Source organism: Coturnix japonica, chromosome 2 (genome assembly GCF_054131305.1).
Source record: "Coturnix japonica strain WE chromosome 2, WE-NBRP24, whole genome shotgun sequence".
Taxonomy (NCBI): domain Eukaryota; kingdom Metazoa; phylum Chordata; class Aves; order Galliformes; family Phasianidae; genus Coturnix; species Coturnix japonica.
Window position 1 is genome coordinate 135,519,120 of NC_140664.1, and position 110,653 is coordinate 135,629,772.

A 110,653-nucleotide genomic window follows, 5' to 3' on the forward strand; every position below is an offset into this window, starting at 1 on the left:
TGTGAGCATTGCTATCCATAGCTGGTTCGGTCACCTGCCATGCAGCCCCCACACAGCTGGGCTGTGTTTTGGGCTGGCTTTGGGTCTCACAGCAATTTGGGCAGAGCACTCTGCCAGCTCTCCCTCCTCTTGCCCCGCTGCCATGCTCCTGCTGATGGAGCAGAGCTGTGTGGGAACACTGAGTGCTGCACGGTGCCCACATTTCCAGGAGGAAGTTGAAAAATTGAGGAAGGTGCCAAAAACAGCTGCAAAGATGATATGAGAGCCGGAAGAAATAGCTTGCAAGAGACTCAGAGCTCACACTGTTTAGCTTATCGGAAGGAAGACTGAGAGAACATTAAAGCACGTAAGTACATTCTCTTGAGGGGAAAAAAAATACAAGATATTAAAGGGATCTTTAATCTATTAGAGAGAGGAATAACAGGAGCTGGTGCTGGAGGGCAAAGACAGACAAGCTCCAGCCAGGAAAAAGGCTTTGTGCTTTCCTCATAGCGGTGAAGGTGATGCACTGCTCAGGGAGGGAACCACGCTCCATTTCCTTGTATCCAGGCACAGCGTTTTCTGACACTGCCATCATTTCTCAGGCTCTTGACCTCAGACAGATGTGGTCTGCTGTGTCCTGGGGCTCGAACAAAGTAATGCAATGATCTCTCCTGGTTTCAGGCTTTCTCATCGCTTGCAGCAAAACAGGAAGAAAAAGTACTGCTATTGGGTAGACTTGACCCAAAGCACAGGTTTACCTGCACAGCAGCCTCACATGGGCTGTTTTTCACTGCTGGGTGATAAGAGGTGGTGAATACTGGGTGAGCCCTGCTCATACCATGGGTAGTCCAAGGCAGTGGGTAAAGCTGGCCCATCTCAGAGGTGTTTCTCTAGCAGCACTTCAAGCTGTTAGTCTCATTTCCCCCTGTGGGGCCTTGCATGGAAAGCCCTTCCCTTTGCTCCCAGGCCAAAACCGGGTCAAAAATAACATCAAGCTTTGCATGATGCAAACCCAGCCCCCAGAAATAGGCAAGGAGCAGTGATATGTTTGCACATATCTCTGCTGGGAAGGGCTGGCTGAAATTAGGAGCTGACCGGAACCTGAAAATGAGCTGCTGGAAACTGCTTGTCCCTTCTCTACCCTTGTGCTCCTTCCACCGGCGTGACGAGGTGCAAAACATCCCCCAGCCAAAGTACTAGCTTGTTTTCAATGTTTTCTCGGTGTAGGCACAAATACTTACACATGGTACAGACAAGGAGAAATACAGCTTTAAATGCTTTAACATTCGAGAAAAGTACTCTGTGTACCAGGAGTTTTAGCAATCTCTTTGGGAGAGCCAAGTGTCTGAGCAAATTAGCCTTGGATACGAACAGCCTTGCAAGCGGCTGTCTAAGAGTGAGCAAATACCATATTATTAAAGACAAATGAAAGTAGCAATTGAACTGAAGAAGACAAAGAGTTTTGCTCATGTGGATGCTGAGCGTTGTTTTTTTTTCCCCGTGTGCATTTCTGAGCTCAAACCCAATGAGAGCCAAGCTGCTTGTACATTCACTGGATTCCGAGTGATTATTTAGTGAAGGTCTTATGCAAATCGCATGTCACTGTCCCCATCATGAGCAGCAGCCCATGGCTGGGCTCAGCCTGAGGAAGATTCTGCAGTGTGAGATGTGTTTGTTCAAGAAATGGCCCCCTCTTTGATGGGCTCCATTAAGCACAGAGCTTCCACTTTGGTCAGGAATGCGTCTCCTATTTCTAATAAACACAGCGGCTAATTAGCTGAGGGGAGGGGCTCAAAGGAAAGAAAGGGGTTGGAATAGAGATTGGAATTTCTTTAGGCTTTGAGATCTGGATGAGGTTTTTGCAGCTGGAGAGTGTGATACCAGGTGAGAATAATCTGACCCTTGTCAGCTGGGCACCATGAAGATGAAGCCAATGCCGTGATGGCAGAGCAGAGAGGCTCACTGTGAGCTGTGAGTTTTGCTGCATACACAGACAGAAGCCCATAGACTCCTGCAAATGCATCCCAGAAAGACTTTAACCCCATGGGGTGGGATATAAATTACCTTCCATGAAATAACACAGAGGAAATACGCTACCTACTGTCCCTTCAGTGTGTTTTCTCCCCAGACCTACTGCCAAGCAAATTATTTCCACCCAGCTGAGCCCTAAATCCATCCCACATCAGCACAGATAGGGTTTGGTCTTCATCAAGTCATCCCTAGAGCGTCCTCCCAGGGGTCAAAGAGGCCACATCCAGGCTGGTGCAAAGCAGATCATTCACAGCCTGTGTGCTCATAGGACAGCTTGTGCTGTGCAGCCCTAATTCCCTGGCAGGCAGCCTGCACCAGATGTGCCTGACACATGGTGGGACTGACTGCATCGTGCCACGCACGGACCCTGAGCTCAGAGGGCAGCACCAGCAGCCAGAAGGCAGCTCGGAGAACCAAGTGGTTCCAAGTGTGCTCTTCTGCTGCTGATGCCATCCTCACAACAAGGTTGTTCAGTGCAAACTAGACCGTTCTATGCTGTGATCTGACTTTGTGAAGTCCTCAGGGACTGTTCTGGGGTTGTTCCCCATGCCTGCCATGGAAAGCTCCTTGCTCTCTACATGCCATCTGCAAGACTCAGCATCAGGGGATCAGGTCTCACCATGGGTAGCACTTTATTGTCACTACAGTTTTGGTGCTGTTGCTCAGAGCTTGCCCCCTCTGTGTGGATCTGGGGTTGAATCCTGCTCCAGCCTTTCCAGCTGAAGCAGTCTCTGTGTGGAGCCTGCTCTGCTTGGGCTCGAGATAGCTAATCTTGCCTTGCTCCTCCTAGCAACAAACTAGTTGTTTGTGCCCAACATGATAGTAAACACAAGAGGTGGAGTAAGAAACATGCTGAGCCAGGAGAGCTGGAAGAGGGGCTCTCTGTCTGAGTGGAGGAGCTGGCTTGGCTCCTTCTTTTCAAGCTTGGACTGACTTCAGGAGCAAAGCAAGGCATCAGATGTTCCCCTCTTCCTTGTCCAGTCTGAATCTGTCATAATATTTTTAATACATTTTGCTTATTGCATGTATCTAGATGCAATCTAAGACTGAAAAATGTGATTTGAATTTCCAGCTCAGCAACACCTGCTGTCAAATCCAGCCTGCCTTAGCCAGCCCTCTGAGATGGTGATCTATGCCTATCAAGTCATGGCTGCTGCATTGAGATGCAAGAAAGTCAGGGTCAGATTCACACCCGCTGGACCAGTTCAATACCCAGCCATACCACTCATGTAAGCTGGTGGTCAGCACAGTGGCATCCAGGAGGAGTAAAGAGGTTTCTCTGATGCTTATGATATGGGCTGTTCAAATTTGTATAATAGAACATCCCAAAGCACTTGTATTTTGTAGCTTTCTTTAAGAACAGCAGACATGGGAGAAGTATTAGCCAGATTCCAACAGTCTGAATTCTTTGTCCATTGCCACAATCCCAAGACCTTGGGACCAGCCAGTCTCATCCCAGTGCAGCACCCATCATGACAATGGGACAACCCTTGGGCATCAGCTCTGTGCCTTTCCATGGTAGGGGACTGATGACCATTGCTATTTCTGCCTTTGATTGCTGTGAACCATCACTGGACCACAGAATCATTTGAGTTGGAAAGGACCCTTAAAGGCCATCTAGTCCATCTCTTCTGCAATGAACAGGGATGCCTACAGCTTGATCAGAGCCCTTTCCAGCCTGACTATGAATGCCTCCAAGGACAGGTCACCCACCACATCTCTGGGCAACCTCTGCCAGTGCTTCACTACTTTTATTATAAAAAACTTTTTCCTTAAATTCAATCTAAATCTCCCAACAGCCCAGCAGCAAAACCCCACATATAGCTTCTGTCTGTGCCAACCTGCCTCCCTTTTACACCTATGAAGCCAGGTGCTTAAGGATCATCCGCAAGCAGAGCTCTTCAATGTGCCTTCTCTTCCCTGTGTTGTCAGACCTCAGGTTCCTATGACTTGCAACTTGGACCGTGACAATTTGCAGTCACAACCACCCCCTACACACACAAGTGCCCCTTCCTCCTTCTGCTGGACACGCTGTCATTAACGAGTCTTTCTAACTTTTGGCTAATTGGCAGAGGTTATGTGCATGCTTCAGAAAAAGGGTAAATCGTTATAACCTCATGCCTCTGTAGTCAATTATAGATTGTTTTCCCAGCTCAGCCAATTTGGCAGGCGGTGACATTGCAGTAAAAAATGAAAGCCTTCAGCCAGCATGCCTGATGTCTCTGCTTGAGAGCAGCTCAAACCAGAACCTGCATCTTGGTCCTCACCCCAGTACATAGAGAGATGAGCTCTGGATGTGTGTCAGTCCCAGGGCAGGCAGACTGGGTTTTATTCATTTGTTTGCTCTTTTTTGGTCAGGTCAGAGGTGATGCTTCTATAAAGCAGCAAGGCTGATTTGTAAGAGCATCTGGTACCGTCTCACAGGATAAAATGCTCAGGTGGAGCCTCTGTGTTACTTTGATTTTATCCCCATCCTTCAGTTTCCATCCTCCAGTGTAAAGAGGAGAATCCCTTGCACCTGGGCTCCCACATTGTCTCTGAGTGCTCTTGAAGGACAACATGATGCAGTTCCCAGCTAGAGCATAGAATCATAGAATCATAGAATCATAGAATCATAGAATCATAGAATCATAGAATCATAGAATCATAGAATCATAGAATCATAGAATCATAGAATGACTTGGGTTGGAAAAGACCTCAAAGATCATGAAGTTCCAACCCCCCTGCCTGGCAGGGCCATCAAACTTCCACATTTACTAGATCAGGTTGCCCAGGGCCCCGTCCAACCTGGCCTTGAACACCTCCAAGGACGGGGCATCCACAACCTCCCTGGGCAGCCTGTTCCAGGACCTCACTACTCTCCTAGTGAAGAACTTCCCCCTAACATCCAACCTAAATCAACCCTCTTTCAACTTAAATCCATTTCCAGAAGAGCAGTGATGCAGTGGCACAGGATGCCCAGGGAGGTGGTGGAGTCACCATCCCTGGAGATGTGTGTAAGGATGTGGAGATGTGGCACTGAGGGATGTGGTCAGTTGGCATGGTGCATGGTGGGGGTGGTTGGGGTTGGACTTGGGGACCTCAGTGGTCTTTTCCAACCTTAATGATTCTACGTCTGGATTCATGCTCACAAAGACTCTTGTAATTTCACATACCTCAAGATTTAATATACAAGAGCGCTGCAATTGCTCGCTTATAAGCTACTAGGGTCTGAGCAGGAGCACCAAACCACAGACCCAGCCCCAGGCCTGTGTATTCCTTCAGCCATTAATACAGAACAGAAGCAGTGCCATCCCCCTTTGTAGATACTTGAGCAAAACAAAGTGGTTGTGCAAAGCACAGGATTTTGGATCGTGCGTGGGGGCACTGCTAGGCAATGTCCAAGTGCTCTGTTTATAAGTCCACCACCTGTTAGTGCTGTGCTGACTGTGCAGCTGTTTGGGGAATTACATCAAAAAGCACTCGGGGAGGTTGCTCAAACCAAAGGCAGCCAGACAACATCTTCTTGACCATCTGCTACAGAGTTCAGTGAGGTGTGGCACATGGCCACCTCCACAGTAAGGATGAGCCAGGGTTTTTGAGCTGTTTCACTCTGTATCTCCTTTTACAAGTCACTTCCAAGGCAGTGCTGCAATAGCAGGTTGCTACTTACGATGCTACATAGTCCAGTCCTGAGGCTGCATAGTGAAACTGGAAAAGGATGTAAATTGCAGTGCTGCACCTGGGTTCTTCCAGTTAAAATGGACAAGCTGGAAAAGGGCTCTGAACCTGAAATCTTCTGCTGCTTTTGCTAATCTTGAAAATTAGGAACCTCAAGCTTCTGGTTGGCCATGAAAACAAGGGCATATGTTATTCACCCTACATGAAGGTTAATCATTTTCACTGATATAGAAGATCCAAGAGCTCCAGCCATTTGGCAGCCTGCAAGTGTTAAATGTACCTCCTAGCCCACGGGATGGGACCAAACCCCAGCTTCTGTGGCTGCTTGTGACCAGCCATCTGCTCCAATAATAAAAGTGAAGAATTACGTTGCTTGGTTGACTTGGCTTCTCCAACAGAAAATGATAAGGCACTTTATATCTTAATATTTAATGTCTGCCAATATCCATGCAAGGAACAGATTTGTGAGAGCAGGTAGCTTTGTAGTCTTTCTGGAGCAGTGACCAGAGGATAAGAGCTAATGCCAGAAAAATCAGGAGCAAAAATGATGCACAATTTTAACAGCTTGAGTGATAAAACCAGTGGAAGTGTCTCTTTACAACCCAAATATGAGGACTTTAAATCATGATTGGATGTTCTACTGGCTGATAGATTGTAACTCATCCGGAGATTAGATGCTTGCTGAAGGCATTCCCAGACAGATAAAAAGCCTGGGTTAGGTGCGTGGGCAGAAGACAGGGGCTGCAAAGAGCAGCTCCCTCCAAACAGAGGTTTCCAAACAGCCCTGTGTTCCATCATGCTTGGATCTTTGGGTGCATGGCCATGACACAGCCATCTGTCAGAAAAGTGTTACTGATCCAAAGTCTCGACCTAACCTCTGTATTTATCCCCACATTTCACCTCCATTAAGCACCGTGTAACTCTGCTTTGATTTTGGTGCCTCTTCCATCCCCAGACTCTTTCCTGGTGCTGATATCTTGCAGAGACACTGGAATACATGACCTTTTAAGGGTCTCTTCCAACTCAAATGACTCAATGGCTTTATGATTCTACAATAGGAGATGCTGAATAACCACTGCATTCCTCCTCCCCTGCCTGGAGCTCTGTATGTCACCTGGTGCGAAATTACCAAATATTTGTGGAAGAGCTTTCCAGTTCCTCAGTGGAGTCTTTTCTTCCACCCCAAGGTATTGGTGTTACAAGTTGGGGTCACCCAGCCAAGTGTTGAGGTCTCCATCACTGCTGCTCACTCTGGGCTGTCTCCTTGGTCAACAAGCCCAGGGTGAATTTTTTCTCCTCTTAAATCCATCACCCAAATTAGGGCAGACAAATCTCATCCTGAAAGTGCCCCTTTCTCCTCTGTGCACTCATCCTGGGGTGAATATGTCGCATCTGATGTTAGATGAGCTTCACCCTCCGTGTGTCAGCAGCACTTCGGTCTGCTGCTGGTCTGTGGTAGGATGGGTTTTATCCTCTCATCCTTCTCAATTCCAAAGCTCAGTTCTGAGCTTTAGAGATGCTTTGAAGAGAGCAAAGCAGCTCTGAGCTTGGTTTTGGATTGTTCCTGTAGGACAATATTGTCCTAATAATATCATCAGCACAGGGTGACGTCAGGAGGAAGGAACAGGAGGTTCTCCTCTCTCTTATTCAAACGGGTCTAAATTACGGCGATAGGGTTATTTTTTTTAGCCAAAGATTTTTTAGCTTTTTAAAGGGAATTCAGCTCCCCAGACATGCCCTACAGATTTGTGTCAGCTTTTGTTGAACTGCCAATAATAAAAGAAAGAGAAAAGAAAAAGCAGGAGCCTGTAGGAAGGAGCCTGTAGGAATCATGTTCCAAAAAGTCTGAAGTTGGGATTAAAATAAAAGAGAAAATAATAATTAGCTTACGATCTATGAATTGTTGTTAATGTTGCCTCAATTTTACCTTTTACGAGCATTTAAAATCTCTCAGAAGTTAGAAATAAGAATAATAAAAAATGGCTTTGTTCCCAGCAGAAACAAATGCTTTCTTCAGCAAGATCCTTCCTCTTTAATTGATTGATTCACTTCAGATTTTAAAATGATTGCATTTCTGGTCGGCTTAAATCTGAACTTGCAGTGAACTAAGCGAGTCACTGAGCTGCTTTATGAGCTTAATTAACTAATGAAGTGCTTGTTATCAGCGCCAAAGATTTCTTTGACGCAAATTACTAGCACCCAGAAATGTAAATAACCCCCCAAAATGAGTTCTGAGAAAATCACATCGGCTAATTCATTTTAAGCACAACTAATGGCTTATATTGCTTGGCCAGTTAGTATCGATTTATTTTAGGCAGTAATTAACCACTGTGTGAGTAAGAAATATATTATCTTTCTCCTGTAAGAATGTGTAGTCATAAAGAGGAATCAATACTGATCCAACTAAACCCCACTGTACCGATAAATTGCCACTGTTTGCATTTATTATTTATGCTGTTTCTTAGGTGCCCAAGTACATAATATACAAGCAGATTTTTAATTAAAAAGTGATAAGATATCCAGTTAATTTATGGGCAGCAGTGAGCCAGTCTGTGAGAGCCTGGTGGGGCGGAAGGACCGGCTGCTCACAGGTCTCCAGCCAAGCTGAGTTTGCCTCTCCCATGCAACATGAACACAAATGGATCCTTGCTCAGCCCCCATCACCTGCTGCCACCCAAAAATATGTTCCTGGGATGGGGCTTGGCTTGGACCTGGTGAACCGCCTATGGCTTTAATGGGGATCAACACCTTCAGGCAATACTCAGTGCAATATCTTCACTCATCCTTGCAACTCCATATAGTCTACTGGACAACACCGTTATAGCCTTAAAAAGCCTGTACAATCTAGTAGGTCTGCATCTTATCATAGAATCATAGAATCACTAAAGAAAAGACCTCTGGGATCACCAAGTCCAACCCCAACCCACCCCACCATGCCCACCGTATCCCTCAGTGCCACATCTCCATGGTTCTGAAACACCTCCAGGGATGGTGACCCTACCTCCAATATGGGCAGCCTGTTCCAAGATAGGTACCATTCAAGAGCCCATAGAACCTAGTAAGCTGCTGCTGGGGAGCTCCTGTCTCCCAACACGATTTCCCAAGCAAAACCTCCTTGCCTCCAGGGCTGTTATTTATTTTCTTTTTCTTTAAATATGGAATTTCGCTGTTCTAATCAGATGGTATCAGATGGTTTAAGGTCGTTTTTATTACTATGATGATTATTATTTTAAGTGCGTTATTTATTTATGACGTTTTTGCTGCATATTTTAGCAGGGCAAGATTTTGCCTGAGGGTTGAGCATGCATAGGCTCCATGCAATAGCCTTCCACCAGGCAGACAGAATAAGCACATGGGCATAAGAGCAAACTCTTGCCACTTGATATTTTAGTGTTATGGGATTAAAATGTTCATTTATCTTCTATTCCTAGTGTGAACAGTGATGCGCAGTGTTCCTTAATCTCACAATGTGTCCCCCATAACTTACCTCCTACCTACGTCCTCTTGCAGTGTCTATTCACAAGTCCCTATTCCTGGAGCCTCGTGATAATTCGGCAATTTATGAACTTTTCTTCAATGGCAACAACAAAATGCTTCTCTTCCTTGTGACTGGAGGGAGCTGCTGGTATGAAACTCATCTGTGAAAACAACTAGCATGCAACGTTCTAAAACTCTGTGGTTTTTCCAGATCCAGTCTTATGATTTTTCGTGTTGGCTGAGGAGAGGGGAAATCTGCCTCGTGATTTTTGGTTCTCGTTAGCATTGCTGTCATGGTTGTTATGTGTGGGAATGCGGCTGGTGAAGCTGCACAGCTCATTTCCCTCTCTCTCCCGAGATACTGCCTTGGACAGCTTGGAAATCCCTCAAGATGAAGCTGTTATTTTGAGTGCTTTTATCAGGCTGGGTCAGGAGCTTGGGTCTGTCTGGGAAAATAACTGTGCTGTGGGGTTGGAAACACCAAGGTCCCCAGCTCAGGTGGGATGCAGACACACACATGGCCAAGGCCTTCCTTCAGCCAAATGACCAATTACTTATCAGACTAATTCTACTGCTCTAATGCAAAGTATCAGTACAGCATTGCCTTTCCCTGCAGGACTTTTCATAATGAGGATGGTGAGACTTTGGAATGAACTGCCCAGGGAAGTTGTGGATGCCCATCAATGGAGATATTCAAAGTTGGGTTGGATGGGACTTTGGGCAACCTGGTCAAGTGGGAGGTGTCCTTGACCAGTACAGTGGGTTGGAATGAGGTGAGCTCTTCCAAACCAAACCATTCTGTGATTCTGGTACATGCAGGTGTATTGAGACAGGGATCAGGGAGGGCATCGTTGATGGACTCAAGCTTTTGCTTGACCTTGGAACTTTGGGGGCAGTCAAATGAAGTGTCAAAGTATATCTAACTAATACTCTTATTTTCATCTAAGGCATTTATGTCAATATCACCTTGTCCAGCAAGGCTGTGGATGTCCCCTCCCTGGAAACCAGGCTGGATGGGGCTGTGAGCAACCAGGTCTAGAAGGAGGTGTCCCTGCCTACAGCAGGGGATTGGAACTGGCTGGTGTTCTTAAAGGTCCCTTCCAACCCAAACCATTCTATGATTCTATGATCACAGGTAATTATAGGTAACATTAATAATTTTATGTCATGTTATTATGCATGCATAAATAGAGCAAGGCAATTTTACACTTAACCAAAAATGCAATAGAAAAAAGAATATAAAAATGGCAGTGATCTAATGGTTGTGAACTGAATATCTAAAAATATATTCAGAAACTGGAATTGCTGTGAGGAACAAATATCAACATAATGATGTTTCTCTTAAATATAGCAGAAAAGGATCGCAGCAGCAGAACTTTTTGCAAGTTAACTTGGGAAGTACGAGGTGAGACAGACCCGCTGTGTATTCCTTGTTTATCAGCCCTGATAGCCTGACACCTTCAGCTGGGAAAACCCTGTCTGGTGAGGCCGGGGAGAAGGGATGAACTCATGGGGGTGCCAAGAGCCCTGAGGTCTTGGATCAAAGGACCGAGCCTTTCCCCAGCAAGAGACTTCATGGACAAAGCAGTGTGGTGGCACAAGTTTGGGAAATCTCTTGGTTGTCAGTGTCAATGGACAATGTCAATGGCTGTCAATTGGACTGATTTGCACTGAATTAAATTTGTTTCCGAGTTTTTGTTTTTAAAAAAGCTTCATTGAAACAATAAAATAGAAAAAATAGTGCCCCCAGATAAAAGGCAGCCCTTGTTTTCTCTGCATCAGGGAGTGTTGATGATGTTGGGGACTAAACCTGAGCAAAGCTTGACAATATCCTCCCTGGAAGCTGCAGAAGACAAAGGACATGAATCCCTGATGGAAAAGACTGTGAAGGGTCAATAGACCTCATTTACAATGGGAAACTGAAGGAAAACGGGAGTACTCAGCAGCTGTGCAGACCAAGCAGGGTCACCGGTGGAGATTTTGGGTCTAAGTTGAAAGCTTTGGAGAAATGAAGAAAAAAAGAGAAGAAGTAAAATCTGGGGAAGTGCTTTTATCACAAACCCTTGTCCTCAGAAAGCTGTGGCAATAACAAATGCGTCCTCTAGCACATAAAGAAGAAGAAATAAAGGTTAAAACTATGTAGATCGTGTAGCTGTTTTTTTGTTGTTTTTTCTTTTTTTTTTAACCTTTTTACTTTAATTGCCAGTTGTGATGGCAGAGAAAAAATATGTAAAAAGCAAGAATAGCTAAAAATAGGTCAGATAAAAGGCAGCATATCGAGCCATAAATTATCCAGAGCCCAATAAAAGCTCAGTGAATGAGACAGTGGAATGTGTGGGGGCATGAAGACATAATGATATTAAATTAGAGCTTGCCTTCAAAACTGGAGAGGGTTGTGAATTACTCTCATTTAAGAGCCTTGCGGTAATCGATAGCAGCTTTTGCTGCCTGTGGACAAAATCTCATAAATTCCCTTTTATTGCAGGTGTCTGTGCAAGAAGAACATGTGTGATGGGGGCTCCGAGGAAGGGGAGTGGTGCGGATGAAGTGTCCGTGCTCAGGCTGTGCTCCTCCTGCCCTCACTCCCAGGATGCTCAATGCTCGCTGTGCTAATTGCTGTGCCGTTGCACTTAGGAGGTAAAATGCTGTCAAGCTAGGCTCCCTCTGGAGAAATTAAATGCTCTGCCTACACTGCATGCACCATCAGGCTGGGCATTTCCGTAATGGATCGCTGGGTCTGAGTCTACTCTCACTGGTGTAATCCTAATGTGTAGGAACAAGAGTATTCCATCATTAAATCTGAGGGTCTTCTAGTTTGGGTCCAAAGCATCCAAATTCTTCATTTCTGAAGCCAGAAATACATAGCAGAGCTGCAGCCTATATTTCCTACAAGGACTGTTGCTTTGCATGTTGGCAGTGTTTGTGGATTGCTACTTTGTCCATGCCTGGACACCCATCTTATTCTGGAGACTGATGAGAAATGTTGGTGTCTTGGCTTTTAGTGCAGGAGACATGGGTGTGTTGGGGTATCTCTGGGTAGAGAAATATCTGCACATTCTGGTATCTCACAGCCAAAACTTATTACAGGCCACAAAACTCAGGATCTTTTAGTATGCATGGGACCTGTAACACAAATACAGTGTACAGTGTACAAAGTACAAGTACAATGTGCCATAGTAACATAGGAAAGCACAAAGGAAAAAATTATTATCTGAAAGGCTGGTAATGCATTGGCACAGGCTGCCCAGGGAGGTAGGGGGGGGGTCACAATCCCTGGAGGTGTTCCAGAACCACAGGGACGTGGTCAGTGGGCATGGTGGGGGTGGGATGATGAACTGGAGGTTGGACTTAGAGGTCTTTTCCAACCTTAATGATTCTACTTTTCTGTATCATGGAAAAAGGTAACAAAAGGCAGCGTTCCCCAGACAATCCAGGATGGACGGAGCCTCTTGGCTTCCTGTGATGTTTGCATTGCTTCTTGCTTGTTAATAATTAACAGGAATCTCTTGGGCCAGTACCTCAGGAGCTGTGTGCATCTTCCTGATGGGCTTTGCAGGACAAGCCTTCACCCCAGGGAGACCTGGACCATTGGGAGATGAACGACAACAGGGCTTAGCTCTGCAGTGAGGACACAAAGCCACACTTTGGCCATGATGTTGGCTGGAGGAGAGCTGGAGTTACCAGGATCTTTGGAAGGAAACTGAGACCTGGTGTGCCTTGCTCAGTCAGGGCTTCAGGCCAGCACGCAGCCCGGCATGTGAGAAAGCAGCAACCAGCAGTTATCTGCATTCCTCTCATTCCACCAACAAAGTCTCCCCACAGTTCATTTCCTCTAGAAAGGTATTAAGGAATATTAAAAGGATAAGAATCTGCTCATTAAAGATATGTCCAGCAGATCCCTCGCTCACAAAAGGAAAGACTGCAGGGCTTAATTTACCCAATTGTTGATGATTGATTAGCAGGGCTATTTAGAAATGTTTTTGATCCTCCAGTCCCCACATTACAAGCATGGCTAAAGCTGTAGGGCTGGACTGTTCCCAACTAATCTCGGAAGCTGAGGGAACTTGGAACAAGATTTTATTAATACTCCAATCGATAAGCACCAGGGAGCAGAAAAAGAAAAGCATTCTGCCGTATTGCATCAAGGGTGGCAGGTTTTCAGTGGGCTTGGACAGCTTGCTTGGCTGCTGAGCACCTTGCAGAGCTGTGTGCTGGGCATGCACCATTCCTGGCAGCCCATGTTGTTCTAGCAATGTGCTTGGAAGCTGCTGCTGCATGGCTGCTTGCTTCTCTGCAGCTCCATGCCATGGGGGAATGTGGGGCAAGGATAGAGTTGCTTTGAAATGTCAGCAGGCCCCCTCACCAAGATGTTCTTAATTGAGTCTTTTCATCTTTATCTTTTATCTTTCAGGCTAGATACTAGGAAAAAATTCTTCTCAGAAGGAGAGGTGATGGAGAGGCCCAGGCTGCCCATGGAGCTGCTAAGGTCACCATCCCTGGAGGTGTTCCAGAGCCATGAAGCTGTGTCACTGAGGGGACATGGTCAGTGGGCATGGTGGGGGTGGGTTGGGGTTGGTCTCAGCAGTCTTTCTCAACCTTAGTGTTGAATCAGTGGTGGTATCCAGCTCCCCTCACTTCGCTTGGTCTCCATGTCAGTGATGGTCACAGTTCCCTTTTCAGCCAATGAACAGAAGCAGACACTTGTAAGGTGTGATTTATTTACTCTGTTTTAAAGATGTACACTGAGATGCACTGTGTGGTGGGCTTCCATTGCCCAGATCTGTTTACAGAGAACTGAATTGTTAAAAAATAGCAGTGAGAGTCAACAGAGATGACTGGACAGCTCATGATGGTTGCATATGACCTGCCATTACAATGAGATGACGCCTAACATGAAAGACTATGGCCTTTGCGCTGTCCTCAGATGTCACATTTGGCCTCTTACTGCAGCTCCAGAAGCACACAGATCACCTGTAAACTTGATGTCATCTGGGTCTGGTGCCTGCCAGGTGTACATGAATAACTCAGATTGTCTGGGACATTTCAGATGGCATCAGCCATCTGTATTTAGACTTTCCTTATCCTGCCTACTAGCATCTTCCTGCTGGGTTGACATGTTGAACAACAGACAGTCAAAGAAAAAGACATGGAAGCTGTGATGTCTGACAGGGACGTGGTAGCCTTAGAGAAAATTTCAGACAATCATATCAGATCCAAACTACTTATGCTGGTTCTTGTCACTTAGCAAAGATTCAGTGGAAGGCATTAGCACTCCCTTGACTTTCAGTGCTAACATGATTTTGAAGACACAGTGCCTAAGAACAGAACCCAATTGTGGTGGGCAACAAGCAGCTCAAATGGATGGAAAGATTGGCTGCACATTTTTTGCTATGCGAAGGAGAAAAAATGGCTGCAATTAATCTTTTTGTGTAACTTTCTGCTTGAATCTTCCTTGTGGTGAATCCCAACACTGAGGTTGAACTGAGGTATTCAATGGAATATGTTGCTTACTCCAGTAATTGTAATGGTGGAAGACTGGAATCCTTTGTCCACAGTCAATCAGTTTAATGACAAGCTTGAGAATTCCATGAATCCTGTGAATCCTTCCCTGTCTCTCCAGAGATTTGCTTGGATATACTGTGCAGTAAAGCATTGGTATGGATATATTAAAGCAGTACTCACCCTCTGTATCACTCACTGGTTGTGTCCCAGAGGTGTTCACAATCAGGGTCAAAGTGCAAGAAATCTATGGGCACCTTTTCTTTCCCTTAAATATAGCCCTGCAAGCAAGAACACTGTAAGGCGGTTCACAATCCCTGCACTTTGGCATTCCAAAATTAACATCTGACAAAGATCTTCTCAGAGCTGCTCCTCCGAACCTGAAATCCTGTTGGGTCCATGGGTGCCTCAGTTTCCCCTCTGCAATAATGGGACACCAGCACTCATCTGTGCTGCTGGAGCTCTTCTAGTGGTTGCAGATTGTTCTGACAACATGTATGCTCTAACATACCGAGCTGAGGATTATATAAACTAACTATGCACATAAATTGAAGGATTTATGAGGGGAAGAAGGAAGGTTATGTTTGTGTATTTTTTATTACAGGATATAAACAGGCAAATAAACAGTTTTCCATGTAGTCTGAGCTTTAAGGCAACCCAAATCCTTTCCCACTGTTTTTCAGAGTCCTGAAAGAGACAGGCAAGGGAGCAGATACGCATTTATTTCTCTGCAAAGAAACAAACAAGCACAAAGTAGTTTAAAGTTAGGATGAGGATGAATGCAGCCATTCTCATCTCTTAGGTCTGACAGTGATGCAGTCTCTCTTCATTTCCTGGTTTAGGGTTCACCAGCCTTTAGGTGCCCTAAGCATAAATTTTCCAAGAGGACTGATCATGGCAGGCTTCTTTAATGGGGAGGAATGGAGTATGAGTCATCTGATCTTGTCTCAACTATTGTAGATGGTGAGTCCATCTGTGAGAAGCACTGCAGTAGGGAGATACACAGGCAGTGCATTTACACTTGTGGGCTCAAAATTAGAGGTTCAGATGAGAGGACAGGATTCTGTTTCTTATCAAATGGATCCAGAATTACAGAAGTGGACACCTTGAACTGCAGATCAAAGGGCTGTAAGCTTCAGCCCATCTAAGTGGTGCTTAATAGCTGTGGCCTCCATCTAAGGTAGTCTGGGATCTTGTTACAGGCAATGGAGGCCCCAGTTCATCACCACTACAAGCTGTCGTTGCATCACTTCAGCCCCAAGCCAATTGTGAGACACTATCATACACAAGAACCATCTAATTTCCTACCCTGAAACAACTCCAGAAGGAAGTTGGATGTGGATCCATGGATGCATTAAGCTGTTAATGCAGAGTTTGGCTCAGCCTTGATGTTGGAGTACAATTGTCAGTCATGTTCTTAGGGCATCCCAGCAGCCCGGGAGCATTGATATTCATGAGAGTTCAGCTTTTCTCACTCTTGTCAAGGAAAATTAAGCCTCTTCCCTCCCACCTGGGATTTACCACCTGAACTGGGAAATCCACTACTCTAGAAAAGATACAAAATGAACTCCACAAAACAGCTATGAGTTTTTTCTGGAAAATCTGGGCTTATCAGAAACAAACTTTTAAGCCTGGAGACAAGAAGTAATGTGTTGAAAAGAAACTTCAGTGAGCTACAGGGAAAAGACTTGTCTGCATTTCAGTCGGTCACAAGGTGCAATAACTGACCATACTAATGAATGCAAGTATGTACTCTGGATCAGTTCTCTGAGTTTGGTTAATCAATTACAGGACAGTTTTGCTTGCTATTGCCTTTTCAGCATGCCTCAGAAAGAAGGCTTGGATTTATTTGTGATTTAAAAACTGTATGTTATTATGAAAAGCACATAGTGTCTGTGGCCCTCCCAAACCAACTTTGTATGGATTCCCACCTTCCTCAGGTTCTTCAAGAAGGGATGACAGGCTGGTAGAATAGTGGACTAATGAGACAGAAGAGAACCAGACTGCCCAGAAGACTAGGGCAAGTTTTCAAGGAACATATCTCACAGGATCTTCAGAGGATCTTCAAAGAACACTCAAAGGACAGGGCTGCTGAGAGGATGTCATGGATACAGGAATACCCTTTCTGGCAACACTTTGTTGTTTAGGTCCCTATACATTTTCCATTTCTGGGCATAGCTAGGTATCCTTCAGCAAGAATTATTTAAGTGGTGGTAGTTTGTTCTCCTCAGCATCTGAATTTTACTCAGAAAGATTAAGAAAAAAACAACACTGGAAGCTGAAAATTGTTGCTTAAGCTTTGGCATCTAGTCCAGTAGTCTTCCTTTCTCTTCCTGTCCCACTGTGCTTTCATAGCCACTCCAGTTTGAGTTTGAGGTTATCTTCGTACAGATGTCACAGAGAGGAGTGGCACTCATGGCCTGTTTCCTCTTTCCAAGAGAAGATCCCACGTGGGGTGACACATGGGGGCATGGCCTGCCAACAGACAGCAGCACAAATGATGTCCTGTAGGTACTTCAGCCTGTCTGGATAACTCATAGAACTGTATAGCCATAGAGGTTGGTTGGAAGGGACTTCTGGAGATCACTGGGTCCAACCATATGCTAAAAGCAGATTCCCTGCAATAAGTGGAGCAGGAAAGTGCCCACGTGGGTCTTGAATAACTACAGAGGACACTGATGTGGATACAATACTGAGTTACTTTGAGGAAAAAAAACAAACTGGAGGGTTTCCTGGTGTTAGTCACACATTTTCCTCGAGCAACTGAAAAGTCTGAGTCAATCCTGATGTTTTGCTAACTTTGTTTTCTGTATCCCATCATCAAGGCTGGTGTCCCTGATTGTGACCCAGCCCATGCTTGGCAGGTTAGCAGTTACCTGGTAAGTTGGTCCCATCAGAGAAATCCTGCTATTTTTTCTCCTTTGCTATAATTTGTCAGTCACAGAATCACAGAATCATTATGGTTGGAAAAGACCACTATAATCCCAAGTCCAGCCCCAACCCACCCAATCTGTTCCCACTGACTACATCCGTTAGCTCCATGTTTCCTTGTTTCTGGAACACCTCCAGGGATGGTGACTTCACCTCTCCCTGGGCAGCCTGTAACACTGCATTACCACTCTTCTGGAGAATAAATTTTTTCCTAATATCCAACCTGAACTTCACCTGGCACAACTTAAGGCCATCACCTCTTGTCCTGTTGCTATTCCCTGGGGGAAGAGGCTGACTGCAACTCACTACAATCTCCTTTCAGGAACAATGCAAGAATGACAGTCTAACTTCATGCTGTAGCCTCCTTGAAGAGAAATCAATCCTTTAATTAAGCAATTGCTCTGAGGATATTGGGGATACCCATGTTGCTGGGCATGGATTGGAGGAATTTTGGAGGAGCACTCAGTAAAGGCAACACCTGGAACAAAGAATCAAAAGCAGCGCGAGCAACACACGATAAATGTCCCCCATCCAACTTTGAATTAAACACCCACTCAGCTGAAACGTTTGAATGATGAACATCATCATCTGGGGATGAGGGGGGAGGGAAATCTAGGCGGCTTTATTTTTTCCAGCGTTACAGAAAGTTATTTCCTTCCTCCTGCAGATGTGCAGCTCGGCACTGGAAACAGTTACCCGTCGAGTTCAAGCAGCTGTACTCATGTGTCACCAGGCAATGAAACGCCAGCCCCGAGCTGTCAGCTCCACCATTGAAATTAATGGGCCAGACTGTTTACATTACTGGAAATCATCCCATTTAAATATATATGTTAGGCTGAATATGTAAAGCAACTGTGAATTGGCAGTGTGGAGAGAAGGGGATCGGGTCTGGAGAAGGGAAGTTGGACTGGGACATGACAGGGTGTAAAAAGAGAAAATCCGGGAGATTTCCCTCAGGGGAAAGATATTAATTTGATGAAAGAAGTGTAAGGAAAGACAAAAATTGATCAGATAGCACTGGAATGAGAGAGATAAAGGGGACAATCGTTTTATGTATGGATAAAAGGATGGATGGATATATGAGCTCTGTTCAAGAATAAACTCAGAGTGGGATCATATCAGTGTCCCAAGCACCAGAGGTCACTGGGATCAAATATCTCCAAGGGTCACAGAGCCTTTCAGCAGTAATGGAGAACTTCAAACAGAGGAAAACACACAGACTAGGAATGGAATTTTTTTTTTTTTTCTTTGTTAGTATTCAGGAAGAGCATCATTTTTCTGCAGCACTTTCAGAGAGTAAATAATCAAGAACATGCTGCTGGAAGAACTGGGAATGGGCCAGAGAACATGGGTGTGAGGCAGGGAATGTTCAGATGCAGGCATGGTCTGAGGAGAGTGATGAAGGGTTCTCAGTCGGAGATAGAAGAGAGGAGGAGCAGTGAACAGCAGCCTGTCCTGGGACAATGTGGTAGCCAGGATCCCCTCCTCTGGGTTTGCTATGATGGGAATTTCTTGCCTCCACTAAAGGATACCTATTAGTTTCTTCTTGGAAAAGAAGAAGCCCATCTTGTTTGGGCTCTCAGTGGAGGGATCACACGCTACAAGACTCTGAAGATCCAGTTGTCATGGCTTTGTAGGAACTCCATGGTGATGCTGGGCTGGAGGTTATCCATGGTGACTCACACTGGGACGTTTGGGACCTCCAAGATAACGCTGGGTTGGAGATCCATCTGGGACTGTTCAAACTGCAGAAGAGGAGGCTCAGGGGAGACCTTATTGTTTTCTACAACACCCTGAAAGGAGGTTCTAGTGAGGTGAGTGATCAGCTTCTTCTCCCAGGTAACAGCAGTAAGATGAGAGGGAATGACCTCAAGTTGCACCAGGGGACGTTCAGGTTACTAGGAAATTAGGAAATATTTCTTTTCTGAAAACATGGTCAGGCACTGGAATGGGCTGCCCAGGGAGGTGATTGAGTCACCTCTGAACCACGTTCAGATATTGCACTGAGGGACACGATTTGGTGGGGAAATATTGGTGGTAGGTGGATGGTTGGACTGGATGATCTTGAAGATCTTTTCCAGCCTTGGTGATTCTATGATTCTATGATCCTCCATGATGACAGTGGTGTGGGGCTACTTCTGAGGTGACACAGAGTTGGAAATCCTCCAGGCTCACAACTCTGGACATGTGTAAATGCACTTTTGTTTTGCAGAAATTTGTCTCTGCTCCAGAGTGCTGCAAGAAGCAGAACTGCAAAGGGAGGGTGCGATGTGAGCAGATCGCAGCATCCAGTCGTCAAGTATTAATGGGCCAGGAATGCTGCAGCTGTAAAATGTGGAAAGAAAATCCTTCTGTTTTGCAGAAGGACCTTGCCGAGGATGACTCCACCAGCACAATCCACCAATCTATCACCTCCCAGAATCCCACATGAGAAGGTGGGATAATTACTATAATTTTAATGTACTCCAAGATGATTTAAATACTCTCGGTAACCTAAAAATATCCTGCTTTTCCGTGAAAGCTCTGATTTTCTGAGGTAATGCTGCCCCAAAGCTGCTGATGGTTTGCATGCCAGCCCTTTCTATTGCCCCACTGGGCTCCATAAACCATGTCACGGCTCTTTCCCTTTGGCCTTGTGGAAAGTCTTTGCCTCCTGCATTTTGCACATCTCTCTTTTGAAAAGAAAAAGAAAACACACATATATATGTGTGTATATATATATATGTATTTTTCTTGTAGCTTGAAGATCAGACAGGGAATTATGAATCCCATAGCTGTACTGGAGCCCCAGAAGGACAGAAGATGAAGAAGAGGACATTAGAGACAGGGTGGGGACCATGGAGCCTGGGCCAGATGAATGCTTCAGTATGCTCGGAAGTGTCGGTGAAGCAAATAGAGTGTTTCTAACAGAGTCCTGAGCATTGAAAAATAGTGCTTAAATTGCCTCCAGAACCAGCGTGAAATCTGAAGATTTGGGAATATCTCTTGTGACTGATTGAGTGACTGACTGATTTGCTGATATCTGTGCTGTACGTGTGTGGTGGTGTTTAATTCAGATGTTCAAACACCATTTCCTTGAGCTGAGTTGGATGCTAGAGGCTCTCAGACTCCAGCTTTTGCTTCTGAAAAGCACTCGTCTGCCCTTAACTGTGTCACTTTGCCAGCCCCGTGGGATGTGCCTCAGATGCACAAGGGCATCTTGGATGGCACCAGGCTCTGTGCGTGGGCTGCTGAATCCCACCCTCTGAGTCAGAAAGATTGTATTCTCAAGGTTTTCTCTACAGTCGCTGGGATCAGAACTTTACCTTCAAAATAAATAACATCCGAAGCCAAGATTCCTGGATGGTCAATTAATTTTGTGGGGGCTGGTTTGGAAAGATTCTGAAACCCAATCCTCTCTGTAAAACTGAGAGTTTTGGCAGCTGTGTCAAGAAGCAAAGTGTATGTTTTCTCTAGAATTATTTCTACCATAATAAGAGAAAATAGCAATAAGAAAGAGCCTCATCTCCTTTTATTTATTTTCAGAGGTCTCCAAGGGTCTCTTGTTTGTCCCTCTTCCTGCTGGAAAGCAGAAGAACCCAAGATGAGGTCGAGCCTCATGTTTATTTGCACAAGAGTGAAATTATTAGATAACCTCTCCTGACTGTACATGTTAATCTATGGGGTTTCGGTAACACGGATGTTCATCATACCTGTCCTATGGATAACTCATTTAATGAAATGAGGTGAAAGGTGCTAATCCTGCATTAGGAGCTGGGTTGGGTTTTGACCAGTAAAGGGAAGGTTTCTGGTTTGGACATCCACTGTTCTTTGGTCTTGAGCAAAGAATGAGATGCAAATGGCACATTCTGAACTTCCAAGCTTTTCCATTCATTTCTAGGGTCTCCTGCATCAAACTTGCAGGGCAAGCTCACATAGAAGAAAACAAAGGATTGCACAAACTCCAGCTGATATGAAACTGATGACCTTTGTTCTGCTCCTTGGTTAACCACCATGAAATTATTATTGCAGAGATAAGCATCATAAATTTTTGTGTCTGGCTTTTTTCCTAGATCCTGCTTAACAGTATTTCTTGGTAGTTTCTTAGTAGATACTTTTTAGCCCTGGCACCATTCCTGGAGTACTGGCAATTAATCCTATTAACATTTATTTGTAAAAATAGCGAGGTATTCAGCCTCCTCAGCTGAACACTGTTGAATACAGGGAGAGCCTGCAATAGAGCAGAGCACACAGATGGCAGGGAGACCACTGATCTCCCAACATTCCTTCTGCTATGGATGTCTAGGACCTTCTCACTTTGTTCCTCTCTCTCTGGTAAATTCATGCTGATCATTTCCAGACTTTGCAGAGGTGAGAGCAATGTACCTGTTTTTATGTTTTCATGTTTTTGGTCTTTTTTTATGTTTTTATGACTCACTTCTTACGTTGAGTTGTTGAAGTGATGCTGAGCAAAGCTTTTCCTCCAGTTTCTTCCAGGGGACGTTCCTGCACTGGAAAGATGCTCTGGACCCTCACTCTGCTGGATTTATTGCCTAAGAGTAACATGGTATTCTTCTCCATTGAGAACCCAAATCTTTCAGTCCAAATCTGGGAGAAAGAGGGGCAGAAACAAAGGCTAGGACATGGAAAATGGAGGGCAACACAGTGACTGTGAGCTGTAAACCCAGAGGAAGCTCATGGAGTTGAACCCACTGCAGGAGGAAGCACTGCGGACCATGGAGAATGAAGAAGTCAAGGGCAGAAATAGGGGGAACCTGAGCAGAGAAATGAAGGGTCCTCATCAGGAGCTCACAGAGAATAGCAAAGGGAATCAGCATCCTGGGAAATGGCTTCCCTCCAGGAGCCAGCTGCCAAGGAGAGCTCTGCAGAACCAGGAGAACCCTTTGGGTAAAGCATGTATTTTTATTTGGGGTCCATGGTAGCCATGAGCTGCATTTCAATGGAATCTATTGGTCCAACCTTAAAAATGAAACTTGTAAAATACAGAGCACAGAAGCTGGTTATGGCGTAAAGAGAAAGTCTTGCTCCTTCCTACTAGATCACTCCACAGATTCATGGGTTCCTCATCCTTTCAGCCTGTTGTCCCCAGCTACCAGAATCTCAAGCAATGGTTTTTGGAAAGTTGCTGGGGATGTATTCATCTCTTTTTGTGATAGACACTGATGACGAATGTCTATCTATTTATTTATTTTTTAACACATTATTTGGTCTTGAAATCTTGGCTGTTTTAGTCCTGGCTGCTTTACTATCAACAGGAAGTCTATGGCAATAGCTCACAAGAGTCAGTCCTTGAGAAGATGCCTTCCAACAGGCATTTTGAGGTTTTAATCCTTTTTGGTGTTCCTCATTATTTCAGTTAATAAATCCAGGGTGGTTGCAGTGATGATTCATGCAGGATGCATCCTGTTTCTTCTCTCCCACATCTTTCTGGCAAAAAGCTGCTATGGATTAGGAACCTTGCCCTTCATTTTTGGAGATTTCTCTCCCACTATAGACTTCAAATGAGAATTGCTGTGGTATTTCACTGTGTGCTATTTCAGAGTGCTGGCTTTTCTGACGCAGTCATCATCTATATGGAAAAGAGGTGTATACATGAATCAGTAGTATAGTTCAGCTGCATCTGCATTAGAAAGGCATAAAAATAAGTGCAACTCGTTCTTATAAACATAAATGCAGTATTTGACATGTGTTCTTCTAGGATGCGATGCCAAGTCGGCAGTTCAGATATATGCCAAGACACTTTGCAGACAGGAAGTGCAGAATAAACAAGGTCCTACAATTTCACACCACGGCTTCTACGTTTCTATTTGTACCTCTGGTGACTGGAATGTGTCAAGGTTTGGGGGAGTTTCCTGAAAGTTGGCTGATATGTCTTTCATCTGGGCTGCCTTTATTTTTTTTTTTGCCTCTAGTTCTAAAAAATTCAGATGTCTTTCAGCCTAGACCCCGGACAAAGGCTTCTTTCCTCCATAAAAGGCAGCAGAACAGTCTGTCCTCTGTCATCTTCACACCAAACTGTTGGTCTATGAGACTTTAGGTTGTTTTTAGGGGTCCTTTGCAGGTGTAGGACCAGTTTTCTGCTCGTGGTCTGTCCAGTCACCTGTTGGGATAGTAGAGTCACTCAACCCAATACCTCTTCTGCTGTGCTATTTGATCAATGAACAAACAAAGCAATAAAAAGCCCACATCCTCAAGGAACAGATGGCCTTAGCTGGGAGGTATTTTTCCTTGTTCTTCAGTAACTGAGGGAAAAAATCACATATCCTTACCTTCACACAGCTGAATCCATCACCTGTTGCACCTCAGATGCCAGAAGCTGACGTGTAAGCATAGCCTGCATCTCACCGAGAGAGGGGAATGCAAGGGACAAAGCAGGCTCTCATGGTGGTGGGCTTCTGCCTCTGGGCTGTTCTCAGGACTCTGCTTATGAAAGTGGGGAGCAGTAGGAACTAATGGAACATGATTTCAATTTGATTTTTAAAGTAGGTCAAGTAAATCTAACATCTTCTTACCAGTGGTTCTAAAGAGAGACGGGGGTGCCACTGTAAGTATTTACTGTGTAAAGGTTAGGCAAGAGGAATCTCACCCTTTTATTGCAGAGATCTGAATATATTCTTTACCTCCCTGTGTGGACTTGGTAAAGGGAACAAGACCAAAGTGTATTCCAATAGGCTTAATCAGCATTGTCTCCATCTCCCACTCAACCAACAACTACTGGAGATGGTAGAAACTTGATTTGGCTTATCACCAAACTATGCTTTAATGGCTGAGCTTTTCCTGGAGTCTTCAGGTTATGAGTCAACAGGAACATCCTTACTCCAGTTTTCAAAGTAGGAGGCGTATATGTATGTCTGCTCATTGAAAAGAGCACAGAAGATAGTAGGTAGAAGAGGAAATGAACAGCCAGACCTACTCAATATTAACAGCAGTGCCAGGGGCGTGTTCAAGCAAGCTTATCTCCCCCTAAAACTGGCAGGCTGAGTAAAAGCACTTGGTAGAATAGTGACCCCAGGGAGGATGAGATACCTTCTGCATAATTATCCCCAGTCAGGGTTTGGCTCTGCCACCATAGATGTTAATCTTTCACACCCACAGTCAAATGGCTGCATAACAGCCCTTGTGGTGAAATGAGTGAATGGAAGGTAAAGGAATGCAGTGTTCTTGTTTTGCATGGTTCAGAATCAGATGCATCAAGCGTTGGTAGCTCGTATTGCAGCACACAGAGCTGTGCCTTATCGCAAGGCTATATCCTGTTGGCAGCAAAGCACCCCCAACCTCACAGCAGAAACTGGTATCGAGCAATCTCTGCCCTGAGGATGTTGTAACTATTGAAGGTGAATGAAATAAAAGAAAAAAAAGGGGGGGAAAAAAAAAAAAAGCAATAAAGATATGTTGGGAGAGCTCTAAGCTTTGATTCAGCAAAGACTTTGAGAACATGTTTCATTTAAACGAGCCATAGCACCCACTCCCATTAACAGATCTTAAGCATTTTTAATGAAAATAAGCTGTGATGATATCTCTTATTTAAAAATAATAATAATAATAAAATAGGTCGAACTCCAAAATTATGGAAATAATTACCAGTAATTTACAGCCTAATTGACTGTGGGAGATATTATTGGTTTCTAAAGGATATTCATCAGGTTGTTAAGCACTGGGATCAATAACCACCTTGTGGTAAGACCCGAAGTTGTTGTCAGAGGCAACCACAGCATTTCCTGCAAGTGTTGCTCATCTCATATTTATGAGAGTGTGGTCACGAAAGCCAACTGCAATTCAACCTTGGTTTTGACCTGATGCCGTATCGATTCGTACCCATCAGCTGAACCTGAAAGGTCATGCAATGAAAACCCACTTAAGAGAAGTAGTATCTTTTTTTTCCAGCTTGCTGACTTATAGGACTCTTTGGCAGTCCTGGTTTTAGCACAGGCTTTGGCTTGATGACGTTTCAGTGTCATCGTTGCAAATTTTATTTCTACAGACTCTTGAGACTGCTGGTTTAGGTGGAGGGATCACCTTTCATGTGACCCGTAACCTCGGTTTTCATGCTCAGGCTTAGATGGACTTTAAAATCACAGAAGCATTAAGCTTGGAAAAGACCTCTGAGATCATCTAGCCCAGCTGTCCACCTACCACCAATATTACCCACTAAACTATGTCTCTCAGGGCCACATCTCCGCATTTCTTGGGCAGTGACTCTTCCACTTCCCTGGGCAGTCTTTTCCAGTGCATTGCTGCTTCTGAGAAGATATATTTCCTAATATCCAATCCGAACCACCCCTGGTGCAACTTGAGGCCATTCTCTCTCATCCTATTGAAGACATTGAGCAGAGGCAACTATAGCTATAAAGAAAAGAAAAAAAAAAAAGAATTTATAACCTTACATTTGTGAGAATCATGCTGCAATAAAAAATAAAATAAAACCAGCAACCGTGGCTCTGGTAGCCCTCAGTAGCTCTTTACATTCTGACACGTTGCACCCTTGAACCTGAGGCAGGAGAGTAAAATAGAGGGGAAAGCTGTGTTGACCCAAACCCAGGTTTGATGAAGTACTGCTTGTTTGGAGTGCCATAAATCCAGCAGGAAAGCAGAATCCTGAAAGGCAGAGAAGTGTGGAACAGGTAATCACAGCTGTGGGATGGATTGCCATCACTTTCAAGGCATAAATCAGCACTCAGTGCCCTTCTGGATGGCAGCACCAGCTTCTAAGACTTTCATATGTTCACCTAGATGTGGTCCTTCCTGATCTTGAAGTGGTGACCCAGTGGTGTGGCTGAGCCTGTCTGGCTCCCTGGAGCACACACAATACTGACAACCTGGTGGTGAGCACATTTCCCCCCTCCCTACCAGATGTGCCTCTTGTTTTTTGGGCTATCTGCTGCCTGAGGACACACTGAGCTTACACAAAGGTGCCAGGCTTGATGATGCTCATCTTTTCTCCAGCAGAGGATGGAAAGGCCTTGTGTCCTTATGCTCTGTGGTGCTGCTTTGCTTCATCCCTCTCCTAAACCTATTGCTGGTGCTCAGAGTGAGAGTGGCTGCAACAGCCACAGCTTGACCTGGGATGTGTTTTAGGGTCACCACAGCAACTATGATGGTTGCATTAAAAAATGGCACAGATGTCACTCAGTGCCCAAGGGGCAGGGGTGGAAGGGGAGGTCAGTGATGGATTTGCAGCCCTTTGGAGCTGCAGTATCACGAGGGTGCTTAAAGGGGGGATTTGCACGTGAGTATGTGTGCAAGGAGGAATTTCCTGCAGTGAATGAGAGGCAGTGTGAGCTCTGACTGAACAGCTGAAACTGGTCCTGAAAAGCAAGGTGCTTCATCTCTTAGCAGACAAACTTGCTGTAATTATACATGTGGAACAAGCAGGGGAGCAAGAACTGATAAGAGAGATGCAACAGCCCAGACAAAATTAGCTTAATTTCTCCTATGCCCTTAATTATCTTAGTGGATGAAAGGCTTGATGGGTATGCAGTGCCTGGGGAGGTGAGACAGGAGGGAAGGCAGCCCAGCATGCAGGGCTCTCCCAGCTGCTGGCTCCCAGACTCGCAGTCCTGGCATTCCTGGGCATGGCACTGCTGGGTGCAGACAACACTTGCTGTGTCCCTGCCTCAGGGTCTTTATCAAAGAACCATAAAAGTTGTTAAAGACCACTGAGATCCCCAAATCCAACCCCAACCAACCCCCACCATGTCCACTGACCATATCCTCAGTGCCACATCTCCATGGTTCTGGAACATCTTCAGTGATGATGACTCCACCACCTCCCTGGGCAGCCTGTGTTGCTGCATCACCACTCTTTATAAGAAGACATTGCTCCAAATATTCAACCTGAACCTCTCCTGGCACTACCCATCACCTGTCATCCTATCACTGTAACCAGGGAGCAGAGACCAACCCCCACCTTATCACAACCTCCTCTCAGGGGGTTGGAGAGAGCAATATGGTGTTCTCTGAGATGCTGTCATTACGTGGTGCCAATAAATGGTGCTGGGAGGTAGATCTATATTTGTGGTGTAGCTCTTGTTTGTGTCCCTGTGGGACAATTGTGCATATCCACTGGGCTGGGTGGAAGGACAAGAGTTGTGTAGTAATCATATGTAGTACTCATAGAGGTATGTCCTAAATGACCTGTAGGGATGCTGAAATTAGGTGAAATTAATACTGCCAGGATCATGCTGAAGTCTTTGCCAGTGGAGGTGCATTCTGAGGTTCCTATCTATGAGGGCTGCTCCAAAAGTAATGCCTTCTATTTTATTATGTTGGCCTATGAGAGGCCAACATAACAGAGGAGGATGCTGGTGAGATGTCAGTAGAGGCTGAACCTTACCAACAACATCCCATTAAATTTTGTTGCTCTACCCAACTGTGTTATTGTGCCCTTAGTTTCTGCTGTCATTTTCATGGAAATAAATCAGAGGCACAACTTTTGGAGTAACCCATATATATCCCTCCAGTCCAGCATGCAGACTCGGCTCTCCAAGAGATCCATGACCAACAACCACCCTGCCATCTATTTGGTGTGTTCTTTTACATCCTCCCAAACCAGAGGTGAATGCTTTGCCCACCAGATACACCTCTGTCCTGCAGATGGGTCATTTCACAGCACTTCCAGCTCCAGCTGCTTTGCCAGAGCCTGGTCCTGCTATGTGGGGAGCAGCATTACCCAGACATCCAGCAAGGAATTGCAGGTGGTTTTCTCCAGGACCACCCAGGAAATAAATGGTGATACAAGAACAGGGTTTGGGTTCCTCTCTCCCTCTCCCAGCCCCAGGCTTCAACCATGAAACCAAACACAGCTGCAAACCACGCAGTCTCATGTCAAAATAATCTAAAGAAATTAAGTGATGTTAAAATCGTAATCCTTCAGCCTTTCCTCAGGCTGGACTCCAGTTAAAATCAAATACGCACAGACTACTACAGTAGTTCTCTTTCTTTTACCCACAGAACAAGCAATTATCCTAAATCTACGGCATTCTCAGGAAGAGGGCAGTATATATAATATGTTCCTTATGAATTTCTGGGCTGGCTCCGTGATTTTCCTTTTGGAAATTCTGAGACACCAAACGAAAGGGAAATTTTTTCACCATATCTGTGAGAAGACGGTGTGAGTTTCAATATTCGGAGTAGAAGTCTAAGAATGAAAGCATCCATGATTGGGTTGGTACAGCTTTATCTCTGAATGTCTGTCCTGATTCTTTCTATGAGTATGCCCATAAAAGCTTTACTGACTGGGGATTATACGTATTTAAATAAAAATGCTCAAAAATATTGTGTCCTGAAGGTGACAACCTCTTGAATGGCTTAACTTTGTTTATTGCAACAGCTTTGAGACCTGGGAGCAATAAATGTGCAAAATAACTGTGTTCATAGGATATAATAGGACATGGTTTGCCCAGAGAGGCTGTGGGTGCACCATTCCTGGAAGTGTTCAGGGCCAGGTTGGATGGGCCCTGGGCAGCCTGGTCTAGTATTGGATATGGAGGTTGGTGGCCCTGCCTGCAGCAGGGGGGTTGGAGATTGGTGATCCTTTGAGGTCCCTTCCAACCCAAGTCATTCTATGATTCTATGATTCTATGATTCTATGATTCTATGATTCTATGATTCTATGACATCCACCAACTACATCATGATTTGCTGTTGGGAAAAGTAACGGCCTTAAGGAGCAGCTCTGCTGACAACCAGGGTGCTTTGGCTTCCTCCACTCTGTGCTGTGAGCAAAGGATCAGACCCAGCTGCAGAGCGTGGGGGAGCTTTTGGATTTGTGGTGATGTTTTAAAATACGTGCTTTATTGTACTGCAGCAGAACAGCCTATGAAAGGCACTGGGTGGAAAGAATAATTTTAATAATGGAGAAAAAAAGACTGGAGTTGGAGTCAACAAAAAGACAGGCTGCACTGGGTCTGCCGAGGGAAAAGGACTCTGTTCAGCCTTATTCTTCTCTCTCATAACTGACATAAAGGGAGAGTTGCTCAGGTGAAGTGAATGAGGTTACAGTGCTACTAAATCATTATAAGAAAGTATCAGGCTTGATATTTCATTCCTCCCAGCCTCAAAAACCACTGCTTCCCATGGGCTAGATTGTGCCTATGTAAGCCTTTCCTTCCAGGCTTTTTGTAGTGATTTATGCTCCCTTGCAGTGCGTTATTTAGCCATAAGTTATCCCTTTGTGCTATAGGAGCTCCAGGCAGGGTGCATCCCCTGGTCAATGAGACAAATCATAGAATCATCGAATCATTTGAGTTGTGAGGGGTACTGAAAAGCCATCTGGTCCAACCCCCCTGCAATGAACAGGGAACCCACAGCTCCATCAGGTGCCCAGAGCCCCGTCCAGCCTGACCTTGAGTGTCACTGGGGACAGGGCACCCATCACTTCTCTGGGCAGCCTGTGCAGGTGCTTCATTACCCTTGTAGCAAACATCTTCTTCCTGATGTACCATCCTTCAGCAACTGATGGAGCTGTAGGTGTCCCTGTTCATTGCAGGGAATTTGGACCAGATAGACTTTAATGATGCAGGTGATTCTGTGATTCTATCATCCTTCATTGTTACGCTTGCTCACCAACCAGTCTCCAAACCAAATCTTGATCCTTCAGCATCCAAAAGCTGAGAGCAGCATAGCTGAGAGTCATGCAGTGATTTGGGTTGGAAGGTGTCCCTAGAGGTCACCTTGTCCAATCCTCTGCTCAGGGCAGGGCTATAGCAGGGGACAGCTCTGAAGTCATGCTGCATTGCTCAGGGCTGTGAAACTGCTCAACCATTGAGGAAGGTGACTCTGATTCCCACACTTCATTTTTCTTTTCTTGAAATCATAGGAGGATTAAAAATATATCTTATCTTTTTAATTAAGGATCAGTTTAGCTTCAGATTGCAGCATAATTTAATTTATTCAAAACGTTCCTAGAGTTAATTGACACCAACTCACATACAATGGTGCTTTTTGTCTCGGTGCACTTCCCAGTCTGCAGCACACTGCGGTTTGTGCACTGCATGGTACATGAAAGAGATCAGCCATGCCCTGGGGTGGCTCCTTGCACCCTGAAGTCACACTGACTTCAAAGGAATTGGATGGGTTGGTGCAAGCTGAGGCGCTTCACAAAATGACACCTATTCAAGACAGAGGGAAGGGAAGAATATACACAGACGTGGCCAATCCTGGGTCCTTCTTACAGCAAAGGAACTGGAGCTGAGAGATTGACACCAAGGGATCGAGAGTCTGGAGAAGAGTGTAAGAGGGCAAAAAATGGCATTGAGTGCCAGCCCCCTTCTCACAAACTGACAGAAGTGCAGGTGTTGTAGGTCCTTTCCATTGTGATGGCCTTGTGATTCTGTATGATTCCATGATAAGAAGGCATCATCATGTGTCAGAAGCAGTGCAAGCTGAAGATGCAAAGCTGTTGAGGGCTCTTATTGCATGTACAGATGTGTGAGCCTGAGCCCTGTGCTGAGGTCAGTTGTCAACAGCTACCTTATCATACAGGCTGCAGAGTTAAATCCATCAGCACTGGGGGCAAGCAGGTCACTCCCTTTCATATCACTAAAAAAAAAAGCCCACTGTTTTCAGCCACTATGGCTCAGCATGGCATTTCGTACAACAGAAATCAATGCAACTCAAACAATGCTATCATTCTGTGATTCTGTAAGTACTTGTGAATGAGTGGCCCACTTTAATTCATTAGTATCATTAAGTATTTAATTAAGAAAGTGAAGAATTAATCACACATGTTCATCCTATAGTAGTCACGATAATGTTGTTGCTAATGAAAAATAATTAACAGTGGGCTGTAGTTTGAGAGATAGTGGAAGTGGTGGCATCATTGTGATTACAGACATGCTTATGAAGAAAGCTTAGGAGTAGGAGAAAGCATCCATGGTGTTTATCTTCATGGACTGTAGATTCTGTTCCACTGCCTGGGGCAGGCTCCATTTGCCCTACTCTTGCTAAGCCTACGCATACCGTAGAGGGTATATAAGCTTGAAACAAAAATGGGAAACCACTGTTGTGCAGCTTCTCTTGGGCACTGCAAGAGCTTAAAAAAAGAGACCGGTTCCTTCCCCTCAAAAGAATGGAGAATCCTCTGCCCGAGACTTCTATTTTGTTGTTTATCACCTGCCATTAATCATTACTCTATATGTCTGTTACTGCTGGCAGCTCCTGTCTGAGTTGGGGTCGATGAGAACTGCAGTATCACAAATAAAAGTAAAGCAGTGGTGGCTGCCCAGTGGAGATGATGATAGCAGCGTTATCACAACCTATTTCTACGCCAGACTCCTTGTGAGGTGTGGGATGAAATGAGAGCTCTCTACACACTCAGGAACAATCCAGAAAGTGTTTGGAAAATTCAAGGGGAAAAACTGGTCTGATTTTTGGCTTTTGCTAGGAAGGAAACTCACAGGAAATATTTTCCTGGCCGTGGGAGTAGCTGATGCTATGGGTAACACGTTCTCCGTACATACGTTCCTGTCTCACTTTGCATTCTCAGGAATGCAAGTTTAGCAGGAAAAGGCAGCTGGGAATCTGCAACAAAAAATCTTGCCCACTCTTCAAAGAGCATCTCTGATCATTTTGATGTGCACATTTAGCTTTGAGAAGCTGCTGCTGACATGAAGGCCTGAACAGAAGGGCAGTATGGGACTGGGGAAGAAGTACTAGGGCACCAGGAGGGTAGAAATCCAGGGTGCCAAGGGGAGTCTTTCCTGGTAGTTTCTGGTGTTTCACTTGAGTAGTTCTCTGTGACAGAAATCCCTGCCATTCATCCCTCCATTCATCTAACCTTCCCTCCCTCTCAGCCTCCATCCATCCATCCATCCATCCATCCATCCATCCATCCATCCATCCATCCCCCCATCCATCCTTGCCATCCATCCATCCATCCATCCATCCATCCATCCATCCATCCATCCATCCATCCATCCCCCCATCCATCCATCCATCCATCCATCCATCCATCCATCCATCCATCCATCCCCCCATCCATCCTTGCCATCCATCCATCCATCCATCCATCCATCCATCCATCCATCCATCCATCCATCCTTCCATTCATCCATCCATCCCCCCATCCATCCCCCCATCCATCCTTGCCATCCATCCATCCATCCATCCATCCATCCATCCATCCATCCATCCATCCTTGCCATCCTTGCCATCCATCCATTGATCCATCCATCCATCCATCCATCCATCCATCCATCCATCCCCCCATCCATCCTTGCCATCCATCCATCCATCCATCCATCTATCCTTGCCATCCATCCATCCATCCATCCTTCCATTCATCCCTCCATCCATCATCTGTAGCACCATGCAAAGCCACACCAGGGAATGTCAAGGTTCACAGTGACTCGTGCTCTTCAGCACACTGTCTTTGATTCCTCTGAGGTTCCTTTGCTATTCCATTACTCAGTGGCCAAGTCCAATGCTGGGTGCAGGAATTGGTAGAGGCTGGAGAGAAGACACAGCTAAATGTTATCATAAAGCGCTGGAAAGAATACTTCCTTGCCCCAACTCCGGTGCTCTGTGATAGAGTGACAGCAATGGTGGACGAAGGGAAGGCAACTGCTTGACCTTTCATGTTTACCATTGAGGTGAATGTGGGCATGGCAGCTGTATCCCAGCACAACTCCCATTTTGTGACTAAGCAAGCAGGGGGAAGCCGTTCTGATGGGGGCAGAATGTTCAGGGATCAAAGGCTTTGATTCCACTTGTGTCAGGAGATTTGCCCTAAGAGCAGATTTGCTTTGACATTGTTAAACATAGCTCAGGAAAGGATAAAAAAAAAAATGATGGAATATCCTCAGTCCTGGTAATGCTGAGCACATACACATAAATACATGTTTTTAAAATTAATAGAAAAGGAAGATCCATTATGACATCAAGGATCTTGGGGGAAAAAAAAAAGCGTGCCATCTTTTTCTTTTCTTTTGCATGAACATTCCCATTTGTGCACTAGTGCTAAAATAGCTGCTGGAGGATGAGGGCTTTCAAAACTTAATTGATTAGAGGAAAATCCCACCTCCTTAATAGTTATTCGGGCTCATTTCATATTTTACAGCTATTACGTGGTTATAAAGGAGCTGATAGAAATGCCCCTGGATTGCAGATGGGAAAAATATTTCTCATGAAAAGATCAAAGTCCCAGTTTCCATATTTGAGCACCTCCACCAATAAATCACACGCCGGGATACTGAATTTCAGCGTCAGCTTTCTGCTTTCAGACCAATCAGACTCTACAGCTATTCAAAAGCAGAAAGTTTAATATTAGCAAGAACAGAAAATCCTTAAATACCTGGTACATGTAAAAATATTGTCGATTAATATGCTGTTCAGCTCTATTATTTAGCAAGCCTTTGTCTATAAGGAGATCGGCTGCAGATGGTCACTCTTCAAAGCATTTCATTGTGAAATAGTAGCTTTTTCCTCTGAAAAGTTACACTCTCATGGTGATGATCCATCATTGCTCATAGGGATGGTGTGGTCAATAATGCCTTATTTACTGCTGCTCTGACCAACAAGAAGCTTTCCAAATGAGCAAAAATCCATGTATCTCTAGAGAAAGTGAGAGACCTTCATGTCTGGGGAGAACTCAGCTGGTACTCCAGAAGTCTGAAACCACTTTTTACAGACCTGAGCACAGAATAAATACAGCCAGGAGACTCCTGAGCTGGCAAAGGACCAGTAAAGCACCAGCTAAAGTCAGTGAAAACAAAATGAGAGTGACTTTCTCTGGAAGGAGAAAAGGAGTTTCCTTTCTCCCCAAGGTTCCTAAAGAGAGAGCTGCTTTAGTTCAGCACTGGGGTGAAATTTGTATAGCTTTGCCCTACCATTGCCCATGATTCTGTCTGGAGTTTGACACTACTGTGGTGATGAGAAGCCTGTGGTTGTATTTAATATCCCAGGTGGTGGAGTGGGACTGAGGACTGTCCCTTGGTTTGAGACTGTTCAAGGTCAGCAAAAACGCTGAGGGAAGTTAATTTCTGAGCATAGAGACAAAAGGGCTTCATCTTACTCCAGGTAACCAGTGGAGTACCATGCACTGTCTGGTACAGCTGCTAAGGCCTGGAGCATTTTGGTGTAAGACGTGTCCATCTGGGTAGAACACTTGGGCCATGAAGGCGTATGAAGAGCTCAAATACAGAAGCTAACATCTCCATCAGTTTCCAGAAGATCTGCTCAGCCTTTATGTTTGCCTGCCAGCTGTAAAGCGTTCTCTTCCCTTCTCCATCTCATTCTCCTGCTCATAATTATTTCATCAAATCAACTTATTCTCTCTTTTTTTCTCCCTCAAGTTTCAAGCTGCCCAACTCCATTCTGCAATAAATATGTATAAAACCACAGCTGCTTCTGCATCCCTCATGCCTGGATGCCTGTTTTTATTGCCTGCTTTCTATTAGACATATATACGTATATATGAAATACATATATATTTTATGTGCCTTTCTTTCCCTCCCATTTCTATTTCCTTTCTACTGCATTGTTCTTGCTCCCTCTCTCCCTTTTCCTCTGGCCTCACTACAGCCATTTGTCACCCTCTGGACATTATTTTTTTTTATCGAGATGTTTTGTCCAGGAATGTTTTCCACCAACGCAAACCCATTAACGTCCAGAGTTCAGCTGACAGCCTGGGCTCCAGGACCATTGCCTTGTGACATGGAGCGCTTTCAAGATGCTGGAATTGGTTGGTAAAATAACCCAGTCACATGCGTAAGAGAGAAAAGAAATGTCATTAAAAAAGGTAATAAATTTTAAAGCTGTGCTTGGGTCTCTCTGTCTCCGTTGTTTTTTTCCTTCCTCTTACATGGTAATCTGTTAAATGGTTGTGAGATTCTGTCTGTCCCTTAACCGGAGGTCTTTCTGATCCAGATTTCTCACATCCATCTTGAAGGATGCAACCCTTTGCAGTTCATGAGAATTGACCAGGCTTTGTACATGCTATCAACACAGATTAAGGCCTTTGAAATCATAGAATTACAGAATCAAATAATCATTAAGGTTGGAAAAGACCACTAAGATCATCTAGTCCAACCATCAGTCTTGGTTTAAGTGCTCAACTGGTACCTGAATTATCTGCATTTAAATTAGCAGGCTTACGTTTGAGGATTCTTTAGTCTTCACTGTTAATTGGATCTTGCTAATGATGAGAGCATCATTAAACTGACGTAATCCCTGTCATCCTGTTAGGGAATGATTTACAGAATTGGGAAGGGAAGCCAGCAGTGAGGCTGCGTGGCTCCAGATGCTGCTGATGGCTCTGGAGATGCTCAGTTCTCGGCCATGGTTTGGTGCCAGCTCAGCCTGTGGCTGTGTCACAAAAATAATTGCAGTGGTTAAAGCAGAGCTGGAAGAAGGCACACACAGAATTAAAGAACAGTAATATCATTAAGGTTGGAAAAGATCTCTAAGATCATCCAATCCAGTCATCCACCTATAAACAATATTGGCCACTGACCATATCACTCAGTGCCACATCTCCATGGTTCCTGAACACCTCCAGCGCTGGTGACTCCACCGCTTCCCCAAACATCCTGTGCCACTGCATTACCACACTTTCTGAGAATAAATTTTTCCTAATATCCACCTCAAACCTCCCCTGATGCAACTTCAAGTCATTCCCTCTCATCCTATTGCTAATTACCCTCCTTTCTGTGCAGATGATGAAAGGTCAGCATCAGCAAACTGATGGACAAACCCACCTCGGGGTGTGGGATGCATCATGGGGTTTTCAGAAGTATCTGATTTGTATAAAGGACCCACAGTGGTGGAACAGGACGTAGGAAGAATTCATTAACTCACTGATGGTGGAGAAACCTGAGTCATGGGTTTCACTTATTTTTGGGTGAGTCAAAAAAAAACAGGGGCAGGAATATATATGAAGGGGTGACCAAAACCCATTAGAAATGGGCAGAACATGCTCCAGATTCATTAGAGGGTAAATGTTTGAGTCTGAAGAAGGATGGTACCTGATGACCTAGTAAAACCTATAGAACAGAATGGGCTAGATATGTAATTATTACTTTCCACAGAAATTTATGTGGTTGATTTGGGTTCCATGGACCATTTAGACCCAAACTATCACATTACAGATATTTCTTCTTCCATAAGGTGAGGCACATCCCTCTCCTTAGAATCAAAGAATCACCAAGGTTGGAAAAGACCTCCAAGGTCATCCAGTCCAACCATTCAGTCCAGTCCTTCTGCCACAGAAGACTGAATGAAAAGCAGTGATGATATTCCTGAACTTGACCTAACACAGAATAAAGAAACAAAGCATTTTAGCAACAACTTCCCCTTGGCCTAAGGGGGTTTAAGACACAGTGGGGGCAGGCAGTCAAATACCCCCAAAACTGGGGATAAACCATGACCACCTTGGAGAACTCGTAACCAATATCAGGTGGTAAAGCTCAGAGATTTTGGGGATCACAACCTTAGTATGGCCCAAAGGAGAAGCCATGCAAGCCTGCAGGTATGTCATTCCCTCTCAGACCTCCTGGGGACCTGGAGATGTCCCCTGAATAGGGACAACGGGGGAAGCTGGGGACAGGAAAGCAGAAGGTGGAGGAAGGAATACTCAGGACACCTCCAATATTTGGGATATTTGGGTATTATTTGGGATGTTTGGATAAGGTCTTTAGTTGTTCAGGCTCTGGAGTCTGAGTGTAATTCCCCATATCCCAACACAGATGTTGAAAATAGGGCGGATGAATCATGCTCTAAAAGCGCCTGTTTCTGCTGACTACAAAGGGAGCCTAGGGTGACCAGCTCAGCTGGAAATGTCTGTGTTGTGGATATATGAAATCAGGTGAGAGAAATCCCACATCTCCCACTGCTTTGTCTCAGTTTCTTACCTGGAAGAGTCACTTTTCAAGATAAAAGGCTGTCCCAGGCTCCAAGGCTTCTTAATTATGTACTGAGCTGCTCAAATAAATGACAGCAGTTGGCTAGGTAGAAATTCCTGCAGACTTCTTTGCAAAGTTGGAGTCAGTTTTGAGGTAAGACTTCTGATTCAGTGCAGTGCACAAGAATTCATCAGAATTTAAGGTTTTTAGTGCAGCCAATGGGAAAACAAGTGCTGCAATCAGCCCTCTCTCCCTCCTCATCTTGTTTACTCTGAGATTAAACTCAGTTATATCCCACCAACAGCATGCTCGTCCCACAGGTTCTTGTGCTGACTCCACAGATTTCCTTCATGAGAATTACTGCGGGAGTAATGTGAAGAATTTGGGTTCTTATCTCTTCTCCACCCCAAATAATCAAGACTGGGGCCTTCCTAGAAGCAAGTAACTCATCTGAACATTTTCCATCAAACTGAACCCTGGGCAAATTGTTGATAAAAATGATATGCTTAAACGCCATCAAGCTGAACCCCAGGCAAAGTGTTGATGGAAATAATATGTTTAAATGCCATCATTAGGCTTCGTTATTATCAGCTTAAGCTGAGCAGCGCTGCTCACACTGAAACTTGCAAACTGAAGGAGACATCAGCAAAAGGCTTAGAGTTTATAGTAAAATCAGTTAAAGTTTTGGTGATAGTGTTGGGTTGTTTTATTTGTTTTTTGTTTTAATTTTCTGAAGATTGAAAAATGAAGGAGGAGAAACTGCAAAAAAGAAAACAGCAGCCAAGGCTGGTTTGGCCATGCATGCTTGACGGTAGCACTGGCTGTGATGCATACACTTGTGCAGTAGGACATGGACTGGAGCCATTACAGAGCATCTGTCAGATGATAACTTGCAGTCATTTGCAGTCTCTGCTGGAGGCAAAACCAAAGGCCTGAGCCAATGCTTCACGTTACCCAGGCCTTTTCTCTGGGTCTTAATTCCATTTTCTTTACATCCCATAGAATAAGTCTCTTCTGCTGCTCTACAGTTGCACAGCAGTGACATCCAGGGGCCATTTTATTTGCTGTTGAGATCAGCCTACTGATATCAAAGAGCATATGTACCTGAGCCAAACCCCCACTGAATTCACTTGGAAAGATCCCCATCAGTGTCAACAAGCTTTCTATCCATCTGTTTTACTCCATGTTTTTTAACAGTTAGCAAAAAAAAAAAAAAAGAGCTTTCGTGCCCAATTACCTTGGTTGCTACCTTTTTGGCTGAGTAATTTAAGAAAGGTCCCCCTCTGTCAGCCTTCTGTTCAACACACAAAATGACTTTGTGTGCTGTGGTTCACCCAGTACCATCACACCTCCCAAGAGCAATGACCTACACGAGCAGCAGTTCCATCCACATCTGTGGGTGGTACAAGTAGCACAACCTCAAGCTTTTCATAGAATTACAGAATTGAGCTAGAAGGGACCCTGAAAGGCCATCTGGTCCAACTCCCCTGCAATGAACAGGGACACCTACAGCTTGAGCAGGTGCTCAGAGCCCCATCCAGCCTGACCTTGAGTGCCTGAAGCGATGGGGCAATCACCACCTCCCTGGGCAATCTGTTCTAGTTATCATAGCAAATCTCCTCCTTATATCCAGTTTAAATCTCCCCTCTTTTAGTGTGATATCATTTCACCTCGTCCTGTCACAACAGATCTGTCTAAAGATCCTATTTCCTTTCTTACAGCCCCTCCGCCCCCCCTTTAGATACTGAAAGGCTGCAATCAGGTCTTCCCACAGCCTTGTACCAAAAGCCAGTTCCATTTACTCCTCAAACATGTGACCAGCAAAACTACTGAGCCAAACACAATCAGATGTGATATTTACAATTATAACGAGCAGTTGGTACCAAAAACCTGATAAACTTGGGCCATGGATGTAACATCTAGGCTTGAAGAGGTGAAACGTGACCTCAGCACCTGCATTTCTCAGGCTGCATCTCTATGACACCCTTTCTTGATCTAGTCTCCATCACTGATACCTGGGCAAACGTTGGTAACCCGGAGTAAAGTCACTTTATCTCTTCTTGGATATGCTTTCTTACTCTAAAGCATTTTTCCAGTGCTGGCAAGACTTCTCCAAATCTTTCCTGTTTTCTTAAGATCTTTTTTTGGAAATGTGAACATCAGAACAAGGCATAACTTTTCAGAAATGGTCTCGCTAATGTTGTTTACAGAGATCCCATCACTTCAGCACTCCCTCCTCACATTTGCCAGCAGCGCGGCCAAGGATTACTCCAACCTTCTTGGCAAGGATACTGCTGGGATTTCATATAGATGATTGCTTACCAGCAGTGCTCAATCTGCTCTGAGTCATTGCTTTCCAAGACGTGTGCCCCTATCTCCTAGGTGTGAGTGTGACCCACACCCCTTCTTCCAAAGCATCTGACTTTTCCCATGGCTGCATTGAATTCATTTCCTCAGACTTCCCCTCCATGGCCAAAAGCACCTGCTTGCCCCACCAGCCTGCGTCCACTGCGATGTAGCATCAATCTTGTTTTCATACCATCTGCACATTTTAACAGCTCTCCATTCTCTTGACATTCGCATTGCTTTGAGGTTTCTGGATCGTTCTCCAGCTATTTGCTCTTCACATTTTTCTGCCTCCCACTTTCTCTCAGCTTACATTTCACCACCCATGCTACTACTTTCTCTAACACCAGACGGGTCTTCTGTTTTCCAAAGGTGACTTACTGAGCATGAATTACTGAACCCAAAGGCAGAGGTTTGGGTCTGAGGGCAGGTGAAACGAAGGAGGATGACATTGAAAACATGCCCTGTACAGACTAGAAATGCACTGTGTGGCCCAGTCATCCTGCATTGAAAATGTGAATATGAAATTATACCTCAACATGGAAGAAGTGCATAAAGCCACTGGAGGAGGCTCTGCAAAAATCCTTCCTTCTCAGCAAAAAGAAATTTTCCCATGGTCCAGCAACTGTTTTTATAACCTTTTCCTTGGTGTACAAGAATACCAATAAATAGGTAGCAAAGGAAATATTTTGCTACAGGCTTAACTACAGCATCACAAGCACTTTCTCCAGTTGCTTTTTTCCTGCTTTCCACCTTTCCTTTGCAGACCTGCTGCTGGTTTTCACCCAGCTGGACTCAAAGGCAGGATGGAGAGCTGGGGGAAATTAAAGGACACCTGGAGCTTTTGCATTTGTATCTTTAATTCCTGGTTGGGATGTACTGGGCTGTGAAAAGGAGAAATGAGGAAAAGAGGATAAGAAATCATCTATATTAATAGTAGACATGGTGTACACAACTCAACACAGGCAAAGAGAAGCTGCTCACAGCCTTGTTAAATGCAGCAGTAGAGATTAAGGCTTAGGGCTTTCTTCATGAGAAAGTTGATTGTATTCCTGAGTTCCAGCCATGCACAAACTCTTCTTATTGGTACTGGAGAAGCTCCTCACCTTGTAATGGATGTAAAATCACAACACCTGCACCAATGATGTTTAATCCCCATATTGTAGTTGGAGAACTTAAGGCACATCAAGCAGCTCACCCAGCATCCCACAGACAGTCAAAAGCATTTGGGGACATGTAGTCACAAGCTGGTGCTGGAGCTGCTGCACCGTCTTCCTTTACCCCTGTTGTCCCCATGGCAGGGAACCTGGCTGTCACCAGGGTGAGATGCCACCAAGCATCTCATGGTTGGAGGCCAAACCAAGCAGTAGTCCTTGGTTTAATACCAGTTTTTCTTTGAGCCTCCTATGCAAAGGATAAGAAGCTTTTCAAAGCAGGCAGAGTGATTATTCATGACTACTGATTTGCAGCAGTGCTTATTCTGCATGGTGGTGCTGATGAGCTCACCTGGAAGATTTATGGGAGGGAACTGAGGGCTGAGAATTCTGCCTGAGTGATGGTGGGGGCCAACCTGGTTCATGGGCACCTTCCTAGACCCCCATCCTGCTGCCAAGCCCTGCTCCTGCCATAGACTGAGCTCAACCTGACTTGTTTTATTTCTTGCCAACTACACAGGGGAAGGGTCTGTGAGGCTCTGTGCTTCCTAAAGCAGCTCAGCCTGGATACTGAGGGGTGGGCACACTTCTTGGATGATGATGAGTGATGATAGATTGCACTGATAAATTGTTGATGCCCCATTCCTGGAGGCCAGGCTGGATGGGGCCCTGGGCAGCCAGACCTGGTGGGTGGCAACCAGCCCACAGCAGGGGGATGGAACTCAATGATTTCTCAGGTCCCTTCAAAGTCAAACCATTCTATGATTCCATCATGTTATGATGACCTAAAGGTATGAAGGTAATATGTGGCAGCACCCAGAGGGGAACACAAGCCCATAAGGTCCTCCATAAGGCAGCACATCCTGTCCTCTGCCACAGGCTGTAGGGACTGGAATTTCCTGACTTCCAAGCCCTGGGCTGCGCTGACTTCACACCCACTGAAAGTCTCCTTCTCTGCCTCTTTCCACACCCTACCCCCTCCCGATTTTGTTTGTCTGTGGTTTTGCACAGGGGAAAAAACGAAGTAACTGGAGGTTTTCTGGGAGACCAGGCTCTGTGCCGCCCATCTAAGCACAGACAATAATATTTAGCTGCTTTGGTCAGGTTTTTTTTGTTGCTGTATATTTAGATAGCGAGCTGCAAATTCCAGCACGGCAGCAGCAGCAGCAGCTGTGAGCTGTGATGTGGTGCAGAGCCCAGAATACAGGCAGGGTTCATCAGCTCAACTCAGTGCCGGTTGGGCTGGCTGCTGTGTGATGTAACTCCTCCTTTAATTGGTTTTCCAGAAAAATCATTTGGAGAATCGCTCCGTGAATGGTTTGGAGGTGACTGGGGGAGAGGAGGGCAGCTGTCAGCTCAGGGTGGTGTTGGAGCTCAAGGGTTGCACTCCCTGCCCAGGATGAGCCCCTGGGGCCGGATCTGTGCTGAGCTGTTGGATCTGCTGGCACAGGGACCATGGTTATTTGTATGCTTGCACAGTGCCCAGTGCAGAGCGGTATGCACCTGTGGATGTGACAGTAAAACAAGTGATAAATAATAAGGCAAGAAGGAGCCAGTGCAATTTAATCTGTGTGAGTGGGGAAGGATGCTCACGCTGGCAGAACACAGCTTTCCTTTGCTCAGTGGGTCTGGATTCAGGCTGAAGCCTTGCAGCATGCAGAGGATGCAGAACAGCATTGCCAGCTCCCTTTTGCTCTATTTGGCCTTTTCAATTCATGTGTAGGATATGGAGGCAACTTGGCTGAGAGGGGAGCACAAGGTGTGCCAGCTATGGGGGGAGATGGAACAAGTGGAAAGTGGTCTACTCGCCCTTCCTCCCTCTCCGTCCCTCCATCCATCTCTTCCTTCCTCCCTCCCTTCCTCTCTTCCTCTCTCCCAGTGCCCATGTCCTAATGGACACAAAAGATCCCACTGTCTGGCTCTGAAGTTCCAATCCCTGTTACATCCTCTCCTCCTTTTTGATGACAAAGAGAATGGATCTCTCTCTCCTCTAGAGCTGTGAGGGACCTCCAAGCCCATCCTACCTATCTCTAGCCTCAAGCAGAACCTCACCAACACCAACACCAACACCAACACCAACACCAACACCAACACCAACACCAACACCAACACCAACATGTTGCTATACAAGAAGCACATAGTGCTTGTTCCATGACCTCCAGAGCTTCCTGGCAGTGTGTCCTGGTGGCTGCTCACCCTTCTCCTATAGGAAGCTGCACCTGATGTGTATTCCAGGTTTCTCTTTGTGTGATGCAGTCCCTTACTTGTTGTGTGCTTGTGGGCATGGAGAAAAGACCTTCAGAATCATAAAGGCTGGAAAAGGCATCTAAAATCATCAGGTCCAATCCCAACCCTTCCCCACCATGCCCATTAACCATGTCCCTCAGTGCCACATCTCCATATTCCTTGAAAACCTTCCAGAATGATGACTCTACCACTTCCCTGGAGCCCATTCTAATGCATTACCACTCTTCCTGAGAAGATGAGATATGGTGAGTGTACCTGGTGACTTTCATGGGCTTTGGGACATGGCAAATCACAGAAGTGCAGAGGTTGGGAGGGACCTCTGGAGATGATCTATGCCAGCCTCCTGCTAAAGCTGGTTCCCTGCAGCAGGTTGCTGTGTTAGAGCTTAATGCTGGAGGTGAACACAAGGGCAGCATCAGCTCCGTCGTTACTGTGCTGCAGGTCAACTGATCCATAACTCACACAAAGCATTTCTTACAGCAGAGAAGTACAAGCCGAAGAATTCGGTTGGCCAGATTAGAATTGTCTTTTTGTCCTTTTGGAGAAATAACAGCATAGCAATTCTTTCACTTTGCCCTCTCCTGTGCTGTACCGGTAGCTGCACTGAAGCTGATTGATTAGTTTAATAACAAGCAGTTGATATGCAGCCATAAAATTATGCACTTTTACTCATCAGCCTGATTGAATTCCTCTGCTGACTGTACTGGAACAGCATGGCAGAGCTATAATAATGAGGGAAGGAGCCAAGGGAAAAGGCAGCGCGCTGCTGTTATTGTTGTTGTTGTAGAGCTGGGGAAGAAAGCGACTCCAGGGAGGAGCTGTTCCAAAATAAATAGCAAAATACAGAGGGAAAATGTTAAGATGTAATTAGCCCTGGTATAAATGACACTGAATGCCTACTGGGATTGGAGCTGCTCTGACACCCACCTGGTCTATGTTGGGGCTGCAGGAGGTTGGAGCTCAGTGATGCTGGCCCCACTGAACCCCCAGGTAGGTAAACAGGGTGAGAGGAGCTGGGCCCTTTGCAAGGCAACCCAATCTGATGTGAAGAAATGGGAATTCATGGCCTGTTCTGTCATAAAGGGAAGGATGACATGATGGACCAGAGGGAATGGTTTCAAGCTACAGCAGGGGAGATTCAAGCTGGACATTAGGAACTATTACTTCTCAGAGCGGGTGGTCAGGAACCGAAATGGACTGCCCAGGGAGGTGGTGGAGTCAGAAACCCTGGGGGTATTCAAGGAACAACTGGATGTTGTGTTGAGGGACATGGTTTAGTGGGAGCTATTGGTAATAGGAGAACGGTTGGACTGGATGATCTTTTAGGTCTTTTCCAACCTTGGTGATTCTATGATTCTATGGAGCTGGGTAAGACATGCATGGGAAACATTTTCCCCTGCTGAGCCCATGTGAACAGCATACATGGGAAGAAGACAACATGAACTGAAGGATCAGCAGGGGCAGGTTTGGGCTGATGGAAAGCCATGCAGCCCCATCCATGTGTGGAAACTGGCATTTAAAACTTCCCAATCAAATACTTCCCAGTGCTGCTCAGCACTTGGGCATGGCTCTCTCTGTTGATGGGCTCACTGTCCTGCACGCATTTATTTATATGACTAATTGGTCTGTGAATAGGTCATCTGCTCCTTGTGCCTCTGCTGGTGTCGTTGCTGCAAAACCTTTTAATTTAATCACTCACAGGCTGCATCCCCAGCATGAGCGCTGTGCACAAGGAGGCTGGCTGCCCTGGGGCCATATCCAGCTTCCATCAGAAGACCCAATCCACAATTATCAGGTTCTTCCTTTTGGAAGAGATATCCCTAAAGGACAGAGTGGGAAAAAGGGAGGGAACAAGTGCTGTTTGGCAATTATTACCTCCCAGAAGAATGTTAGGCAGATGCTTACACAGCTTTATTTTTTGCCTTTCTCCCTGATTGCACCACATCCACGTTGTTCCTGGAAGCAATGATCCTCCTTATTTACTCCAGTGGGCTTTGGGTCAGGCCAAGCATTTCTTGTATGACTCTGCTGGAGGTTAAACACAGCTGATACACCCAATGGTGCTGCTTCCCCAGCTAGTTATTATGGGTGCACTTGTCTGTGGTCCTTGGGTGGGCATTCACTCTGGGTCCCAATATGCCTACAGAGCACATCCAGGGTATCCATCAGTATTCCATATAATAACACCACACCATAAGGAAACCAGGAACTACAACCCCAGCAGCCCAGATACAGAGAACGTATGGCATGATGTTATGATATGGAATTCCGATAAAAACAATGACACTACATACTGTACGAGGATAAATCAGACATTGGGAAGAGCATCCTCATACAAGCCAGATTAGCAGGAGTCAGATCCTGGGTTGCATAGGTTGCAGCTGGGTGCTGTTTTCAGTCTTTACTGCTGTGTGCCTCCCTAGCAGCCTGCAGCCTTCATTAGACTTAGTGAAGGAAAACATGGAGTGTGGAGCTGAATTCAGAGTGCTGCTGGTGCTAAGGCAATGCCTTGCTTCGCTGCTAAGCACAGCCTGTAGCAGAAGTGATGTGCGCTCTTCTGCTTCATCTAAAGCCAAAGCAGACCCCCATAAACTGCCAACAACTTTTCTTCCTGCAAGTGTCAATGGTGGTAAAAGCTGTCAGGGCTTCTTTATGCAGCTGGGAGTAAGGAGACCAGGTGGGTATCTTTCTCCAGGCTTGCAATGCAGCAGGTCTCAGTCCTCCTTCCAGCACTGGGTTACAGATGGAGCAGCACATCTGGCTTCATTCTGGGGATGTCTCACATTGTCTCCATGGGTTTTCCTTCCATCTTTTCCTAGGGAAGGGAAGGGAAGGGAACAGGATTTAGGAAAAAAATTTACTCGTACTTTTTAAAAGACTTTTTGTGGGATGAAAGCGCAGTGAAGCAAAGCACAGGCTTCAGACGTGCTGCCTGTGTTTTCTCTCTGCAGAGGCAGCTCTCTGGCTGTGCACTGCAGGACAGTCACCGCCTGTGTTTTCTTCCAGCTCTGTGACCTCCTGCTCTCTCCAAATGTCACTGCAGTGCAGAGCCCAGCTCCCCCCAGCAGCCCCTTCCGGACAGGGACACGCTGAGCACCCACAGCCTGGAAAGCCTCCAGCTTCCCCAGCTGCACTGGATCAGAGCTGGGTCTTTCCTGGGCTTTGTTTTGCCGCTGCCCTTTAGCTATCACTGCTAAACCCATGATAAGACAAATATTTGCCCAGCACTGAGAGCTGTCGTTAGGTAAATTGCCCTGCACGTCTCACACAGCATGGGTAGAGGTGCGTGGGCTGGAGCCAGGAAAATCCCCAACTCCTCTGACCAATTGCAGTTTATGAAAGATACCGATTACCCCCCCAGGGAGCTCATCTTCTGATTTAGAGCTCAACTTGGCATGCGGGCAGCCTTGCTTTGTAAGTATAAGGGTTTATCTACCTAAACTCCAATCCTGGAGCAGCTGATGGAAGCCGAGACTTGCTTGTCCCCTCCTCCAGCAAAACAGACCAGATGGGTCACCTCAAGGTGCCTCCAAGGTGGCACCCAGGGTTTGGTGTGGGGCAAGACATGCTGCTGCCCTTCAGGAGCATCCTAATCATTTGACACCATCTCTGTTAAAGGGTTGTTCTTTTTTTTCATTCAAATTTGCCCAAATCTCAGCTTTCCCACCCACTGCTATCATATATTTCTCCCCTAGATCAGGCAGCCCCTCATCACCTTCCCTCAGAGGCAATTCTATGCTGTAATCAAGTCCGCTCCCAATGTAAGCTGGTGTTTCTCAGCCCTCTCCCCCCAGTGCATCAGCTCAGGCTTCCAGTTATCTCTATGACTCCCCATCCCCAACCGTTCAGCCTCATTTTACCTCATATTTCTCCATTCACACCCCATGTAGAAGTAGCCCTACTTCTCTCACAGACTGAACCCTCCACTTCCAAGACAAAAACTCTTCTTTGACATGAGTTCATGGGCTGCTCTTTGTCCATGCTGATCACTCTATTTTTTCACACCATCTCTCCTCATGACCAGATGGGACTGTTCTTTCCTTGGAACACCCCCAGCTGGTCAACACCTGTCTGAACTCAACCACTAATTTTTCATCCAGCATTGAATTCATCCATACCCACCACAGTGATATCCTAAATGGAGCGATTTCATTTTCAATGCATGATATGTCATACTCGTAAATTACCAGCTGGGTATTCAGGAGCACTAATGCTATTCTGCTGCCACAGTACAGGTTTCTCAGATTGAAAGCTCTGTCAAAGTGTTTTAATTTCTGCATATTAAAAACCGTAGCTCTTTTCCACTTGAATTCAAAGGCTCATAGTGGATCCCCACCACTACCCACTCTTGGGTAATGTTAGCTCAGAGATGCGGAGGCATGAAAGATTCTCTGGCTCTGAGCTATCAATAAATCTTAAATGGAATGTGGGTATTTCCTTTTATTAATAGGTGTCCTTTGCTCCCTTTTCTTCTTCCTTTCTTCCTCACCACACAGCCCTATGCTGTAGTTCCCCACTTGTGCAAATGCCTCATTTGTCACTCCCAGCTCCCCGCAGCACTATGTAAGCTACTGAAAAAGCTCTCCTTCTTCTTTGCCACATCAACTCAATCTGCTCCTGTCACACAAAATCTGGTTTCGTTTTGCACTTGCTCTGCTTTACTCCTGCCCATTTTGTTATCGGTTTGTTACCTTTCTGCTTGAATTTTACTATCTGCAGCCAAAGAGAAACTCATAAACCTTCCTACCCAGGAGCTTTATAATCTGCCCACCTTTGTCTTCTTCCACATAACCTGAACACGTAGCAGAGGAGACAGATCAACCCCCTTTTTTTCCTCTCTGTCTCTCAGAATAATTTCCCATCCACATCCCCTGCCAATTCATTGCCTCCTCAAATTCACGGGGTCTCCGAAGCCTTTGCTGACCTGCGTAGCTCCATGTGATGCTCCATCTGTTGTTGACTTCTATGTGTTTACTTGCTAAGGAGAAATCTGAAAGAAAAAAAAATAGTGACTTTGAGGTCTGGCCAACATCACTGTCATTCCTCAAAAACAAGGTCTGCTGTGGATAGAGCTCTGACACTGATCTGCTCCAGCTTGCTCAGGTTCAACCCTGGGGATGCTGTTTTTAGGTATGCGGAGCATGGGTTGCTATGGTAGAAGATGCTCTTCACGACAGCCCATAAACCCCTGATCTCAGCTTGGACCAGTCCCTGTGAACCTGTTTTAATGGGGATCAGACCTCAGTATTTTATCTTAACCAACATTCTGCATTCAGATGTAGGCTGGACTGAAGGTGTGTCCTGGTTTGTACATACATAAAACTCCCTCTCTGTCTCTATATAGGCATACAAGATCTGGACCTCCAGGTCAAGTGTATTTATACATACGTGTGTATGTGCATGGCTGGTGAGGTGTATTAAAAACAGTTCATTTCAGAAATAGCATCATTTTTCCTGGTGGAGGAGAACAGCTTTTCTTGTTTTCTGTGCCACTCATATTTTTGGTCTTAGCGAGGCAAAATGCCAGGGAATGACTGTGTGTTTACCTAAGAGCAGCTAAAAGAGCTGTGTAGCAATCAAGGTACTGGGTGGGTTGGGCTGAAAATAGATCAGCATGGAAGGATTTTGGTCAGAAATGTTCAGCAAGGGACTAGATGGTTGTGAGCACTGGTGACAAACTACATACACTCTCATTTTGGAGGAATATATCTCCACCTTGCCCAAACTAATTGCTGCAATGCTTTTGGACAGCATCTGTGGTCTGTCTTGCTGACTCATTGCACCATTTCCCCATCTGTGAGGAGTGAATTGTGCTCTTCCACTCTTTGAGGTTTAGCTTTCTAGGTGAGGAGACACATGGAGCATCATGCTGAGCAAGATTTATGCTCCTTCCTCCTGCCCTGAAGCTTCCTCTGAAATGAGAATCACTGTTGGGAGCAAGATACCTGGGGAATGGGAAACACCTCTTTATGCAAAAACCTATTTTGAAATGTGTTTGTGGCCCCCCTGAGACAGCACTGTGTCCTTTACCTCAGTCCTTCTGGAGTAATTGTTTTTCTTTAAACCCTCATTGCTCTCATTAAGAAGTTCCCCAACTCTTCTCAAGACCAGGTTGCACAAGCAGCAACTGTGCCCATGGCACTGGGGTTGGAGTTGGGTGGGCTTTAAGGTCCCTTCCAACCAAAGCCATTCAATGATTCAGTAATTCAGTTATTCTGTGATTCTAAGGTGAAGTTTTGTCTCTGCCTTCCTTGATGAGCAGACATGCTCTGCCCTGTGCCAAGCCTAACTGACCCACGTGATTACCAAACTATTTGCCTGTGGCTTCACATATCCCACTTTACACGCAACCTTGCACCATCTTTCCTATCTGGGCATGTCTATACCACTATTGTGGCCCAGGGTCTGGCATGTCCCTGACAGTCACGACACATTACAGGAGAAGGAAGTGTTTAGCAGGTCCAGGAAAGCTTTCAGCCTGCGAAAAGAAAACACAAACACGGTGCTGTCTTTCTGTGCTGTGGGTATCAGACAGGTCTGGTCCCAGGCCCTGGGCTCAGGTCCAAGCAATATGAACAACATTGTCATGTCTTCGCAATGCTGATCTCTGTGTCATAAAATCCAGGTCTTCTGATGGTCAGGGTAATCTAGCACTGTACAAGTCAAATGCAATGACAATGGCCATGCAGTTCATCTTAAAGATCTTGCAAACACTATAAGACGATCAGCATCTCATCAGCTGACTTCTGCCCAGCAGAGAGACCCACCAACAGCTACAAGTTCATGACATCTCTAAGTGAGCCCTGAGGGACTGGTTTCTCAGCCATGAGCAGCCACAGGCTGCAGTTCTGTGCAAAACAAATAGCAAATATATGAATGTGACTTTCCATCATCAATCTGATGGTCCTTCCCGGCTGCTGGGGGGAAGAGTGATGGGATTTTCCTGCCCAGAAGCAACTATAGACAGGGGTGTGTTCTCTATCTCAAATCCTTTAGTTGGAAGGGAATATGAAAGGAAACATCAAGTTTGGCATAGCAACTGTGCTTAGGTTTTTAGCTTATAACTGAATATTACAGATCTATGTGTTGTGATGATTGGACTAGATGATCTCTGTGGATTTTTTCAATCTCAGTGACTCTGTGATAACTTCCTTTCTCCTTCTGTGCTTGGCTATCAGAAATAGAGGAGGAGATGTCACCAGGCATTTGGGTTGCAGAATGACTGCTTAAGGGATGACAACTTTGGAAACAGAGGCAGAAACTGAGAAGACATGGTGTAAGTCCTGCAGGAACTTGTTTAGTTGCATGGATCAGCTGATGCACCTCTGCTTATTGAATCAGTATTTTGACCTTAAGTCTAAGCCCATAGGTGCGGCCACAGAACACTTCTAAATGGAGGTTGTTCATCACACATACATTCTCAGTTTCGGCTTTGAAATGGATAAAAGTCATGAAACTGGAGATATCGTAGTGCTGTTTCAGTGATCTGCCAAGATCACAGTCCCTGTGTGCTCATAGCACCCACATTTTAGCTCCAGATGAACTGCTTGGACATGCTGCTCAACATTTCGGGCAATGGTATTGCATGCAACACATTGACTATGATAAACTCACAGCTGCCGTCCAACCCACTGGCTGCAGAGATGCTGTAAGGATGCTTCATTTTAGCTTGCAGTGGGGACACAAAAGTATTTGCTTGTGGCCCAGGGGCTTGATCCTGCTTGCCAACAAGGTCTGCAGGTGCCTAATAATCTCTGCATAAGTAAGGACAGGTGTCTGCCCATCATCCAGTTCCATACCTGTTTGAATTTCAATGTGCATGTAGAAAAAATACCATGACTGGATAACACTCTCCCAGAGATCACTTTATTTCATACCAGCTCAGACTAATGCCACATTCAGAACTTCTCTGCAAACCTGGGAGAGTTATTTGCAGGGCTACTGAAATTACAAGAAAAGCTCAGGTTGAAGACTCCATGGCAGAGCTTGTGTAGTTACCATAGGAATCATGTTATTTCAGCTTTACACATTGGGAGGTACCCTTAGCCAAGGCAGGGAACTGGAACTGGATGACCTTTATGGTTTCTTCTGATTCAGGCCATTCTATGGCAATGGACAGGAGAATCCATCCAGGGGCTGTTAGTTGTACATCTAGGGAAGGTCAGGACACTTAGGAGAATCAATTGTTCTTCTTATCTCCAGTCCTGTGGCCTCCCTAGGAGTGAGGAGATCAGTCAGCGACACCAGAGGCTCATTCCCTATATAATCTCAGACTGATAACACTTTTTAAGGAGGGTTTCAATAGGTGCCTACAACCCTTCTCAGCTCAACACACTTCACAACAGGGACCTCGCTATCTCCAGCCAAGGAAGGTTCTGATGCACCACAAATGTGCTATTTCTCTGGCATTTGGGTTATCCATGTCTCTGCCAGCATCTCTGCAGGTTGGATGCACATAGCAGCCATGCTCCACTGTGGATATAATAACCATGATGTTGGGAGGCATTGGCAGTGACTTTAAGTTTGGTGACTTCAGCTGCTTGGACAAGGCATGTATGCACATATGTAGGTGATGGAGGACTCATGAGTTGCTTCATTAACAGACCCTGTCCCTGATATATCAGGCTTCACACTGTGTGTTTTGCTTCCACATAAGCAGTTTATCCATCTGGAAAAGAGCAGGGTTGTCTACAAAGCCAAGCTGCAGGAGAAAGCAAGCAGTAATCTTCAAATCATCGCTGCTGTTGGATGAATCCATAACCTGCGCTCCTAACTGACCAACAGGAGCTTGCAAGGCTAAGTTTATGCCTCTGGCTTCAGGTTACAGCCTGGCGCCTTAAAATAAATCAGCACCGAGTTAGAGTTAACTTAAAAACAAAACAAAACTGGGCAGTAGAAGAAAATGAATCATGGAAGACTTAAGTGAGCAGAGAAGGAGGCAGCCCCTGTGCTGCTGTCAACCCAAGCACGACTCTGGCATAAGGATAGGAGCCCTTGGGCAAAGGGGCAGCTGAGAAGAGGATGGGAGCCATGAGCAAAGCACTGTGCTCCTGCTCTGGGTACAAACTATGCTCTTGTTACCACTGTTTCTTGTTACCATTGTTCCTCTTCTTTCTTTCTTTCCCTCTGCCAAAGGGGCAATGGTCCTGAAAACTAAGAATTATTGTGAGGAGAATTTTTTAGGAAATAATCCCCTTAATTTTTCAAAATGGGAAATTAAAAGGAAAAAATAAAAGATAATCAGATATTTTCTCTGCTCGTGACCAGTGAGGGCAGAAAGAGGGGAGAAATGCCTGCAAGAAAGAAATGCTTTCTCCTCGCTTTGTTGAGTGCTGGAACAGAAGCAAATGGATGAATCAGAAGTAAGGAAAAGCAAGCTGTGAGCAGTGAGTCCGAAGGCTGACTGCTGCTCATCTGCTCCCTCGGAGCAGGCAGTCTCACAGGACAGCTTCAGGTAACATCTGACCATGTCTCCCAGCTCATCTGCATGAGGGTTTGGGGTGTGCTGGAGCTCAGCTAAACCTGCCAGCCATTTGGATCTGGCTTCCCCATGCACACGCCGAGGGAGAGGTCGGCTGGTTGGACCGAGCGTTGCAAAGCCGCTTTCTAGGAAAGAAGCTTTGCACAACAGAAGGGAAAATAGGTCATTGTCAAGGTTTAGGGCATTTGCAGAAGAAAGTAAACAAGTGGGTGAGATGGGAGGACGACTTGGTTGTGATCCCTGGTAAACCTTTCCATGTGCACAAGGGAGGAATCTCTGCCCTGTGACATTCACAGGTGCCCTTTGGGGCACAGCTTGCATATACACATGGTGCACTTAGAGCAGATGCACCCCCTGGCATCACTGCTGATGGGAGGAGGAGGTTATGGGATGGTGCTGAGCAGTTTGCTGGGGTGAGCAGGAGGCTCCAGGTCCATGGGTTTCACTGTCTGGGGGTTTTGGTGTCACAATCTCTGGTTGTGCCCCATGGGATCCTCTAGGGACTCCAACCAGGGCACCCCAGCAGCCTCTTCCCACTGGTTCCTCCTCACCGCAGCCCTACAAAAATCCCCAAACCAAGACAACAAATAACAACCACCAACCCACTGCAAAAACACCACAAGTCCCTAAAAACACCCTCAGCCTTCCACCAGCAAAACCCTTGGGGGAGCTCAGCTGCCTCCCTGCGTGCTTCCCAACCCCATTACCACCCTACCAACCCCAGCGTTGTGGTTGGGACCTCGGGGGGGAGGGGGTAGGTGGGGTGAACAAGGTCGTGGGTTCATGCATTGCCAAGGAACGCTCTGTGCTCACGGTCTGCAGGGCAGCGGGGGCTCCTCTCCCACCCCACACATCTGCCAGCCGCCTGGCCCCGCCGCCAGCCGCCCCAGTACATCTTGTTTGTGTTTTTCCGCCAGCACACTCCCAGCGGGTTATGTCAGAGGTGAGGAATGCAGGGCCACCCTGTGTCATGAGATCAGACTTACATTTTTAGGCTGAAGGCTTTTTACCGTATTTTCTGGGAAGCAGCGCGCCCGCGGGGCCCCGGAGGGGTGGGAGAGTTCCCTTCGCCTCCATCCCTTCTTCCCAACCCTCGGACGGGAGGAGCGGATGGGGCCCGTCTGCTGGAACAAGCTCTCCCTCTGTTCCTTGCAAGGAAAGGCAGTGAATTAAGGGGAATGAAAAGGCAGCAGTGAAAGGCTGCCGGGCACTGGGCCAAGCGCTCTGCAAAAGCTGGCGGGGAGAAGAGGCAGTGAGCTGCGAGCTGGAGGGACCTGCACTGCAAATTGCTCCATGGGGGGAACTCATCCGAGCTCCAGTGGCCATAAAACAGCATCCTTCTGGGGGCTGAAAGCACGAGGAAGAGGCATGAACCCACCCAGGGGCATCAGGGTGCTCCTTGAGTGGAGGGTCTGACCCAAAGCAATGCACACATCCACGATTCCCCATTGCTGGTAGTGCAGCCTCACACCCAGCCTTTCTAACTTCTTTCCCGTGCTGTGCAGAAGTCCTTCTGCTAAAGGAGTCCTGGTGCAAAACCCTGCAAAACCCTACTGCTTAAGGCCTGCATTGCTTCCAAGAGGAGGGGAGACGGTTGGATCTCAATGCCATCACACAGAGGACCCATAGAGGTGGGCAGAAGGGCTGTGGCAGCGCTGAGCCCACCTTGGTGCTGGGGAATACTCTCTTCTTAGCTCCGATGGGGATTTTGTTTGTTGCAGCGTTGTTTGATAGATGACCTTTAAGGGTCCCTTCCAATTCAAACAATTCTATCATTTTGTTTCCCTTTTTTTCTTCTCGTTTTCCTGATACAGTTGTACACATTCCGGGATGGAAAAGACGAAAAGCAAAGAGAAACACTTCCACTGATCACATCCGAAATGAACACCACTGTTATTTTTGTTGTTCTTCTTTGTTGTTGCTCTGTTTTGACTTATGGAGGGTTTTGACATGGTGGTGTTTTGTTCTGTGTCAGAAGGAAAACAAACCCTGAAATACCAAATTCTTTCACACAATGGCCTTTCCTTTTTCTACACACGTCCCTGTGAGATGGGCCTCTTGCAGCTCTCCTCTCTTCCCAGAACAAGAGAACAAATACCAGGAAATCTGGAGAGATGAGCTGCATGGAGCTGGCTGCAGTGCAGGAGCGTGGAGCAGCCCCATCTTTCTCATAGCTCTACTGCTGGCTGGTCCCCACCCAGAGGCCAGGTAAACCTCTAGCCAGGAAGGACGACCCCTCTGCCATTGTCATTATTCTGCTGAGGCCCTCAGACTCCTCAGACAATGATAATATATCACACACAGAATAGTAACTCAGGGAGGCCAAAGTCTGGATCTCTTACACTGCCCCAGATGGGGACTTGATCTCCCAAGTAGCAGTGGTGACCCTACTGACTGGGAACTTGAGGCTTATGCTCCACCTCTACCCACAGCCACCAGGGCTGACCTAGAAACTTGGAGAAGCATGTGGTCATAGATAATCTATTTGATACGAAGGCCAAGGACACTGGAGGATATGTTGGCATCAGTGGAGTGCCCTGCTGCTATCACAGAGGTGTCTCCTGACCGCAGTGTTAAGACAGATGCATCACTCCAGAGCATGGCCAGAGTTTTCCTGCTGCATCCAGGACCACCAGGTATCCCAAAGTCAAATGAGCAAGTCAAATTCATGATCCATCCTCCCTGGTTCCCATGGAGCAGCAAAAGTGCTCCAGGAGCTCTTAGTGACTTTGGTTCTCCTCCACTGTGGTTCATCCTCTAGTCCTCCTTGTTCTTATACCCTGCATGGCAAAACAGAAAAGATCTCAGTGCAGATGGTCAGCACTGTGTTCTATCTTCCCTTGCACTAGGCTAACACACATTCCCCTGCGGTCTGACAGCTGGCCAGCAGGAATCAGAAGGTGCTTTGGAGATGCTGAGAAGGGTGTTAGTGAACTGTTGCACAAGCCACTGCAGAAAAAAAAGGTGTGGGAAGGGTTTTAGGCAGCGAAAGCATGATGATTTAATCAACTTCTGCAGGATTTTTGCCAGCCATATCCTGTCCAGCTTGCATTGCACTGGCTGGCAATGAGGCGAGTCGGTGGCAGCCAACTTCCAATGACCACGACTAGCTTCCTTTCAGCCTCAGTAGCTGATTCATGTTTTGGTCTTCTGCCCCACCCAGTCTAGAGTGAGTTCAGCACGTCTTCCTGAGCATCGCTTTCCTGCCTCAAGGCTCTCCCTCCTCCGCTGACCTTCCCACATTCACAGTCCAACCTTCTGCCACCAGTCCCTGTCTGTTCTCCTGGACTGGACACCACGTAAGGCAAGAGCCAACAGCTTGTTGGCTTTGACTCACCATCATCTAGGAAAAACGCTGGCCTATCCTGATGGCTGTGCTTCCTCTTGCACCATCTGCTGTTCACCACAGCCATCCCCAGCCCAAAGAATCCGTGTTCATCTCCATCACCCTGACTCTTGGCAAAAGGCAGCTCCTGTGGCCACCACTCCTATATGGCACTGCTGAAGATGGCATCTGGGAAGCGAAGCTGTGGAAATTGAGCATGGGCAACATGCTGGCACCCCGGCAGTGGCTTTTTGCATTTCTTGAGGCTTTTGCTGGGGCAGTGGCTCAGAAACATCAATCTACATAAAGCTCAAGTTTGGCCTCAGTGATGTACCTGTCTACAGTCTGAGACAGGAATCAAAACCTGATGGTTTCCTGTGGGACCTGGACTCTTCACCGATGGGAGCGTGTGTGGTCTGTTTCCTTAAATAACCACCACATGGGTTTTCTCTCTGACAGATGAGCAGCTCACAGGTGCAGTCTGAGGCTGAGAGATGGAAAATCAAAAGAGCTGCCTTGATGTGGTCTCTTGCTGTCTTGCAGAGAAAAGAATAGGTGAGGTCTGGCTCCCCTTTTCTGCCAGGATGTTCAGATGTTCCATCAGTACAATTTTTCCCCTCTGTTCCTGTGGGTCAGGAAAGTATCATTACTGCAACTTAAAGAGAGGAGATGGGTAATGTCTGAAGGACTGGGATGCATCCTCTGGAACAATGAGGATCTGCTTGCATAGCAAAAGACCCAGAAGAAGTGGGGCTTCGTCCATGTACAATAACAGAAAACAAAAGCTTTTCTTTCTCCCTAAATAAGTCAGTTCTGTGTTTCCTTTGTGGTTCACTTTTAAAAGCTTGCTGAATTTAAGGAGGATGTGGTCACACACATTGGAAGCTCCAGATGCTAAGACAAAAAAAACACAATTCTGTGCTAAACTCATCTTTCTGATGAGTTAAATCTCATGTGCTTTCACTCTATTTTTCTTGCAGGCTGCCATAGCTCTCATGTCCCTGGGAGAGCATTTGCCCACCACATCAGATAACCCCTCCTTCATTCCTCTGACAGGACCCAGCCTTCTATTATTTACTGATGTCACTGTAGCCTAGGAGAGAAATCAACACAGTCATGAATTATGAACCATGCTGGTAGGACATTTCACTCTGATTGTTTGATTTGAGTGTGAACAAACACCAGATAATTAAAGATGAGTTCAAGCTACAGCACTCACTTCTGTCTCCTGAATTGCCCTGCGTGGTGAGTGGGAAGTGTCTGGATTGAGAGCTTCATGTGTATAATTACAAAGGTAAGATCCTTCAGCAAAACTAGCCAGTAGGTCTGAGTTGAGAAAGTATGGGCAGCCATTGTAGAGTTCTTCTCCATATACCCAAGCTACAGCACCCCACTTGACATAGTCAAGATGCAAGTGAACTTTTGCCTGCCCTCCAAGTTTATCGCTCGTATTTTTGGTTACAAAGCTGAGAGAATTAAACATGTTGACTTTGGGTCTGGAAGACTCCTTAGCTTGGGTGTTTGAGCTTCAGCTCATCATTTTGAACTGCTGGACATCACGCTAGTGAATGTTGGCTTTGCTGTTGGATGAAGGCCATGGCTGGCAGCCAAACACTTGACCTGGGGAGTGAAGCCCATTACTATATGACTCACAAGGCAGAATCAACAACAACAAAAGCCTTATAAATACAGTCCAACTCAACTGCACTGTAAAATGCCACTATAGCAGCAGCCTCATAGAGCAGTACTTTTACCACTCATGAAGAAAGAAGGCTTTCCTCTCAGGAAACCTTTTTGGGTGTGACATTAAACAAGCACTTGTCCCTAGAAGGTGAAGATTTGGCTTAAAGAAAGCTGGAACTGAGCTGGGGTGATTGTTATTCAACACCTGAATTGCACTGGTGTCTATGACTCCTCTACAATGTAGGTTCCAAGTGCTGCTGCATGGCACACATCATGGCCTGGGTGGACAACTCACACAGGGTGAAGGCACTGAATGGCAGTCGATGGCCTGTCCCACCAGAGTCCGGATGGAAAATATGGATTTCCTTTAAATGCTCGAGAGAGGGAGTGGACTCTCAGATGCAGCTGTCCTTGTAAAACAGGGAGCGTGAGGACTGCTAGGACTCGAGCTTTCCATGTATACACTGACCCTGGTGGTCTGAGCACCAAATTAGACCCTGAAGTTCCCATCATAATCAAGAGGATAATACTGAAATAAGACTCTATAACCCACAACATCTTCTACACGACACTTCAGTGCAGACCCCTGTCTCCTATTTGGGCCAGCCCCAATGCGCCATCTCCTGCTGCTCCTCCAAAACGAAGAAGGATGCTTTCATTGGAGGATGCTTTCAAGCTCAGGGGCACCTCTAGACCCAAGCTTCAAAGCTGGGAATAAAGTGCAATCATTGCCTCAGACTTGTTTGGCTTATGTACCTCCATTGGGGTTGTCAGGAGTAGGATGTAAGAGCATGATCAGTGCTGAAATTCCAGTTTTCTGAGTGCTGCATGGGGACAGGCTCAAAGAAAAGACTTCTTGGAGGACAGTCTTGAAGAACAGAGGGGCTCCTCTCCAGACACCAAAGGCTGCTTTGCAGTTTGGAAACCTGGAGATCCAAAAGCTGCAAAGGTAACTAACTCAATGAGGGCAAAACATGGTACATGGTCTGTGTGTCCTTTGGCTTCAGTGCTCCAGTCCCTGTGTTCGCTATTGCCCTGGGACACTGCTCATGCAGGCACACACCTGGAAGGACACTTTGTCTTCTTTGGCTGAAGGCATTTGTCTTAATTAAAGCATTTCAATTAAAAGTCAAGTCTGAATCACTGCAAAGTGCCAGAGACAAGAGTCATTAATACTGGAATGCAAGTTTTAAATTATTTTTAATGCGCTCTGCAAGGCATCCATAAAAGGTCCTTAATCAATATGCATTTGAATTCCCTGAACTAGAATTGAAATTCATGGCAGCAGGAGGGTTGGGAACCAACCAACGCTGCTGTCTGAGCTCTTGCACAGGCAAACCTGGCAGACCTGGGTGCCAGCTGTCAGGCAGATGTGGCCATATGGATGACAGTTCTTTGGTGATCTGTGCCAACATGAACTGCTGGTCTCTCTCCCTGGAGAATGGGCACATCATTGACGTGGGGGGTCTATGATGGAGATGGCAAACAGCCTTTTGCTTGAGCACCTGAGTCAGAATCAAATATTCATCGGCAGAATTGGTAATTTAAACATAATATGAGCATACCTTGGCAAGGAGAGCCCAGAGGATGAGGAGGGCTTAAGGGCAAGGAGTGAGGATGAAAGGAATGAGGGGAGTGCAGGGGTCTAGATGGTCTGAAACTAAGGACACGGTTAAATGCTTGGCTGGATCAAGGCCAGTGGTGCATAAATTTCTGGCAAGGAGCAGCCTCTAGGAAGAACCAAGCCCTAGAGGAAGCTCAGGGTGAGGTTTGAGCTTCCTATTTGAGTCTGAAAAAAAACAAAAACACATCGCAGGAGGGGGTGAGTTTCAGCAACACCGGCTGTTGCAGACCCCAATCTATTACTACCAGGATGGGGGGAATGAAAGCAAAGCAGGAGGTTGCCCCTATGTTGGGAGGTTGCATCCCTCCCTGCTGGCAGCACTTGGGGACCTCAATGGGACAAGCACAGACCTGGGGCAGAGCAGCATCACCCTCCTGCAGTTCACAGGAGGGATCATGAAGAGGAGCAGAGCAGCTTTGTGCTCATAAATGAAAGCAAGGCCTGGGCACGGACCTACTTATCCCATGATTATTTGCATGCTCTGAACTGTGGGTTCGGACAGAACCAGCTATTTCTCTCCCCCATACATGGCTTGGAAGGAAGCAGCAGCAGAGGGGCTGCACCCTGAAAGCAGGCTGGATGAAGCCACCTTGTTTTGGAAGCAAAATAAAATAGGTTTTAAAAGCCAGGTCAAATACATGCACGCCTCAGGCCATGCATAAGTTTGCTGGAAGCCTAAAAAATCCCCCAGTGCTGGGAAATCACAGTGAACCTCACATGTACGTTGCTGCGGCTTGGCTTGTGTTTGGAGGGATGTATCTGGATGGGCTTTTTTGTTGCCTTGAGGATTGAAACGAGGGAAGGGAAGGCAAGTGAGTGGGAGAAGAAGAGAAAGGGGGAGGAAAATAAGGAAAAGAGGGGGGGAAAAGGAGAAAGGGGGGGGGCGGAATGGGGGAAAGGGGGGAGAAGGGGGGGGGGGAGGGAAAAAAGGGGGAAAAAAAGAAAGTAGAAAGAAAACAGAAGGCAGGAACGGGGGCGGGAGGGGAAGGCGTGGATCCGTCCCGGAGCTCAGCGCCGTCCCCTTGTGTTGCGAAACCTTGGGGCCCCGCTCTGCCCCCGGCTGCGCCTCGCCCCGGCCCCGCAGGAATGCCGGAGAGCGGGGCCCGCACCGGGGGCGGTGGGGATGGGGATGGGGTAGGGAACGAGCGGCCGCTGCCATCTAGCGACAACTAATAGCTCCTGCACCGGGTTTTGTGTTTGTTTCCATGTAGATGTTTGTGTGCTTAGCCTAAAAGCGGTCCTGCCCTCTGTTTGGTGGTCTCGCATCTCGCATCGCGACGTTGAGCATCGTAATGATGCTAAAGGACAACGGGGAGGGGACGTGGCCACCTTTTGGGTCTGACTTGGTCCCTGCATCACCCCTCGGCTCTTTCTGGGGGTGCTGAGAGCTCTGTGTCACTGCAGGCTTTGGGGGAAGGTGGGGGAGATGCCTCTTCCTGCAGCTCCCTCATGCAATAAATCATAGATAGATAGGAAGGCAGCTTAAAGCCCAGCTCCACCAGCTCCCTTTATCAACCTAGCTCCTCCCAGCTCCACCAGCTCCCTTTATCAACCCCGAGCTCCTCGCCATCTATTATCATTTCCGTGGGGGATAAATAGGAGGCATTACTTTCGGAGCGACCTTCATTTCCGTGGGGGATAAAATAGGAGGCATTACTTTCGGAGCGACCTTCATTTCCGTGGGGGATAAAATAGGAGGCATTACTTTCGGAGCGACCTTCATTTCCGTGGGGGATAAAATAGGAGGCATTACTTTCGGAGCGACCTTCATTTCCGTGGGGGATAAATAGGAGGCATTACTTTCGGAGCGACTTTTGCACCCCCCCACCATCTCGGTGTGTGCGCATGCGTACTTAGAGAGACTCCATGTTTTAAAGCGCCCCCTGGCGGCTGGCGCTGCGCCGTGCCGAATCTGCCGTTGTAGTGGTGGTGGTAGCTCTGACAAGCGGCCCGCCCCATCCCGCTCGCCCGCCCTCCCATTGCCCGTGAGGAAAGTGCGTTGTGGAGGCGGGTGCCGTGTTTACGCCGCGCTGTATTTCATCATGCAGGGGGGGGCAGGGCGGCTCTCCGCTGCTCTCCATGCCGCTGCTGCCGGCCCGTAGCGCCCTGCCCGCCCTGCTGCGTCTCCTCAGCCGCCTCCCTGCTCCTCTCCGTTGTCCTTCATCATCAGCTGCTTCAATCCCGGCTTCCAACCTCATGGACGGCCCTCAAGCCGAGGCGCTGCTGGCGCCGCTGAGGCAGGCGGTGAGACATCAGGTAATTGATAGTGAAGGGGGGAGAGTGGGCCCAGCCATAGGGCTGCGATGTGGGGCCGTGCTGTTATCTATGTAGGGGCTCATTTGGGTTCATTTGGCTTCTTATTCATTAAGTGATCAGGGGGATGGAGCACCTCCACTATGAGGACAGGCTGAGGGAGTTGGGTTTGTTCAGCCTGGAGAAGAGAAGGTTGAGGGGTGACCTCATTGCAGCCTTTCAATACCTGAAGGGAACCTACATCCATGAGGGGATTAAGCTCTTGGAAAGGGCTGACAATAGCAGGACACGGGGAAATGGTTTGAAGTTAAAAGAGGGAAGATTTAGGTTGGATGTTAGGGGGAAGTTCTTCACTAGGAGAGTGGTTAGGCCCTGGAACAGGCTGCACAGGGAAAAGGTGGATGTCCCGTCCTTGGAGGTGTTCAAGGCCAGATTGGATGGGGCCATGGGCAGCCTGATCTATGGGGTCTCTATGGGGTCTATGGGGTCTCTATGGGGATCTATGGGGTCTCCTGGGCAACCTGATCTAGTAAATGTGTATGTTTGGTGGCCCTGCTAGGCAGGGGGGTTGGAACTACATGATCCTTGAGGTCCCTTCCAACCCGGGTCATTCTGTGTGATTCATCAATACTACTGATTCATGCAGGTCCTCCACCAGCATCTATGAAGTGGCTGAATCCATTGCCTTTATGCTTAGCTACACACGTATCTACGCTTGCATCCCATGTGCTGGGAGATTTCTGCACATGTTTCCCCCATTAAATGGATTTATGGCTTTTTAATGATACCAGTGCCTCAGTGAGTTGTTATGAATCACTACGCGGCGTAATGCCTTGGTGGGGAAACTCCTTGTCAATAAAACACTGACCCCCTGCAGCCTTCCAGTGTGTGGATGCTGCATTGATGCCTGTTTATAGCATCAGTGCCCCCCTATTGTCTGCTAGTGAGATTGGAGCAGAGCGCCTTTGGGGTGCCAGGGTGGGATTTAGGGGTTAACGTGTAGGAATACTGCAGCTTATGGCTTACAGTGGTAATTCACTGCCATGTTTACGCATAGGGAAGGAAGGATTAGGGGTAGCTGGAACATTATGGTGCAGCAGACCCTGTCTGTCAGCCCTTGGAGGAGTGGAGGAGAGCCTTAATTAAGCCTCAGAGGGACTCTTAGCCTATGGAGAGGGAAGTGAGCAGCGTATCTTCCTGCAGCAGCGCCTGATGCAATAAGCTGCCGTGCTCCAGGGGTGGATCCCTCTCTGCTCTATTGGTCTATGGGACAAAGCTGCAGGAAAATTTGCCACATCGAGTGCTGCTGTGCACTCCTCCTGGGCTGGGCTCAAGCTCTTAGCTTTAATTAGATCGAGTCCTGTCAGCAGACATAATTGCTTGCTTCGGTTGTGCTGTGTTGGTTGTTTTTTTCCTTGCATACGTCTGAACACTCTTAGACCTCAGGACAAAGAGTTGCTCTATGCTGCTTCTAGATGCTCTGCATTGAACGGGCTGATAGCTGTGTTGAGTCAGCACTAGCTGCCTTGCTGCTGCCTTGATGTTTTTACCACTGCCGATCCCTCAGCTCAACAAAAGCCATTGGAACTTCTTTAAAGGGGAAAAGAAATAAAGATCAGATCCCTCCCTCTGCCACGTTACCCAGGAATGGCAGTTAAGAGTCCTCAGCCCCTGAGTGAATATCACGTTTTGGTAGTAGTTAATAGGAATGAATCTGCAGCTTTGTTTTGTTCTTTTAGCTGTCAGAGCTAAGGGAGCTTAGCTGTGTTATTTACCTGTCATATATTTATTAACTTTAATGCATTATTTAGTGTCTTCCTTCTATGCTCCTTCTGTTCTCAGGGATGTGATTTAGCAGGGGGTTGTTAGGGTAGTATGGTTAGTATGGTAGTATGGTTGCATTTGGACTTGATGATCTTTAAGGTCTTTTCCAAGCTGAGCAGTTCTGTGTTTCTCTTAATATCCCCAGTCTTTAAGCTTGAAGCACTTGGAACTTCCTTAAGTCTGATTTCTGAATGACAGCTGTGCGTTCTCTTCTCTTTGGGTGGTCGATGCCTGTGGTATTAGTTAATGAAAAAAGCAGCTATTGTGGAAATGTGATTTTTGACCCTTTTTTTGTAATGGAGATGTATGAGATATGAGCAAAGGGCTCAACTTGGAGCATCTTAGAGCACACCCCTTCAGCTACTGATACCTCAGGTACTGATATCTCTGTGCTTTATCCCTCCTGGTACTTTGTCTTCAGTAATTCAACTTAGACTTTGGTTTTGATTGAAGAAAGGTGGCCAGAAAGGAAAACTGGTAATTAATTCTGTATCCTATGAGATGTTCTTCTAAAAGGTGGTGCTCTTATTGGCTGGTTTTGATCAGGTTTGGCAGAGGAAAAGTCTTAAAGTGCTCCTAAACTTTGAAGAAAAGCAAAAGGGGTGGAAAATAGAGAAGCCTTATTAATAAGAGAGCACAGAGCCTGTACTGATCATCTGAGGATCTACTTAGTGCATCCTCTAAGACTGAAATCAGAATGTATGGATGTATTTGTACAGTGGTGCATGGAGGAGTATGTTTGCATGCTTAGATTTAATGGTAAGTCTGGGGTTTAACAAGGCTGGGGAAGCTGTGTTAATTTCACTAACGATGTCTGGTTTTGTGAACTCTCCAGTGTGTTTGAAACAACTGAAGCAAACCTCTTGGGACTGAAGTGAGGAGGCAGCACAAACCTTCCCTTTGGGTTGCCGGGAGAGCTGAAATACCTGGAGTTCTTGTCAGTGGTGTTTGAAGAAAGAATCACAATATTCTCTTTTGTCACCTTCTAGGGAGAACTGGTAAGGAAGCTGAAGGAAGAGAAAGCTCCCCAGGTGGATATAGACAGAGCTGTAGCAGAGCTCAAAGCTCGGAAGAGGGTCCTAGAAGCAAAGGTGAGTCAGAAAAGCCCTGAAATCTCTGCTTAATACACTTTTACAGCACTGAATCTGATAGAAAAATCATAGCATTTTAGAGAGTTGACTTCTGAAATCTTTTCTGTGCACAGTGAGAGGAAACACTGTTCATTGAGTTTCATTTTCAAGTCCCTTGTGTGACAGTTGAATTCCCAAACTGATACTAAACACGCTTGCTTAGAAATCAGATCCTTTGCTACAGTTTAAATCAAGTTTTTTGATGATGTCACATAACCTATGGTTTTATTCAGCTTCCGAGAGCAGGATGCCATGAAGTTGTGTCCCCCTTCTTAAGTGTGCTTATGCCCTGAAAAGTCTCTCTGCAAATGAAACAGCAGAACTTCAAGTTCATACAATAAACGGACAAAAGCACAGTCCTGTTCCTCAGCCATCAGGAGCTTGACATAGAGAGTGGTGAGTGAGGATAGGAAACTCAGCCCTTTGAGCCCCACCTTTTGGTGGAGGAGTGCCTGTAGGATGCAGCATAGAGGTGTGCTTGGCATTACACAATTTGTGTGGGCTTTATGCCTGTCAGTGCAAGAGTGACCTTGCAAACACTGTGTCTGCCCTTGGGAGTGCAGCATTCAATATAGGTGTTTTTTTGACAGTGTTTCCTATGCATCACAGTTGCTTACAGCTTTTTTAGAAGGCAGCAGTGTGAATGCTTGTTCGCTTTAGCAGCTGCTGGTACAGCTTATAAGCTCTGTGGTTCCTACTTAAAGACAGCACAATCTGGATGTGTAGGATTAAAAACAGCAGAGTAGTGAAGTGTCACAGATTGTTCGGCTTTGTGTGTTTATCTCCATAAAGTCTGTAGACGATTCTGCTCCTGTGCAGGGTTCTTTCACTCCTCCTTTCATCCAGATCAGGTGAGCAGTTGCTGAGCTATTGATTCAGGATCGTAACAGTTGTTTCTCCACTGGCTGTAAAGAAAGGTGCAGGCTTAGCTGCCTGAAAGTTAGGCTGGATGAATCCACCTCAGGTATCTAAAATGCTGTTTCAGACAGTCATGTTTGTCACTGCCTGCTTGAATCTCAGCATGACCATCCTGCTTGGGAAAATGAGCATGTTGGCAGGATGTCTTTGCTTCAAAATGTTCCTTACAGACTTTTCTCCATTTACTGTTATGAATCAAGATTTGTCCTTCTGCCAGAAGTAGATGTTCACTGTTCTCTGTTTGTTTGAATTACAGGAGTTGGCCTTACAGCCCAAAGATGACATCGTGGACAGAGTTAAAATGGAAGATACTCTGAAAAGGAGGTTTTTCTATGATCAAGCCTTTTCTATTTATGGAGGTACAGATTTAAAGATACTTAAATCGTAGTTCCTTCAGGCTAATGTTCTGGTCTGTGTAGCTGTGTGAAGTGCTGGACTCTTGGGGTGTTATCTTAATGAAACCTTGCATTTCCTTTTGTTTTGAGTTGGTTGTAAACCTTCTCCCCCCTTGAGTTTGTTAGTGTTTCTGGAAGTTTTCCTCTCCCTAAATGCAGATGAGTAGAAGTTTTAAGCATTACACGGTAGAAGGCCGAGGGGTAGAGTATGTTGGCACTTAAGTGGAGTGTTCAGCTTGTTTCCTCATAACCATTTATCTGATCTTTTTTTGTTGTTTTTTGGCAAGATAATGCTCAAAACTAACTTGAATTTTAGAACATGTTGCCATGATGAACTTTATTAGGCAGGTGAACAGATGTGGCTGTTAAACCTCTTCATGTAGCTGATTTGAGGCAGCTCATGATCAGCACAGTATATGGTTAATGCTCTTTCACCTATGAAACTAAAGTATTCTGTTTTTCTCTAGTTGGTTTTATTTTTATGCTTAAACCGGTGATTAACAGAGTTGTCTTATTACTGAAGTAGCCTATTGCCTTTGGAACATACTTGATTCCTCTCTTGCATTCAGATTCCTTCTGCAGTTGGATAATATCTTGTGGGAACAATCTATTGATGAAGGGAGTGTGGCTCTTAAAGTGGTTGATTGCACATACCAACAACTGTTTCATCTTCTGTCATAATCTGATGTTGCAGTGCACTCTGCAGCTGAACTGTACTGAATAGTGTAGAGTGTTAGTGCTCTGTAATGAGCCATGTTCTTTATTCTGCTAGTACAGAAGAGTTCGTGCTCAGAAAGTGACCTCAGGCTTAAACTTGCTGATGGGAATGCTGAGATTGGAGGTGCTCTCCCCCAGATATTGCAAGTTCATGCCATCTAGCACCTAACACACTTGACCCCTTTTCTTCTTTGCAGGTGTCAGTGGTCTGTACGACTTTGGGCCTGTTGGATGTGCTTTGAAGAACAACATTATCCAGGCATGGAGACAGCACTTTATACAGGAAGAACAGATCCTGGAGATTGACTGCACCATGCTCACACCAGAGCCAGTTTTGAAGTCAGTATGAATCTTTTCACAGCATTTCATTTCTGGTCATGGTTGCTTTTTACAGTCTGCTTTAAAATTATCCACAGGGATCTTGAGATTGGGTTACCCAATTCCACATCCTTTTGAAGTGCAAAATAATTATATATCAGGGTGAGAAGCTGTTGTTACATAAATGTGGGAGAGCAGTGTGACCAGACTGTGTAAGAATCATGTCTTAATGTCTCCTGGCTATCCCGTTAGGTCTGAAATTGCCATTATCCCTTCTTCTAACAGGTCAAAAAGACAAGAAGAGGATTTAAATGATCTGCCTAAAACTGGGACACCTGAGTCATGGTTTAGAGCAGTGGCCCAGTTGTTTTGCTATCCTTCCGTTGTTGAAGGGGTGGCAATCTGCAGTGTGTTAACTGAGCTCCAAATGTAGCCCAGGAATTGGAAACCCTCTTTTTATCCATGCCTGGGTGTAGGGGCAATCCTCAGAAGTGAGGATCTAGACCATTTCATCTCTGTGTCTTTCTTGCCAGCAGGTTTGCTAAATGTGTCAGGTGCTGAGCTGAGTCAAGAGCATTGCTTTCTGTGGGTCACAGCACAGATGTCACACCATACACAGGGTTGTTCACTAACAGCTTACACATTCCTTTTCTTTATCATTTCTTCTAGGACTTCTGGCCATGTAGACAAGTTTGCTGACTTCATGGTGAAAGATATGAAAAATGGGGAATGCTTTCGTGCTGATCATCTCTTAAAAGGTTTGTTTTCCTCACGAGGCCAGCAGGTTTGGGCATTTCTTGTAGTGGTTCAGACGTGAGGAAGGAATATCTTTCTCCAGGAAGGCCAGTTGATGTATCTAGTCTTTCTCAGTTGTGTTCATAGGTCATTAATTGTTACTTGTTTATCCTTACTGTAGTTCTCAGTCTCACATAAATATTGTGTTAGTGCTTTAAAGGAGATATAGGATCTTCAGCAAAGTGTAGTTGAGCTCCTTTTTACAAAACCCTGTGTCTTTGGGGCATACAGAATTACTGTGTTGTCTAAGCCAAGGATTCCCTGCTATCCCCTGCCATATTCTGGGCTTCTCATACATTTCAGTTGCTTTTTGTTCAGAACTGAGAAATAATTTAGGGGAGATACAAGAGGACAGAGCATGCATTCAATATGGAAAGTTCTCTTACAAAGCAGCTGCTGACCTCTGTGTGCCCTAATTCTAAGTTGGCTTTTGGGAATTTGAAATAGACTTCAGGCATTTCTTAAGTTTGTAGTCCTCTCATTCTTTTCTTTTTTTCTGGTTATTGATTAAAACTTGCTTAAAAAAAAGCACAGAACAGCTGCCTGCTAAGTTGGCTACCACTAAAAAGCCAAAATACTTTTCCCAAATGAGTGGAAATTCTTGAGCTCAATGTCTGCTTTTGTGTCTCCGGGAGGATGTTGTGCTTATAAAGAGGAATGTAGTCTAACCCTACTGTACCAAGAAAAGTCTATGCATCTTAGTGCAGTGTATAAAATTAGCCTTGCTGCTTTGGGATCAGGCATTACTTTCAATTTCAGATCTTCATAGAATGAGAATAAGGAGAAAGGGGCTACCGAGCCATTGCTTGGGTTTATAGAATTGAGTATCTGAAAAAAATAAGAGAAGGCCCTATTTTCTCTAGTGCAGTAGCTGTAGGTCAGCATTGCCCCAATGACAGGAGTGGAATAAACCTGATAGACACCAGCAAGTCAACTGGTGGTAGATGTATACTTATGCTGGAGGATCCTCCTGATTTGCCTACCTTTAGTTTGGGTTCAGTTATAGGGTTGCAATATAAACTCAGTGTGGGATTTTCTTGCTCGCAGCTCACCTGCAAAAGCTTATGTCTGACAAGAAGTGCACAGCAGAGAAAAAAGCAGAAATGGAAAATGTTATAACACAGGTAGGTGCCTGCATGAGGAGGTGAGTGCTTCAGGGATGTGTGTGCCATAAGGGAAATGCAGTGCACAGTAGTAATATCTGTAGTGTCTCTCTAAGGATGCATAGAAGTGCACTTCAGAGATACATGTAGGTCTGTATGTATTCTGAAATACTGGAAACTTACTGGCTAAATGACATCTCCTTTCTGCTTGTTTGGACAGTTGCTGCTGTTGTGGCTGTCTTTTGAATGCTGTATTGGTAGGGTTGAAGCTCTTTCCTTAGCGACTGTCTGCTCTGCTGCATTCTACATGCTGTAAAAAGCCTGTTTCTTCTGAGTCCCCCTTTGCCTTTGTCAAAATTTCACTGCAGGATTATGATGCAAAGGAATGGAGTCAGATGAGTTTTGACAGGGTGTCGAACCACTTAGCACTGAATTGGTATGTTCTAAAGTTACTTCAGCTTTGAAGCCCTTCAGATTTGTTTCTCTTCTCCCACTACCCTGCAAAGATTTTCCTATCTTTTATTTTTTGCCTTGTGAGAAGAGTTGTTGCTCCAGTCTGACATTCCTGAGCATCTCTGCAGGCACTTGCCTTTAATTTTTGTTTGTTTGGATTGGTTTTTTTTGGGGTGTTTGTTCTCATGACTTCTAGGGTAAATGCTTTGAGAGCGGATGTTTCCTTCAAGAAACTCTTGTGCATTGCATCACTGAACAGCATCATTAGCTCTTTCACACTGCAGGTTTGAACCTTTGCCATCCATTGGGGGAATCCCTCTATTAATAAACTCTTTCTCCTGTTTTGAGGCTTCTCTGATACACAGAGGATCCTGACAAAGCTAGACGTGGGTCATTTGGTTATAAATTCAAGCATAAAATCATTGTACTATTCAATGTAGGTCACGCTTTATGGTACATAGATTAAAAAAACCTACATTTAAATGTGCATATGCAAAATGCTAGCACTTGAATGCTCAAAAATAATGACATATTGGTTGCTTTTACCAAGAAGCCCCATGATGCAGATTTTCTCTGAGGAAACTGAGTATCAGATGTGTGGCTTAGATGTAGTGTTTCATACAGCAGGAGGGAGAGAAATAAGGAAGTGAATACAGGGAAAGGACTGCAGAAATTTCAGCTTTCTTCTCCCTCACTGCTCTATATTTTTTCCTTCCCTACATGTTGTTCCCAATGTTCTAGCTTCATCTGAATGGTTTCAGCTGCTGGTGGGTGGTGATGAAGTCCCAGTGACTTTTCTTCTGTTTTACACCCACTCATGCACAATACTTCCATTTCTATGTATCTGAGTTGTGGACTGACATTGCTAAAATGGGTTTGCGGATGTCCAGGATATACTTCTTTCATTGGTTCAAACTTTGGCTTGCCTGGCTATTCTGGGCATGTGTTTCAGAGCTGTGGATCATGCTCAGTAGCAGGTAAAGGGGATATAATTATCTGTTTTATATACATATGTAATTATCTATTATCTTATTTACTAATTAAAATAATTCTCTTATATTTTGATATTAGTTGGACAACTATGGCCAGCAGGAGCTTGCAGATCTCTTTGTGAACTACAATGTGAAGTCACCTATCACTGGGAATGACCTTTCCCCTCCTGTTTCTTTCAATCTGATGTTCAAGACCTCCATTGGGCCCGGAGGAAACATGCCTGGGTTGGTACTAATCTCATTCTGCTCACTCTTCTTTATAACTCATCTGGAATTGACATTGAGGTCACAGCAGGACTGCAGTATGCAATTTTCTCTTGAGTAACCTTCCCCTACCTAAGTAGTCTAAGTGATGTTCACTGTGGGAGAGTCTCACGTTGTTGTTGGGATTCAAAGGGCCTTACCCTAAAGCATCTTCAGTTTGGGAAATAGCAGAGGTGTATTCATGGTTTGTCTGCCAAATGCATGTTTGAAAGCAGTCTGGCACAGCCTAAGCTCACATAGGGATGGTACAGTTACAGTCCCTCTGACCTCTGTGGTAGTACTGGATAGTCGGTTCCCTCACAGCCTGTTGCTTCCGTGTTTTCTGTCTGTAGTTAAGACTACAAAAAGAAACCCAACCTCCAAGTTTTATATTAACTGTTGTCATTTTTCTACCTTTTCCCCACACGTTTGTCACCCTGATTTATACTCACTCCTATCCTCCATCTCCTTTCAGCTATCTGAGGCCAGAAACAGCACAGGGAATATTCCTCAATTTCAAACGTCTTCTCGAATTCAACCAAGGCAAGCTCCCTTTCGCTGCTGCTCAGATTGGAAACTCCTTCAGAAATGAGATCTCGCCCCGATCCGGCCTTATCAGAGTGAGGTACTGCAGATTTCCTCCTTCAGCAGCAGGGTGCCTTGGAGTGGGTGGCACCTCCCTTGTGTTCCATTGTTTGTACTGTGATTGTTTCACTTCAGAAGGTTCCTGATAACATGCCTAGTGAGTCTCAGGGTTCATGGGCAAAGAACCCATTTACCTGAGGCTTTAACAATAGAGTTCTGTCTAGGATCTGTGAAATAGCTGTTCCGTTAGAAACACCTTGATTAAACTCAGTTTTATCATGAAAACTTAGTGTTCACCATAAAGAAATAGTATTAAAAGTAGTTGTGTTCTTTACAGGGTGCACAGCTTTGTTTAATCATCGCAGTGTTTATTTTTAGACTAAAATCTGGGATCGAAATGTGATTGACCTTGCAGCAGTATTTGCTTGTCTCAATTCTGCAGATCCTGCAATTCTGAAGCTTATTACAGAGAGGAAGTGAGGAGATAACCTGACTCAAGACCTGTCTTTGTGTCCCAGCATCAGTCCAGCAGGGAAAGCTCAGGATTATTACTGAGAATTATTTTTGAAGCTTTCTATCTCAGGGTGAAAGTGGTTACTGCACTTCTTTAAGGGTAATCACTGCATCTTAACTGAATTATTCTGAGCAGATGTTTCCTCTATCTAATTTGGAGTAAGAAAACTGGTGTACTGTTAGTGTGATTCAGCTGTACACACAGACACAATGTGTTGTAAACTTGGTAACTGATTAATATGATCCATAAATGTCATTGCCAGGCAGTGGCATCATTAGCACTAAGGGAGTGTTTTAGTATTTTCTCGGACCTCCTGTTCTCTCCTGCACATCTGGAAATGAGCGACTTCTGTCACGGAAATACATTTTCAGTCAAATATAAATGACGTGCTTGTGGCAAGTTTATAGCAGGCTGTTATTATGCTGTCGTAGCATATTATACTCTAATGCCTGTGATTTAATGATTACACAGAAGTTGGTGTATTGTTGCTTTTTTATGGTTTTTGCTAACAAGCTAATTCGGTGTGAAGTGATTTCAGTCAAGAAGGCTAAAAATTAATGTGTGACTGTAGATGTATTAAAAACAAGTTCCTCAAACTGAATAGGTTGAATACCATTACTGAATGTGGCACTAATTATTTTCAAGACATGATCACCTAACCTGACTCCTATAGGCACCCCTCTTATGAGTTAAGGTTGCTGAACTAGACAGTGGATTATTCTTCATTGGCCCTATGCAATAGTCTGGAGAAAATGCAAACAGATTTGGGAAGGATTTCCAAAGGTGGTGTTCTTTGGTTTGAATCACAGTGGGGATAAACATGGCCTATATTTCTAAATGATATTGTGGGAAGTTTTGTTGGGAATTTGGAGGTGAAAGTAAAGCCAATATCAAGACTGGTGCATGTTCCACTCTATCCATTGCCTTGGCTATGGTTTTATTTATGTTTTTAAACCTCAGATTTCCTTGTGAGAGGCAAAAATGCTGTCATTTGTTAGAAGGCTTGTGGCAGATATACCAAATGCTTAATACAAATGGTTGATGTCTCCATTAGGGAATTCACCATGGCAGAAATTGAGCACTTTGTGGATCCCAGTGAGAAAAATCATCCCAAGTTTCAGAGTGTGGCAGATCTCAACATTCTCCTGTATTCTTCCAAGGCCCAGCTCAGCGGGCAGTCTGCCCATTTAATGCGGCTGGGAGATGCTGTTGAACAGGTAACATTCCTCCTGTGTGCATGTAGAGCCTGCTCTCATGACTAGGCTGAATTACACACTGTGGTGTTGATGCCAGTTGGGGGTTCGCTTGCAGACTTAAGACAGTTCTCTCTGATGTATCAGTGTGACTGAGATCTGATGGTGGCCCTTCGTTATCATAGAGTCGTTGAATGGCTTGGGTTGCAAAGGGACCTTAGTGACCATCCAGTTCCAACCCCTTGCTGTGGGCAGGGATAGCCCCCATCCAGGCAGGCCTAGAACACCTCCAGGGATGGGTTAACAGTGATAAAAGGCTGCAGGTAGTGCTGGGATAGTGGCATCTGTCACTTAGCTATTCGGAGTAGAGCAGTAAGGAGAACTAATATTTGCCAAAAGATCAACAGTGACCGGAAATCTAACACTTAGTTGCTGACTCCCATCAGTATGTGGCTTGCATGTTGGGGCTTCCATGCATGCAAACAATAATGAGAGGGCTTACAAAACAAAAGTCCCAAGCCACAAAAAAAAAAAAAAGCCTATTGAATCGAGACTGTAAACTGAAGAGAAGAGCTGTTATGGGGTCCTGAGCTCTAACTGGAATTCACATGCAGTGTTGGAATACCTGTGAGTATAGCAAGGTCTCTTCAAGTAGATGGACTTCGAGGAGAATTAGTAATGAGTCCTAGAGTGATAACAACTTAATATTGCCTTCAAATGGAGCTTCTGACAGTGCTGATAGTTGAGTTTGAGAAGATGTAATAATGAGTTTCAGGGAGTATGTAGTACTTTGTCACAGGCAGCTGCAAGAACTTCTGCCTGTAACGTTATGATAAATCATGGCTTTATTTCCCTGGGAGTTAATATTTATGATATATATATATTATATTTTTTTTCTTCCTGCTTTTGATTCTTTCAGGGCGTGATCAATAACTCCGTTCTTGGTTACTTCATCGGTAGAATCTACCTCTTCCTTACAAAGGTTGGTGTATCCCCTGACAAGCTGCGCTTCCGACAGCACATGGAGAATGAAATGGCTCATTACGCCTGTGACTGCTGGGATGCAGAGTCCAAAACATCGTATGTAAGTGAAAAATGGAAACAGCAAATAGTACTACATGTTAGTTTTGTTGCTGCTGTAGGAAGGTGGGGAATCTGATGTTTCCATTTAGCCCCATGTTATTCACACAGTTACCACAGTGTAACCTGAATCACAAAGGACTTAGGGGATAAGTCAGTTCCTTTCAGTGCATTTGCACAATGCCTCCGAGATGTTAGTGCTCATTTGTGGGTCCATTCTTCAGGCTCCTTTGCTAGAATCTGAAGTCATCTGTGGATTTTGCACTGATTAAATTTCATCTGCAATGAAGTGAAACCAAGTCCTGGTGCTTTCCATAGAGGAATGTAACCCCCTGTTAGAGCGGTGCTCAAGAATTTGTTTCCATGGAGGTGTTATTCCAGGATTGATTCCTTCCTGCTAGAAATGTTTCTCTTCCTTTCCCACTTCCAAGGTGTGAGGAATTAGTTAATTCCTGCCAGCTCAGCCAGCTGGAGCTGAGTGAAAGATTTCCAAGGCGCACTTACCTACCAGTTGAGTCACCGAGAGCTCTTCAGTTCAGGCCTCTTTGAGTGCTTTGTTTTTCTTTTATCTTGTTGACTTCATTTTGAAGAATGGCATGTTTTTGTTGCAGATGAACAAGCAGCGAGCAGTTGGGGAGCAAACTTAAACTCATTTTATATTCTTTTGGAGAGATTTCAGCTCTTTCAGTAAATGTAAACCAAAGTGTATCACTTGAAATTGTAGCTTTAGAAGAAATGCTTTTTAGAAGACATAGTAATTAGACAGTATCTGTAACGAACAGTGAAATCATTCCTGTCTTCAGGAGTACTTAATCTGTTTTTCTGACTGAGGAATAAAATCAATCTCCATATTTTATTCTTCATATATGGTGAGATGTGTGTTTTTCAATTGGCCTTTCCACAGAGTTCAGAATATGTGCAGATTTTTGGAAGGCACCTGGAGAACTCCCAAGTGCTTAAATTCTAATAAAGAGCTGAAAGATGGAAAGGATCCTGCTGAGGTCTGTGGGGTTAGCCTGTGACATTGCAGTGACTGTTATGTGAGTGGACCCCATGCACAGCCTCTGTCAGAATAGCCAAACAAGGGTCATGTCTTCATGTGCCTGTGGTATCTGAGTAAGAGGATTGTATACTCTGGCCCCAGCCCCGAGCTATTAGCACAGCACTGTGCTCTGCCAAGTCATGTGGAAAACCTGGCCTTGAACACAGACACTGGTTAGATAACTGATCGTTTCCTTTGGAAACAAATGGAATCATTCAAATGAAGGAGCAGCCAGTGAGCGATGGCTTCTTGTTGTAATAGAGCTAACTACGTAGAAAAAGAACAGTCATGGGAGAAGGGAGGGCTTAAGGGAAAACAAACATAAATTTGACAGTTAAGTGGGCAAAAAAGTGTGTTAGTGAAAGCTTCCACTTTGTTTTTTCAGGGTTGGATTGAGATTGTTGGCTGCGCTGATCGTTCCTGCTATGACCTCTCCTGCCATGCTCGTGCCACCAAAGTTCCTCTTATAGCTGAGAAGCTTCTCAAAGAACCTATATCCTTTCAGGATAAACCAGGTTCTCTTGTAAAGCAATTTGACAGTGGTTTGTCCTAGAGAACTATGCAACTCTTTTTAAAGTTAAATCTGTTAATTTATCAGGGAACAGATTTAACTGTTACAGCTCAGCATAGCTTTGTTAAATCACCTGCAAAGAACTGAGCATGTGGGTGATGTCACTTGTGGCCAGAAGGGGATTTAGTGTCTTGCTTGGCTTTTTTCCTTAACTACATCATACAGAACAGTCAATGTTGTTCAGTTTGAGGCAAACAAGGGAGCCATTGGCAAAGCTTACAAGAAGGATGCCAAGGTGGTGATGGAATACCTTTCCATGTGTGATGAGTGCTACATCACTGAGATGGAGCAGCTGCTGAATGACAAAGGGTGAGCTGTGTGTGTGTGTGTGTGTGTGTGTGTGTGTGTGTGTCCTACCCTTCTCTCACACTTCTGATGTGGGTTCCCAAAGTGTTGTTGGATGAATTGGAGCCTGCTGAAGCCAGCTTTCTCATAAGAATAGGCTGATTGGGTCACTTGAAATGTTTTAGTTCTGTTCCTTCCACTAATTCACTGCCAGTCATCCATCAACATATACCTGATGTATGCACACAACCAGTATTCAAATATGGACTGAAGCAGGCCAGCAGCTGTATATGTCAAGTGTGAAATAAGAAGAAAGGCATAATTTCTATAAGTATACATTCAACAGGATGTACAGTCTGCGGCGAGTGCCTGTTCTGCCTGTTCTTTTGTGCCTACGTTTTTTTTCCCTTTGGTGTTTATTCTTCATTCTGAGATTCTTCCATTTCCTAATTGAATTTGTTTCAGTCTCTTAACCACAACTAAGTTCGCTGTGATTATAGGAATGGTTGCTTTTAATTTATATGATATAATTTTTGTTATTAACTTGAATTTATTTGGTGATGCCACACGTTTCTTTGATCTCCGGGATTTGCTCTGGCTTCTGTAGTCTTTCAAAGTAAACCAAGTGATGCAATTAAGGAAATACAACCTGTTTATTTCTTGCTGTAGCTTTTAAATGACTTTTTTTTCTTTTTTCCCCCCTTTTGCAGGGAATTCACTGTTGAAACTGAAGGGAAAACTTTTACATTAACAAAGGACATGGTTACTGTGAAGAGATTTCAGAAAACGTTACATGGTAAATGTCTGTCCTATAGTTTGATCGTCAGATGTAAGAGAGGGGTCAGGGTTTGCTTTGAATGTGGAGCTGACCAGTTGCAGGGTCCTGGTGGTGGTGTTATATGGCACAGGAAAAACCTCAAATATTATTTCCTTGATATCTGTTAGTTTAAGGCAGCTGGAAAACCTTCACTCAGCAGTGGGACTTTAGTACTCATAGGCCTGTTGCCTGATTCTGCTCAGTAATCTGTTTCATAGACTTCAGGCTGTGTATTGTATTCCTGCTGCTTTATTTGCATGTTTAAGGGTTTGCAAAAGGGGTGTTAGAACCAGCTTTTCTAGTGATGGAAGAGCTGGGGTGGGTGCACCAACTTTGGGAGCCTCAATCTCCAAGTACATTTCAGTGTAATAGATGGGTTGTGGCAGTCAGGTGATGGGGCTCTGGGCACAGTTCTTTGCTTACAGCTCCAGTTTTCACTCCATTGCCTGCAGCCAGAAGTCTTCTGGCACATGCCAGCTCACCAAGCTGACCAGGCTCACTGGGCTCTGTCAGTTGGTGAATCCAGCCATATCCTCTGGCAGTTAAAAATCACATCTGTTTTGATCAGAGACTGCATCTCCACAGAGCTTTGATATGGGAAATGGGGCTAGAAAGTGAATTAACAAAACATATGTGGATTTAGTTCCTCAAGGAAGTCTTGTCTTTCTAGCCAGCTCTGTAAGCACCTCACCTGAGGGCATTTGGGAAGTCTTTGGCTAAACTGGAGTAGTTGATCTTCATTCTTTCTCCCCTGTCCGAACACACTGGAGAATAGGGAGTAAACAGCAGTACAGCAGGTGGTGGAAAAACTCAGGAATTATTGGAATTTGAGTTGTATCTGATACTACTTGCTTCACTGCTCAATCTGCTGGATGCTGAAGTGGTGCTGGTAGGTGAGGGTGAAGTGGACCAGGGCTGGAGTACTACCCTGCCATCACTCAGCCTGCTTAATTGGTAGCATGTTCCCTGGCATAGTGTTGGTCTCAGCCAAACAGTGCTCTCCCAGACAGTGCCTGGGTATAGTTTGTGGCCTGGCAGTGTGTGAGAACAGCTTCTGGTAAACACTTTGGAGAAGGTGCTGCCCTTGTGAATCGAGTCCAGATTTTTTCTCCAGATTTGTGTATTTAGAGCAGAAATGTTTAACTATTCTTTTTCGCTGTGTTCCACTACATGGAATCAGAACTTCTGAGCAGAAAGGCAGCTTCAGTGAATGCTTTTTTGTTTTGGTATAAGTTTGTTAATGATTATGTGCATTTTTTTGTGTTCCAGTGGAAGAAATCATCCCAAATGTAATTGAACCCTCATTTGGTATTGGGAGAATCATGTACACAGTATTTGAGCACACATTTCGCATTCGGGAAGGAGATGAGCAGAGGACGGTGAGCTTTCCTGGGTCTGGGCCTCAGCCTAAAAGCATCTGCAGGCATTCACCTCTCCCTACCATCCAGGGGAAGGGTTGAGATAAGGCTGCATTAATACACAGAGATGAGGAAAACCCAAGCAGGCTGTCGAATTGCTGTTTCTGCCAGTGTGCGTGTCATTTATACACGTGCAATGGGAGCATTTGGAGTGTGTGTATGAGAGCTCTTAGTATATTGCTGGCAGGAGGGAGGGAAATTCTTTTCTTGATTCACACTTGGCTGGCAGGGTCCCATCACTTAGAGAAAACACCTCTTCGCTACTTTATTTCCTCTCTCTGCTGCTTTTCCTGGAATCCTACTTGTGTGCAGCAACATGAACAATAGACTGGCCATTTCCTCAGTCCTCCCTGAGATGCAGCCTTCTGTAATTTTAACTAAAAAACTGCATTCCTTTGTATCTCTGATGTGTTCTGATGTGTGTGCAGGAACAAGATTCAGGAGCTCAGATTTAGGACACAGCTGACTTTCAGTCACAACTGCTCATGACATCTGGGATATTAGACTGTAACTTCTAAGTATCAATTTGCTTTCTGAAGAGCCTGGGCTGCTCTGTGTAATCACGTTGTGTTTGCATTCCTCCTGTACCCTTTAAGGACCTGCTGACTGTAATAGTCAGGAAGGACTTTTTGGTCCTTTTGGATGTTCCTTGTTTCTGAGGGTGTCTATGGAGGGTTAAGAAAACCTTTAAGCTGCATATATTCCTTGTGCATGGCAGGTTTCTATGGGAATTAAACAGTGAGATGGGTATTGGAAGAACTTTTCCCATTACAGAAGATTAAATCTCCTGGAGAGACTCCTCTTACCCTTCATTTTTCTGTAATTCAGATGAGAATCACTTCCTCCAGAGAGTATTCTATTAGATTTCTCTTTGGATGAGAGATAACATTAGCTGTTAGGAGGGAAGGGGGAGTGGAGGACAGCTGGAGGAAATCAGTCTTTCTCTAGCACTGTGAGGTGTTTGTGCTGAAACCCTGAATGCTAATAGCTTACAAAAAGACATCTACTCCCAGTCACCCTGCCTGTAACCTCAGTTAGAGCTTATTCTTACCTCTTAAGAATCTACTCTAACTGTTCGACTTGTATTTATTTATGCTTTTTCTTTTTTTCCCTTTAGTTCTTCAGCTTCCCGGCTGTTGTAGCACCATTCAAGTGCTCCGTTCTTCCTCTCAGCCAGAATCAGGAATTCATGCCTTTTGTCAAGGAATTATGTAAGTGAAAAACAGCACTCTGGGCTCAGCGGTGGTGTGCACTGGAGAGAGAGTTTTATTCCTCAGTGCTGGAGGGGAAAAAATAGCACTGGGTTCATGTTGCTCTCTCACGTGCAAAGGGAAAGCCATTAAACTAAAACTTGTTAGCTTTGAGCATCTATGAGGCTTTTCAGACCAGCCTCAAAGCTAATCAACTCCTTGGCTTTCCCTGTGTTGGTTACAGTGTACAAACCAATTACTTTTTTTTTTCTATCAAAGTTTCCACTTGTGCCATCTAAAAGTAAATACATGAAGGACAGAAACACAGGCTACCTCTCAGACAGTGTGTTTTTTTTGCTGTCTGCATCAGACTTTGCTCTGGACCTTGCCTCCCCATGCCAAGCCTGCCCCTGCACATGTGTTAGGCTGGCTTGTTCTTGTGTTAAAGCAAAGCTATGAGAATGCAGTGACAGGTTGAAGGCAGTGACCTTCCTGTTGGTGTTGCCCTTTGGATGAGGGTCGAGTGATGCACTTGTGGAGTGGATCTGAACTTGGAGTATTGGGAGGGACTTCTGTCCAAATCAAAATGAGGACCTGTGATATTGCTTAAGACCAGGGACACACAGTGCCTCACTTCAGGTAGTGCTGTGAGGGTGTGGGAAGACTCTGCTACAAACATGTTGCCTGCTGAGTATGTAATGAGTCCTGGTGATTTCCAGCTTATTTCTCTGCTTATTGCAGCTGAAGCACTCACCAGGAATGGCATTTCTCACAAGGTGGATGATTCCTCCGGGTCCATCGGCCGACGCTATGCCAGGACTGATGAGGTTGGCGTGGCCTTTGGGATCACAATTGACTTTGACACCGTAAACCGAACGCCTCACACTGCCACGCTGAGAGACCGGGACTCAATGCGCCAGATCCGAGCTGAGGTAAAGGGCTGGCAGATGGGTTTTGCTGCTGCCAAATTGGTTTCTTACAGAGTAAGGGAGATGCTGATGATCCACCAGTATCTCTGGTCTACATGGGAGCTGTCTCCAACTCCTTTAGGCAGTGTAGCTGTTCTGAGAAATCCTCCAGGGAAGAGATTGGTTTTCAGGGTACTTTTGAATCCACAAGCACCAAAGGCAGAAGAACTGTGCTTGCTGTATCCTGGCTGACAGAGCACAGTGCAAGCACACTTTCTCTCTTCCTGCTGGTCTTTTCTCTCCAGCAGCAGTCAGACTGGTGAAATGTTGCCCTAAAGGCTTGCTTGCCCTAAGCACACTTTGCTGAGATGGTTGAAATGCAAAGACTGCAATAGGAAATCTCCTTAGAGCAGTCTCGTTGCCTGTGAGCAAAACTCTGTGCCCTTCTATGTTCTTGGTGGGAGCCAGGGAGTTTGGCTCCTATTACAGCAGGAGGCAGTACTGAGCTCTTCCAGTTCAGATCACTGTAACCTAGTGTGCTTCTCAGAGCACCCCTCTGCCTCTGTATCCCCTGCATAACCCTCACTGCCACATAGCATTGTCATCACCAATTTTTTACCAATTTTCTGGTTTCTTAAGCCAACTCTTCCCAATATTGCCAGTGCACAGTGAGGAACAATGAAAAGGCAACCAACAACTCCTTTTGTTCTGGTCTTAGAGTAAGTAGGGCCTGGCAAACCCATGGCTTACAGCATCTCCTGCATGTGTGTATTGTTTTCTTTCCCTTAAAAAACTGTAACATAGCATTAAAAGGGATTAATCGTGCTGTGACTCACAACAGTGACTGTTTTTCCTCATGTGTTACCTTGAGTAACTGAGCAGTCTGCTGAGATGACACAGACTGTGATTTAAGTTGTCCTGTTAGCTAATGGTGCTGGTGTGTTGGCTTTATTTCTTTTTGACTTACCCACATTCCCCAAATATCCAGCAGGACAAACAGATTCTGATGGGTTCACGTTCCTTTTGTGTTTGTGATTTGTCTGCAGGTCTCTGAACTTCCTGCCATAATTCGTGACCTGGCGAACGGTTATCTAACTTGGGCTGACGTGGAGGCCAAGTACCCACAATTTGAGGGACAAGAGACTGGCAAAAAGGACACAATAGAGGAATAAAGGAAAGGGACTGAAATAATCCCCCTGTCACATGTCCACTTTTTACTGTTCATGTTAATATGAAATAAACTTACCATGTATTATTCCAAGCTGCATTGTTTGTGCACACAGGGACTATTTGATTTTCTTTTTCCTCAACCGCTGCCTGAATTTAACTTTAAAAATAACTGCAGTCAAAGTAAAAGGTGTTATGAATAAAAGAGGCCATGATATTATGCCTGCTTCTGTGTGTTCGTGAAGCCTTGTGCTTTCTTCAGAAGCGTCTTGTGGTTGGTTTATTTGTTCCTCATGTTGATTGTGGCTGTTACAGGATTATTACAGTCCCTCAAGACCACGCCACCCCATCATCAGTTCACATCACTTTGGATGCCCAAAGTGCAAGGTGCTGCATGCTGTCTGGCCTTGTCCACGAAGGGACGATGAAGGTATCAATCCTCTCACCACTTTTTGGTGCTTCTTGCAGCTACCATAAGAGATGGGGCTCAATGCTTTTTTTTCTGTTGCAGGTGTTCAATGATATTCTGCAGAATTAGGAGCACTTGCCTGCAGGTGAGCAAGAGGAGTGGGAAATCCAGTTCTTGTTCTTGCTTGGCGTGGCTTTGCTTGCTGAGGGTATGAGCTGTAGCTGGTGCTGTCCAGCCTAGAGAAGAGGAGGCTACAAGGTGACCTGATAATGGCCTTTCAGTATGTAAAGTGGGGAAATGAGAATGAAGGGGACAGACTTTAGCAGGGTTTGTGGTGATAAGACACAGGGAAATGGTTTCATGCTAAAAGAAGGGAGATGTAGGTTGGATGTAAGGAAAAAAGTCTTATACGGTGAGGGTGGTGAGGCCTTGGAGCAGGTTGACCAGAGATGTGGTGGAAGCCCTGTCCCTGTGGGCATTCAAGGCCAGGCTGGGCCAGGCTCTGAGCAACCTGATTGAGCTCTGGGAGTCTCCGTTCATTGCAGAGGAATTAGGTTAGATGACATTGAAAGATGCCCTTTCATCTCAAAGGTTTCTGTAGCTCTGTGAATGTGGAGTGCTAGCAGGATCACTTTTTTTCCATTCATTACCTTCTGACAATAAAGGGTGAAACCAAGGAGTGCCCCAGCTAGGTGAGATGAGAGACCTGTACCTCACTTTCCATGGGCAGTAGAGGATTTCCAACGCATGTGCCTTCCTGTAGCTGGAGGTAGAGATGGCACCTCTGTGACCCACACGAGTTAAGAGATATCAGCACCTACTTGTGTTTTGGTCTCTGGTCATGCTAAGAGAGGCAAGATCTTGTTTCCCTCTACATCATTTCTAAGCCTACTTTATGCTCCAGCCTGTGGAGAGGGCACTCATACTGCTGTAGCAGGGATTTTCATCCTTGGGCTCAAAACCTTTCCAGAGAGTAAGGAAGTCTTGATGTAAAAAAGGCAGCTGCTGCAGAAGCAGATGGACCAGGGTAGTGTAGAGGGAGTGTTCGTGCTGTTTCCCAGCTGCTGGGGGCTGCACCCACCTGCCAGCAGGTGCCATACAACTGCTTTGAAGAACAAGCACAAGAGCCTTCAGTGCAGCTGAACAGGGTGCAGCCTTCAGCCAGCAGCACCCACCTCCCAGAAGAGGGTGCTGTCAGGCAGAGAATGGCTGTTGAGCAGCTGGAACTGCAGGGTTGGTTGTTAACTCTTGAGTTTCCATTGTGCTGCAGCCCTGCTCCTCCAGCAAGGCACTGCTGTGGTGCTCTTTGCTAATTCAGTGGTGCTGCTTATGCCCAGGTGTGGATGCGAGAAGAAAGCCTTAGGAATGTGGTATGTTGTGGTTTATCTTTAGGGGAGCACACAGGAGGGGTATGAGTGAAGTATCCCCATCAGCTCATGGAGTGGAGGGGGATCTACGTGATTAAAGGCAATTCATTTACAACATGGGTTGCTGGAGCTTCCTGGGCAGCCCCTGTGATCAGCGAGGTCTCAGGCACGATGTGGCTTAAGTTTAAGCAGGAATTATGAAGGGGGACCGTGTAAATGCCTGTTCTGCTCCTCCGGTGGATGGAACACTGGGGAGGGGAGTGCAGCCCACACCTTGCAAAAATCCCCCCGTCAAACAAGCTGGAGGGGAAGGGCTCATCCTGACAGAGATAGATCCTACAGCTGTACTTTGTAAATTCAGCTTAAACCGTCCCGATTCCTATCTTGGCTGTGACCTGTGGTTCACCCCCTGCACTAGATAGGCAGAGTTAAGTATGTATGAGTGGGCACTGCTAAATCTCAATCTAACTCCGCATCGCTCTGCTGCCCTCATTTCCATGTTCCTATCTGAGCTGATCAGGTAACGCTCTGCTTTCTGCTGTAAGCTGCGAGGGGGTGGGAGAACACTGCTCATTCATTTCATGAAGCTGCGGGAGATGAAGAGCTCTGACAAAGCTGGTTGGTCCCCTTTTAAGCTGTAATTTCATAGGATCACAGACTCATTACGGTTGGAAAAGACCTCTAAGATCCCCAAGTCCAAACCCAACCCCAGCCCACCCCCACCATACACATTGACTATGTCCCCAGGTGGCCACATCTCCACACCTTTGGGGATGGGGACCCCATCACCTCAGTAGATGTACAGGTGAGCAGGAGTTGTGTCCCCCCTCAGTAATATTCCAAATCCAACAACCCCATCTGTAAACATAGTGGTGAAAAGAAAAGCCTGCGGATTGATTCTTCTGCCTCTTGTGGGAAATCAGATATGAAATAATAAATATATATGATATCCTCCAGGCAAAATCCTGCTAGCCACTAATGCCTACAGATTAATTGTACTAATCCAGCATGATCAAGGGGAGATGGTTGGCTACTTGGCACTATTTTGGTCTCTGGCTTATGAAATTCCATCTCCGTGTTTGAAAAGAAAAGTCTTTACATAACCGTAATCGCTCAGATAAGAAAAGGACTAAACTGTCCCGAAACATTTTATCTTCTGCACAGATGCTGCCTATGAATTTTGACATGATTAAATAACACGGCAACGTAATATTTTGTTCTGAATAACAAATGTAGGAGGGAAGGAGTGAGACTGGACTGGGTTATGGAGCAAAGAGAAATGGGGATTAGTGGTGGTGATGGCTCAATGATACTTCACAGTTATCATTTCATGGACAGAAACCTCAGTCTCGCACCTGCTATGGGATGAGGTTTTTGGGGTCCTGCTCCCAAGGGGACACTCCTACCCCAGGCTCCCACTTAATTCATCCCATTGGGTCATCCCATTGGGTTACCCTATTTCTTCATCCCATTGAGTCATCCCATTTGTCCATGCCATTTGTTCATCTCATTTGTCTATCCCATTGGATAAGCTCACTGGATTATCCCATGTGTTCATCCCCTTGGGTTGCCCTATTTGTCCATCCTATTGGGTCATCCCATTTGTCCACCCCATTGGGTAGTCTCACTGGATTATCCCTTTTGTTCATCCCCTTGGTTCATCCCATTTCATCACCCTGCAGATTTGCCCCATTTGGGATGGAGTTGAACAGTGCTGAGCCATGGCTTTGTTTAACCTGGGTTTCTATTAGTAAAATAGAACCAAATTGTCTGCAAATACAGAAAAAAAATCAAAGGGAATGAGGTGACTCATAGCTGGAGGATCCTACACGGCAAAGTTGTGCTGGTGCGTGGTTTTAAAAGGAAGGACAGTTGCAAAAATGAAGTTATTTTGCTTTCTAAAAGGAACACAGTGAAGAACAGTAAGTAACACTGGATAATACATAATATTTCTGTGAGCATCCATAACTCCTAGTTCTTTCACCTCCTACGTGGTCAGTTTCTGCCTAGCAATACTTAAGAACAAAGTCTCTTTCTAGAGTGGACATCTAAATAGGGCAGATGAATCCCTTTCTGTTTCTCTTCTTTGATTTTATTTACATAACCACCTGATTCACTCAATCTGGGTCAACCAGCTCACGTTTACATCTGTGTTATAGACACCCGAATTCAGGGGATATACAGGCAGCCCCGGCAGAGCACCTGCAAGCACCGGGGGTGTTAGATAACATAAATGGTTCAAAATAGATAATCGTATATTTTATGTTCTTGATTCTGGGAACATCTGCAGGTGAGATTAAGAATTCATCTACACTCGCAGCAATCAGACTTGAATGTTAGGTTGGGTATTAGGCACAATTTCTTCTCAGAAAGGGACGTGATCCATTGGCACAGCTGCCCAGGGAGGTGTTGGGGTCACCATCCATGGAGGTGTTCAGAACCATGACAGCCATGCAGGATTAAAAGAAAGAAACCTTCCAAAGCAAAAACAGATCTACCAGGAAAGAGAAAAAAAAAGACACCAAAAACCATAACAAAATGAAAGCAGCCCTTAATTTTGTGCAGCTATCCATTATGCTCGTCCAGTGACCACGTGGGTTCTGCAGACGAGCTGGCCCAATTTCTGCGAGCTAATAGCACACAGAGCCTTCTTTCAGCTTGTGCCATCGTGGCATCAGAGCACTTCACCACGTTAATGGCTGGATGTTAATTTGATGGGCAGGAGAGAGAGCCACAGGGGCTGTGCTGGGGGTGGTGTGAAGGGCATGAGCTGAATCCAGCAGGCAAAAGCACCAAGGAAAGGAGGGGTGGGGGGTCTTTTGAAGGAGAGAGTCTTTTACTGATTTACTCTTTTACTTTCTTTCCTGATGGCTACTGTGACTGCAACCAAACATAGGAATACAACAGTCTTGGTCTTACACACTGCCTGGTGTTCTTGTTGCATTCTTAGGAACATGCATGTTGCTATGTCCATCAGAAGCACTTTTTCTCCGTTTTCATCTATCCATTTTAATTCAAGTACTTAGGAAATCTCAGGAACCTTTTATTTAAGGCAGACATGGATGAGTACATGGCTCCAGATGGGCATTGGATACAGTTCAGTTTGATAACACAGCCTCATATGGCAGTGCCTGGATGGGATGAGAGGTGGCCAAGGTGCTGATGGGACGTAAATATTATAGAATCATTAAGGTTGGAAAAGACCACTAAGATCATGTAGCCCAACCATCAGCCATCACCACCAAGCCCACTGACCATGTCCTCATGGAGGCTGTTTGCTCTGTGAACGGAGGAGGGGGTTGTGGAAATGTGTGATGCTGAATGTCCCATTGCTCACCCAGTTTTCACTCTGGTCCTTTTTCTCTCCTCAGTCCCTGTCGGTGGGGACACCAGGCTCCCTGCAGCCTGAGATCCTTGAGGGAGTTCTCACGGGAACCGTCATGTCCTCAAGAGACAAGTAAACATCCCAGGATACTTATGTCCAAGCAGATGTTTGCTCTGGCGCCAAAGACCCCCTCATTCCCACCACATCATAACATGCTGAGCACCAATTGGCTCTACACATCCCATCAAAGCACGAAATACACACTCTAATGGAAGTGCTCTCCATCTCAGCCTGTCTCCATCTCTTCTCCAGGCAGGCTGGAGTCCAGGAGATGCTGAGATGATACACAACGATAGCCAGTGAGTCACTGTAAAGTTCAGAAAGTTCTTAATGCTAAATTCCTCCTAAAAACCACATTAAAAATGTACATGGGTATAAAAAGTGTAGCAAGTGTCTCGAGACAAGATTTCCTGTCCCACTGTGCAAGGCCGTAGGAGTACTTTTATCAGAGCTTGGATCTCTGTCCATTAACACAACTGTGATCTCATTCTTCTGGCTTCAGCCTGGCCATGATGGCAAAATCAGTGCTTGTGAGGATCCTATTCATGTGGTGACTGAGACTGCTCGGTGAAGAACTCACTCACAACTGTGGTTTTCTGCATATAATCTGTGCAGTGGAGAATGAGGCAATGACTTGGATTTTAAGCAGTTCAGTATTATCCAGGAGCTCTTTTAATGAGTTCAGGGAGAAAAGGATGAAGGTTATTTTGCTACCTGGATGGGAAAGGATTTGGCATTGTCCAGTCCCCAGATAAATCCATTTTCCCTCAAAGAGCTTTAATTATTCCATGGTCCTGATCCAAACACCCAACATAACAATTAGCAGCAAGCAGTAGACCTAGCAATCCAAACTGTGAGTTATCTCTTTGAAGAAGTCCTTTGAGGAATCTGTTGTGTCACATCCCTACGATGGGCAGAACTTGGTGGTACCCAACGCAGTCTCTTCCATCATTGTGCTTCCATAAGTGGGACATTAAGGATGGAGTTTGGATCACGGATGAAAATAACCATATTTAGGGCATAAATGTGCAGATACCTTAGAGCACTTCACGCTGTACCTATGTGTGGGTCGCTGGATGGAGCCCCAGGTCTCTACATGGGGGTCAACCTCTGCATTGGCTCTCTCTTTAATCTGGATCCTTTGGGTGTCAATCAGGTTTGGCTTCTGACCACAGTGGATCTCACACTCAGTGCTTTCCTGTGGTTCTTCCTTCACGTGGAGCACTCTGTTACCAGCTATGGGATCTTTTTGGTCATGTTGCCCATCAGAATCCCTTTCCTTTTTAACCTGTCTTCCCTGTAAAACCACTAATGAGAGCTCTGGATCCAAGAGCTTTCCATAGTCCAGGTCTTCTCGTGGTTCTTCCTTGATGTGAAGTTTCTGGCAGGCTATGGCAATAATATTTTCTGTGTCGTAGGTGGGTGGTATACTGTGATAGACGTGCTTTATTCCCAGTAGGGGAAAGGCCAACCTGATAAGTGCGGTCTGCCTGATTTCTCAGCCTCCTTTCACTCAGCTGCAGAAGCAGTGTTTGTAACTCCATCTCCTGCCCTGTTTGATCTCCTGCAGGAGCTTCTTGGCATTCCCAGATATCCCAGACTGAAAAAATAAAGGGAAGATTAAGGCATTATTTCCTCTCCACCAGCTTTGTGCAGTACATAAACACAACGGGTCACACCTCAGCAGCTCCACGTAAGGATGAACTAAGGACATGTGAAGCCACAGGACTCCCCCCCAAACCCTATGAAAAACCAAACTTGGCACCATGTGCAAAACAAGCTATGCTGCTTTGTGCTGGCAGACCTCCATGCACAGGGGGAAATGGGGTCAGTGATGCCTTTGGTGTGGCTTAGAGTGGTAAATGAAGAGGGACAGCTATTTCAGAGGGCTGTTATAATGAGAAAAGTTATTTCAGATTTAGTTCCCTTTGGCAAAAAGCTACACATCCCGATTGGTGTTAAAGAAATCCCTGCCTGCTTTCTTCCTTTCTCTCTCCAAGCATCCAGATCCCACCAATCCAAAGCCTCACTTTCCTTCCAGCTCAGAAACCAAGGGCAGCATCCCAGCAAGAGCCCATTTTCCTTTTCCTCAGCCTACCTGGACACATGGAGATGGGCTGTCCGAAAAGCACCTTACCTGGGTGAGCCTTCAGGCTGGGGCTGGCATCATCCCTCTCCCTGGGGGCAAGGAGGCAGCATCCACAGCCCAGCCGACCGGAGGGAGCGCTGCCGGAGGGAGGGTGAACTGAAGAAAGGCAGAGAGCAAAGGGCCGAGGGGATGGGGTGCCAACGGGTGGGATTCCCATGCGTGAATCCCGCTGCTGGCTGCAGCACTGGGAGATGGGGAAGGTGGGGAGCTGAGGGCTGGAGCTCCACGCTGCCTGCTGGGGATTGTAGTTCTTGCCCTTTGGCGGTCAGGATGAGGCTGCTTTGGAATGAAAGTGTTTGCTTTGTACGAGGGAGGATGCATTTATCAAGTGGTTCTGTGTCCTCAGCAGCTCGCAGCCCCCAGAATGGAAGCAGAAAGGCTCGCCCCCTGCAAGCAGCAAAGCTTATGTTACCCCTTTCTCATCCTTCCCATTACCGTAATACATTCCCCCTAACATTGCCTTTCACTAGGACCACTCTCTATGAATGGCACCAGGCAGCAGCTCCACCAACAACCTCCCCCTGGCATGCCCAAGCTTTTGCTTGTGCTGTCAAAAATGGACTCAGAGACCCTCATATTCATACCTAAAAGGGCCTCATGGATGAAGTCACTGGGGCATGTTTAGGGTCCAAAAATGCCTCTTCCTATGCTCAGTTTGGAAATGGTGACCTCTTAGTCCAACTGAAATTTCTGCTACTCCACAGTGACCCATTTTGAAGGTGAAGCTGCACCATTGGCCATGGTGACTGCTCTGCTGCATACCACTAGGTGCCAGTGGAAGCTCTTCCCAGCCTGCTCCTGCCCAGGGGGGGGATCTCACACTTCTGACAATTTGATTTGTTCTATTGTATTTTCCAAAAGCTAGCTCTTCACTTTTGATTTAATAAGGCCTCCTTGCATTTGGGAATTTGGTTAGTACATGTAAATATTAAGTGTGTGCTTTGTGTATCTTATTCCTCTCTCTTTTTCACTTTCTGTATCTCTCTCTGTTTATTAAATACATATAGATATAGCTACTATTTAGATAGGAACTCCTTCTCAATGTCTCTACGGACAAGGATTTCACCCTCATGCTCATTTCATCATCCCCCTTCCTATTAAACCCCTAACACCCCAGACTCTTCACCTGACAACTCCTCTAGTCCATCATGGCCAACGTCCTAACATGGACAGTGAAAAAACATAATCATAGAGTCATTAAGGTTGGAAAAGACCACTGAGATCATCTAATCTGTTGACCCATCACCAACATGCCCACTAACCCATATCCCTTGGTGCAGCATCAACCCTTTCTACATACATGTGTATGAACATGTATGACGGATGAACGAAACTGTATGGATGGATGGATGGATGGATGGATGGATGGATGGATGGATGGATGGATGGAAGGATGGATGGATGGATGGATGGATGGATGGATGGATGGATGGATGGATGGATGGATGGATGATAGATGCTATAAACCAGAATGCAAACTTCTGTTGGAAACAAGACATTAGGCTCAATGGAGGAAAGATCCAACCCAGTTTGGCAGTTGATGTGTTGTATTTTAGATAAATCCAACTCTGCGTTTGACCAGCCAGCTGTATCCAATGAGGCTGCACCCGAGAAGTGAGAACTAAATTTAAGCCGAGCTGTCACATGCTCCAGTGGCTGATTAATTATACAGTGAAATAAAAATGGAATTTGGCAAAGTAAAGGAGAAGGGGAAGAAAAATGAAATCATCGCCCTGCTTTACAATGGAAACATTGCTGCAGGTTTTATTAAAGATGCCACAGTTAATCACATCAGGAGGCTGAAAGGAGTGAGGTTGCTGTGCTGGGTACACACAAAGCAGGAGAGCTGGACAATGCAGCAAAGGGAGATAAGGGAGGCAGGAACCCAAACCATTATTTGTTCAGACCGTGATTGTTCCTGAGATTAGCAAACATTAGGTGCTAGCTGAGGCTCAGTACGCCATAGACTGTTGTTATTAATTTAGGAAGCAGCTCTCACAGCAAAGCAAATGTGATAAAGGAGAATAACACTTTTTTTCCCCCACCCTACCTCTTCTAATTGCTTTTGAGCACCTGATTAGGAAGAAAAGCTCTTTTGTTTTCAGCAGCTTCATTCAGGTGCTCTTACATCTTCATTGTGCAGCCCAAGCTCACCTTATCCCATCCTGATGCCATGAGAATCATTACTGAGTCTGTGGCTGCTTCTGTATCTGCCACGTTCAGCTGAAAAGGGCCTGAAATGGAAAAGTGACTTGAGCACAATAGGTGCCAGCACTGATTTCAATCCATCCAGGTCACCATTACCTGTCCATGTCTGTCTTGTGGGTACAAACATGTCTGGAGCTGGAAGTGGGCTCTTGGTGTCTTGGTCCGGCTGCCTGGCTTCTCTCAGCATGGTGGCACCAGCATGGATATTGGTGGACTTCTTATATGTGGGCATGGTGGGAGGGATCCAACACCTCCAGATGTCCAACATGAGGAGCAAGGAGCTGGGGCTTTATTAGGACTTCGGTACCTGCCTGGAGGGCAGTTAGGACTTCTATATAGAAAGTCTACAAAACTAGGTAGTCTACAAGACAATGGTAATAGAAACACTTTTAGAGGGTGGAAATACTCAAGTTCAAAGTGTTTTTAAACACAGAGCAGAAGAGTAACAGGCTGATGAAGGAGAGAACTCAAGCAAGACAACACATCTACTTTTCTGACTTCCTCAAATGCCTAGAGAATAGCATACAAATTTACCTGTTGTAAGCAATGTGAAGGAATTGAAGTGTTTTGCGTTGTCTTCCAAAGACTCATTTGTGGATGCCCCATGCCTGGAGGTATTCAAGGCCAGGCTGAATGGATGGAGCCCTGGGCAGCCTCATCTGGAGGTTGGTAACCCTGACAACAGCAGAGGGGGTGGAAATAGGTGATCTTTAAAGTCCCTTCCAACTCAAGCCATTCTATGATTCACGTTTAGAGTGTGCTCCAAACTAGCACAGTCAGAAAACCCTTTGGATTCAAGCCACGTTGTCTTATAAACCAGTCTTAAAAACTTAGGAAGAAATGGGGTCTTTATGAACATACAGTGGTATACAGAGGGAGGCTAGCGTGCAAAGCAAAACGTTTGGGAGCCCTTCTGCTCAAGGACATGTAGGACCTCCAAACCTGAGGGTGTTTTAGAGGTGAGCAGATGTGGCACTAAGGAATGGTACGTGGTAGGTCAGGTTGTTGGTTGGACTTATTGATCCTGAAGGTCTATGCCAACCTAATTGATTCTCTGATTCTCATGTACATGTGCTCCCAGTGATTCAGGCATACGGGGCATCATTTGCTTTTCTGAGTCCCCAGAGCTTTAGGCCCCACTGGGTGCTTATGGTGAGAGACCCACCAACAAAACCTCTTGACATTTGATTACAGATACTTATCATCCCGCCTAGGTTTCGTGATAAAATGCCCACACAAGCACAGTGCAGGAGCTTCCAGTCTGACCTTACAGTGTCACAAGGATTTTTTGGCCGCTGACTCAAGGGAGAGAAGATTTTTTGACATTTCATGTTTTATTGTATTGCTTTCTTGCTCTTATTTTGGGGGTGGAGAAAACGAGTGCCATCGATTTCTTGTACTTTACATGCTTTCAAAGGAGAGGATGCAATAAAGGTCAGAAAACAAAGCTGGAAACAAATTATGGTACCACTTATGGTAGTTGGTTTTTTTTCTACTTTCTTTGAAATATCCTTTATTGGAAGCAAAACCTTGAGCAAAATGGCAAAATAATGACATCCAACTGATTCTTTGCGAGCACATAATGGATCTGAAAACAATTTGAGTAGCCTTGCTCCTTGGACATGTGATTTCTTTCTCTGTGTAATGAATTTGAAGCTCCTAGACTTAGCTCATTTGCTGGTACTGTTATAGGGTAAGAGATCTGCCTCTCTGAGACAGCAAATACAAGGGTATTTCTTCCCCCTCACTGCAAAGAAGCCATGTTCTGTCGCACCGTTCCATCTGAGCACATGGTTGCTGTTTGGCTGTATCTTTTGTCTTGACTGGGGTTCAATAGTCAGTTAATTCCTTACCTAAAGGAATCTGACAGAGTCACAGAATGGTTGAGGTTGGAAGGGACCGCAGGAGTTCATCTCATACTTGAGCATACTGGACTGTGTTCAGAAAGCTTTGGATATCCCCAATTTCTGGGATTATAAGTAAAATAAAAAGAAGTTGTTGTACTCAAGAGTTGTCTCAGTTTTAAAAACACCTGAGAATGGATATTCTTAAGCCATGGTGAGAATGCATCCTCTTAAGCCACACAGTTCTGATCTCCACAGAGGACTTCTACATCTCCTTAGCCAATTCTAACTGTGCATTAATAAGTCCCAATTAGTGCTAATCCTTGAACACTGAGGACTGGGCTGAGTTAGCAACTTGTGCCACAGAACTGAAAAATGGGAGGGCTTCCAACACAAACAAAATGCCTTTGATGGAAGTGAAACCCCTATTGATTCTCAAGAGCTCCTTTGGTACGGGGGAGGCTGTTTGTCCCCCCCTGACAGTGTGAGGGAACTGCTGTGATTACATAATGTGGGCCATGTACATGGAGACATTAGGAAACTGGTGGATGGCTCCCCCGTTGAAAGGAGCAGATGGTGTTTATTAGCAGGGTAAGCATCGCAAAAGACACCTTTGAAGCATCGAAGCTTTGTTGTTCTGCTATTGAAGTCAGACTGGCATCCACTTTCCTTGGTACGTGTATGAGGAAGGACTTTTATATCACCACAGAATCATAGGGGTTGGAAGGGACCTCTGGGGATCACCAGGTCCAACCCCCTGGTAAAGCCATTCCCTACAGTAGGTCGCACAGGAAAGGATCCAGGAAGGTTTTGAATCCCCCTGGGCTGCCTAACACCTACTAAAAGAATTCCAGTGATGGAGAAGTGGTTTGCTTCCCCAGCCAATCAATCATATCTTCTTCCAGTAGGAAGACTTCAGGGTGCCCCCAACACAACCTCAGCTGGTTGTGGGGAGGAGGCTCCTTTCATTCACCATGCAGTAGTGTCCTTTTTCTGTGGTTGTTCCTGTCCCAGATAGGCTGTTGAAGATAGGTGGGCTGAAATGTCTTCTAGAGAGCATCCTTTTTTCTCTCTGTTGACCAAAAATGGACCCTAGGCTTAGGTTAGACGCATAATGCTACGTAAGGTAGGCTGCCAGAGGGAGTTGAGATGAAGTATGCAAAGGGTCTTGCTTACATCTGTGAGGCTGATGTAGGAAAATAGAGTGGTCTTTGCTCAGTGGATAAACCATGAATGTCTAATGTCTTTGGAGATGGTCATGTCTCAGCAGCTCCAACTTTTGATCAAGTACAAGTCCCCTAAGGTCCTATTTCATATCTCTTCCTTGTGTGGTATCTGGAATACCCTGAGGCCATTCAAATCGCAATGAACACCCACATTTAGATTAGCCCGGATTAAAACTCTTCTGTCTGATCAGTGCCTCATGTCCCACTGACTAAATTGACTCTATTGACTTCAGATCTGAAGGCGACTAGCTCAGATGGAGACAGATACTTCCCAGGTGCTTGCTCTTGACCAATTATTCCTCCTTCCATCTTCTAAAGCCTTTGTGCACCTGCCATTTGTCACAGAAGGCCCACATCTCTGCTTATTTGTTTGCAACTCACATTTAACTATGTTTGTAGCAACTGCCTTCTGTTTCTTGATTTAATCCACAGTAATTGCAGGATTGTGGGAGGAGAGCATGATCTTGCCAGCTCTGCTCTTCCTGCATTGTCTTGGATTGCATTCATGTCCAAACGCCATGCAACAAAAGCTATGTCCAATGGTAATGAATGCTTTTGTGAGCTGTCAGGGGGAGAGAAAGGGAAATGAGTAGGATGAAAATTTGTGGGATGCACAATGCCAGCCTCCTCAGAGGAGCTATTCCAGTTACTGGTGATGACCAAGAAAAGCAAATTTTGGTCACAATTCTCCTTGTGTCTGCAAAGAGAGGCTGTGTTAAGACTGGCTGCTAAGCTTCCAGAGTTCATGACCCAAGCTTCAGAAAGGGATATTGTCTGATCTGTGTGGACAGCACAGTGTAGGCAGCAGGAATCCATTATTTTCTTTGTCACTCACTGGAGATTAGCATTAATTGATGGTCATTAACTGAGAAATGCTTCAAATCAATCAGTATTTTATCAAGTTACATACCCATCTTTTCTAGAAATTGAAGGCATCCTGTCTGACTTGCAATTGGAATTCAGCAAAACAGAGGAAGACGTAGCCGTCAACCTCTCCCTCCCAAACACCCAGGAACACATTATTAGCCACTCTTTTTCTTAGCATCCATGGGCCTGTACGTGCTCTATCTCAAGGGATTAATATTAAAAGACATTATGTAACATGGAGCTTTGCTAGGTATCTGTTTCTTACAAGAAACAACTAAACAATCAGATTCAGGAGAAAAAAAAAAGACTTACGAAATGTAATTGTAGAACTATCTGTTTAAAGGGAAAGTTAAGATAATTAATGTAGGAAGACGGCAACACATTGACCAACTGGTTTTAGGGACAGCTCTCATGCTTTGCCTTACAAGAGCATTGTCATTTCAAGGGATGGATCATGGAAGACACTTCAGTGTGATTTAGGTGCTTAATTTAGTAGAAGTGGGCAGGTTTTCAGACACACTTTGCCTGTGAGCCCCTGATGAGTGTTGACTTACCATGGATCCATGGGGATCCCAATGGATTCGTGTCTCTGGAAGACTCTGTTGTCAGTGAGCTCTCTGCTGAATGGGGAAGACTTGAGAGTGTGCCAAGCTCACCCAGTTGGGCCAACATTTGGCCTATAGGGATGGTGACACTTCAGGTGCATGCCTAGATGATGTTAATGGTCTTTTCCAACCTTAATGATTCTATCATTCAATACTTCTAAATGAGATATCAGGATAAGAATGAAACCTTTGCCCAGAATACATATAAGTCTCTTTATAAATGAGTCCCTCCAAATGTTTCTAAGGCACAATTAATCTGGGCTGAAAGCAGACCTCAAGAAAAAGACACGTGCTCCACAAATGCCCTCTAATCTCAGTGGTACCATAAAGGGGAGAGCAGATGTGTCATGTAATGCTCATACATGCATCACAGATGCCCATAGTTAGATGAGACAACTTCTTGCTGGTGCCTGATAATGAAAGAGCCCATTCCTATGCTGCCTGATTGCTCTCCCACGCCAGGGGAACCAGCAAGTGGGTTCACCAACCCCTTTAAAAGTGATGGCTCACCGCTATGTGAGAAATGATTGGGTTTGCAGTGGTTTGGGAGGAAGGCAAAATGCAAAGCATTTGGTTTTGACAGGGTGCTGTTTTGTGGGCTTTCTTTCCTTGTTCTGTACCTTTTATTCTTATATAAACCTGTGACAATAATAACAGCCTAACAGAGGGAGGGGGAAAAAGAAATTGTTAGCATAAAACCAGAAAAAGCTTCTTTGAAAAACACTGGTGCATCGTTTGACATATTTTTGCATACAAATGAGATCTACTGCTATAGAATTAACCCACATGTGAGATCTCTGATTTTAGGCAAAGGGAAGGCTTCAATAAAAAACAGAGATATTAAAAAGTGATGATGAGGGCATGAACTGAAATTACTTGGGGAGGATTTCTGCATTATCCTTTAAGGAATCTGGGAGCTTAGATGGCGTGCTTAACTTCTGAGCCTTTCCAGCATGTTTTTATTACTTGTAGTGCTACAGCATTTAGTTTGTGGAGACCTCAGCAAGATACAGTTGGTCTTGTCATAGGAAGAACAGCTCAGCATGGAAAGGAGGGAAGCAAATCAACAGAGAAGGGCTCACCATTGTAACACTGAGAGCAGTGAGAGTCAGGAGGGGATTTTCATCCCCTGCCTGGAGGGCTCTTTTCCCCCCTACACTGCCGCTTTACAGCAGGGAGTTGGTGTTGCTTGAAGTCACTGAATGACAAGACCCTTTCCAAATCCATACATTTTGGATCAGTGAATTGCTTTTTAAAAGGAACTTCAGCAGATGCCCACACACTCACAGTGCATAGAGTTGCAGGAGAGGTGACAAAGCACGGTACAGTCATGGGCTGCATGCATTTTCAGCCCAGTTCAGCCACCTCCCAAACACTCGAGTTAATATCTTTCGTTTCAAAAGCATCTTTTGAATGAGGCCCCTTTTTCCATTGTCTTGACCCCGGTGCTGGCATTTGACTCTTGTTTGTGCCCACTGATAAGCAGTGGGTACACAAATACTTCTGCAGTGACATGGGCAAAATGTTCCCAAGCACGTTATTTTATCTGAGGAAATGGCACCCGAGTGCTTCCTTTTTTCTCTCTCCTCCCTCCCCCCTCCAGCATCCTGCCTTTGAAATCACACTCAGTCTTCCCAGCTCCCCTGGGCTTCCAGGCAGCTGGCCATGTCAGAGGATGAAAGCTTAATTGCTTTGACCTTGACAAATGTATAAATGCATAGGATGAAATGGAGAAAGAAGGAGGCAAGCTCTTCAATCATTCATTATAACAGTTAATAATGTTAACATGATTACATTTAACAAGAGTTGGGTTTTTTTGTTTGTTTGTTTGTTTAATAAAATAAGTTCATTCAATGAAAGTCTAAATGAATGTTTTTGAAGATGACAGAGAAGAGAATCACTGTTTTCCTTCCCAAACAATAAGTATTCCTGGGTAAAATTCTTACTGGTAGAGGAGTTCTATTGTTCTACACCACAGTCAGCATAACTGTATTATTAAATGCTTTGTGTTTAAAAGATAAGTCAGGTTCCTATCTTCAGTTTCTCCTGATAGAAAAATCTCCTGCATCCCCATGGAAGGGCTGGATGTGTTAGTTCCAATTCCTACTGCACCAGAGTAAGACTCCCTAGGGCAGAAATCTCAGATTCTCTTTTCTGCATTCAGGACCAAATCGAAGAGCTTTACTCAATGGCTTCATCCCTTACCTACTAAGATCACAGAAGGGATTTCTCTTCTGCAGATCTTAAACTAAGGAAGCCATGAAGGGATGGATCATCCTGGCACACAGCCTCTGATAGGGTGCCCAGTCAAGCACTGTGCCTGGCTGGTAGACCTCATTTCTCCAATGTGGTGAGCAGGGATCGCTTGCAGTTGATGATTCCATTTACATTTAATGACAAACTCAATCTCACTGCTGGAATCAAAGCAAAATATTCTACTGTGCAGCTCAAAGTCTAAGACTTCTTCTAAAACAATGTCCTTAAGCAGAGCAGAGCCTTCTTATCTTGATACAGCCTGTCTGCAGGCATAGTGTTGACAGAGTAGTTTTGTTTCTGTTGGGACCCAGCCCAGCCTGGCTCTGCATATGCAGATATTTGCTTTCTCAAGCATTATTTCTGTCTCCTGAGGTAGTCAGGAAAGAAAATATAGAGTCTGAATTGAGGTGTTCAAGGCCAGGCTGGATGGGGCTTTGAGAAACCTGGTCTAATGGGAGGTACTGGAACTTGATGATCTCAAAGGTCCCTTCCAAACCAAATCATTCTATGATTCTATGATTTCTGATTTGGCATTACTGGAAACAGAGAGGGCTGAGCTGCTGTCCTCTGCATCACTCACTAATAGCTATCCTAAATTGACCTGTGCTTGCTGCAAACTCCAGGGAACTGCAACATGAAGATTTCCAGGATATATTTTTCCTGGTTTCCTTCCTCTGATACATTTCTTGCTGGTGTGGCTTCTAACAAAGATTCACAGGAGGAATGACTGAAAATTACCCTGAAGTTCTTGACTATTTCCACATGGAATTTTTCTATTGCAATAATTCAGTCTTTACTAACACGCTGTTAAAAGTTTGCTTCAGTCTGTTATTATCTTAACGATGTCTTTCCATGCAGGTTTAATTGTGACAGCAGGAGAACAATCACAGAGCTGGCACGCCTTGTCTTCTCATCAAACCTGGGAAATTTTGGTCATAGAATCATAGAATTGTTTGATTTGGGAGGAACATTTAAAGGCCGCCTGGTCTGACTGCCCTGCAATGAACAGGGACAGCCACAGCTGGATCAGGTTGCTCCTCAATACTGACAGTGTTAGCCTCATTTCTGGCATGGACACACTAATAGAAGCATTTCAGAGAGCAAGAGACTCTTGCTATGTAACAGCTGCTTTCCCCTGTGATGCTTAGCACAGCACAAACCTGACCTCAGCATCCTCTGAAGGTCCAATATGAATACACAAAACCATGGTACCCTTTGCAACTCTCTTCAGTCCTACAGTTATCATAGAATCACAGAATCATTTGAGCTGGAGGCGATCTTCAAAGGTCACCTAGTCCAACTCCCAATGCCATGTGCATTCTTCTCACATGCTTTTGCATCATAGATAAACACAGAGTAAGTGGGCAGATGGGACGCTCCATAGATGGAATAGTTTCATGCACAGTCACAGCTCTGAAAAATCACCTCGAATAGGTGTATTAGGTTGCATTGGATTCACTTGAATTGAGTCACTCAAAACAATAAGCTTGAGAGAGGAAGTACAACTGCATTTTAAACGCTGATACCTCTAATCACCATACAGAAATGAGTTGCCTTCACTGAAGTATGAGCCCTATCACTCCCTCTGAGACTATGACTGGTGGATGGAAGTAGGAATGAAAGGCCTGACCCAGGTAGCTGATAAGCCTGTTTTAGCCTAATTGCTGATGAAGTGATTAACTGGGGAATTGCATTAGGGATTAAATGCTACCCTTGGTCTTCTGCTTGCCTGCCAAGCAGATGTCAAAGGACCTTGTACAGGCAGGTAAACACGGATTCCTTCTTTTCTGGGGCCTCTTTTCTTTGACTTTTCTCCTTCACTGGCTTAGCACTAACTGAAGATCCTCTAAGGTAGCTCAATCTAAGAGCTTCTGGGAGATTTTCCAGTAACACAAAGTTCAGTCTAAAAATGTTGGTCTGTTTTGACTGAGCTGTTTCACCCAGCGTGCAGTGAACCTTCCCTTCCGTAAGGAAGGGTCTTCCCTTCAGTCCTTAGGTGTTAGGAGTGAGTTTCCCAACTCGGAGATAAGAAGCCAAGGGCATCAAACTCTACATGGGACTAATGAGGCCAACAAGAATGCCAAGTTCCCTCAACACTTGCAGACACCAAACCCAATCCATCAGCCTGAATTTTGTTTTCTGTTGGTCTAAGTTCCTTTCGGCTTCCTTCTGAGTCACCGCTAACCCCAGATAAAAATAAACACGAAATGTTTTGCCTTCTCCCTCTCCCTCCAGCAAATCACACTCTTACACATACATACGGCCCACCCTGGCAAGCATCCTGCATTTCTTATGAACTTGGGAAAACAAGGAAACTCTGTTGTTGTTTTTTTTTCCTGCCAGATTTAGCCACTGATTATGTTCCGCATGACTTCACAAAATCAATTTGTTTTGAAGGCCAAATAGCTGAAGGCATCTGCTGCAGGAAGTAACAGCCTGAGTGCCCAACAGCGTGTCTGCTTTCTCGAGATGCACCAATTAGATCAACAAGGGGTATTGTTTCTACTCACCACCTTCCTCTTGCTACGTACTTTAACCACAACAGTCCTTCTATGCTTCCTGGTGCTAGTATTAGCGTTAGGCCATGGCTGTGCTAAAAGAGGTTCAGAGAATCCTTTGCATCATCTTAAGGCCAGGTGAGAACCTTAGTGCTGTCAATGTGACTTACATTACTTAGCACAGAACAAGCTTAAAAGATATTTTTTACAAGGAAAATCTGTTTCTTTATATTCTTACTCACTGGAAAGCAACAATGATTCCTGGTTTTGCACTGAAGGAGAAGAGAAAGGACAAGGTGAGCAGAAACTTGGCTTGGCTTAATGTGATTTTTCTTAGGAACATCTTGTTGGATCGATTCTGATAATCAGCTCTGAACCTGCTGCTGGATCAGGTTTGTGTAATGGAAGGGACATAGGAGGAGAAAAGCAGAGGCAGGTGGGAGCAGGAGCAAGTGGGATATTGTTTGGTTTATTCCCTGTTATGGTGAGTGCTGACCCATTTGCACAGACAGGGTTTGCTCCTGGGTAGGTTGCTCCTGGGCAGTCTGATCTAGGGGCTGGCAACCCTGTCCATGGCAATGGGGTGATCTTTGAGGTCACTTCCAACCCAAGTCATTCTATACAAGCAAACAAAACATGCTGTTGGTTACTCTGTCACCACAGCAACTCCAAGCCACTTTTTCAATACATTTTAGTACTGCCTGTAGAGTCAGTGTGGATCTCACACTCCTGTCAGTGTAAGGATGTGCCCTCTAGGTCTTGCAAAAATGTGACACCAGAGAACATCTTGGATAAGAACCAGTTTTGTCAATGAGTTGGAAACGTGCTGGCATCCTTGGAGGTAAGTCATATGTTCCTCCTTCCCTCCTTGTCTTCTCCAGTGCCGGTTGGCTTCCTTGCATAATACAGAAGACTCAATGCAATTGCAAGGTCAGATGTGGACTTTTCATCAGCCTCCCTTCCTTTCCCTAATGCTATTGCTCTGCACAAGGCACTCTATATGGAAAAGTCATAGAATCACAGAATCACTGAGGCTGGAAAAGACCTCTAAGTTCAAGTCCAACGTGCACCCATCTCCACCACACCCTCAGTGGGAAGACTGGTTTCTGATAGGCATGGAAAAGCTTCTGCAGGGATAATGCGTTGCACGGCTTGGATAATTCTCTGTTGAAGGACGTGGGGAATGCAGGGCTCAGTTTTTGGCACCCATTTGTGCTTCCTATAATGCAGTGAGAAAGAGAGGAAGGAATTTTTGGAGGCTGAGAATCCACTGAACAGTTCTGACAGAATGGTGGGAATTGACCCTGAGGGACATGGCAGCACTTGTGGGCTCCTTCTTGGGAAAGCTGCAGATAAATGATTTACGGTGTGTTTTGACATCACTGGCTCCATGGAGAGATCCTCAGGAGGTCTTAGAGGACGTGATAGAAGGAAATAATCCATGACAAAGGGGAAAAGATGGAGCCAGCTTGACCTGCTATGGTTCTTAGGGTAGGAGGAGAGCTTGCAAACATGGGGGGAGATGACAGGGCTCGGGGGTCCTGCAGTAGAGGCACTCACCCTGGGCAGGACTGGGATGTTCTCAGCTTTGTCATTTTCCTATAGCAGGCTACAGACTACACAGGAGATATAAAAGATCAGAAGGAGATATAACTTCATCATCTGGAGATGGAACCAGGATGACCCTGGAATCTAATGCTTTGCTTTGCTCTGTGTCCTTCATAGGGCCAGTAAGTGGTTCCTGGAAGGCAAGGGGTCAAGGTTGTGATAATTGAAGCTGGGAAAAGGATCCTTATGGTGAATGCCCTACAGAGACTCTTCTGATGGGACAGAGGCACACAGAAGAATGTCTGGTTTTTGTACCTATCTGTAATTTGTGTTTAGCAATTTCTGGTTTTCACTTGGTGCTTAACAGTTTAATAAGTTTAATGCTTCTCTATGAAACACAAAGATTAGGCTGGTATCTTCCATCCAGCATAGATCCAAGAATAGACTCCAGCACGACAATTCCCCGGCTCCTCCACCCGCAGATGGCTGCAGACAGGAAAGCTGTCAAAGTCTGGCATTAAGGAAACCTCTCTTGCTTTGACTCAGCTAAAAGTTTCATATTAAATCCGGAGTGGCAATTTGAGCATGGATCAAAGCATTATGACAGCTGCCAGCCTTTGAGACAAGGTTTTCGTTGGAAAAAATAAGAGATGGAAGGAACACAGCTCATGTGTTATTGGTGGATAATGGATTTTAAATTGCACATACATACCTTAAAAGGCTGGGATTTTTGCTGAGAGCTCTTGCTATTTTTCTTCAGACTACTGTATGTTTCTTCTTCAGGAAAAATGGGTTTTCATGGCTGCACTGATGCTTTGTTAAACAGAAAATGTTTAGCAAGACCTGCAACAGATAAAAAAAAAGCCTGTTTCCCCCCTTAATTGTAGTCTTAAGTCAACTAAGCATTTAAATACAAGCCAATTGCTGCTACTTACAGTTTTATGGCCTGCCGGTTTTACGTTGTCCTGTGTTGCTGCTGTGCTTACAGATTTGCTCATATTGAGTGCCTTGAATCCTCAGCTGTGTGGATCAGGTCTCATGTGGGCTGTGCACAACTACAACAAAAGCCAGACCACTGTGATTTATTGGACATCCTCATAGATGCCTACAGTGGGGCCAGTCCTTCTCAACTCCCTTCACTGACAGCAGGGAGAACCACGCATGGTAGATGCCTGTGTTGAGATGGAGTAACACATGCTCTGGACTCCTGATTGCACAGACACAGGGATATTAACTCAAAAGAGATGCTTCCACCCAGGAATAAGCTGGTGTGACAGTGTACATCCTCCCAGAATGAGAAGAATATCCAACGTGAAACCTGGCTGTGATGGCTGAATCGCCATCTATTGGTGCTGCGTTTATGATTTTAACCCAACCTTGTAGCCTACTTGTTGACCAGCAATGGTGCTAACCATAAAGATGAAGGCACGATGGAAGTCTCCTCCTTTTTCATGGGGTGGTTCATTTGGAATTCCCTGCCAAAATGAGTCTCTATTTTTACTGCAATCCACAGGATGGGAAAGGGAAATGCTATGTCCATGCTGCTATCCCAGCACTGAAGGAGCAAGAATTTTGGCAAGAAGAAGAGGAAACTATGTTTACAGAAAAGAACAGCACTCCTGCTGTCAGCTTTTGTAAATGTGGAATGGGAAAGAGGCAGTAAATAATGTGCTGTTGTGTTTTTTCTGTATCTGGGCTTTTCTTGTTTTAGTTGGAGGTTGTTTTGTCCCCATTCCTTGAGAACGGATTTATTATTTTACCTTCTTTTTGCTGTGTGCAGTGAATACTCATTCAAGAATACATCTGATAGCATAAAATAAATATTTCTGCTTTCCACTCACAAAATAAATTTGTAGTGACAGACTGATTGAGGGAATGGTTTTCTCAAGAGGGATGATGACCTCATCAGTTGGTTTTCTACTCCCTCTTCTGCCACCCTTCATCAAATGGAGCTCCGTGGAAAGCAGTAGATGTGATTCATCATAATTGTACATATTGTACTACTGTAAAAATGAAATGATACATCAATTAAGTGATCCTAGTGGGCTTAAGCAGCTTCAGAATATGGTCTGTTTCTGTGTTGAGGAATAAAGAATGAGTTATTTGACTGCTCAATGAGAATCTCTATAGTTAACAGAGAAGCCAGTGGTGTAGTTCATCGACCCCAGACACCTGAGGCATGATCTGTAAGAGGATGAGTGAGCTGAGACCACAGAGTGCCCATTTCTTTCCTCTGCACTGACGGAACAGCTCAAAGGTAGATTTCCACATCATGGACATCCCACATGACATGAGATGCATCTTTCTATCCAACAGCTCTGAAATATGTAGGACAGTGATTGCTTAGAAACTGGAGATGCTCTGTAGTATTGTACATATGGACTTGGAACAGCATGGGGTGGTGAGGCACTGGCACTGCTGCCCAGAGAGGCTGTGGGTACCCCATCCCTAGAGGTGCTCAAGACTGAACTGGATGGGAGCAACCAAACCCATGGCAGGGGTTGGAGGCAATTATCTCTAGGGTCCCTTCCAACCCACGCCATTCTATGATCCTATGGTTCCATGATCCTATGATCTTATGATGGGAGCACTATGCAAGAGCAAAGCAGATGTGAGCACAGGCATGGTGGGGGTGGGTTGGGCTTGGGCTTGGGCATCTCAAAGGCCTTTTCTAACCTTAATGACTCCGTGACAGTGCATTATCTAATAAACCCAACAAAGAAGACTGCAGCCAAATCCTGCATTGGGTGAATTGTGAAGCCCTGCTTTATTTACCTTCTTGCACATGATAGGTGCACAGACGTTCACTGAAAACCACGGTCAAATGGAGATTGTCATAGCCAGTGTTTGAGATGGTCAGAGGGGGAGGCAGAGAGCTGGGGATGGGGAATGCATGCACAGTTTGTTGGTTTCAGAAGGTCAGAGAGTCCTTCAGACGCAGCATTAGATCCAAACTCACTATAGCTTAGTCATGCACATTTGAATGGAGTCAGTCTTTACTTACTCTCAGATGAGATCTGAATTTTAAACTTTTCTACACAAGCAAAATCCAATATTCATTTATTCTTGCAGCCTCTACTGACCCTACAGACCACAGCCTGGTCTGACTCACTCTAATACAGCTTCTAGGTTGAGGGCATCTACAGTCAGGTGCATCCCCAATGTATCTGGGGAGAAAGATTGCTAGGGTAGAGGTCTCTGTAGTCTAGCTGAGACAAAAGCAATTTCATTTTTTCATCAGCAAGGCTTAGTGTTGAAATGCATCACCTAGAAAAACGATGTGCACGGATTCTGCAAGTATCAGTAATCAGGTATTCACCAATAATACAAGAAGTGCAATGCAGAAAGACTATTATGTGTGTAAAGCCTCTGTGAAAGTCAAAAAAGTATTGCATTATGTTCAGTATACTTGCAGCATGGTCTGGAATTTAAATGTAGAGAATAGGAGATAATGAACATGACAAGAGGTCAAATGTGAGGGTTGTTGCTTCCCAGTGGAGGTGCTTTGATGTTCAGTTTGCTCTTCATTCTAAACTGTGAATGAGGGTCTGCAATGGCGCTGCTACTGATATATTCTTTGCTGGCTCCTGGGGAACAAGCACAGCAGGGCAGAGACTGTCCTACATATTAGAGAATAGGCTTCAGTCTCCAAAAAGGGGAAACACAGTGAGTGGGAATGGTGGGCAATAAGTGGGTGCAGAAGAAATGGAAGCATCATGGGGCATGTATCTGGGAGTGCAGGGATCTAATACAGGTGTGTAAAACAGAAAACATGATGGCGAGTGTCACATTGTCCATTTCTTCACTACTTTGCCCCCTTCCCTGGTACTGCTGTCTCGTGAGATGAAGCCCAAGCCAGCACCGAACCCACATCTGAGTTTGCATGTGCTGGTGTCTGCTTGCTGCACTGTCCTGGATTATCTGTCACAGCACAATGAGAAATAACCCCGTGGGCATTCCCTCTCCTTTCCCCAGCACCATCCAAAGCTGTGATAAAATAACAAAATGAATAAAAGTCTTCATTTAGGACATGACAAAGGGAAGTAAATTAGATGACTAATTCAGGGTAATCAAAGCATTTCAACTGCAAATGAAGAGCAGAAGGTACAAGAGGGCTTAAATTAAACACAAAGTGGTTTTCTTTGGCTTGACACAAAAGGATTGTCACACTGCACTGGTGATACAGAAAAGCCCTAAACAAGTGACTCACCTGCTGGTGTCTGCTGCCTATGGAGACATACCCAGCCTCTGTTTTCCCAACCTATCATCCCTGTGGATGTTTCAGACTCCATAGGTCACCTCAGGAGCCCTTGGCAGTTCTGTGTAGGCAAGTCAAACAGCTTCTGAGATGTAGCTCAGGAGATGTACCTTTGTACATGCAGGTGTCCACGAGTCAGCCTCCAAACTCCTCTTATGGCCAGCAGGAATATCATCACCGAGTGGCCAACACCAATGTAGGGTCACCAACACCTATACGTGGACAGTATGAGTCTTTGATGTGGTTCTGGAGAGAGATGTTGATCTTGACCAAGAAAAAGGCATGTTTCTTTTGGCTTGGTGGGATATATGGGATTCCCAAGGGGTTCACAGACACTGTCTTTCCATCATCTTGTCTGTAAACAGCAAGTTGAGACAGTTTGATTGTTTGGGTTGTTATTTTTGTGTGGGAGAAACCAATAAATAACACCATTCAAAATGGTGCCGATGAGTCACTGACAAAGAGAAAACATGCGATCCTTTCTTGCTGAAACACGCTTCGTGAGCTCTGATGGATCTGTTCTTTAACTGCCTTCGACTGCACAGACTTTTGGTGTTATGCTGCAGATGGAACTGCTTGTAATCATTTCCCAAGGAGCCCGTCCTGTATGAATCATAAATGTCTTGTGGCTGGGAGCTAATGTGATTTCAGAACGTGTGGGAAGGGCTGATTTATTGAAGGAGTTGCTGGATGAGGTTGAGGTCTGCACATGCTGGAGGCTTTCGTTTCAGTCCTTTGGAGTACAGTGGAGGGGGGGTGGCAGATTGAATCTGTTTCATTTCACATCTTTGCCTATGTGGGAAACTACAACCTTCCTGGACGGTTTTTGAAGTTAGCAACTTTGATAAAATGCAACACTTGCAACATTTTGTCCATATTGCTTTGCAAGCAACTTCCCAATATTTGTCAGCGCTGACAAAAGCAAAAATGCTTTGAAAAACATCATACACTGAGAAGGGGGAAATGAATGAGGATGAGCAAGCAAGATGCTGTTAACAAGGTGAAGTCTCACCTGGAGAACAGCATACCTGTAGAGACATACTGCTAGTCATGGGTATTTAGCAGCGAGCATGGAAAACATGCAAGGAGAATAATCTCAAAGGTTCTACAGTGAGAAACTACTGGTTATGGCATTGTCTGTTTGTGGTGTTATCCCCTGCTACTTACCCCAGGCAAGGAACTTTCCTTGCACAGTAAGGAGCTGCCCATGACCAATGCAAGAACATCACTGCCTACTCCAGCTCCAGGACTACTTTCCATAGAGTTTTCTATGCCTCCTGACCATTCATCATTTGCCATGTACTGAAATTTAGTAATATTTATTTATTTTTTAAATGAAAAGCCGGTGTTTACAGTGACCTGTGAAATGCAGAGCTTAGTCACCACCAACCGCATGTTGAACAACCTGTTTTCCTTCAGCCGAGATTACTGCCTGATTTAACCCAGTTTTGTGCCTCAGCTCCTGCAAAATGGAATGAGAACTATTGGGAACATGTCAAGTTGTTCTGGTTCAGCCACACAAACTGATTTGGGGATGGATCTAGATATAAATGGTACCGCCTGCACTTATCAGCTCCTGCAAAACAAAAACACTGCTGGCAGAAAAATCTGAAGAGAGAACATAAAAAAGAGCAAGTGAAAAATAACAGAGGGGTTTTTGTTATTGTACATTCATATAGACCACCATCAAAGCAATCTAAAATGGCTTTGGGAAAAAGAACAATGCTGGTCCTGTCCCTTGCTGTTTTCCCAAGCTGTAAGATTATGGGTTCAAAAGCTCAATCTGTATGTTCAGAGCTCTCAGTGGGTCAGATAGAATTGATTGAAACAGTAAAACAGTAAATCTGCAGTTAGTTATTTCTGTCCATGAAATGGAGATGTGGAGCTTTCTGTGATACAGATGGCTCAGCACCGGCACTCAGCCTCATGTCCAAAGGGAAACAGCCATGTCCAGCGCTGCTTGCTGAGCTCCAGCAGAGCCCTTCCATCCAGTTCATGGGATATTTCTACTTGCTGCTGAAAGATGTCATGCACTGAAGAACACAGATGGAATGACCTTAAGAATTCTATGGTTCTTTGGTTCTAAATCTGACAGGTGCTCAGCTCCACCAGAAATCAATGAGAATTCCACACTCAGCCTGTGCAGAGATGTCTGAAAGTCCCATTTGGTGTCCGTCTCCATGCCCAGATCCCAACACTGGTTGATAGCTTGGAAAAGTGTCTTTCACATTATTTATGAGCTGCAGTGCATTCATCAACCACCTCTAGCAGGGCCCGTTGTTAGCACAATGTACCCAACTATTTCTGCTGTCTGTGATAAGTCACCACCCTGGCCCAGAGCTGTGTGCCAGGTTTCAGATGTGCACTGAACCGTGCACCTCTCAGATTATTATATTTCTTGTATTTCAGTATTGCACATTGGAAAATGAGCCCACACTGTGTTAGGTGCTGGATGTTTTATGGACAACCACCAAGAGAGGTCTATGCCCCAGAAAACTTCTAAGTGCTCAGCTGGACAAATGCAGGAAGAAATTAATAAAGGAAAAAAGAAAAGAACCTTCCTTGGAGTGACACCAAAAGTCTACAGAAGTGGTGGAGAAAGTACACAGGGGTCCTATTCCCAATTTAGCACTTATTTGCTTTCTGAGAGTTTCTTGGTCTGTGAGTCATTTTCTAGCCACAAGGCATCTCAAGCAAGCAACAGCATTACAAAAATGTGTGCTTCTATATATACATGCAAACAAACTGAGGGCCAAGAAAAGGCATCATTAGCTATTCAGAGTGAACTCCAACTTTCCCTTGAGTGTTGCTATTGTGTCAACATGGTACAGGATGAGTAGTTGGTGGCTTTGTGGTTTGTTTGGGTTTTTTTTCCATCTCCCAAAACGATGTATAATCTTTTCACTAAGGAGAGGCTCTTCAAGACTTGATGGCTTATCTGAAATGCATGCACGCACTGAGATGGAGCAGCTCTCAGCCTGGTTAGGAGGCAAGGAGAGGAGACTGGCAGGGATGCCTGTGAGGTATGAAATTACAGCAATCAGCAGATCTCATAAACAAATCTGGAGCTGGGTCAGCACTCAGGGTGCCCCAGAGCTCCTTACTGCCTTGGTTGTGTGCTGCTGCTGAGTTGGCTAAGATGCTGCCTTACCCTTGTGCTAGGGAGAAACAAGCCCTGCTTCAGACCCTGGAGAGGATTAGCTAATGGTTCAGGACCCAGGGATGGACGGGGCTGTGGAGCAGTGAGTCCTTCTGCTGACCAGTGAACTGCTGAGCTGTAAGTCAGCAGTCAAAGAACATGGCCAAGGCCAAACTGAGTCAACTCCTAAATCACAAACAAGACATCTGAAGGACTTTCAGAAGCTTCCACCATCTACATGTGCTCTCAGGCTGGATGTGGCTGGTGAGCACCAGGATGAGCCAGGCTAGCTCTGCTCCCTGCTCAGCCTGGATCAGGCAGCTCATTAGCAGCCATGCCAAGAAAACACTACTGGATTCTGAGCAAAGCATCCCCGCAGAGTGTTGTTGCTGTTTCATATGACCTTGCCAGCAGCTTTATAATTTGTCAGTTTTCTCCCCCAGAAGACGAAATCATTCATTTGGCACACACTGATATCCAGAGTGCAATTAATGGGTTCAGCCTCTGACATGGCCCCGTGCAGCCTGGGAGCACTGAGCATAGATGTGTCAGAGGGGTCAGAGGTTCATTTCACAGCCTTTGGAGACAGTGGAGCACAGATACCTTTAATGGAAGCTGGCCTGCTCGTTAGCATCTGGGGAACTCATTAAAGTTTTATGAGTCCTTTTATAAAGCTCTGGCTTTTCATAGTTGAAGGTCACTACAGCAGTGCTCTATGGCAATTATACTAATCGGAAGCATTTTCCTCCCACTACATTAATTAGAATGTGTAGAAATTTAAGAAACTGATGTATACTTCAACACATAATAATTCCAATGTACATGTTTTTGTTTTAACCACATATTTTGCTACCAGTCCACCATTTATAGGCGTGCTTTGTTTTCCAGAAGTTTCTCCAGAGATGCCAGCTATCTTCCAGCTGTTCTGCATTAAAACGAGAAAAGGAATGAAATGAACTAATCCAAGGAAATCTGAAGGATTTCTGTGAAGTCTTTGTATTTGTGAACCTACAACATTCTTTTTGCATGGGTAAATGCCACTTTCTGGGTGGGGAGCTCAGAGGACGGTGATCTCCAAAGTACTGCTTCTCTCCATGAACTACAAGGAGAGTCTATGGGGACTGTCTGAAGAAGCAAACTCCTGTTTGCAGCACAGAGCATGTGAGGCAGCATAAGGTTGCCCAAAACCTCCTTTTCTCATATCTGCTACTGTCGGGATGCTGGGAATGCTGAAGAAGGTTAACTTCTCTGTATACTGAAGAGGAGCCTTGGTACGGCTGCTATAGGACATCACCTGTTTCCTGTGTTCATCCTTGCGATCTTCTCCAGGGGATGCTGCCTATTTGCTTGAGACCTCAACATCTTCACCTGACCACAGAGTCACTTTGCAGAAAACAAAGTTCCTTCTTTCTTCCTCTGGTTCTTAAGCCATATTGACCTTGATGCCCTGGTAGTACACCCTTCCATCTCCCTGCCCAGGGAGGTGGTGGAGTCACCAAGAGTCATATGGAGTCACCAAGAGTCATCTGGAGTCATCAAGAGGCATCTGGATGAGGTGCTGCAAGATATGGTTTAGTAGTTTAGTGGGTAGTAATGGTGATAGGAGGACGGTTGGATTAGCTGATCTTGCAGGTCCTTTCCAACCCTTGATTCTATGATTCTATAATCTCCCATTGTACAGACGTGGTCTTACAGAATGGCTTCA

At 45.3% G+C, this 110,653-nt stretch overlaps 1 protein-coding gene and 4 long non-coding RNA genes across 8 annotated transcripts; 3 read left to right on the forward strand and 2 right to left on the reverse strand.

Annotated features, from left to right (window-relative positions):
• The first annotated feature begins 225 nt into the window (after positions 1-225).
• Positions 226-11,294, forward strand: LOC146762181 (uncharacterized). The gene is made up of 3 exons (XR_014943216.1): positions 226-346; positions 10,098-10,285; positions 10,502-11,294. It is a non-coding gene; the product is annotated as an uncharacterized LOC146762181 (long non-coding RNA).
• A 7,603-nt stretch (positions 11,295-18,897) lies between these two features.
• On the forward strand, positions 18,898-23,364 carry LOC107308856 (uncharacterized). Of its 3 annotated transcripts, none has more exons than XR_014943218.1 (3): positions 18,898-19,394; positions 19,793-20,015; positions 22,047-23,364. It is a non-coding gene; the product is annotated as an uncharacterized LOC107308856 (long non-coding RNA). The 3 variants fall into 3 exon arrangements; XR_014943219.1 differs by lacking the exon at positions 22,047-23,364 and adding an exon at positions 20,320-20,913 and having other exon boundaries at positions 19,018-19,394; positions 19,943-20,015; XR_004306338.2 differs by lacking the exons at positions 18,898-19,394; positions 22,047-23,364 and adding an exon at positions 20,320-20,913 and having other exon boundaries at positions 19,848-20,015.
• LOC107308857 (uncharacterized) lies at positions 22,463-37,590 on the reverse strand. Its single transcript, XR_001552947.3, has 2 exons — positions 37,428-37,590; positions 22,463-23,680 (listed from the first exon to the last, which is right to left on the reverse strand). It is a non-coding gene; the product is annotated as an uncharacterized LOC107308857 (long non-coding RNA).
• Positions 37,591-45,054: 7,464 nt separating this feature from the next.
• LOC107308858 (uncharacterized) lies at positions 45,055-53,817 on the reverse strand. Of its 2 annotated transcripts, none has more exons than XR_001552948.3 (3): positions 53,633-53,817; positions 48,090-48,155; positions 45,055-45,980 (listed from the first exon to the last, which is right to left on the reverse strand). It is a non-coding gene; the product is annotated as an uncharacterized LOC107308858 (long non-coding RNA). The 2 variants fall into 2 exon arrangements; XR_014943217.1 differs by having other exon boundaries at positions 48,066-48,155; positions 53,633-53,812.
• Positions 53,818-61,191: 7,374 nt separating this feature from the next.
• On the forward strand, positions 61,192-81,409 carry GARS1 (glycyl-tRNA synthetase 1). The gene is made up of 17 exons (XM_085539071.1): positions 61,192-61,534; positions 64,345-64,446; positions 65,660-65,762; positions 66,713-66,854; positions 67,503-67,591; positions 68,676-68,752; positions 70,256-70,401; positions 70,895-71,044; positions 72,573-72,735; positions 73,631-73,795; positions 75,219-75,331; positions 75,573-75,713; positions 76,400-76,485; positions 77,776-77,885; positions 79,042-79,135; positions 79,856-80,046; positions 81,069-81,409. The coding sequence occupies exons 1-17, from the start codon at positions 61,358-61,360 to the stop codon at positions 81,192-81,194; spliced, it is 2,175 nt and encodes a 724-aa protein (XP_085395197.1). The 5' UTR covers positions 61,192-61,357; the 3' UTR covers positions 81,195-81,409.
• The last annotated feature ends 29,244 nt before the right edge of the window (positions 81,410-110,653 follow it).

What these genes read in the sequence shown, in the direction of transcription:
- GARS1 (XM_085539071.1), top strand. Translation starts at nt 61,358, where the DNA reads ATGCCGCTGCTGCCGGCCCGTAGCGCCCTGCCCGCCCTGCTGCGTCTC. An exon ending in CAGAGTCCAAAACATCGTAT is followed by an intron (nt 73,796 to 75,218) that starts GTAAGTGAAAAA and finishes TTGTTTTTTCAG; the next exon opens with GGTTGGATTGAGATTGTTGG. An exon ending in AAGGAGATGAGCAGAGGACG is followed by an intron (nt 77,886 to 79,041) that starts GTGAGCTTTCCT and finishes TTTTCCCTTTAG; the next exon opens with TTCTTCAGCTTCCCGGCTGT.